This window comes from Leucopleurus acutus, assembly GCF_964270905.1.
Source record: "Leucopleurus acutus genome assembly, chromosome: 20".
NCBI lineage: Eukaryota > Metazoa > Chordata > Mammalia > Artiodactyla > Delphinidae > Leucopleurus > Leucopleurus acutus.
Genome location: NC_139162.1, coordinates 18,063,665 through 18,177,565, shown reverse-complemented (window position 1 = coordinate 18,177,565; position 113,901 = coordinate 18,063,665). Strand labels below are relative to the sequence as shown.

At 45.4% G+C, this 113,901-nt stretch overlaps 2 protein-coding genes across 4 annotated transcripts; both read left to right on the top strand.

Annotated features, from left to right (window-relative positions):
* Positions 1-36,455: 36,455 nt before the first annotated feature.
* Positions 36,456-38,058, top strand: LOC309977113 (NADH dehydrogenase [ubiquinone] 1 alpha subcomplex subunit 12-like; the record flags this gene model as incomplete). The annotated part of the gene is given in 4 exon segments (XM_082863038.1): positions 36,456-36,487; positions 37,632-37,875; positions 37,879-37,884; positions 37,888-38,058. Coding segments are annotated over 4 exon segments (453 nt in total).
* Positions 38,059-69,838: 31,780 nt separating this feature from the next.
* CDH3 (cadherin 3) lies at positions 69,839-113,345 on the top strand (the record flags this gene model as incomplete). 3 transcript variants are annotated; one of them, XM_082862886.1, is made up of 16 exons in its annotated part: positions 69,839-69,913; positions 70,121-70,241; positions 97,077-97,159; positions 98,375-98,500; positions 98,731-98,886; positions 98,969-99,113; positions 100,369-100,535; positions 101,188-101,316; positions 102,235-102,420; positions 103,876-104,117; positions 104,500-104,645; positions 105,439-105,663; positions 108,784-108,990; positions 110,857-110,987; positions 111,357-111,503; positions 113,136-113,345. In XM_082862886.1, the coding sequence occupies 16 exons, from the start codon at positions 69,854-69,856 to the stop codon at positions 113,343-113,345; spliced, it is 2,481 nt and encodes an 826-aa protein (XP_082719012.1). The 3 variants fall into 3 exon arrangements, with proteins under 3 accessions (XP_082719012.1, XP_082719011.1, XP_082719010.1); XM_082862885.1 differs by having other exon boundaries at positions 69,854-69,913; positions 70,127-70,241; XM_082862884.1 differs by having other exon boundaries at positions 69,854-69,913; positions 70,127-70,241; positions 97,077-97,287; positions 98,380-98,500.
* Between the last annotated feature and the right edge of the window lie 556 nt (positions 113,346-113,901).

Below are 113,901 nucleotides of genomic sequence, written 5' to 3'. Positions count from 1 at the left end.
AGCACTTCTCTGTGCCAGCATGGATAATAAAACAATTCTGCAGTTATTAGGCATATTGATGCTGGTGATGCTTGGTTCTTTATAGCTGCAGTGGGCTTTTATAAATACTGAAATAGTTAATTCCTACCTGTTAAAAATGCAAATGTCACATCAGGGAAGGTTTTAATGACTGCCTGTCTAAATTGGTCTCCTTTTAAATTTTCATGGTTTATTGTTAATGTCCTTCACCTTACCACAATTTGTATTTTTGATTATTTGTTTTCTCCCCACCCCACAGTAGATTGTGAGTGCCAGGAAGGCAGAGTCCACATCTATTTTGCTAACATTTTTTGTTCCCTTGATTATCACAATGCCAGGCACACAATAGGTACTTAATATAGTCTTGTTAGCAGTATAGTGGAGATGTGTTGATAGAGAAAGAAGGCTAGTTTTTCAGAATGAAAAGATGTTCAGTCTTGAAATCAGAATACTGCAAAACAGTGAGATACTATTTCATATCCATTAGGCTGGCAAAAAATTTAGTTAGAAGTTTGGCAGGGAGAAAATGAGAACTTTTATACACTGCTAGTGAGAGGGTTAATTAGTATCATCATTTGGGGGAGTAATTTGGTAATATCCAGTAAAATTGAAGTTAAGCACACTTGATGACCCATTGATTCCACTTCTAGATCTATGTGGTAGAGTAGAAGTACTCCCATGTGAGCACAAAGACATGTACAAGGATGATTATTGCAGCAGTGTTTGAAATAGTAAATATATGGACACAACATAAATGTCTGACAGTAAGTGAATGGGTTAATAAACCGTGGCATATTCTTAATATAATACAGTACTTCAGTAAAGGAACCAGAGCATCTGGAAACAAAAAAACATTCTAACTCGCCTATTCCGCTCCTGTACCCATGCAGCTAAATGTGGCTGCAGGAAACAGAGCCACAGTGACTAGTCCCACTTTAAATCCCTGACTGCTAACATCAGGCATTTGTTTCCCTAGTCCAGTCGTTGTCCCAGTCTCCTAAGGTACTGTTGTATAGCTTCTGTCTTCTCAACCTCCAGCACTTCACCCCAGTCCTTACTCAGCTGGTGACCTTGTTTCCTAGGTAACAGGAAAATAAAAGCAACCAGAAGGTAACTACTCACCTTCGTGCATCTTGTCCCTGTGCTCTTCCTTTCTTTCCTGCTACTGTGGTTGACACTTTGTTCTCTTATCTAAGACCAGCTTCTCTCTGGTGTATTAGATCCTGTTCATAAACTAGAACATCATTCCTACAGTTGTCCTCTTTACTGCATCTTTTTTTTCTTGTCTACTGAATTTTTCCTATCAGCATAATAACGTGATTTTTCTCATCTTAAATCTATATTTGTAAATATATTCAAATATTACACACACACACACACACACACACACACACACACACACTGCATCCCCCTCCACCTGCCACTTCATTCCCTACTTAATAGGAATATTCCTCAATAGAGGTGTCTAATACTCATTGTCTCCAATTCCTCTCCTTCCAGTCTCTTTTGCACCCCCTCCAATTAGGTCTTTGTTTCTGCTTTTGTCAGAGGGTCACTGATGGACTCCATGTGGCTAAATCCAGTCGTTTTTTTTTTTTGCGGTGCGCGGGCCTCACTGCCGTGGCCTATCCCGTTGCGGAGCACAGGCTCTGGACGTGCAGGCTCAGCGGCCATGGCTCACGGGCCCAGCCGCTCCGCGGCATGTGGGATCTTCCTGGACCGAGGCACGAACCCGTGTCCCCCACAGCGGCAGGGGGACTCTCAACAACTGCGCCACCAGGGAAGCCCTTTTCAGTCCTTTTACTTGACCTGTCAGCATTATTTGGTACAGTTGATCACTTCCTCATCCTTGGCTTCCAGGTTATCACACCTAGATTTCCTTATACTTTATTGACAGCTACTTCTCCCAAGTTCTATATCTTCCCTTGCTCTAGACATAGGAATTCTTCTAGGGCTCCATCTTTGGATCTCTCTTCTTTTTCTACAGTCACCCTCATTGGGGCTCTCATCTACTCGCAAGACTTTAAATACCTGCTTGAAAATTTTATCTCCAGCCCAAGATTCCATACTCATAACCAACTGCCTACTTGACACCTCCACTTGGATTTCTAACAGACATCTCAAATTTAATATGTCCAAAAATGAACTAACTCATGATCTCCCCTTCCCACCCTCATCATAAGCATGTTCCTACCTCAGCCCTCCCGTCTGGGAAAAGGCAACCCCATCCTTCCAGTTGCTCAAGTCCCAAACTGGGGAACCATTCTTGATACCTTTCTTTCACACCCCACGTCCAAGGTTCAGTAAGTTCTGTCTGCCAACTTGCAGGATATATGTGGATGACCATTTCTTGTTGCCTCTACCATCCTAGGCCAAGTCACCATCATCATCTACGGTCCAGGTATTTGCAATAAATAGCCTCCTAGTTGGTTTCCCTGCTTCCACCCGTGTCTCTCTATGTTCGAAGTTCAGCAGCCAGAGTGACACTGTAAAAGTCTAAGATTGTGTCACTCATCTTCTCAAAGCCCTCAAATAGCTCTCCACGAATAAAGACTAAAGTAAAAGCCCTATGCAGTACTGCCACCACCTGCCACCCTCCTGTATTATCTGTCTGACTCACCACTCGTCTTCTTTCTTGATCACTGTACTACGGCTCCACCAAACTCTCTGCAGTAACTTAAACACCCACGGCAAGCTTCCACTTCAGATGCTTTGCATTTGCTATTGACTCTTCCTGGAATCCTCTTCTTCTAGATGTCACCTGGTTTGGTTCCTCACCTCCTGCAGATCTTTGTTCAGTGAACCCTTCTTTGACTATCCTATTGAAATAGCAATCCCCGGGAATTCCCTGGTGGTTCAGTGGTTAGGACTCAGGGTTTTCACTGCCAAGGGCGCAGGTTCAATCCTTGGTCAGGGAACTAAGATCCCACAAGCCCCTTGGCGTGGCCAAAAAAAAAAAAAAAGCAATCCCCCTGCATGGCATGCTCCACCTCCCTTCCCAGCTTCATGTTCTCCATAATACCTACCACCACCTGACATTTACTTGTTTATTGTATGTCCTTCTCAAGAAGGTAAGCTCTGTGAGAGTAGAGATTTTGGGGGGTGTAAATTTTATTGAAGCACAACATATTTACAGAAAAGTATAAAAATAGCAAGTGAGGGGCTTCCCTGGTGGTGCAGTGGTTGAGAGTCTGCCCCTGTACCCAGTTCAGGAGATACTCAAATGTTTAATGAATGGTTGAACTGAGTATACATGTTACTAACAAGGGTAACATTGAAAACAATTGAAAATAAAGTTGCAGAGGGATTACATACAGTGTGATAAAACTTTTAAAAATCCATTTCACCTATTTTTTTTATCAACTCATATGAAGTAAAAGTAGGAAAGTATTAAAATACCAGCTTCAGAGTGGTGGTTTCCTCAGTAGCTAGTGGGGAAAGGGTTGGGAAGGGATAAAAGAAGACCAATTTTTTAAATAAAAAAGCAAATCTGTCAAATTATTAATATTTGTTAAAAGAGGCTGATGCATATTTGTTGTATGTGTCTCTGTGAATGTTAAACTCTTTTACAGTTAGTCTGCCTCCCTGCTCTTACCTGGTCCCTTCTCATACAAAGCCACTTCCCTAGTTCCCCTCGGTACCATGAGCCTGTCTGACCTGTACATCCAGCATGTCTGAAGCATTTAGGAGAAGGAATGATGGGCATTCATGCTCCCAAGGGTAAGATGTCTGATCCAAGCCCAAGAAAGTGTCGGTCTTGGTACTGTCAAAATCAAAGTAGTTCCCCCTCTCTAGAAATGCCATTTGAGGGAATAATTAAAAAGAAGGGGAGGGCAGGGGCACAGAGGGCTTCCTGTATATAAGCAACATAGGTGATTATCGGCAGGAGTTGGTGGAAGGAAAGAACCAATTTTTGCTAGCAAATTGTAGGGAAAGCCCTGTAATTTTGGAAAAACACTTTTTTTTTGGACAAACATTTTAATGGATAAAGGAGCCAAGAAATTTGGACCTGATATAAAGATGGTATTTTATTCTGCTATGACCAGATAAGTATTAGTTGTAGTAATTAATGGAGGTTTTGTTTTACCATGTGCTTTAAGAAACTAGCAATTACCAATTGTTCTTGAATTTTAATACTCATTTTCAGAAGTTAAGAGTTGTCACAGAGTTTTGGCATGGACTTTTCTGTTGGCTTAGAATTGCTGATAAAGCCTGAAAGATGAAAAAAGTCATATTCCCCTACATTCTAAAGGGTACCACAAGAACTGGGCACATGCTCCCACAGGATTCACTAGGAAGTGAGAAATTCACAACCTCTCATTCCTAGGCCCCCACTGACATATAACCATGCAACAGGGTCAGATCCAGAGGAGAGGATCCTTGTGGTGGTAGGGTGAGTCCCCTGGCCCTCCCCACAGGGCTGGGGGAATCAGGCACCAAGAGAATGACTGGAGATATTGGGGGCATCTGACATCACTGGAGCTTGCTGTCTTTATCTCCAGCAAAACCACAAGCCCACTTCAGGGCTACTACTCCGAGTTCTTAGGAGAGCTTGCACGTGCGCCTGAAGAGTGGGTATTCGGTGGTAAGGAGGTGGGGAGGAATGTAACAGGTGCCTGCAACTGTCTGGAGATTTCTGAATGGAGGGGTGTTCTGGTGGAGTAACCCCACCAGCAGAATGTGAAGGCCTCTGAGCATCCGCCTTTGTGCTGTGCCTTGGAAAAAAAGGACAGGCCCACTCTATCCGATTTCTTTGCCGTCAGAGGTCACAAGACGGGATTTCAGTGGATCCTGGGTGGGGTGACCATGTGTATTACTGATCAGCTAAACTAGGACCATTGAGCTCATTCTCAAGGGGGAGCTAACCAGACGGGAAGCTGGGACTGTGCTGACAAACTGGGAGATATGTTTATCCTATGCCTGAACTCCCCGGAGGAAAGAAGTCAGAGGGTGGGCAGGAGCAATGGCTCTGTGTCCCAGGGGCTGCCCCACCAAACTAGCGGGTGACCCACCTGGAGAGGGGTTGGAGGTGAGGACAGAACTAGGCTACCTGTCTCTGAATGAATATAGTGGGCTGGGGTGAAGCTGCACACAGCCCACAGACTGGCGCGCATCTCCCTGTGAGGAGGCCGCCTGCTGGGGCAGGCCACCGGCCCTGGGCCCAACAGGACTAACACAGCGGACCGGCACCTTCCTTCTTATCCCTCACCTGACCCATGCGGGCTGGGCATGCGGGCATCTAAGAATCAGGTATGAATTTCGAGTTTTGAACTGGTCTCGACTAAGTTTTAATAACCGTAAGTAAGCACAAAATTCCTTTTTCTCAGGTTATGAGCTCCTAAAGGGGATTTGATAGCCTGGCGAGGGCGAGAAAGCCGTTTAAAATGTGACACCAGACAGATTAGGTTTATACCACCAAATTTAGACTTAATAATAGAAAATCTGGGTGTGCCTTTTAAAGAGGTGTCAAAGGAAGCCCACTTGGACTTCCCTGTGGGTCCAGTGGTTAAGACCACGCTTCCACTGCAGGGGACAGGGGTTCCATCCCTGGTGGGGGAACTAAAATCCCGCATGCCTCCGGGCCAAAAATAAAAAAAGAAGCGCACTTGCGTCCCCTAACACTGTAGGAGTGCTGGGTAGGGAGTGTAGTCCACCTAGGGCGGGCCACCCGCTTGCAAAGGGAGCAGCCTCCCAGGTCTCCAGGCGCTGCGCGGCTGCAGACTACATTTCCCGAAAGCCTTGGCGGTGGGGCGCTTCGGTTCCTGGTTTGACGTATTCCGCCGCTGACTGGGGCGCTCGTGGGAGAGGAACGTGGCCCTGGCGCATGCTATAGTCATTTTCGACATGCGCAGAGGCGAATGCGTGCCCCTTGGTGTTCGCTCCATCTTGAGAAAGTGAAGAGGAGGCAAGAGCTTGAGCGCGCGCGAGGTATTTGCCCTGCACTCTGCTCCCGGGGCCAGGCTACGCTCCTCCCGTGGCCGCCACCAACCACCCACGCCCCATGGCTAGAACACGCCAGAGCGGGGACTTGCGCTCTCTCCCCCACCCCGGCTCTGCCTAGTGGCCGGAAACTGCCATCTCCTGTCACGTGATCTGCTGGACAGTTTGGGGAGTCGTTGAATCATATGAGGTAGTCTAGGTAAGTGGAGAAACTTAAGGTAACAATAGCTCCCCTCTCTGAAAAAAAAGTTTGGCTTTTCCTGAGGGGCTGTAAGTTTCTACTCCCCCGAAACACGGTCATAAAACCAGAAACACCATCTCCTTTTCCTCTCTCCTCCCGTCTGCTCTCTTCCTCGGTACAGGAAGCGTCCTGTGCAGCTAGGCTGGAGGGAGAATAATGAAGCCTTGAGTGAAGGGTTACACTCATGGTAATGGTAATCTAGGTAATTAGGACCAACTCTTCCATGGAAAATAAGCTGGATGAAACGTTGAAAAAAGCATTGCAAAGAGCTAACAGGAGAGTGAAGAATTAAAGATCAGACTCTAGGAGAAGCAAGAGACTAAGTCATAATCCCAACACTCAAAGGTGCTTTTGCCTGAAGGCATTTGCTGGTGGAAAGAGACACCTGTGAAAGCCAGCAGTAAAGTTGGTGGACTTGCAGTATAAGGGGTACAAATGTAAAAGTGTTGAAAGCTGGGAGTCTGAATAATCACCCCACATTTGAACTGGGACCCCCAAATGAACACATGCTCAAGAAAATGTTAAACAGGAGATAAGCCCTGGCATAGACATGTCTCCCAAATTCAGGTTGTCTTGGAGGTGTAGAGATCCTTAGCCTTCATACTCTATAACATTGACCTAGTGGTGTGCCCGGGTGTCTGACAAAAGCAAATGGAAATGATCCTTAGAGAAAGGTATTATCATCGTAGACATCAAAGTATTCACACACACACTTCATTTTTAGTAACTTCCAGCACATTCTCAAAGATAACTAGATACACAAGGACATAAGAAATCGTGAAAGAACATGCAGAATTAATAGACAACAAACACAGACCCAAACACTTCTGGAATTATCAGAGAAAGAGTATAAAATAGCAATTCTTAGTATTTTTAAAGAGATAAAAGACAAGGTTGAAAATATCTACAAAAAACAAGCTTTAAAAATTGGCCTAGCAGTTTAGAAAAAATAACCAAATAGATTGTTTGTTTGTTTTTTTTTTAAAAAAAGCTGATTTAGGGCTTCCCTGGTGGCGCAGTGGTTGGGAGTCTGCCTGCCGATGCAGGGGACGCGGGTTCATGCCCCGGTCCGGGAGGATCCCACGTGCCGCGGAGCGGCTGGGCCCGTGGGCTGTGGCCGCTGGGCCTGCGCGTCCCGCAGCGGGAGAGGCCGCAGCGGTGGGAGGCCCGCGTACCGCAGAAAAAAAAAAAAGCTAATTTAAAAAAACAACAGCTGTCTGTTTAGACAGCAAATTAAACATAAAAGAAGAGAGAATGAACTGGAATATCGGTGAGAAGAAATTGTCCAGAAACTATTATTGCACAGAGACAATGAGATGGAAAGTATAGAAGACAAAGTAAAATACCTTAAGCCATTGGGTAGAAAGCCCAACATAAATTTAATCAGATTCCCAGAAGGAAAATACAGAACAAGCTATATGAAAGACATACCAAGCTACAGATTCAAGAAGCCCAATGAAACTCAAGGAGCACAAATAAAAATAAGTCCACAACAGATACATCACGGTGAAACAATAAAATATACAAGGTAAATAAAATCTTAAAAGCAATTAGAGAAAAAGATCAATTAACTTCAAGAAGTAACATCTGACTTCCCAATAGCATCTGTGGAAGCCATACGAATGGGGAATGAAATCTTCATTGTGCTTAAAATATCTGTCAACCTAGAAGTATGTATACAGCAAAATCTTTCAGGAATGGAGACACAAGTATCTTTTATACAGCTAAAAACGGTCAATACTTCTTGCTCTCTGAGTGACCTGGCGCAAACTTCTTTTAAATGGGGCTACCATTGTCCCACCTGTTGGGACTTAATGCTAGGATTGAGTTAATATCTGTATAGGACTTTGCTCCTTGCCCGCTCGTAGTTGGTGTTCTTTAAAATGTTTGGTCCCAAGGTGAACAAGCTGGGTTTGTGGGGGTGCTGCCCTTGCGGGGAACTCTCCGCGAGCGCGTCCTGGTGGGAGCGAGTGCTGCAGGTTCCTGCTGCCCGTCTCCCGGCCCGGACAACGCGTGCCTGCCGGTGGCCACGAGGGGGCGATGCCACACCGCAGTGGGTGCCCGGGAGGCCACAGAACTTGCACCAGGTGAGCCTGTTGCCGGCTTCCTCTCCTCTTTCTTCTTTCCCTTTGCGCCTTTAAAGGATGCTGGAATTTTCGCAGCATCTAAATAACGATATACTCCATCCACAAGGGATGCACCTGAGGGGGAGAGATCTGGAACACCTGGCAATAGGGCTGATCAGCGTCAGCGTCGCCTGTGGTCAGACCTGCAAATCTCAGGCAACACTGTCATAAATAATGCAGGAGGGGCTCAGTACCTCCGTGGGCAAAGTGGGTTTCTTTCCCACAACTTTTTCTTCAAAAAAAATTCAAACCAACAGAAACGTTTTCAAAACTGTACAATCAACAAACATTCATATATCTTTCATCTGGATTCACTGTCAATCCAATTTGCCAGGTTATTTACACACACATTTTATTTTGTTTTGGCTGAACCGTTTTAGACCTACTTGCAGACATCCTGACACTTTACACCTCAAATACTTCACCCTGCATCTCCTAAGATCAAGGACATTCTCACACGCAGCCACAATACCATTATCACACCTAAGACGCTCAGCATGGATATAATTAAATACAATTAAATGATATACAGTTCCATATTTAAATTTCCCCAGTTATTCCAGTTTTGTCCTGTATAGCTGTAAATTTGTTTTGTTTGTGATCCAGGACCTGATCAATGGTCACCTCATTTTTTCTTTCATGACATTTTTTTTTTTTTTTTTTTTTTTTTGCAGTATGCGGGCCTCTCACTGTTACAGTGGCCTCTCCCGTTGCGGAGCACAGGCTCCGGACGCGCAGGCTCAGTGGCCATGGCTCATGGGCCCAGCCGCTCCGCGGCATATGGGATCTTCCCGGACCGGGGCACGATCCCGTGTCCCCTGCATCGGCAGGCGGACTCTCAACCACTGCGCCACCAGGGAAGTCCCTTTCATGACATTTTTGAAGAGTCCAGGGAAGTTGTCTTGTAGAAGACTCTACCATCTGAATCTGTCGCCTATTTATTCTTTGTGATTAGATTCAAGAAAGTCAGTTTTGTGTAAATACTGCATAGGCCATGTTATCTTTTTCCCGTTACATCGTATCAGGAGGCCCATCACATAGGCCTGGACTATATTAGTGACACTAAGTTTGATGTGACAGTTCCCTGTCATAAACAATACTCTTTAAACATTAACTCCCCATTTCCCCCTCTCCAGCCCTTGTCAATTATACCACCACTATACTTTCTGTCTATGATTTTGACTACTCTAAATACCTCATATATTTATTTATTTTGGGCTGTGTTGGGTCTTCGTTTCTGTGCGAGGGCTTTCTCTAGTCATGGCAAGCGGGGGTCACTCTTCATCGCGGTGCGCGAGCCTCTCACTATCGCGGCCTCTCGTTGCGGAGCACAGGCTCCAGACGCGCAGGCTCAGTAGTTGTGGCTCACGGGCCTAGTTGCTCCGCGGCATGTGGGATCTTCCCAGACCAGGGCTCGAACCCGTGTCCCCTGCATTAGCAGGCAGATTCTCAACCACTGCGCCACCAGGGAAGCCCTAAATACCTCATATAAGTGAAATAATACAGTATTTTTCTTTTTGTGAGTTGCTTATTTCACTTAGAATAATGTCTTCAAGTTTTATCCATGTTATAGCATATTACAGAATTCCCTTCCTTTTTAAGGCCAAATAATATTCCGTGGAGTGTATTGGATTGGTCAAAAAGTTTCTTTCGGGCTTTTCTGTAACACCGTACAGAAAAACCCAGAGGAACTTTTTGGCCAACCCAATATATACCACTTTTCGGTAATCTATTCATCAATCAGACACTTGGGTTGCTCCCATGTTTTAGCTATTGTGAATAATGCTCCTATGAACATGGGTGTACAAATGTCTCTTCAAGACCCTGAAGAGGGTCTTGGATAACTCTTAATTCTTTTGGATATAGAATTGCTGGCTCATATGGTAATTCTATTTTTAATTTTTTGAGGAACTTCCATACTGCTTTCTAGAGCGACTGAACCATTTTACATTCCTACTAACAGTGCACAAGGGTTCCAGTTTCTCCACATCCTTGTCAACACTTACTGTTTTCTGGTTTTTTTTAAAAATAAATTTATTTATTTATTTTTTGGCTGTGTTGGTTCTTGGATGCTCTGTCGCGGTGCGTGGGCTTCTCTTGTTGTGGAGCACAGGCTCTAGGCGCATGGGCTCTAGAGCTCAGGCCCAGTAGTTGTGGTGCACGGGCTTAGTTACTCTGCGGCTTGTGGGATCTTCCCAACCAGTGATCGAACCTGTGTCCCCTGCATTGGCAGGCGAATTCTTAACCACTGCGCCACCAGGGAAGTCCCTGTTTTCTGGCTTTTAGATAGTAGCCATCCTAATGGATGTGAGGTTGTATCTTGTAGTTTTGGTTTACATTTCCCTAACGATCAGTAATGTTGAGTATCTTTTCATGTGCTTATTGGCCGTTCATATGACTTCTTTGGGAAAATGTCTATTCAAATCTTTTGCTCATTTTTGAATCAGGTTGTTTGTTGTTTTGTTATTGAGTTTTAGGAGTTCTCTATATATTCTGGATATTAATCCTTTACCATATATGCATATATGTGTGTATATATACATGCATATATATGTATATATACATATATATATTTAAAACCTGAAAAACAGTACTAGAGATTGTTTATGGATACATGCATATGGAGTAAATATATAAAGCTGTGTACAGGAATGATCAGCACTATATTCAGTGAGTGATGTTTGGGGCAGAGGGTGGGGATAGGGTCAGGTGCATAGGAAGCTTCAACCATAGCTGATGAGTTTTATTTATTAGAGTAGATCATGGTTAAATGGATGTTCATTATGTTGTTTTCCCTTTTTGTGTGTACACCTGAGATTATTTCACAATTTTTTTTTTTTTTTCAGTACGCGGGCCTCTCACTGTTGTGGCCTCTCCCCCTGCGGAGCACAGGCTCCGGACGCGCAGGCTCAGTGGCCATGGCTCACGGGCCCAGCCGCTTCGCAGCATGTGGGATCTTCCCGGACCGGGGCACGAACCCGTGTCCCCTGCGTTGGCGGGCGGACTCTCAACCACTGCGCCACCAGGGAAGCCCCACAAAATTTTAAAAAACAAAATGTAGTGGTTTTTAAAAAAATGTTTATTTATTTATTGGCTGTGTTGGCTCTTTGTTGCTGCCTGAGGGCTTTCTCTATTTGCAGAGAGCGGGGCTGCTCTTCATTGCGGTGCGTGGGCTTCTCATTGCGGTGGCTTCTCTTGTTGCGGAGCACGGGCTCTAGGTGCACGGGCTTCAGTAGTTGTGGCTCACGGGCTCTAGAGCGCAGGCTCAGTAGCTGTGGCGCATGGGCTTAGTTGCTCCACGCATGTGGGATCTTCCCGGACCGGGGATGCAACCTGTGTCCCCTGCATTGGCAGGCCATTCTTATCCACTGCGCCACCAGGGAAGCCCAAAATGTAGTTTCTTAAAGAAAAAAAAAGCTTTAATTTATTGAGCAACTACTAGGTTCAAAAAGCTTAACATTCATTATCTACTTTAATCCTCACTTCACCCCTTTAATCACTTGCCACCACTCTGCCCTTTGTCTACTCCACTCCAGTCACACTGGCCTCCCTACTGCCTTTTGGGGGGGGGCGGGGGAGGTGGCTGTGTTGGGTCTTTGTTGCTGTGTGTGGGCTTTCTCTAGTTGCGGTGAGCAGGGGCTACTCTTACTTGTGGTGCGTGGGCTTCTCATTATGGTCACCCCTTACTCGGCTCCGTTCAAGGTGAGGAACCTGCCCGCAGAGCGGGCGCGTTTGGTGGGGCCGAGCTAAGAGTGTGTCCAAGGCGTGCACGAGGGCTCCATCGCCCCTTCCATCTCCGGGGATCTCCGGAGTAGCCCCCACCGGCCTCAGCACATGGGAATCTGCGGTCACCGACGTAGAGCTGGCCGCCACTCGAACTCCCCTCCCCCCCCAATCCATCCCCGCTCCCCACGCCCCTTCTCCGGCTCGCCACTCTCGGCGCTCGCCTGTCTCCGCCCTGGCCCCACGTGCGCGCGTGTTCGGGTGCTCTGCCCGGGAAGTGCTGGCGGGAGCGGCGACAGCGGCGGGAGGTTCGGTTGTCGCCCGTTGCTGCGTGGCGCCGTGCTTGTTGGCCGCCATTGCAGGTCAGGCTGCGGGGAGCGAGGGCCGAGCCTGTAACGGGGGCGAGGGTGCGAGGGAGCGGGAAACTAGGGAGCTGGGGCCGGGCGGGGCACGCGGCTCGAGGAGAAGAATGGCGAGCTGAGGGGCACGGAGCAGGGGAGGCCGGGAAGGGGGAGGGGAATGGGGAGGGCCGTGCAGAGGCGAGGGCGACCCAGAGGGGCCCCTGGTAGGAGGGCCGGGAATTTGGAGAAGGGAGCAATGTGAAGTCAGAAGGTGGAGGGAAGGAAGGGAGCGAGCAGGGCAGAGCGGGAGAAGGGCTGAAGGAGTGGCCGAGCGTGGGCGGAGGACGAAGAAGGGGGCGGCGCGGGCCGGAACCTCGAGGTACGTGCAGAAAGGGGCTCTTCCCTGTGTGGGGAGGGAACCCAGCACGGGATGCTTGCAAGAGTGGGGTAGAACTGGAACCCAGGAAGTAGCGGGAACATCAGAAAGGACACTTAGCCGGGTATAGGACTGTGAGGTTCCTTCGAGGGGACATTTTAAGTCGTGGGGGAGAGGCTGCCGAGAGCGGTAATTGGGAGGGTGGTTGGAAGGAAGAGACAGTCTGGAGAGTGATCCAGCTTCATTTGTGGGCAGAGTGAGAGACGAGATAAGAGTGGGGTGGAGTCGGGTCCTGGAGGAGCGAAGTACTTTAGAATTGAGGGGGGAATTAGGGAACGATTTGGAAAATGAGGGTGGTAGAGGGATAACGTTTAAAGAGCAATCTTTGGGAGGAGGGAGAACGGTTTGGAAAGACTATTCCGGGGGTGGGGAGTGGAGGAAGGCAGTTTAAAGAATAGTTTCCTTGCGAGGTAGGAGAAAGGGTAGACAGCTTGGTGAGAGGTCCTAGAGAAATTCTCAGGGTAATTTGGAGGGGGATGGGGAAGAGAGGGAAAGCGGATGGAGAAGTCCCAGAAAGTGGGCGAGGCTAGAAACAGGAAGTGTTTGTAGGTCAAATTGAAGGGAGGGGAGGGGGTCGGGGAGAGGGTGGAGAAGATGGGGGCTGGTGGGAGGGGAATCCAGTACAGAGGGAGACCTCAAGTAGAGCTATAAAGGAAGGGGCTTTGGGGAAGATAGGGTGCCACAACAGTAGGAGGAGGAGGGGTAGAACGGGCCGCAGAGTAGCAGAAGATGCAGAAAACTGGAGTAACTCAGATCGACTGAAGCCATCTTTTCTGCCCATTGTCTACAAATACCAGTAATTGATTCCCTCCTCATGGGAATCTTAAAATGTGATAGGAAAGTAAAAAAAAGTTTGGCCAAAAAGTTCGTTCGGTTGTTTCAGCAAGATGACTCTAGTAGGGCTTAGTTTCTTTAACTTCATTCAAAACAATTTTGCTAGATTATATTGTGGCAGCATTTTAAAAAACTTATAAGGAAGAAAAAAAGCAACATTTTTGGCATATTATGCTTTATTATTTCAGGAAAGGTAGAAACGCAACTGAAACAAAAAAAAGATTTGTGCAGTGTATGGAGAAGGTGCTGTGACTGATCGAACGTGTCAGAAGTGGTTTTTGAAGTTTATTGCTGGAGATTTCTTGCTGGACCATGCTCCACAGTTGGGTAGACCAGTTGAAGTTGATAGCGATCAAATCGAGACATTAATTGAGAACAATCAACGTTATACCACGCGGGAGATAGCCGACATACTCAAAGTATCCACATCAAGCGTTGAAAATCATTTGCACCAGCCTGGTTACGTTAATCGCTTTGATGTTTGGGTTCCACCACCTAAGTTAAGCGAAGAAAACCTTCTTGACCGTATTTCCACATGGGATTCTCTACTTAGACGTAACAAAAATGTTCCGTTTTTAAAACAAATTGTGACGGGCAATGAAAAGTGGATACTGTACGGTAATGTGGAATGGAAGAGATCGCCGGGCAAGTGAAATGATCCACCACCAACCACACCAAAGGCCGATCTTCATTCAAAAATGGTGATGTTGTGTATATGGTGGGATTGGAAAGGAGTCCTCTATTATGAGCTCCTTCCAGAAAACCAAACGATTAATTCCAACAAGTACTGCTCCCAGTTAGACCAACTGAAAACAGCACTTGACGAAAAGCGTCCGGAATTAGTCAACAGAGAACGCATAATCTTCCATTAGGATACTACAAGACTGAATGTTTCTTTTTTTTTTTTTTTTTGCTGTACGCGGGCCTCTCACTGTTGTGGCCTATCCCGTTGCGGAGCACAGGCTCCGGACGCACAGGCTCAGCGGCCATGGCTCACGGGCCCAGCCGCTCCGCGGCATGTGGGATCTTCCCAGACCGGGGCACGAACGCGTGTACCCTGCATCGGCAGGTGGACTCTCAACCACTGCGCCACCAGGGAAGCCCCAAGACTGAATGTTTCTTTGATGACCAGGCAAAAACTGTTACACCTTTGCTGGGAAGTTCTGATTCATCCGCCATATTCACCAGACATTGCACCTTCGGATTTCCATTTATTTCGGTCTTTACAAGATTCTCTTAATGGAAAAATTTTCAATTGCCTGGAAGACTATAAAAGACACCTGGAACAGTTCTTTGCTCAAAAAGATAAAACGTTTTGGGAAGATGGAATTATGAAGTTGCCTGAAAAATGGCAGAAGGTAGTGGAACAAAATGGTGAATACGTTATTCAATAAAGTTCTTGGTGAAAATGAAAAATGTGTCTCTTATTTTTACTTAAAAACCGAAGGAACTTTTCGGCCAGCCCAATATTATCCACTTTATAGGTAGGTAAACTAAGCTCAGAGGAATGAAATAATTTGCCCAAGGTCATGTAGCTAATAATGGTGGAGTCAGTTCCATCTCACACTCAGAATAAAGCCCAAGTTCTTTTGACAAAGAGCTACAAGGACCTCTCTGATCTGAGCCCTGCCTGCCCCTCTAATCAACTCAAACACAAGTTTATTCCTACCTCAGGGCCTTTACACCTGCTATTTTTACTCCAAAACTGCTTTTCATTGGGCTGGCTCCTTCTTACCCTTAAGGTCTTGATTCAAATACAAGGCTTTCCTGATAACACAATGACTTTTTGTCTCTTTAACCCATTTTAGTTTACATGTTGTATTTTTTATTTGCTTACTGTCTAACATCTGTTCCCACTACTCCCACCCCTCATGAGGACAGGGGCTTTGCCTGCTTTGTTCACTGCTATATCCTTAATGCTGGCACATAGTAGGTGCTCAATAAGTATTTGCTGAATGAATGACCTTACAGGGAGGTAAAACAGTTAAAAACAATCTAACTCAGTTCTTTGGGCATCTTGAAATAACAATTCTTGCATGGTGAGCTTCGAAGATTAAAAAAAATAAAAGAAGTCACAAGGCCTAGAACCACAGGATATATTTTTAAAGAAATGAGAGTTTCGATTCTCCCACCACTCACAGGCTGGACCTGGGGGTGTTCACAGGGCTTTGTGCTCTGAGAGCCCTTTGTCTCCAGAGAAGGAGGAACCCTGGCAGGAAGGGTGAGCAATCCACCAGCACCACTATTTGGGTAATAACTAGGCCTTTTCTTCCCAGGCTTGTTCTGCTGCTCCCCACACCCCTTCCCACAGGCAAAAATCTTCTCTATTTAATCAGGAACTGGAGCTCTCTGAAGACCCTGGAGGTCAACCATGAATTGAATAAGGTGTGACAGGCAGAGAGAGCAGTACTTGATGAGGGAGCCTGAGTTCTTGTGATCTTGGACAAGGAAACTTTTCTTTCTCTCCCTTTTTTTTTTTTTTGCTGGTGGGGGGGTTGGCTACCATGGGGGCTTCAGTAAAGAGAGTTGAATTAATCATCTCAGTTCCCAGCCCACTCTCTTAATTGGTTTGTACAAGGCTTCTCTCTGGTTTTATTAATTCACACATTCATTCATTTCTTTTTATCCCTATCCTCCACTCCCATTACCCTCCTCCCCCATTCCGTTTAATAAAATACCTCTGAATTTGTGTGTAGCTTTGTCAAATGTATAGTGTTGTCTCATGTGAATGTGAATTTAATTTTTTAATTAAAAAGGATCTACTATAAATCACTTCTGTTCCTTACTGTGGTAGTCAGTAAGAAACTCCTGGTATTCATATCTTTGAGCAGTCCCCTCTTGCACTGCATAGAGGTGACCTTACTCAACAAATAGGATATTGCAAGGATAACTGTGCAAATTCCAAGGCTAGGGGATGAAAGACATCACAGTATCCTCTTTCTGTCTCATTGATCACCCACTCTAGGGGAAGCCGGCTACCATGCTGTGAGGACACTCAAGCAGCCCTATGGAGTGGTCTAAGAGGAGCTGAGGCCTCCTGCCAACAGTTATTACCAACTTAGCAGCCATGTACGTGAGCCATTTTGAATGATTCTCCCGCCCCAGTCAAACCTACAGACGACTACAGCCCCAGCAACATCTTAACTGCAACCTCATGAGAGATCCCAAGCCAGAGCCAGTTAGTCAAGCCATTCCCAAGTTCCTGACCCACAGGAGCCTTGTGAGATAATAATGTTTATCTAACTTTCCTGTGTCACAACATATTCTTTTTTCCCCCACCATTTAAAAATGTAAAAATCATTCTCAGCTTGAGCCGAGCTGTACAAAAACAGGTGATGTGTCACATTTGGCTCACAGGGCTTCGTTGACTCACAGTCTGCTTAGCTGTTTTGAATCGTTGCATAATTGTAATTGTTCCATAATGTGCCTTCACCATATTTTGCATATTTACTCCCAGCTACCACCGACAACAGCTGCCGTGAACATCCTCGGCCTTGTGGGAAGGGCCCTGGGATATTTGTCCAGGAGTGGAATCGCTGGGTTTCAGGGTCTTAGTCTACACTCAGCAGTGCCGCATGAGAGTCCCATTTCCCCACACCCTACCAACACTTGGTGTTATCCAACTTCCTAATTTTGATAGTCCGTGACTTGGTTTCTCCTCTTTGTTTGGCTTGCATTTCCCTGATAACTAATGAGTTTGAACATCTCTTTGCCTAGTAGCACACATTTAGGTTTCCTCTCTAAGTTGCCTATTCGTGTTTTCACCCATTTTTCTATTAGATGTTTCTGACTTTTTCTTATTGGAAAGACTTCTCCTTTCTAGGCCTCAGTTTCCCCATGTGCACCACAGTTACCTACAGGGCTCTCCTGAAATGCCATCCTTGTTTCTGAAATCCCTACAGCCTATTTTAAATAATAAAAATGTGGCTTGGGGTTGAATTTTTACATATATTATCTCATTTAAGAAACCAAGGGTTTATTTGGGAATTATAACTGAGATTTCTGGGTTCAGAGAGGTTGATGACCAGTCCAGGGCCACCCAGAGGAGTCATGGGGTTGAGCAGATGCCTAAACTGAGTTCCATTAGGAAGAGTTGGGACTGCAAATCAAACTATGGCAGCAAACAACACTTCTCTTGGGTCAAGTTGGAAATGATGTTTCTAAATGATAAGAGGAGACAAGGCACTGGAGAGCATGGGGCCTTCTTTTCTAAGCTGGTGGAAGTGAAACTATTCATAACTTTTCTTAGGGGCAGTTTGATGATTATGTGCCAAAAGCCTGAAATGCCTGCACATCCTTTGACTCAACGAATTCCCTAGGAATTTGTCCTGAAGCAGTAATTGGTCAAAGATGAGGAATGTGTTTGGTGGTGGGGAAACAAAAATCACACCTAAGTATCCCACTTCAGGAGATGGAATACTACATATGCATATGATATCTTAAGAAAGATGTTCTAGGGAATTCTCTGGCAGTCCAGTCGTTAGGGCTCTGTGCTTTCTCTGCCAAGGGCCCGGGTTTGATCCCTGGTGGGGAAACTAAGATCCCACAAGCCATGCACAGCGAGGCAAAAAAAAAAAAAAAAAAAAAAAGATGTTCTATAGAAGGATTTCTAATGCTAGGGAAAGATGTTAATAATTCAGTTAAGGTAAGGGGAGGGGAGGGATCCATTATAAAATGATGGATACGGAATGATCTCATTTTTCTAGGGAAAAAATACGTATGAAGGAAATCACTGGGAAAATACAATGATGTACTGAGTGCTTGCTATGGACCATACACTGTTTTTAGTGCTTTTTATAGCCTCATTTAATTGTCACACAACTCTGAGTAGGTGCTGTTATTATTCCCATATTACAGGTGAAGAAACTGAGGTCAGAGAGGTGAAATGAGCTGCCAGAGGTCACGCACATGGTGAATGATGAAGCCAGGATTCGAAGCCATGCGCTGGCTCGAGTCACCCAAAGTAATCCCCATGGTCACCTCCATGTTTACATCTGAGGAGTGAGACCAAGATGATCCTTATTCCCTTTATCTGTATTTCCTGATTTTTCTACAATTAATATTTCTTCTACAATTAATATTTTTAAAAGCCCTCTTGTAGTGGTCGGTGCCTTTGAAAGTATGAAAGAGGAGAGAGTTTTGGAGGGGAGGTGTTGTGTAGAGAAAAATCAGGAACGGGATGGGGCTTGGCTCACCTCAAACCCTACCCAAGCCCCAAACCCTCTCTCTTTTCATTCTTAAAAATATCAAGGAGGGGCTTCCCTGGTGGCGCAGTGGTTGAGAGTCCGCCTGCTGGTGCAGGGGACACGGGTTCGTGCCCCGGTCTGGGAGGATCCCGCGTGCCACAAAGCGGCTGGGCCCGTGAGCCGTGGCTGCTGAGCCTGCGCGTCCAGAGCCTCTGCTCCTCAGCGGGAGAGGCCACAACAGTAAGAGGCCCGCGTACCGCCAAAAAAAAAAACAAGGAAGTCAAAGGTCTGATATCTGCTGTGTGACCTTGAACTGACCTTGAACTCACCCTTTTGGAGCCCTTTTCGAAATACGTCACAGGGAAGGGGGGGGTGGGGGGGTAGGGGGTGCAGAGAGGAGGAAGCTGGCGCCAGAGGTGCAGCAGGGAGGGACAGGTCTAGGGATGGGTCCCCTCCTGTCATCTCCTCTCCCCTGGGGCTTTGAGGAGTGACTTACCCAGTCTCTGAATGTAACTCAGGGAAAGTCTGTGCTGCAGTGAGCACTGGACAGGGAGTCCAAAGACCTGGGTTCTGCTCACATCTCACCATTGGTTACCTGTGTCCTAGTCAGTCCCATTTCTGAGCCTTGGCTTTCTCAGCCATTGAAGGGGCAAATGCCTGGCTGGTTGTGACAACGTGAGGAAAGGTGCTTTGTGAGAGGCTAAGCAACTGTGTGCTATGTCATGGGTCAACAAACTACGGCATTACTTCTGTAGTTCCTTTTTAACAGCTTTACTGAGATATAATTCAAATACCACACAATTCACCCACTGAAAATGTACACTTCAGCAAATTTGAGTATATTCACAGTTGTGCAAGCATCACCATGATCAAATTTTCGTCATGCCCCAAAGAGCCCTTTAGTTACCACCCTCCCCCGCCCCAGTCCCCTCAGGCCCAGGCAACAACTCCTGTGCTTTCTGTTTCCAGAGACATTTCATATCCATGAAGTCATACATGTGCCATCTTTGTCTGGCTTCCTTCACTTAGCATGTTTTCAAGGCTCATCCGTATTGTAGCATATATCAAACTTTGGTTCCTTTTTATGGCTGAACAATATTTCATTGTATGGTTATACCACATTTTGTTTATCCATTCATCAGTTGATGGACATTTGTGTTTTTCTTCCACTTTTTGGCTGTTATGAATAGCTATAAACTTTGATGTACACATGTGTGGATTTATGTTTTCATTTATTTTGGGTATATACTTAGCAGAATTGCTGGGTTAAATCGTAATTATGTTTAACATTTTGAGGCAACACCTGTTTTTTGTTTTATTTATTTAATTTTGGTTGCGTTCAGTCTTCGTTGTTGAGCACAGGCTTTCTCTAGTTGCGTCGAGCGGGGGCTACTCTTTGTTGCGGTGCCCGGCTTCTCATTGTGGTGGCTCCTCTTGTCGTGGAGCATGGGCTATAGGCTCATGGGCTTCAGTAGTTGTGGCACACGGGCTCAGTAGTTGTGGCTCGCGGGCTCTAGAGCGCAGGCTCAGTAGTTGTAGCTCACGGGTTTAGTTGCTCCGCGGCATGTGGGATTTTCCCAGACCAGGGCTTGAATCCGTGTCCCCTACATTGGCAAGTGGATTCTTAACCACTGAGCCACCAGGGAAGTCCCAACACCTGTTTTTATATAGTCCAGGAGTTAAGAATGGTTTTTATGTTCTTATGGTAGGGAAAAAATGGTAGGGAAAAAATCAAAAAAAGAATATTTTATAACGTGAAAATTACACAGAAGTCAAATTTCAGTGTCCACAAAGAAAGTTTCACAGGACAGCTGCTTTCATTCATTTATGTATTGTCTATGGTGCTTTTGCATTACAGTGGCAGAGATGAGGAGTATGACAGACCATTTGGCCTTCAAGCCTAAAGTATTTACTGTCTGGTCTTTTATAGAAAATGTTTGTCGACCCCTGAACTGTGTGTTGGTATTATTAATTATTGTTTGGTGGAGGCAGCTTGAGTATGCTGCCTTGATTGGAATAGGACTCAGGTTGCCAGGTGCTGGCCTATGAGCATAAAGGGATGAGAGCTCCTGTCTAGCCCCATTTTCTGGATTGAGAAACTGAGTCCTGCAGGAGGGCCCAGGCTCATGCAAGCTGAGGGGGAAGTGAGGGCCTAGCTTTCTTTTACTCCTTGGCAGCCTCCTCACCTTCAGCTAAGAACACCCAGATGTGAATAATTCATGGCTAATGTTTGCAGATCACTCCATCTTGTCAGAGCACTTTGATCATCATTAATTAGTCAGAACCTGGCTCTGGCTGTTGCCTAATAAAACATAAACATAAGTGGCTTAGATGTCTCCATTCCTAAAACTGAAGGTTCCATCTCCATAGCAAGGCTTTGTACCCGCAGATTCTTTCTCTCTGCCCATCACCTCATCACCTCTCAAAGACCTACTGTTTTGGCCTGAAAGTCAGGTTTCCTGAAGGATGGAGGGCAGTTGCAGGGTTGGAGCCCAGTCCTCATAGCAGAAAAGTCACATCCCCTCTCTGCCCCTCAGTGTCTTTGTCGGGAAGATACGAGTAATGATGCCTATCTCTGGGGTTGTTTGTATTTGTAAAAGTGTTCTGAAAGGAGCCCTCATACACCGCTGGTGGGAAGGTAAAATGGCACAGCCATTGAGGGACCCTCCCAGTTCCTCAAATGACTAAATGTAGAGTTACCGTATGACCCAGCAATACCATTCCTATGTATATACCCCAGAGAAACGAAAACGTGTCCACACAAAATCTTGTACACAAATGTTCATAGCAACATTATTCAAAATAGCCAAAGAGCAGAAACAACCCAAATGTCCATCAGCTGATGGATGGACAAATAAAATGTGGCACATCTATACAATGGAATATTATTTGGCCATAAAAAGTAAAGAAGTATTGATACACGCTACAAAATGGATGAAAACATTACATTAAGTGAGAGAAACCAGACACAAAAGGCCACATATTGTATGATTCCATTTATGCAAAATGTCCGGAATAGGCAAATCCATAGAGTCAGAAAGAGACGAGTGGTTGCCAGGGGCTGTGGAGGGTATGGAGAGTGACTGTAAATGGACACAAGGTTTCTTTGTGGGGTGATGGAAATGTCCTAAAATTGAACATGGTGATGGTTTCACAACTCTGTGAATATATTAAAACACATTGAATTGCAGACTTAAAATGGATGAATTTTATGGTACGTAAATTATACCCCAATAACACTTTTTTAAAAGTGCTCTGAAAACTGTAAAGTGATGAGTATGGTGTTACTCACATGCATAATAGATGACCTGTCATAATGGATGGAGCTGAGTATTCTGACCTGTCAGTTTAGGGTAGTTCCTAAGACTTTTGAAATTGGAGACGCCTGGATATCTTCCTGTACATTATCTCAGGCAACTCATTTAACTCTGAGGCCAGCTGTAGAATTGGGACAGTAATCTCTGTTTCTTAGGATTGTTGTGACAATTAAATGAATACTGTAGGAACATGCTGAGCTTGGTACTTGACACCTAGTAGATGTCTAGTGAATGATGATGACTATTTCTACATTGAGTTACCCGACTCCTCCCAGCCATCCCAGGGAGCGAGTCCGTGCTCTTCCACTCTCCTCAGAATCTACTGTTTCCAAATCTTGCCTGATCATAAGAATTACCAGGAGCATCTTTTAAAAATACAGATTCCAAGGCCCCACTTCAGACCCATTGATAAGAATCTGTATTTTTAAAAACTCTCCAGATGAGTCCTATAATCAGATAAATTTGGAAGTAAGGCTGGTCCAACCTGGAAACATTTTGCTTCTTATTTATACCCTTCCACAAACCCTTATTTTCCATTGTTTGCTGTTTCACCCTGACTCGCTTTTCTTTTGCCAAATATCCCTCTATTTAAGAGCTCATGCTCTTGACTTCAGTAATAACGCCAGCATGAGATTTTATAATTTCCTCATACTTTAATTCAGGGCAAAGATTGATAACATTAACAATAACAGCAATACTGAACCTACATGTGTTTGGTGCTCTGCAGGGGTTTCCCAGGGACCTTTATGTCCTCACAGCAGCCTCGTTAGTGGATTTAAATAAGTTAAATAACTTCTATCTTTGGGCTTCCCTGGTGGTGCAGTGGTTGGGAGTCTGCCTGCCAATGAAGGGAACACGGGTTTGTGCCCCGGTCTGGGAGGATTCCCACGTGCCGCGGAGCGGCTGGGCCCATGGGCCCATGAGCCATGGCCGCTGAGCCTGCGCGTCCAGAGCCTGTACGTCCGGAGCCTGTGCTCCGCAGCGTGAGAGGCCACAGCGGTGAGAGGCCCGCGTACCGCAAAAAAAAAAATAAAAAAAATAACTTCTCTCTTTTAGGAGAGAAAGTGGCACAGTCAAAATTGAATATATTTATATAAAGCACAAAATTAGGCAAAACTAATCTCTGTTTTTTTTTTTTTTTTTTGCGGTACACGGGCCTCTCACTGTTGTGGCCTCTCCTGTTGCGGAGCACAGGCTTCGGACGCGCAGGCTTAGCGGCCATGGCTCACGGGCCCAGCCGCTCCGTGGCATGTGGGATCTTCCCGGACCGGGGCACGAACCCGTGTGCCCTGTATCGCCAGGCGAACTCTCAACCACTGCGCCACCAGGGAAGCCCTAATCTCTGTTTTCAAAGTCAAGATAATGATTACCCTTGGGTTGGGGGTTAGGGACTGATGGAGGTCAAAAAGATTCTTCGGGGGCAGGTCATGTTTTGTCCTTTATTCTGGGTGTTGGTAGCACGTGTGTTCATTGTCACTTAGGATCTGCTCACTTTTCTGTATTTGTGTTATACTTCAATGAAAAGTTTAAAAACATAGCAGTACTATATGATCCTAATTTTAAAAATTTGTATGTATACATTTGCACGAAAAAAGAATAGAAGGAAACTAAATCGAGGGACATTTTATAAAATAATTGGCCTAGATCATAAAAAATGTCAAGAAAGACAAAGAAAAAGCAAAAGGATATGTACTGTGTAGCACAGGGAATTAAACCCATTATCTTGAAATAACCTGTAATGGAGTGTAATCTGCAAAAATATTGAATCACTGTGCTGTACACCTGAAACTAACACAATATTATAAATCAAATATACTTCATTTAAAAAAAGAAAGAGAGGGCTTCCCTGGTGGCGCAGTGGTTGAGAGTCCGCCTATCGATGCAGGGGACGCGGGTTCATGCCCCGGTCCGGGAAGATCCCACATGCCGCGGAGCGGCTAGGCCCGTGAGCCATGGCCGCTGAGCCTGCGCATCCGGAGCCTGTGCTCCGTAACGGGAGAGGCCACAACAGTGAGAGGCCCGCGTACCGCAAAAATATATATATATATATGGAATATGATTTCATTTTAATAAAACCATACATTATTTGTGCGTCTTATAATATATGCAAAGAATATTATAAATCACTAGGCTTGACACTAGTCAGTCAAAGAGGCTTCTAGGGAAGTGGTGTTTGTGTGTGTGTGTGTGTGTGTGTGTGTGTGTGTGTGTGTGTATGTGTGTGTGTGTTTTAATAAAACCATGAATTATTTTTCATCCTTACTAAAAACCCTGTGAAGTAGGATGTTGTTAGCTCCACTTTATAGATGGAGGAACTGAGGGTCAGAGTTTGAATCACTTGCTCAAGGTCACACAACCAGTACTCTTCCCACTCAAGCAGGCCTTCCCCAGAGACACTCTGAAGGAATAATCAAGGTGCCTTTGTGATTAATTGGATGGGGGAGGAGACGAGGGTACAAAGAGAGGAAGGGATTAAAAATGCCTAGGACACTTTGAGCCTGACCAAGTGAAAAATAATCAGCAAGTCAGGAGGGAGTGCCAGGTTACTGTGGAAAGGTTTAAGCCAAAGGAATGAATACCTAATGATGGAATTTGGTGCCTCAGATGAGGGCTTAGAGGAAAGTCCATAAGTGCACTCCTTGTTAGCTGGCCTTGCCACTGAGCACCTGAAGCCCCGTAGCAAGTGGACATTTTAAAGAGAAAAAAATTTCAACCTCACACTTCTAGGCAAATGGTGTAGTCCTCTGAGTGCTTGGGTCCTTCTGCATCAGCAGCTTGTACTTTCTGTGGCTCTGTGTGTCCTGACTGATTGACCAGGCTTAAAAGGCCTGCTGATGAATTTGAAATCTCAGTCTTCCAGCCTCTATAGGTCATCAGCAAGGACCAAAAGGCCTGGCATGAACGTGAGGTTATTATTCACCAAAAAGTCGTTATAAACCACAAGAACGCAAGCCCAGCAGGAGGGAACGGCTGCCCAGCTCCCTAGGCACACCATGTCCTCATGCGTCCATCCAGCATGATTCATAATTAAATCTGCAGCAGGCAGGAGGCAAAATAGAATTTCGTGTAAACCTGTGTGGGAGAAGCACTTTGAATACAATTTAATTTTAAAGTTCTAGAGCTCCAGAACTTGAAATGCTTGTGACATTTCAAGTTGAGGTTGTTTCTCCCTACCCTTCACTGGGACCATCTCCAGGGAGGGAGATGACACAAAGGGAAAAAAGTTGTTGGGTCAATAGGTGTATTAGTCAGGGTTCTCTAGAGAAACAGAACCAATAGGATAGGTATAGGTGTATAGAATGAGACTTACGATGAGAGATTGGCTCACATGATTATGGAGGCCAAGAAGTCCCACGATCTGCTGACTGCAAGCTGGAGGCTCAGGAAAGCCAGAGATGTAGTTCCAGTCCAAACCCAAAGGCCTGAGAAGGGGAGGAGTGGGGAGGGGCAATGGTATAATTCTTAGTCCAAGTCCAAAGGCCGAGAACCAGGAATCCAGGTGTTCAGGGGCAGCAGAAGATGGATGTCCCAGCTCAAGCAGAAAGGAAATTCACTCTTTCTCTGCTTTTTTGTTCTGTTTAGGCCCTCAATGGATTTGATAATGTCCACCAACATTGGTGAAGGCAGTCTTTTTTACTCAGTCTACTGATTCAAATGCTAATCTCTTTCAGAAACACCTAGAAGTAATGTTTTACCAGCTATCTGGGCATCCCTTAGCCCAGTCATGTTGATGCAAAATTAACCATCACACTAGGTAATGTGTAGTTTTGGAAAACTGGCACTGAAGATGCCATATGTTCAGGTCCCGTGTATGCTTCTAGTTAAATATATCATGAAAAAAAAAAGCCAGCATGTGGGCAAAGGATCTAAAGAATTCACAGAAGGAAATTCAAATTGTATGTAACTATATTACAGGCTCACCATGTTGCACAACTGCAGGGCGCGGCACTCCCACTGAATTCTATTCACAGAGATGCACATTGTAATGGTCTGTAAGAGAGGTTGCTCAACCTCTCCAAAAATAAGAGAAATGCTAATTAAAACGATAAGGTAATGATTTTCATTTATTGAATTGGCAAAGCTCAAAGAGTTGCTAAGATCCTATGTTGCTGGGAGTGTAATTTGGTACCACCTCTATGGAGGGTGTAGTGAATACTATGGATTGGCTCTCTCAACCTGGGTCATTTCACCCTCTTCTAGTTGGTGATGTAGGAAAACTGACTCCTACAGTTCCCAGACTCCCCTGCCCTTAGGGTTCCACCTGCCATGAATGAGAATTTCTGTTGCTCCACATCCTGTCAGCATTTGGTGTTATCAGCATTCTGGATTTTGGCCACTCTAATAGGTGTGTAGTGGTATTTCATTGTTTTTTTTTTGTTTTTTTGTTTTTTTGTTTTTTGCGGTACGTGGGCCTCTCCCCGTTGTGGCCTCTCCCGTTGCGGAGCACAGGCTCCGGACGCGCAGGCTCAGCGGCCATGGCTCACGGGCCCAGCCGCTCCGCGGCATGTGGGATCTTCCCAGACCGGGGCACGAACCCGCGTCCCCTGCATCGGCAGGCGGACTCTCAACCACTGCGCCACCAGGGAAGCCCTTCATTGTTGTTTTAACTTGCATTTCCCTCATGAGATATGATGTGGAGCATCTTTTCATATGCTTATTTTCTGTCTGTATATCTTCTCAGATCTTTTGCACATTTCTTAATTGGGTTATTCTCTTGTTGAATTTTAAGAGTTCTTTATATATTTTGGATAACAGTCCTTTGTCAGGTAAGTCTTTTGCAATACAGTCTGTGACTTGTCTTTGCATTTCTTGAAGGCATCTTTCACAGAGCAGAAGTTTTTAATTTTAATAAAGTCCAGCTAATCAGTTCTTTCTTTCATGGATCATGCTTTTGGTATTGTATCTAAAAAGTCATTGCCAAAACCAAGGTCATCTAGATTTTCTCATATGTTATCTTCTACTAGTTTATAGTTTTGCATTTTACCTTAAGGTCTGTGATCCATTTTGAGTTAAATTTTGTGCAGAGTGTAAGGTCTGTGTCTATATTCTTTTTTTTTTATGTGGATGTTCAGTTGTTCTAGCATCATTTGTTGAAAAGACTATTGCTTTCTCCATTGTATTGCTTTTGCTCTTTTGTCGAAGGTTGGTTGACTATATTTATGTGGGTGTATTTCTGTGCTGTCTATTCTATTCTGTTGATCTATTTGTCTGTGCTTTTGCTAATACCACGCTGTCTTGATTACTGTAGGTTAATGTTAAGTCTTCAAGTTGGGTAGTGTCAGTCCTCCAACTTTGTTCTTCTTCAATATTGTGTTGGCCATTCTGGGTCCTTCGCCTCTACATATAAACTTTAGAGTCAGTTTGTTAGTATTCACAAAATAACTTGCTGGGACTTTGATTAGGGTTGCATTGAATCAATAGATCAAGTTGGGAAGAACTGACACCTTGACAATATTGAGTCTTCCTATCCATGAACGTGGAATTTCTCTCCATTTATTTACTTCTTCTTTGATTTCTTTCATCAGAATTTTGTAGCTTTCCTCTTTTAGACCTTGTATGTATTTTGTTAGATGCATACCTAAGTATTTCACTTTGGGGGATGCTAATGTAAATGGTACTGTGTTTTTAATTTCAAATTCCCCTTGTTCATTGCTGATATATAGGAAAGTGATTGACTTAAAAAAATAATAACCTTGTGCCCTGCAACCTTGCTATAATCACGTATTATTTCCAGAATTTTTTTCCTTGATTCTTTCTGATTTTCTACATAGATGATAATGTCAGCTGTAAACAAAGACAGTTTTATTTCTTCCTTCCCAATCTGTATCCTTTTTATTTCCTTTTTTTGGTCTTATTGCATTATTTAGGACTTCCAGTATGATGTTGAAAAGCAGTGGTAAGAGGGGACATTTACCTTGTTCCTGATCTTAGTGGGAAAACCTCACGTTTCTTACCATGAAGCATGATGTTAACTTCAGATGATTTGTAGGTATTATTTATTCAGTTGAAAAAGTTCCCCACTATTCCTAGTTTACAGAGAGTTTTTCTCATGAATGGGTGTTGAATTTTGTCAAATGCTTTTTCTGCATGTATTGATATTATCTATGATTTTTCTTCTTTAACCTGTGGATGTGATAGATTACATTAATTACTTTTCGAATGTTGAACCAGCCTTGTATACCTGGGATAAATCCCAGTTGGTCATGATGTATAATTTTTATACATTATTGGATTCAATTTGCTAATGTTTTGTTGAGGATTTTTGCGTCTGTTTTCATAAGAGATGTTGTTCTGTACTTTTCTTGTAATGTCTTTGGTTTTGGCATTAGATTAATGCTGGACTCATAGAATGAGTTAGGAAGTAGTCTCTCTGCTTCTATCTTCTGAAAGAGATTATAGTGAATTGGTATAATTTTTTCCTTAAATGTCTGGTAGAATTCACTAGTGAATACATCTGGGTCTGATGCTTTCTGTTTTGAAAGGTTATTAATCATTTACTCAATTTCTTTAATTGATATAGTCCTATTCAGATTGTCCACTTCTTCTTGTGTGAGTTTTGACAGATTGTATCTTTCAGGGAATTGGTCCATTTCATCTAGGTTGTCATATTTGTGGGCATAGAGTTGGTTCATAGTATTCCTTGATTATTTTTAATGTCCCAGGGATCTGTAGTGATGTCCCCTCTTTCATTTCTAATATTAGAAATTTGTATCCTCTCTTTTTTTCTTAGTCTAGCTAAAAGTTTATTGATCTTTTCAAAGAACCAGCTTTTAGTTTTGTTGATTTTCTCTATTGATTTCCAGTTTTAAATTTCATTGATTTCTGCCCTAAATTTTATTATTTCTTTTCCTCTCCTGATTTTGGATTTAACTTTCTCTTAGGGACTTCCCTGGTGGTCCAGTGGTTAAGACCCTGCGCTTCCACTGCAGGGGGCACAGGTTCGATCCCTGGTCGGGGAACTAAGAGCCTGCATGCCTCGTGGCACAACAAAAAACAAAACAAAACAAAACAAAACAGTAATTTTCTCTTATTTTTCTTGTTTCCTATGGTAAAAGCTTAGATGATTGAATTTAAATCTTTTTTTCTAACATATGATTCAGTGTTATAAGTTTCCCTTTAAGCACGAATTTTGCTGCATCCCACAAATATTGATGAGTTGTGTTTCCATTTTCACTTAGTTCAAAATGTTTTAAAATTTATCTTGAATTTTGACCTGTGTGTTATTGAGAAGTGTGTTGTTTTATCTCCAAGTACTTGGGGATTTTCGAGCTGTCTCTCTATTATTGATTTCTTGTTAAATTCCGTGGAGTCTGAAAGCAGACATTGTGTGATTTCTGTCCTTTTAAGTTTAGTAAGATGTGTTTTATGGCCCAGAATGTGGTTTGTCTTGGTGAATGTTTCGTATGAGCTTGAGAAGAATATATATTCTGCTGTTGTTGGATGAAGTAGTCTATAGATATTTATCATATTGATGGTGATTGTTGGTGTTGCTGAGTTTAACTATGTCCTTACTGAGTTTCTGCCTGCTGGACCTATTTCTGATAGAGGAATGTTGAAGTCTCCAGCTATAATAGTAGATTCATCTATTTCTCTTTACATTTCTATCAGTTTTTGCCTCACATATTTTGATGCTCTGTTGTTAGGATCTATATGGTAAGGATTGTTGTATCTTCTTGGAGAATTGATCCCTGTATCATTATGCAATGCCCCTCTTTATCTCTGATAACTTTCCTTGCTCTGAAGTCCAAAATCAATATAAGCTACCCCTGCTTTCTTTTGATTACTGTTAGTATGGTATATCTTTCTCCATCCATTTTTTTAAAAATTAATTTTTATTTTTGGCTGCGTTGTGTTTTCGTTGCTGCACACGGGCTTTCTCTAGTTGTGGCGAGCTGGGGCTACTCTTCATTGCGGTGCTTGGGCTTCTCATTGCGGTGGCTTCTTGTTGCAGAGCACGGGCTCTAGGTGCGCAGGCTTCAGTAGTTGTGGCATGTGGGCTCAGTAGTTGTGGTGCACGGGCTTAGTTGCCCCGCGGCATGTGGGATCTTTCCAGACCAGGGATTGAAACGGTGTCCCCTGCATTGGCAGACGGATTCCTAACCACTGTGCCACCAGGGAAGTCCCTCAAACTATGTTTTTGCCTTTTAGTTTGAGACTTTATATATATATATATATATATATATATATATATATATAGACATGATGTATTGGGTAGAAGGAACTCCTGTAAATAGGCTATGAGGTGGTAGGGTGTGGGGTTTGGAGAAGCATTCTGTCCTAGTCCCATGACTAGGTCTTAGTCTTTTCATGAGCCAGTACATCTGGACTGTGAACTTCAAGTGCTTCTCAGTTGTTCCCCGCTTAGTTGGGGACATGACGGCTAGGGTGGACTGGAGTTGGGCATTTCCCTTCTCCCACGTGGAAAGCTGGAACTGGCTGGAGTCGTATATTTATTTTTTAATCATAATACTTTCTAAAAATAACCCTCAACACCCCTCCCCCTGCCCCAAATTTGGAGAGTCCTTTCCTCTTTTCTTATTTTCCTCTCTCTCTCGCTGTCTTCTCCATGAGAATCAGCTCAGGGGCTTTGGCAGGGTTGTGGTTGGACTGACCTCAATTTCTCTCTCCCGAAGTTTCTGTGAAATGAGAGGAAAAGGCCTCAGCAAATCCCCCAGCACTGGTTTGTGAGAGGAGAGCGTATTAGTCAGGCTTTCTCAGGCATCAAGGCAGAATCCTGCATGCCTGGGTGAGTGTGTGGGAGTAGTGAGCGTTTCTCGCCGGGATGGATGGGGAGGCGTGGCAGAGCCAGAAACTGCTCCCCAGGCTAGGGTATCCCGCAGGCAGCATGGAGCACTGAGCTCCACCGCAGCATCACCGGGGACATCTGAGAACAGCTGCCTAGCCTTCTTCTCTGGTGTTTGTGCTTCCTCAGGGAGCCAGTGAGATTGCTCCTCTTCTCCTCAGTCACATCAGTTCTGAGAGGATCTCAACCCACTGTCTGAGCTGCCGTGTTGTCTCGTGACCCCACCATGACCACTCAGGCCATGACTGACTGAACCGGGAATGGACAACAGATCCAGGGGGACACCAGCTGGGTCAAGCCACTCATACTCCCTGTCCTGGAAATTTAGGACCTGGAGGTAAAGTCAATTAGATGACAACGTAACATGCATGAAAGGAAAGGCTGTGGAGTGCCGGAGCTTCGGAGGTCATGGCGGGTGAGGTGAGGGAGAGGGAAGGGGTGACCAGAGGAGAGGCAGACATGAGAGAGCCTGGTAGCCCTGGGGGCACAACTTTGGTTCTTGACTTTCTGGTTCTGGTTCCTTATCGCCAGCCTTGTCATCTTCTCTCATTGGACCCCCCGGAGTAAACCTCTCTTTATCTGAGCTGACTTTAATTTCATCAGACTGTACCATCCTCTGCCCCTCCTTATGGCAGACATCCACAGACACTGGGTCACTCCTCTTTCCGCGAAAGTTTTTAACTTCTGGATCACTGTCCTTCTGTCCAACACCAAAAACCATAATTTTTTAATCATTCCAGTACTAACAATGAAGATGACCCTTGAAAACATCATGCTAAGTGAAAAAAGCCGGTCACAAAGGACCGCATATTATAAAATTCCAGTGATATAAAATGTCCAGAGACAAATCCATAGATACTGTAAGTAGAGTAGTGGCTGCCTGGGGCTGGGGAATGTGGGGAGATAGGAATTGATAGTAGAGGGGTATGGGTTTCTTTGGGGAGTAATAAAAATGTTTGAAAATTGATTTTAGTGATGGATTGGCACAACTCTGTAAATATGCTAAAAACCATTGAATTGTACACTTTCAATGGATGAATTATACGATATGTGAAGTATATCTCAGTAAAGATGTTTTTAAAAACTGCTCAGTTCCCTGATCTTTTTTCCCCCAATAAACTTTTCCTCTACCTCACCTCAGCCACTCACTCCCATGGCCATAGCCTTGACCTTATCATTCCAATAGTTTCAGCCCCTCCATAATCTCAGTTTCAAGCATCCTGCTTGCTAATTGCCACCTCCAACTCCAGCCCTCTCTTCTACTATTCCAACTCCAGCAATTCTTTGACCCTTTTGGAACCTGCCATCCATTTATCCCACCACCTTTCCATTGTCTCTTACCCTTATCATTTCCTCACTTCCTTCTTTGTGTGGCTTAAATTCCATGGTCCAGCATTACTGTCATTCTTTTATGTACATCCTCAACTTCTTTGACCCTCTGCTGTATTCACTTGGAAAAAAAAATTGTTAAATCCAACTCTTTGACCCTGCACCTGCACCCACACAGCTGAATAGGGCTGAGGAAAACTCAAAAACTTGTCTTGTTTCAAATGCCAGGGTCACTTGGCAATCTTCCTGTATTTCTTAGACCATTCATCCTCCCACTCTCCTAGAAGGTTATTTCACACCTTTTTCCTTTCTCGTCTTTTTTTAAAAAATATAAATTTATTTATTTTATTTGTTTTGGCTGCATTGGGTCTTTGTTGCTGCATGCAGGCTTTCTCTAGTTGCGGTGAGCGGGAGCTACTCTTCGTTGCGGTGTGTGGGCTTCTCATTGCGTTGGCTTCTCTTGTTGCGGAGCATGGGCTCTACACACGCGGGCTCAGTAGTTGTAGCTTGTGGGCTCTAGAGTGCAGGCTCAGCAGTTGTGGCGCGTGGGCTTAGTTGCTCCGTGGCATGTGGGATCTTACCGGACCAGGGCTCAAACCCATGTCTCCTGCATTGGCAGGCGGATTCTTAACCACTGCACCACCAGGGAAGCCCCTTCCTTTCTCTTCTAATTTACAACACTTCCTCTGCCCCCTGTGTTCACTTTCAGCTGATGACTTCATTAGAAGAGAACTTCCACAAGCTCCCACACCCTCACGCACATACTTTCCAGCATCTATGCCCCTGTGCCCTGCCTTCATTCCTGTAACAATGCCTGTTCTGTCTATGCTCCTTTTTGAAGGCCAACCCCTTACTTAACGCTAGATCCCAGCCCTTCTTTCCCACTCAGGCCGTTGTGTTCATAATCCTTCCCCTAACTTGCTCCTGCATCATTAGTCTGTCCATCCACTGAATTTTCCCAGAAACCTTCAGTCTTGCTGTAATGTGTCAGTGTTAAAAAAAAATTAAAACCTATCTTGGGGCTGGATAGATAGACAGATGGACATATATGTGATAAAGCAAGTATAGGAAAATGTTAGCAGGAGAATCCAGGTGGTGGGTCTGTGTGCTCAATGTATAAAATTCTTTCAACTTTTTGGTGTGTTTGAAATTTTTCATTAATAAAATGTCGGGAAAAAATTCCTATCTTGACCCTACATCTCCCTCTTGCTTTTATCTCGTTTCTCTGCTCCCTTTCCCAGCAGAACTCCTGAAAACTCCTGTGTCACCGTGTGTCTCATCTTTTCTTTTACCAACTGCAATCAAACTTTTGCCCCAGCAGTTCACCAGAATGTCTCTTATAAAGCTCACCAGTGATTTCCACTGTAGGAAATGGAGTGGTCGTTTATCAGTCCTAATCTTGCTCAGCCTATCAGCTGCAGAACTTGACTCCATTAAGTTACTCCTTCCTCCTTACAAAACTTTCTTTCCCTAATTCCAGAATGGCACTCTCTCCTCCATTTTCTCTTATCTCCTTAGTTGACTTTGTTGGTCTCTCATCTGTCCAGCCTCTTAAGGTTGAAATGCATCAGGACTTAGTTCTTAAAACATTTTCTCTATCTACACTCCCTCTCTTGTTTATCTCCTGCAGTTTCATGGATCCGATTACTATAGGATTATTCCCAAATTTATACTATCCCTAGCCTGAACCCATCTCCTCTATTCCAGACTCATTTATCCAACTGCCTACTCGACATCTCTGCCCAGATGTCTAAGAGGTATCTCAGACTTAATGTGCCCACAAACTAATTCCTCGTTGTAGTAGTTGTTATAATAATAGTCCCAGTGAATCACACCTCACTTGTGTCCGTGCCTGTTTGCAGTGTGAGCATTAATTTCTTCACACACACTCCCCACCCCTGAACCTGGGCTGGCCTTGTATCTTGGCTTTGATCAGTAGAAAGTGATGGAGTATGAATTCCAGAACCTAAGCCATAAGAGGCTTTGCGGCTTTTACTCTCCCATTCTGGAACACTGAGGCCACCATGGCAAAGAAGTCCAGGCTAGCCTCACTAAAAATGAGAGCCCATGTGGAGAGCCGAGTGAGGCACCCCAGCCAGCAGCTGGTCCTGGCTCCAGCCATATAGAGGAGGCCGTCTTGGACCTTCCAGCCCCAAATGGGCTATCAGATAACTCAACCACGTGACTGATCCCAGGCAAGATTAGCAGAAGAACTGCCAGATTGCCAACCCATGTAGTCAAGAGAAATCATAAATTGCTGTTAAACTACTAAGTTTGCGCTTTTTTTTTTTTGCTGTAATAGATAACTGAAACACCGCTCTTGCCACTATACCTTCCCCTTCACAGCCTTCATCTCTGTAAATGTCACCTCCATTCTTCCAATTGCTCATGCCAAAAAACTTGGAGTTCCTTGACTCCTCCCTTTTTCTCATCTAATCCTTCAGCAAATTATATGTCATTTTACCATGTATCCAGACGCCTATACTTACCACCTCCATTGCTACCACACTGCGCCAAACTGCATCATCGCTTGCCTGGATTACTGCAGGGGCCTCCACCTTGGTCTCTCTGCTTCCATCCTGGCTCCCCTCCACTGTGTTCTCCAGCCAGCAGTGAGCGATCCTTTTAGAGTTTAGTCAAATCCCATCACTCCTCTGCTCAAAGGACTCCAGGGACTTCACACTTCACTCAGAGTAAAAGTTAAAATCTTTACTGTGGCCTCAAGACCCCACATGATTTGGCCCTCTCCTCTCTCCCCCTTGTTCACCCTGTTTCAGCCACTGTAGCCTCTTTTCTGTCCCTTAAATAAACTAATTGGCTTCTTATCTCAAGCCCTTTGTACTTACTCTCCTCTGTGTAAATAGTCTTCCCCAGAGACTCACATAACTCACTTCATGTGTCTGCTCAGATGTCACTTCATTGAAGAAGCCTTCCCTGGTCATCTAGACCCCACTGCTCCATCCCCACCCAAACCCCAAGCTCCATCAATTTCTAGCTCTCTTACCCTGTTTTGGACTCCTCCACAGCAGTCAACACCACCTGACCCATTACATTTTTCTTTGTTTGTTTTTTATCTGTTTTCTCCCATTAAAATATAAACTCCATGAGGACAGGGACTTCATCTAGTTATTCACTCCAGGGTCTCCGGTGCTTATTACCTATCAAATAGAATGTATTCGATATAGTTTTGCTGAATGAATGAAAGCAGAAGTGTATTGTATTAGTTGTCTGTTGCTTCTGTAACAAATTACTACAAACTCGGTGACTTAGAACAAATTTATTATTTTATAGTTCAGGAGATCAGAAGTCCAAAAAAAACCATGTCTCGCCTGGCTAAAAGCAAGGTGTTGGCAGGGCTGCATTCTTGCCAGCGAAGCTGTCAGGGAGAACTCATCTCCTTACTTTGTCCAGCTTCTAGAGGCTGCCCACATTCTTTGCATGATGACTCCCTTCCATCCTCAAAGCCAGCAATGATTGATTGAGTCTTCCTCACAGGGCATCATTCTGATGGCTTCTATCATCACATCTCCTTCCCCATCTCAGGCCCTCCCTCTTTCATGAATAAAGACCCTTGTGATTACATTGGGCTGACCCAGATAATCTAGGATAATCTTACCTTCTTAATATCCTTAATTTCATCACATCTGCAAAGTCCCTTTTGCCTTGAAAAGTAACATAGTCACAGGTTCCAGGGATTAGGATGTAAACATCTTTGGAGGGGTGATTATCTTGCCTACCACAGGTATTTACCAAGAAACTAATGAAGCTTAAATTCAAGCCCACTAACACCAGCCCCTCCTAAGACCCAGGAAAGGGCCCTAGTGATCTGTTCACGTGGTCATATGTTTTTTTGAAAATTTACAAAAGTAAGATATTTTAACTGTAATTGGTTAAGTTTTCTGTTTCTTTCCACTCTGACTTCACCTCTGTTGTACTGTTGCTCCTGTTGGGTGGCATTGGCATAGACCTGGGCATCTGGGGGATATAGTCACTAAGAGGAAGTTGAGTTGGGTTTACTGAGATATGTTTATGTGGTTTGTAGTCACTTCCGTGTATAGTTAAGTTAGTGTTAGCCTTCCTGGTACAGTAGTGGTTTCCAGAAATACTACAGCTGCCCAATATTGTAATGTAAGGTCGCAAGGCCAGAGGTTCTATTGCGATATGAGCAAATCCTATGGCATCTGGCACTGGAAGTATGTGGTGGTAGAGAAAACAAGATTTCAAATGTAGAGAAGCAGAAGCTAGCCTGTAGGAAATTCTTCCATTCATCAGACGTATAAAAGGGTGAACAGACAATTTTAGTTCTCATCACTGTGTAGCCAAAACAGAAGTGCTTTCCTGTCAAGAATATACTCGGTAACGCAATATGTAGTAGATCATTTGGAAAGATGTTCACAGTAATTCTTCGTGTCACTGCACAAATGCCTTTTGCAGTGTGACATTGTTGCTCTTTCCCTCAAGATGTGGAGTCTGTCCCCATCTCTTGTCTGGGGCTGGCCTTGTGACTTGCTCTGACCTATAGAATGTGGCAGAAATGATGTGGGAGTTTCAAGCCTAGACCTCAAGAGGCCTTGCAGCTTCTGCTCTCAGCCTTTACTATATAAAGAAGCTCTCCCATTGCTGTATAAAGAAGCCCAGGGCTTCCCTGGTGGCGCAGTGGTTGAGAGCCCGCCTGCCGATGCAGGGGACACGGGTTCGTGCCCCGGTCCGGGAAGATCCCACGTGCCGCGGAGCAGCTAGGCCCGTGAGCCATGGCCGCTGAGCCTGCGCGTCCGGAGCCTGTGCTCTGCAACGGGAGAGGCCACAACAGTGAGAGGCCCGCGTACCGCAAAAAAAAAAAAAAAAAAAAAGAAGCCCAAACCAGCTTTCCTGAGGATAAGAGACTCCATGGAGAGAGGAACCCAACAACCAAGAGCCAACACCAACCACCAGACATAAGAGTGAGGCCATCTCAGTCCATCCAGCCTCAGTCCAGCCACAAGATGACTATCGCTGCATGACTGATCCCTAGCAGAAGAACCATCCACCTGATCCTGGTCTATATTGCTGACCCACAGAAACATAAGTGAATAAAATATTTGTTGTTTTAAGAACTGGATTTTGGGGCAGTTTGTTACACAATAATAATTAACTGATACACAGCATATACATACAAATACACCATACATTTCTCTTCTATGTGAGGATTTGGTGAAATAAAATTTATCAGAGTTTCTGTGTTTAAATCTCTTGCTGTTTGACATAATAGACAGACATTGATGAAAATAACCTAAAATTTATAACATGCATATGAGGACATCAGTGTTCAACTGGTTAATGAGTATAATCAATTCAAAGATTAGTCACTAAGCATGGGCTGCAGCAGGTCAGTGGCCAGGGCAGCCTCCATGGCTATCTACAGATTTTCTTCAGGACAAATGATGTGAGGGTTGGTACATTAGTGGGGGAAGACAAAAATGGAAATAAATACTATGAAGACAGCAAGCAGTTTTTTGGCTATCACCAGTGGGTTATATATACTACTGAAATGAATGGCAAAAACACATTCTGGGGTGTGGATGGAAGCATGGTGCCCCCTGAATGACATCATTGACTTCACTGTATGACTCATGATCCTCCAACAAGAAAATCACCTATTGCTTGTACATTCATTTGGACAAACCATAAATTCAGCATGAGTGGCACTCCACAACAATATATACGTTATTCCACCACTAGAAAGAAGATTCAGGAGTGGGTCCCATCTTTGATACCTTACAAGTAAAGACAATGAAAAACCATTTAAACATGTAAAATATGGGGCTTTTTGTGTAATTGCACCGTTACTGCTTACTATTAACTTGATTAAAATTGTTTGATTGAAAAAAAAGAAAAAGATTAGTCACTGCACAAGAAAATGCAAAGTGCCCTGAAATTATTCAGCTTACATATGAAAGAAATCTGGTAGGCGTTTTCCCAAGTTTGACAATCTAAAATTTTACTCATTTTTAAAAATTAATTAATTAATTTTTGACTGTGTTGGGTCTTCGTTGCTGTGCGTGGGCCTTCTCTAGTTGTGGTGAGCAGGGGCTACTCTTCCGTTGCAGGGTGCAGGCTTCTCATTGCAGTGGCTTGTCTTGTTGTGGAGCACAGGCTCTAGGCGTGTGGGCTTCAGTAGTTGTGGCACGTGGGCTCAGTAGTTGTGGCTCATAGGCTCTAGAGCACAGGCTCAGTAGCTGTGGCGCACGGGCTTAGTTGCTCCACGGTATGTGGGATCTTCCCGGACCAGGGCTTGAACCCCTGTCCCCTGCATTGGCAGGCGGATTCTTAGCCACTGCACCACCAGGGAAGCTCTAAAATTTTATTCCTTTTTTAATTATAAAAATACATTAAAAAATTTTAATATATGTAAAAGAATAAAACTTCACTCATCAAAAATGAGAAGGAAACTCAACAGGGAATATTATAAAATCATTGTCATATGAAGAGATGACTGAAGAGTTTGCGGCCAAAAAACGCATGGAAAAAGGTATCAGAGAAAGGTGTTGACACCATCAATTAATAAAAATAATATTTTCTGAATGTTTGTGATGTTTGTGGTATTTATCACTTTTTTTAAATTTGTGGTTTGTAGTGATTTATTTTCTTATTCTAAATAAATACTAATTTAGGTATCTAATTATTTTACTTGAAGTTTTGTGAGGTTTTTTTTCCTTAAGGGGACCTCCCCAATTGTACCTTGTTCAGCCCCCTGAAACATGGATCTGCCTGTGAATGAATGAATGAGCCCAAGTTCTAGTCCACAGAAATTTATGCAGAAAGAACCCCAGGGCCTCTTCCTCAGAAGGAAGCTCCGGATGTGATAGCCTGAGTCACTCCTGTGTACCTGGCCCACAGGAGAGGCAGATGATAAACACAAATGTGAGGCCTTTCGAATGTCAATGTTAACCCAAAGTGCAGCTTGAAAGGAACTTTCAGACACTACCTCCATGTCAGAGATTAGTTGGCCTGAGATTTGGGGGCAGGGAGCAAAGAACCAGAGAGTCCCCAAGACCTATTTGCATCAGGAGAGAGGAGTGGAGGAAAGGGAGCAACTTGTGATGGGCTGAGCCAACCATGCAGCTTGGTTAAATATCTATTGAGCATCTGCTACATGCCAGGCACTGTTCCATAGTCTGGAACAAAATACTCAAAAATCTCTGCCCTCCTTGTGCTGACATGGCAGGGGTGGGGATGGCAGTGTAGGAGGAAGGAAGAACAATAAACATTTTTAAAACTGTATATAGGGGACATGCATGATGGCGCAGTGGTTAAGACTCTGCGCTCCCAGTGCAGGTGGCCCAGGTTCGATCCCTGGCCGTGGAACTAGATCCCGCATGCTGCAACTAAGAGTTTGCATGCCACAACTAAGGAACCTATGTGCCACAACTAAGGGGCCCCCCTGCCACAACTAAGACACAGTGCAATGAAATAAATAAATAAATTTTAAAAATAAAAATAAATAAAAAGATATATTACATTAGAAAGTGGGAAGTGCAAAGGTAAAAAATAAAGCAGGGTGAGGGAGTTGGAAAGTAGTGTGTGATGGGGGTGCAGCTTTCGATAGGGAATCAGGGAAGGCCTCAGTGGAAGTTGAACTAAGATTTGAAGGACATGAGGGAGGGAGCCCTGTGGCTATCTGAGGGAGAAATGTTATCTGTGACAGGCAGAGGGAGCGGCATGGCCAAAGGTCCTGTGGCAGGAGTATACTTGGCAAGCTGGAGGAACAGTTTCAAGGCCTGGCTGCCAAAAGGAATGAATGAGGTGGAAGTAGGAGAAGAAATCTGAGAGATAATGGGGGTCAGAGCTCATGGAGCCTTGTAATCATGTGCAGGGACTGAGGAGGATGGACACCATAGTAGGGTTTTGAGCAGAGGAGCAGTGATGTCATCTGGCTGCCGTGGAGAGAACAAATTGGGGACAAAGGCAGAAACAGGGAGCCAGTGGAGACCATTGCCATAATCCAGGGTGAAAGGGGGTCAGATTCTAGATATATTTTGAAGGTAAAACCAACAGGATTTGCTGGATTGATATGTGAGAGAAAGAAAAGAGGGGAGAAGGATCACCTCAAAGTTTATGGCCTGAGCACCTGCCCTGAATTGCTGTTACTAGATGGGGAGGATTGCAGCGGGAGCAGAACGAAGCCCAACTCTGGAATCGCTAGGATGAGCTACAAGGGCCAGAGGGGGTTCTACCTCAAAGGTAACTGGGCCTCTGGTGTGCCAGGTTCTGACTTAATCCGCAGTGCAGTTAACAGCCCCTGAACGCAGAACAGGTGATCCCTGCTTGGGAAACCATTTCCACCTCATTCACATACTTGTAGTTGGTAAGTGAACCCACTGCCAGCACATTTTTCCGCTGTTCCTTGAAATGGGTTGTTCTTGAGCATTTTCACTTGTAAAAGGTTGAATTGGACATGGGCAAAGATTGCCTTAAAATAAGTAATGCCACATAAAAAATGAAGCATGAGAATTGAAAACATATGTCCACCTAAAAACGTCTCTATATATCCATAGCAGTATTAGTCACAATAGCCAAAATGTATCCATCAACTGATGAATGGATAAACAAAATGTGGTGTATCCATACAAAGGAGTATTACTTGAAAATAAAAAGAAATGAAGTCCTGGCATATGCTATAACATGGATATACCTTGAAAACATTATTCAAAGTGAAATAAACCAGTTACTAAAGACCATATATTATATAATTCCATTTATATGAAATATCCAGGATAGGCAAATCTGTAGAGACAGGCAGATTGATGGTTGCCCGGTAGTGGGGAGTTTGGGAGAAAATGAGGAATAACTACTGATGCGTTCAGAGCTTCTTTTTAGGGGTGATTAAAATGTTCTAAAATTGATTATGGTGATTATTCAAGTCTGAGACTATACAAAAAATATTGAATTGTGTACTTCATTAATTTATTTTTAAAACTTTTCTTTTATTTTATTGGCTGTGCCTCATGGCTTGCGGGATCCTAGTTCCCGGACCAGGGATTGAACCTGGGCCCTGGCAGTGAAAGTGCAGAGTCCCAACCACTGGACCACCAGGGAATTTCCTGAATTGTGCACTTTAAATTGGGGAATTGTATGGTAGATGAATTACATCTCAAAGCTGTTATTTTTTAAAAGCTTTTTTGAAAATGCCCACACTAATTTCCCTAAGGGAGCTGTTACTGCAGACCACCTCATGTGAGCAAATGTCACGGCCTGACATTGAGACTAATCAGACCACACATGACTCCAGCCAATCACACTTGGCAATGCCCGTCACGCGCTGGTCACAGGGAACTGTCAGTACTTAATACTGATCATGGGAGTTTGGGCTGACAAAGCTAATTAATTACCCATAGCACGTACAGCAGTGGTTAAGGGCACAGGCTCTGCAATGGGACAAACTGATTTTGAACCTCCGCTCTGTCTTATGACCATTGGCAAGTTAGCCTGTCTCAGCCTCAGTCTCCTCATCTGTAAATAAGAGATGATAATATCTACCCCATAGGGAGGTTAAGAGGACTAAATGCAATACTTTTGTAGAACAATTAGTACTGTGCCTAGAACTAAGTAAAGGATCAGTAAATGGTAGCTGGAATTATTGTTAATAATGTGTAAAGAGCACTGAGCACAGGGCCTGGCATATAGAAAGCACTCAAAACACAGAATGATTTTTTTTTAATTACCTTTTTTATTTTATTTATTTATTTTGGCTGTGTTGGGCCTTTGTTGCTGTGCGCGGGCTTTCTTTAGTTGAGGCGAGTGGGGGCTACTCTTCGCTGTGGTTCATGGGTTTCTCAGTGCAGTGGCTTCTCTTGTGGAGCACGGGCTCTAGGCGCACGGGCTTCAGTAGTTGCAGCACACGGGCTCAGTAGTTGCGGCGTGTGGGCCCTAGGGTGTGCAGGCTTCAGTAGTTGTGGCACACGGGCTCAGTAGTTGTGGCTCGCAGGCTCTACAGCACAGGCTCAGTAGTTGTGGTGCACGGGCTTAGCTGCTCCGCGGCATGTGGGATCTTCCCAGGTCAGGGCTCGAACCCGTGTCCCCTGCATTGGCAGGTGGGTTCTTTTTTTTTTGCGGTACATGGGTCTCTCACTGCTGTGGCCTCTCCCGTCGCGGAGCACAGCCTCCGGACGCTCAGGCTCAGTGACCATGGCTCACAGGCCCAGCCGCTCCGCGGCATGTGGGATCCCCCCAGATCGGGGCACAAACCCGCGTCCCCTGCATCGGCAGGCGGACCCTCAACCACTGCGCCACCAGGGAAGCCCGGCAGGTGGGTTCTTAACCACTGCGCCACTAGGGAAGTCCCAGAATGATTAAAGTCATACTTTTCACAGGAAAAAATGTTTATGAGACAGAATAAACTTTACAGATAAGGATAGAAAATTTGAATTCTGTTGCTTAAGGACAAGAGTAGGTGACTTTGGGAGACTGCTACGTGCCCCCTACCTGGCTCCTCTGTAGCAAATACTCACACAGCCTAAAGCAGTGGCTTTGCCCTTGAGCCTCTTTGCCACCCCCCCACCCCGAGTCACTAATGAGCAAATCCAAGCTTCCGGAAGCTCCTAGGAGAACATTCAGCTAAGAAACTGGAGTTTTTGATGAGGACCCCAGACAGGAAATGCCATTGCCCCTCCAAAGCATATTCTAAGACAGGGAACTTGAAGAGGAACTCAAAGCAGAAAATAACTGCAATTGATTATCCCAGGAATGCAGGGGCATTTCAACAGCAAAAAAAATCGATTTATGTAATATACTACACTGTGTGGTTAAAGGAGAAAAATGTGATCATCTCAATACCGGCATGAAAAAGTAGGTGATAAAACTCATACTTATTTATGATTAAACAGTAGTAAACCAGAACTAAAGGGAAATTCCTGTTCTTGATATATCTCCCCATATGAAACAAAACTTTTTTAAAAATTTATTTATTTATTTTTGGCTGTATTGGGTCTTTGTTTCTGTGCACAGGCTTTCTTTAGTTGTGGCGAGCGGGGGCTACTCTTCGTTGCTGTGCACGGGCTTCTCATTGCGGTGGCTTCTCTTATTGCAGAGCATGGGCTCTAGGTGAGCAGGCTCAGTAGTTGTGGCACACGGCTTTGTTGCTCCGCAGCATGTGGGATCTTCCTGGACCAGGGCTCAAACCTGTGTCCCCTGCATTGGCAGGCAGATTCTTAACCTCTGTGCCACCAGGGAAGTCCTGAAACAAAACTTAATAGCGTAACAATAGAACTATTCCCAAACCAGGAACAAGGCAAGGATGCTATCATTCTTACTATCTGATATTATAACGGTAGCAACTGATTTTCAACAAAGGTCCCAAGACCACTCAATGGGGAAAGAATAGTCTTTTCCACAAATTGTACTGGGACAACAGAATATCTAAAAGAATGAAGCTGAACTCTTAGCTCACACCATCTACAGAAACGAAATCAAAATGGATTGAAAACCTAAACGTAAGAGCTAAAACTGTAAAACTCTTGGAAGAAAACATAGGTGTAAATCTTCATGACCTTGGATTAGGCAACAATTTCTTAGATATGACACCAAAGGCATGGGCAACCAAAGAAAAAAATAGATAAATTGGACTTCATCAAAATAAAAACTTTTGTGCTTTAAAGGACATTGTGAAAATGAAAAGACATCGCACGGAATGGGAGAAAATATTTGAACATCATATATCTGATTAGGGTCTAGAATATATAAAGAATTCTTACAACTCAACAATAAAAAGACAAATACCCATTTTAAAAATGGACAAAGGGGGGCTTCCCCGGTGGTGCAGTGGTTGAGAGTCCGCCTGCTGATGCAGGGGACATGGGTTCGTGCCCTGGTTCGGGAGGACCCCACATGCCGTGGAGCGGCTGGGCCCGTGAGCCATGGCCGCTGAGCCTGCGCATCCGGAGCCTGTGCTCTGCAGCGGGAGAGGCCACAACAGTGAGAGGCCCACATACACCACCCCCCCCAAAAAAAAGAACAAAGGGGCTTCCCTGGTGGCACAGTGATTAAGAATCCACCTGTCAATGCAGGGGACACGGGTTCGAGCCCTGGTCCAGGAAGATCCCACATGCTGCGGAGCAACTAAGCCCATGTGCCACAACTACTGAGCCTGAGCTCTAGAGCCCATGCTCTGCAACAAGAGAAGCCACGACAGTGAGAGGTCCGCGCACCACAACGAAGAGTAGCCCCTACTCACCACAACTGGAGAAAGCCCGCACACAGCAACGAAGACCTAACACAGCCAAAAAAACCCAAAAAACAAATAAATTTACATAAATAAATAAATAAACCAATGAGCAAGTATTACTAAAAAAAAAAAAATGGACAAAGGATTCAAACAGACTTTTCTCCAAGGAAGACATGCAAATGGACAACAAGCCCATGAAAAGGTGCTCAACATCACTAGACATTAGGGAAATGCAGATCAAAATCACGAGATACTACTTCACGCACACTAGGATGGCTATTTTTTTAAATGGCTAATTTTTTTTAAATGGAAAATAACAAGTGTTGGCAAAGATATGGAGAAATTGGAAACTTCACTCATTGCTGGCAGAAATGTAAAATAGTCCAGCCATTGTGGAAAACGTTTTTGCAGTTCATCAAAAAATTAAACATAGAATTACCATATGACCCAGCAGTTCCATTCTGAGGTACATATCTAAGAGAACTGAAAATGTGTTTGTATAAAAACTCGTGCATGAATGTTCATAGCAGCATTACTCATAGTAGCCCAAAAGCAGAAACAACACAGATGTCCATCAACTGATGAATGGCTAAACAAAATGGTATATTATTCAGCCAAAAAACGGAATGACATCCTGATACATGCTACAATGTGAATGACCTTTGAAAACATTATGCTAAGTTTAAGAAGCCAGACACTACTACTGAAGCCCGCACACCTAGAGCCTGTGCTCCGCAACAAGGGAAGCCACTGCGATGAGAAGCCCATGCACTGCAATGAAGAGTAGCCCCCGCTCACCACAACTAGAGAAAGCCTGCACACAGCAACAAATATCCAACTCAGCCAAAAATATAAATAAATAAAAAATTTTTAAATGGTGAATTTTATGGTATGTGAATTATATATCAATTAAACCAACTCTGCGAGTACTTAAAAAACTGAAATTGAAAAATCCAGTTCCAGCAATTCCACTTCTTGGTACACAGCCTAGAGACACACACACTCCCTTTGCACCAGGAATACATATAAGGATGGTTACTTCAGTGGATTAAAAATGGCCACAAATTCTCTGCAGTCCCTCCTTTCAAAATGTGGGGTCTCTTTACCCACACCTTGAATTTGAACTGGTCTCTTGACTCACTTTAACCAATAGAATGCAACACAAGTGACTATTGCCAAGTTTTGAGTGAGGCCTCAGGAGACCTCCTGCACTTACTTTCTTGGAACATTTCCACCATCATATGACAAAGTTCAGCTGGAAAAAGAGGGCCAGACATCACAACTGAGGCTCCAGACATGTGAGTGAGGCCATCGTGGGTCATCCCACCAAGCTGCCAGCTGACTACAGCCACTAAGTGAGTCCAGGTAAGATCAGAAGAACCATCTTGTCAACCCACGGAATCATGAGAAATAACAAACTGTTCTTGCTTTAAGCCACAACGTTTTAGGAATGCTTGGCTACCCAGCAATGGCTAACTGATACAATACTGAGGGCTTGTTTGCACGATCAGAAAACTAGGAAGCAACCCAAGTGCAGGCTGGATGGTGTAGTGGGTTTAGCCTGAAGTTTGGCCTCTGACTTGGGCCCCAATCCCACCCTGCCACTTACCAGCTGTGTGTTGATGAGAAATTTATTTGACTTATCCCTATGTCCTCCTAGGTCCTTGTAAGAATTCAAGGGGTTAATACACCTAGAGGACTTGGAATAGTTTCTGGTAGAGAGGAATACTATTAAGTGTTGACTGTTGGTATTGGCTATTGATATGCTCACCAACAAAGTGTGGTTTATATATGTGTTGGAGGGACTTCCCTGGTGGTGCAGAGGTTAAGAATCTGCCTGCCAATGCAGGGGACACAGGTTCGAGCCCTGGTCCGGGAATATCCCACATGCCGCAGAGCAACTAAGCCCGTGCGCCACAACTACTGAACCTGCGCTCTAGAGCCCGCTCGCCTAGAGCCCATGCTCTGCAACAAGAGAAGCCACTGCAATGAGAAGCCTGGGCGCAGCAACGAAGAGTAGCCCCGACTCGCCGCAACTAAAGAAAGTCCGCATGTAGCAACAAAGACCCAACACAGCCAAAAAAATAATTAATTAATTAAAAAAAATATATATATATATATATATGTTGGAGGCGATAAAGGAGTAAATTTCCTGTATACCAACTTGGACAATTCTCAGAAATATATGATTGTATTGGAAAAAGCAAGTCATAGGACTATAACATTTACGTAAAGGTTTTTTTTTTTTTTTTTTTTTTTTTTTAGCGGTACGCGGACCTCTCACTGTTGTGGCCTCTCCCATTGCGGAGCACAGGCTCAGTGGCCATGGCTCACAGGCCCAGCCGCTCCGCGGCATGTGGGATCTTCCCGGACCGGGGCACGAACCCATGTCCCCTGCATCGGCAGGCGGACTCTCAACCACTGCGCCATCAGGGAAGCCCACGTAAAGGTATTTTTAAAATACAGGGAGGAGGACATAAATACACCTCAGAGCATTTGCCTCTTTGAAGGCAAGGATGGGAATGGCTAAGTAGAAATCAAGAAGGAGTTTTGCTTTTTTAAATAAATTTATTTATTTTTGGCTGCGTTGGGTCTTTGCTGCTGTACGTGCGGGCTTTCTGTAGTTGCGGTGAGCGGGGGCTACTCTTCGTTGCGGTGCGTGGGCTTCTCATTGCGGTGGCTTCTGTTGCGGAGCATGGGCTCTAGGCACGCGGGCTTCAGTAGTTGTGGCACATGGGCTCGGTAGTTGTGGCTTGTGGGCTCTAGAGCGCAGCCTCAGTAGTTGTGGCGCACGGGCTTAGTTGCTCTGTGGCATGTGGCATCTTCCTGGTCCATGGCTTGAACCCGTGTCCCCTGCATCGGCAGGTGAATTCTTAACCACTGCGCCACCAGGGAAGTCCAAGAAGGATTTTTGCTTTAATCACAATGTTCTTTTTTATTATTATACAAAAAGACACTAGTTATATAATTTTTAAAAAGTTATGCATAGGAAAAAGACGTTAAATTGCCAACATTGGTTAATTTGGTTTGGTGAGAATATAAGGGTTTTTTTCTTCCTTATTCTTTCCTGCCTCCCCAGCCCCCACCCGAATTCCTGTATTAATTACAATGGTTCCGAATCCTTCCTTTTCTGCACCATCCGCTTGGGGACCTGATCTTCCCGGACCAGTCCTGACATCTGCCTCGTCACAGGCAGGCTCAGCCCAGTGTGCATAGCACCTGGCACTGCTATCCAGGGCCACCCTGCTCGGGCCCACCCAGGCCCACAGGTGGCTGTATTCTTGCCAAGGCTTCAGATCTCAGGCTTTGATCCTTAACGTGCTCGAAGAACAACTCCTTAGTTTTGCTCATCGGAATTTAAGGGGTTCCCCTTCCTCCAGCTCCCCCAGCAAGGGGCCCTAGCACCCTCCTGCAAGCAGCTGAGGGGAAACCATGGGGAGGGGTGTTTGTACAGGAGGTGCCTGGGAAAGGGGGAAGCACAACAGAGGCACACGCCAGAGGCGATTTCCTTCATGGCAGATGCCGAATGGAGGACTTTATCAGGCTCTTTAAATTTTTAAAGACTTGTTGGTGATGTTTTGTCTTGCTGTCACGATGTTATTGAGGAGGGCAGATAAATCAGCTTTGGTGTTCTCAGCTACTGTGTATAAGGGTGTGAAAGTAAAGGCTGTTGCAGGGCCTACAGAATACAGGTTAGTGGGGTCCAGGTGGAAATTGGGAATCAAGAGAATTGTTTGCATCTCTAACACAATGGTTCCTGGATTCTTCTGTTTGGACACTTTTGTCTTCTCAGGCCTGGGTTTTATATCCAAAGGGAGATCGTGAAGTTATTCTTTCTGGTTTTGATTGATAGGTTCTGGATTAGACACTCTGGAAAATAGTAAGTTCAGATAGGACTGTTTTTTTCCTTTTTTAATAGATATTTATTGGAGTATAACTGCTTCACAATACCGTGTTAGTTTCTGTTGCATAACAAAGCAAATCATCCATATGCATACATAAGTCCCCATATCCCCTCCCTCTTGAGCCTCCCCCGCATCCTCCCTATCCCACCCCTCTAGGTCATCGCAAAGCACCGAGCTGATCTCCCTGTGCTATGCTGCTGCTTCCCACCAGCCAACTATTTTACATTCGGTAGTGTATATATGTCGATGCTACTCTCACTTCGCCCCAGCGCTTCGTTCTCCCATCCCATATCATCAAGTCCATTCTCTATGTCTACCTCTTTATTCCTGTCCTGCACCCTGCAACTAGGTTCATCAGTACCATTTTTTTTTTTTTTAGATTCCACATATATGCGTTAACATACGGTATTTGTTTTTCCGTTTTGATTTACTTCACTCTGTATGACAGACTCTAGGTCCATCCACCTCACTACAAATAACTAAATTTCGTTTCTTTTTATGGCTGAGTAATATTCCAGTGTATATATATATACCACATCTTCTTTATCCGTTCATCTGTCAGTGCACATTTAGGTTGGTTCCATGTCCTGGCTATTGTAAATAGTGCTGCAATGAACATTGTGGTGCATGTCTCTTTTTGAATTATGGTTTTCTCAGGGTATATGCCCAGTAGTGGGATTGCTGGGTAATATGGTAGTTCTATTTTTAGTTTTTTAAGGAACCTCCATACTGTTTTCCATAGTAGTTGTATCAGTTTACACTCCCACCAACAGTGTAGGAGGGTTCCCTTTTCACCACACCCCTTCCAGCATTATTGTTTCTAGCTTTTTTGATAATGGCCATTCTGACCAGCATGAAGTGATACCTCATTGTAGTTTTGATTTGCATTTCTCTAACAATTAGTGATGTTGAGCATCTTTTCATGTGTCTCTTGGCCATCTGTATGCCTTCCTTGGTGAAATGTCTATTTAGGTCTTCCGCCCATTTTTTTTTTTTTTTTTTTTTTTTTAAGCGGGCCTCTCACTGTTGTGGCCTCTCCCACTGTGGAGCACAGGCTCTGGACGCACAGGCTCAGCGGCCATGGCTCATGGGCCCAGCCGCTCCACGGCATGTGGGATCTTCCCAGACCGGAGCACGAACCCGCGTCCCCTGCATCGGCAGGCGGACTCCCAACCACTGCGCCACCAGGGAAGCCCCCGCCCATTTTTTAACTGGATTGTTTGTTTTTTGGATATTGAGCTCCATGAGCTGTTTGTATATTTTGGCGATTAATCCTTTGTCTGTTGTTTCATTTGCAAATATTTTCTCCCATTCTGAGGGTTGTCTTTTTGTCTTGTTTATGGTTTTCTTTGCTGTGCAAAAGCTTTTAAGTTTAATTAAGTCCCATTTGTTTATTTTTGTTTTTATTTATGTTACTCTAGGAGGTGGGTCAAAAAAGATCTTGCTGTGGCTTATGTCAAAGAGTGTTTTTCCTATGTTTTCCTCTGAAAGTTTCATAGTGTCTGGTCTTACATTTAAGTCTTTAATCCATTTGGAGTTTATTTTTGTGTATGGTGTTAGGGAGTGTTCTAATTTCATTCTTTTACATATAGCTGTCCAGTTTTCCCAGCACCATTTATTGAAGAGGCTGTCTTTTCTCCATTGTATGTTCTTGCCTCCTTTGTCATAAATTAGGTGCCCATATGTGCATGGCTTTATCTCTGGGCATTCTATCCTGTTCCATTGATCTATATTTCTGTCTTTGTGCCAGTACCATACTGTCTTGATTACTGTAGTTTTGTAGTATAGTTTGAAGTCAGGGAGCCTGATTCCTTCAACTCCGTTTTTCTTTCTCAAGATTGCTTTTACTATTTGGGGTCTTTTGTGTTTCTATATGAATTGTAAGATTTTTTGTTCTAATTCTGTGAAGAATGCCATTGCTAGTTTGGTAGGGTTTGCATTGAATCTGTAGATTGCTTTGGGTAGTATAGTCATTTTCACAATATTGATTCTTCCAATCCAAGAACATAGTATATTTCTCCATCTGTTTATGTCATCTTTGATTTCTTTCATCAGTGTTTTATAGAATACACGTCTTTAGCCTCCTTAGGCAGGTTTATTCCTAGGTATTTTATTCTTTTTGTTGCAATGATAAATGGGAGTGTTTCCTTAATTTCTCTTTCTGATTTTTCGTTGTTGGTGTATAGGAATGCCAGAGATTTCTGTGCATTAATTTTGTATCCTGCAACCTTACCAAATTCATTGATTAGTTCTAGCAGTTTTCTGGTGGCATCTTTAGGATTTTCTATGTATAGTATCATCTCATCTGCAAATAGTGACAGTTTTGCTTCTTCTTTTTCTATTTCTTTTTCTTCCCTGATTGCTGTGGCTAGGACTTCTAAAACTATGTTGAATAAGAGTGGTGAGAGTGGACATCCTTGTTTTGTTCCTGATCCTAGTGGTAATGCTTTCAGTTTTTCACCAATGACAAACCCACCCGCTTGCTGTGGGTTTGTCATATATGGCCTTTATTATGTTGAGGTAGTTTCCCTCTATGCCCATTTTCTGCAGAGTTTTTTTCATAAATGGGTGTTGAATTTTGTCAAAAGCTTTTTCTGCATCTATTGAGATGGTTTTTATTGCTTATGGTTTTTATTCCTTAATTTGTTAATGTGGTGTATCACATTGATTGATTTGCATATATTGAAGAATCCTTGCATCCATGGGATAAATCCCATTTGATCATGGTGTATGATCCTTTTAATGTGCTGTTGGATTCTGTTTGCTTGTATTTTGTTCAGGATTTTTGCATCCATGTTCATCAGTGATATTGGTCTATAATTTTCTTTTTTTGTGATATCTTTTTCTGGTTTTGGTATCAGGGTGATTGTGGCTTTGTAGAATGAATTTGGGAGTGTTTCTCCGTCTGCAATTTTTTGGAAGAGTTTGAGAAGGATCGGTGTTAACTCTTCTCTAAATGTTTGGTAGAATTCGCCTGTGAAGCCATCTGGTCCTGGACTTTTGTTTGTTGGAAGATTTTTAATTACGGTTTCAATTTCATTACTTGTGATAGGTCTGTTCATATTTTCTAATTCTTCCTGGTTCAGTCTTGGAAAATTGTACCTTTCCAAGAATTTGTCCATTTCTTCGTGGTTGTCCATTTTATTGGCATATAGTTGTTTGTAGTAGTCTCTTATAATCCTTTGTATTTCTGCAGTGTCAGTTGTGATTTCTCCTTTTTCATTTCTAATTTTATTGATTTGTGTCCTCTCCCTTTTTTCTTTTTTTTTTTTGCGGTACGCGGGCCTCTCACTGTTGTGGCCTCTCCTGTTGCAGAGAACAGACTCCAGATGCGCAGGCTCAGCAGCCACGGCTCACGGGCCCAGCTGCTTCGAGGCATGTGGGATCTTCCTGGACCGGGGCACGAACCCGTGTCCCCTGCATCGGCAGGTGGACTCTCAACCACTGCACCACCAGGGAAGCCCTCCCTTTTTTTCTTGATGAGTCTGGCTAAGTGTTTATCAATTTTGTTTATCTTCTCAAAGAACCAGCTTTTAGTTTTTATTGATTTTTGCTATTGTTTTCTTCATTTCTATTTCATTTATTTCTGCTCTGATCTTTATGATTTCTTTCCTTCTACTGACTTTGGGTTTTCTTTGTTCTTCTTTCTGTAGTTGTTTTTTTTTTTTTTTTTTTTTTTTGCGGTATGTGGGCCTATCACTGCTGTGGCCTCTCCCGTTGCGGAGCACAGGCTCCGGACGCGCAGGCCCAGCGGCCATGGCTCACGGGCCCAGCCGCTCCGCGGCATGTGGGATCTTCCCAGACCGGGGCACGAACCCGTGTCCCCTGCATCGGCAGGTGGACTCTCAACCACTGTGCCACCAGGGAAGCCCTCTCTAGTTGTTTTAAGTGTAGGGTTAGATTGTTTATTTGAGATTTTTCTTGTTTCCCTTTTTTTTTTAACTTATTTTTTTTGGCTGTGTTGGGTCTTCATTGCTGCATGCGGACTTTCTCTAGTTGCAGCTAGCAGGGGCTACTTTTCGTTGCAGTGTGCTGTCTTCTCATTGTGGTGGCTTCTCTTGTTGCGGAGCATGGGCTCTTAGGTGCATGGACTTCAGTAGTTGTGGCTCGTGGGCTCTAGAGCACAGGTTCAGTAGTTGTGGCACATGGGCTTAGTGGCTCCGCAGCATGTGGGTTCTTCCTGGACCAGGGATTGTACCTGTGTCCGCTGCATTGGCAGGAGGATTCTTAACCACTGCACCACCAGGGAAGCCCCTTTCTTGTTTCTTGAGGTGAGACTGAATTGCTATAACTCTTAGAACTGCTTTTGCTGCATTCCATAGGTTTTGGGTCATCATGTTTCCATTGTCATTTGTTTCTGTGTATTTTTAAAATTTCTTCTTTGACTTCTTCAGTGATCTCTTGGTTATTTAGTAGCGCACTGTTTAGCCTCCATGTATTTGTGTTTCTTACAGTTTTTTTCCTGTAATTGATTTACAATCTCATAGTGTTTTGGTCAGAAAAGATGCTTGATACAATTTCAATCTTCTTAAATTTTCTGAGGCTTGATTTGTGACCTCAAATGTGATAGATCCTGGAGAATGTTCCGTGTGCACTTGAGAAGAAAGTGTATTCTGCCACTTTTGGGTGGAATGTTCTATAAATATCAAATAGATGTATCTGGTCTATTGTGTCATTTAAAGCTTGTGTTTCCTTATTTATTTTCTATTTGGATGATCTGTCCATTGGTGTAAATGGGGTGTTAAAGTCCCTTACTATTATTGTGTTACTGTCGATTTCTTGGCTGTTAGCATTTGCCTTATGTATTGAGGTGCTCCTATGTTGGGTGTATAAACATTTATAATTGTTACATCTTCTTCTTGGATTGATCCTTTGATCATTATGTAGTGTCCCTCCTTATCTCTTGTAACAGTCTTTATTTTAAAGTCTATTTTATCTGATACAAGTATTGCTACTCCAGCTTTCTTTTGATTTCCATTTGCATGGAATATCTTTTTCCATCCCTTCACTTTCAGTCTGTATGTGTCCCTAGGTCTGAAGTGGGTCTCTTGGAGACAGCATATATATGGGTCTTGTTTTTGTATCCATTCAGCCAGTCTGTGTCTTTTGGTTGGGACATTTAATCCCTTTACGTTCAAGGTTATTATTGATATGTATGTTCCTATTACCATTTTCTTAATTTTGGGGGGTTTGTTTTTGTGGGTCTTTTTCTTCTCTTGTGTTTCCCACCTAGAGAAGTTCCTTTAGCATTTGCTGTAAAGCTGGTTTGGTGGTGCTGAATTCTCTTAGCTTTTGTTTGTCTGAAAAGCTTTTGGCTTCTCCATCGAATCTGAATGAGATCCTTGCTGGATAGAGTAATCTTGGTTGTAGGTTCTTCTCTTTCGTCACTTCAAGAATATCCTGCCACTCCCTTCTGGCCTGCAGAGTTTCCACTGAAAAATCAGCTGATAACCTTATGAGGATGCCTTTGTATGTTATTTTTTGTTTTTCCCTTGCTGCTTTTAATATTTTTTCTTTGCATTTAATTTTTGTTAGTTTGATTAATATGTGTTTTGGTGTGTTTTTCCTAGGGTTTATCCTGTATGGGACTCTCTGTGCTTCCTGGACTTTGGTGACTATTTCCTTTCCCATGTTAGGGAAGTTTTCAACTATAATCTCTTCAAATATTTTCTCAGACCCTTTCTTTTTCTCTTCTTCTTCTTGAACCCCTATAATTTGAATGTTGGTGTGTTTAGTGTTGTCCCAGAGGTCTCTGAGATTGTCTTCAATTCTTTTCATTCTTTTTTCTTTATTCTGCTCCTTGGTAGTTATTTTCACCATTTTGTCTTCCAGCTCACTTATCTGTTCTTCTGCCTCTGTTATTCATTCCTTCTAGTGTATTTTTCATTTCAGTTATTGTGTTGTTCATCTCTGTTTGTTTGTACTTTAGTTCTTCTAGATCTTTGTTAAATATTTCTTGTATTTTCTCAATCCGTGCTTCCATTCTATTTAAATGGAATAAATCCAATCTATTTCCGAGATTCTGGATCATCTTTACTATCATTACTCTGAATTCTTTTTCAGGTAGATTGCCTATTTCCTCTTCATTTATTTGGTCTTGTAGATTTTTACCTTGCTCCTTCATCTGTGACATATTTTTTTGCTCTTTATTTATTTATTTATTTTAATGAGTGGGATTGTGTTCCTGTTCTACTGGTTGTTTAGCCTGAGGTTTCCAACACTGGAGTTTGTAGGCTATTGGGTAGACCTGGGTCTTGGTGCTGAGATGAGGAACTCTGTGAGACCTCACACCGATGAATATTCCCTGGGGTCTGAGGTTCTCTGTTAGTCCAGTGGTTCGGACTTGGAGCTCCCACCGCAGGAGCTTCCACCCGACCCCGTGCTGGCAAATCAAGATCCTGAAAGCCACGTGGGGTGGCAAAAAAAAAAAAAAAATGAGAGAGAGAGAACAATAACAAAGTGAAAAATAAAATTAGACGAGGAAACTAACAGGTATGTTAGAAAGACTGTAAAAGTAGCAGTATAGATGAATCAACAACCAGAGGTACATCAGTACCACAATAGTAAAAAAGAGGAGGAGGGAAAAGGAAAGGAAAAAAAAAAAGGAGGGGGGTGGGAAAGGCCTTGGCTGTGGAGAGCAGAGCCTAAGCAAGGGTGAGGTTTGGGTGGTGGGTGGGGCCAATGCTCGGGACCCACAGGGCAGGAAAACCCTGGGGGCTGTGGGGGGGTGGGGCTTAGGCTCAAGGAACAGAAGGGGCCCAGGCGTGTCCCCCACCCCTGGTCTCAGAGGGCGGGGGACCTCACCTGGGAGCCCAGCAGGCTCCCCGTGTCCGAGTGGGCGGGGCAGTCACCCTACACTCCTCTCCCCACTGCCTCTCCTGATCTCCCCAGCCTCAGGGGCACCAATCTTGTCTGGCCTCAACTTCTCCTTCCCCCTTACTCCCCCTATATCCTACCAGTTCACTGTGGGGTTCCTCCCATCTCCTTGGGGGTTAGAGTTCCCCACCAGCAGCCGGCAGGCACCCTACTTGTGGGGATACGCTAACTCCACGTCTTCCCACACAGCCATCTTGACTCCTGCCCTTCAAGACTGGTTTTTAACTCACAAATAAGACATACTCTTTACAGAAAACTAATAGAAAAAATATATATAGATAAGCCAAAAAAAAAAAAGAAAGAGACCACCTACCATGTCCTAGCACCATACTAGGCATTTGGTATATGTATCAAGAGGAGCTAACTATAAATTCCATGAGGACACAGCCTTTATCTGTTATGTTTAAAGCCTGGCACTGGCCTTGCTGGAAAATTCTATATCTTGAGCTGGGGGGTGATTACACTGGTATATACATATGTAAAAATTCATCAAGATCTACATTTAAGATTTGTGCACTCAACTAAGTACAAGTTATATCTTAAATAAAAAAAAAAAAAGAAACGTTCTAAGACATGTTCCCCAGAGTTTATGTCTGGTAGTAGGTGTTTTTAAATCACATAGAGAAACAATTATTTTCCTTTCAATTCTCTTTTAGTCCTTCGAGGATAAAGTCTCCCTTTGATGTTGATATGTCTTTGATATCTAACACTTCATGATTTCCCTTTTTAAACAGAGCTGGTCCCAGGCTTAGCCCCCAGCAGGCAGTAATAACCAGCTAGAATTTAATGATGTTGTATCTTATTTTCATTGTACTGATTTTTAAATCAGTTACCTTCTAGTCGTGGCAAGTGGTATTGGTTTCCCATTTGATGTACTGTAGTAATATTGCTTTTTAAAGTAAATTTTTAAAGTGAATTTGTTTAAATTAAAAGTGAGTTGATTTTATGAAAAATTTTAAGTATAGAATACTCATGGTATAAGGACCGGGCAAAAACAAAGATGATTCTTCAGTGACTGAAGTTTGGAGAAAATGGCTCTAGTAAATTCCATTTGCCATATATATATATACATACACACACTACACATATGTAACAGCACAAATATGCTCTATTATAAATACGTATTATATGTATTATATGTATACATATAAGAAGAACTTATATGTATAAGTTATATTGAGTATGTGTTTTGTATGATATATATTACTTCAATAAATGTATATTAAAATAAATAAATAAATAAAAACAAATATCAACCCTCACTTGACTCCACACACACCTGCAGCTACACCCCATTTCCTTATTCCTGTTGAAAGAAATCCTGAAAATAATTGTCAATACTATACACACTTCCTCACCTCTTACTCTTCTGTCTAATCCAATCTGGTTTCTGGGTTGATTCTCCAGCGAAACTGTTCTCCCAATGACCTCAAACAGCCAAATTCAATGGACATATCTCTGACCACATCCTTCATGGCCTGCCAGCAGCATTTGATCCAGCTGACCACTTCTTCTTTTCTGAAACCCTTTCTTCTGTTGATTTCAATCTTCTGGTTTTCCTTTGACAGGTCTTAGTCCCTACTGCTCCACCCAGACTTCAAATGTCAGAGTGCCTCGGGGCTAATCCTGTACCTTTAAGGATCATGTTTGGAGATACCCACATTAGTATCTCCAACCCAACCTAACCTCTTAGCACCAGATATAAATAGCCCATGGCCAACTCGACATCTGCACCCAGCAAGCTCACAGCTCCTCCAGCTTCACAGTCCAGGTGGAACTCTTGATTCCTCCTGCATCTGATTCTACCTCCCTAAATGGCACCACTGTCTATCCAAGCCCCAAACCTAAGAGAAGGCCTTGATTCCTCCTTTCTTCAATCTCAAAATCAGTCTCTCAGTAAGTCTTGTCAATTTCACCCCAAAGCTCTATCGAGAATCTGACCACTTTTCTGTATCTCCTCTGCAATAGTCCTAGCCAGGTCCATTGTGTCTCATCTGGACATAGCACCAGCCTCCTCTCTTTTCCCTTACTTTCATTCCTCCTGCCCCCAATTCATTTTCATACAGCAGCCAGAAAGAATGTTATAAAATATAAATCAGGCCATATTCCTCCTCTGCTTAAAATTCTTCAATAGCTTCCTTTTTATCCTGGAATAAAAGACCACTTTCTGTGGCTATAGAATCCTATATGATATGTATCTCTCACCTGTTTCTTTACTCTCACCTCATCTCCCTTTCTCTGAAGACTCCCTCTGCTTCAGCCACACTGACTTCTCCTCTGTCCCTGGTTTCTAGAAGTTGCCTACCTCAGGACCTTTGCACATGCTGTTGCCTCTGCCTGGAATACTTTCTCCTAGCTTTTCCATGACTGGCTCCTTCTCAACCTTGGTCTTAGCTTCACTGTTGCCTCCTCAGAGCGTCTGCCCTAACCAGTCTATCAAAAGTGGGTTTCCGGGGCTTCCCTGGTGGTGCAGTGCTTAAGAATCCGCCTGCTAGTTTTCACAGAACTCGAATAAAAAATTTCACAATTTGTATGGAAACACAAAAGACCCCGAATAGCCAAAACAATCTTGAGAAAGAAAAACGGAGCTGGAGGAATCAGGCTCCCTGACTTCAGACTATACTACCAAGCTACAGTAATCAAGACAGTATGGTACTGGCACAAAAACAGAAATATAGATCAATGGAACAGGATAGAATGCCCAGAGATAAACCCATGCACATTTGGTCACTTTATCTTTGATAAAGGAGGCAAGAATATACAATGGAGAAAACCTCTTCAATAAGTGGTGCTGGGAAAACTGTACAGCTACATGTAAAAGAATGAAATTAGAACACTCCCGAATACCATACACAAAAATAAACTCAAAATGGATTAAAGACCTAAATGTAAGGCCAGACACTATAAAACTCTTAAGAGGAAAACGTAGGCAGAACCCTCTATGACATAAATCACAGCAAGATCCTTTTTGACCCACCTCCTAGAGAAATGGAAGTAAAAACAAAAATAAACGAATGGGACCTAATGAAACTTAGAAGCTTTTGCACAGCAAAGAGACCATAAACAAGACGAAAAGACAACCCTCAGAATGGGAGAAAATATTTGCAAATGAAGCAACTGACAAAGGATTAATCTCCAAAATTTATAAGCAGCTTAAGCAACTCAATATCAAAAAAACAAACAACCCAATCCAAAAATGGGCAGAAAACCTAAATAGACATTTCTCCAAAGAAGATATACAGATTGCCAACAAGCACATGAAAGGATGCTCAACATCACCAATCATTAGAGAAATGAAAATCAAAACTACAATGAGGTATCACCTCACATCGGTCAGAATGGCCATCATCAAAAAATCTACAAACAATAAATGCTGGAGAGGGTGTAGAGAAAAGGGAACCCTCTTGCACTGTTGGTGGGAATGTAAATTGATACAGCTACTATGGAGAATAATATGGAGGTTCCTTAAAAAACGAAAAATAGAACTACCATACGACCCAGCAATCCCACTACTGGGCATATACCCTGAGAAAACCATAATTCAAAAAGAGTCATGTACCAAAATGTTCATTGCAGCTCTATTTACAATACCCAGGACATGGAAGCAACCTAAGTGTCCACTGACAGATGAATGGATAAAGAAGATGTGGCACATATATACACTGGAATATTACTCAGCCATAAAAAGAAACGAAATTTAGTTATTTGTAGTGAGGTGCATGGACCTAGAGTCTGTCCTACAGAGTGAAGTAAGTCAGAAAGAGAAAAACAAATACCGTATGCTAACACATATATATGGAATCTTAAAAAAAGAAACACAAGGTTCTGAAGAACCTAGGGGCAGGACAGGAATAAAGACACAGACATAGAGAATGGACTTGACGACACGGGGAGGAGGAAGGGTAAGCTGGAACGAAGTGAGAGAGTGGCATGGACATATATACACTACCAAATGTAAAATAGATAGCTAGTGGGAAGCAGCCTCATAGCACAGGGAGATCAGCTCCGTGCTTTGTGACCACCTACAGGGATGGGATAGGGAGGGTGGGAGGGAGACACAAGAGGGAGGAGATATGGGGATATATGTATATGTATAGCTGATTCACTTTGTTATAAGGCAGAAACTAACACACCATTGTAAAGCAATTATACTCCAATAAAGATGTTAAAAAAAAAAAAAAAGAATCCGCCTGCCAATGCAGGGAACACGGGTTAGAGCCCTTGTCCAGGAAGATCCCACATGCCGTTGAGCAACTAAGCTCGAGTGCCACAACTACGGAGCCTGCGCTCCAGAGCCCACATGCCACAACTACTGAAGCCCGCGCACCTAAAGCCCGTGCTCCACAAGAGAAGCCACTGCAATGAGAAGCCCGCGCACCGCAACGAAGAGTAGCCCCCGCTCACCACAACTAGAGAAAGCCCGCGCGCAATAACGAAGACCCAACGCAGCCAAAAATAAATTAATTTTTTTTAAAAAATGGGCTTCCCCGGTAACTATCTTATTGCTTTATTTTTTTTTCCTTCTTAGCACTTTCAATAGTCTGTAATTATCTTGTTTACTTCTCTACGTTTTTATTACAAAGTCCATGATATCAAGGATCTTGTCTATTTGATTCACCATTGCATTCTCAGTGCTCAGAATAGCATCTGACACGTAGTAGGCCCTCAATAAATATTTCTTGAATGTAATGAGTGGAGAGGTAGGTGGGGCCTAGACCAAGCAGGACCTCGAGAGAGCATCTTGGGGAGGCATTTAGGGATTTTAATCAGAGATCCAAAGTGATCATACTTGGCAGTTGTAAATGATCAGTGTGACAAAAGTGGGGAAAACAGATTGGAGGGTGATGAAGGAAAGCTCCTGCAGTAGTTCAGGAGAGAGATAATAGGGTTAAATGGAATAAGATGTACAAAGCACTTAGCATTTAACCATAAGGGATGAGAGGGGGATTACTATTACCAATATAACAGGCAAGCAAGGATTGCTTGAATTTAATGACGGTAAAGTTAAGAGTCCAGAGATAGAGGGACTTGTGTATCTCCTGGAATCTTTGAATCTCTAATCTCTTCCTCCAGTGATAAATGCTAGAATTTCTTATCTTTATCGAGTTAATTTGACCTCTATTTTGGTAATTCATATGCATTCATATTTGCATTCTTTCACCTGTGTTCCTTCTTACCACCATCATCTGGGAGGGAAGAATTTCACGGAGAGAGCTTCTGACACTTCTCATTAGCTGTGTGACCTGGTAAATGACCTAATCTCTCTGAACTCAGTTTCATTTTCTGTAAAAAGAGGACTCTGATATCTATTCTGTCCATCGTGAGGATCAGTGAATAACTGTACAGAAAATATTTTCACAATGCAAGAATAATTATTACTGTTATTTCACTCAGTAAATATTTATTAAGCACCTACTGTGTACCAAGCACTGTTTGTTGGTGCTGGGAATACAGCAGTGGCATGGGGGGAAAGGCAACGACAGAAGTCCATTCAGATTCTGAACATTTTGGATTTTGATTGTATTTTCCAAATTGGCAGATCACCTTGGGCCCCTGTTGAAAAATATAGATTGTTGGCCTGACCACAGCCTTGATCAGAATGGGGAAGGTAGAATGAGGGGAGAGTTAACGACCTCTCCGAAGTTATTCAGAAAGGACTGAAAACAAGAGATTAGGTGGATTAAATTGCCTCCCTTTTCCTTTTCCCAAATACTGATCACCACTCAGCAATTCTGCATACACATCTGTGGGTTGTTTTTGTTTGTTTCATTTTATAATGAATGTTAACCCTCTTATTTGTTTATTTTTGGCTGCGTTGGGTCTTCGTTGCTGCACAAGGGCTTTCTCTAGTTGCAGCGAGCGGGGGCTACTCTTCATTGGGTGCACAGGTTTCTCATTGCGGTGGCTTCTCTTGTTGTGGAGCATGGACTCTAGGCGCGTGGGCTTTAGGAGTTGTGTACACGGGCTCAGTAGTTGTGGCTCGTGGGCTCTAGAGCACAGGCTCAGTAGTTGTGGCACACAGGCTTAGTTGCTCCGCGGCATGTGGGAATCTTCCTGGACCAGGGCTCGAACCCATGTCCCCTGAATTGGCAGGTGGATTCTTAACCACTGCGCCAGCAGGGAAGCCCTACACATCTGTTTATATACTGAATTTTCCAAAATATTTCTAATAAGAAGTACCTTCAGCTGGCTCCTGGGGAGGGCAAGTCCAAACATCAGAACCAGCCATGTGACCTTGAAGGAGAAGGCAGTGGAAGTACCAGAAAGCACTGTCCTTGGCGGTGTTTTTGTCTGCCACAGAGCTTGCTGTACAACTGATCTGGATCTTACTGTCCTCATCGCCAAAATGAGGTCAGGGTTTCATGACTAAGTTCATGGAGGGGTGCTGGGTTAGTTGAATCAGAATCACCTAGGGAGCTTATTAAATCTCTAGATTCCTGGGCCTCATGGACTGGTGAGTCCGACTCAGTAGGACCAGGATGGCGTCCATCACCTCCTCTATTTTATTTTATTTAATTTATTTATTTATTGCAGTACGCAGGCCTCTCACCGCTGTGGCCTCTCCTGTTGCGGAGCATAGGCTCCGGACGCGCAGGCTCAGCGGCCATGGCCCACGGGCCCAGCCGCTCCGCGGCACGTGGGATCCTCCCGGACCGGGGCACGAACCCGTGTCCCCTGCATCGGCAGACGGACTCCCAACCACTGCGCCACCAGGGAAGCCCACCTCCTCTACTTTTAATTAGCTTCCTGGCAGTTAATTTTTGATACGTATCCAGATTTGGTATCTCACTAGGGTAGATCAGACTCTCTGTGCTTCAGTTTTCTCATCTGTAAAATATAATCATTCCTCAGATGGTAGAATTAAATAAGCTAATTTACATAATGCGCTTAGAACAGTGTCTGTCTCATAGTAAGTACTGGGTAAGTTTTAACTGTTCTGTCAGTCAAGGTCCAATCAGGAAGACAAACCACTGGGAGTATTTAAAGCAGAGGGAACTTAATGCAGAGGTGATGGAGAGGCTAAGAAGCCAAACAGGGGACAGTGATACAACCTAGAGATTAGGCAGCAAGAAGTCATCCACCCCTTAGCAGGAGAAAGAGAGGGAAATGGTGGTGTTTCCAGAGCCCAGAGTCTGGCAGAACCTGGACCGACAGCAGGAGCTGTAGCTGTAGATTAAACACAGCCATTATCAAACAGCTGAAGGAGGAGGCATACCCCGGCTTTTCCCTTTGTCCCACCCTCCAGTCTCCCACTAGTGCCTCCCATTGGCTGAACCCAGCAGGAAGTCATCTCTCAAGTGAGCCTGGGAAACTTCATCTGCAGAGATCACCCCTGCCTTTCAGGGGAAGTATGAAGAATGTCTCTGAGGACAGATTATTACTATTTTGTTGTTATTATTTTCTTTAAGGTCTTTTTGAGCCCTACAGTTCTCAAAGTCTCTAGACCTTAGCCAACCACAGGGATTCAGGGCTTTGTGAGTGCTTATTGATTCATTGATTCTGTGCCTTCAGTGTATACACATACATAAATGCTTAGCCTCTTATCTCTGGAAACCGACAGCTCAGGCCTTGGCAAAAATTCACCGGTGCAGGGGAGCCCTGCCCGAGGTTCAAGGAAAGGGAAGGTATGTGGATCAGGTTTCTCTCTGGGGATCAGCTGCCACAGCACCTTCAAGGATTCAAAAGTGATAGATGGGAAAGCTGGCCAGAGACATCACTGGGCAGAAAGGAGGGTCCCAGAAAGTTCAGGAACAGACATAAAGAAGTGAGACTGTGGAAGCATTTGTAGTGGCACTGGGCAGGGGAGGGGAGGAGCAGGAAATAGAGCCGCACCCAGTTTTAAGGACACTTCCTAGAAAAGATTGGAAAACACCCACTTGTCTTTGGGACATAACCCTGTAAGTGTGCTATGTGGGAGTGGAGCTGTGGGAATTTTGCTACCAAAAATGGGCAGAAAATCTCTTTCTAAATATTTCTTGGAGGACCCAGAATTTAACCTTGGACCAGAGGCAAATATGTTTATTTTAAGAGGTTCTTAAAAGATCAGATATTGTGGAATTCTTCCTAATATACCAAAGACCTGCTCCCCAAGTTCATTCTTCCAGCAAACATTGATGAATAGTAGGTTGGAAACTGATTCAGGCAATGAGTTTTGGAGTGAGACAGAACTGGGTTGCACTGTGGCTTTGCCTCTGTCCTAGCAGTGTGGCCTTGGGCAAGGGATTTAACTTCAGTTTCCTCGTCTGTGGAAAGGGAACTAGTGTGTAGAGTTGAGAGGATGAGAGTGAGATCATGCATGAAAATACTTAGAGTCTGAATCCAGAGTGTGCCAGTAGTTTATTTTATTATGACTTGTATTATTTGTATGACACTTGGCTAAACACTTTGCTGCCTATTAGCTCATTGGATTTCACATCAGCTCTGTGAGGTGGGTCAGGGAACCCACATTGATTTTGTGTCTACTCTGCTTCTAACACCCTGCCAGATGCTTAACAGTTATTATATTCTTGATTTCACTCAGTCAATACGTATTTCAGTATCTATTTTATGCCAGGCTGTTCTGTGTACTGGGGGTACAGCAATGAACAAAGACAAAAATCCCTGCCTCTCAGGGAGGATACACTCAGTGAGGGGAGAGCGACAATAAATACAATTTAATGAATACTTAGGTTCACTATGTTCCAAAGTGCTTTACAAATATCAACCCATAACCTATGAGGAAGGTATTGTTATGCTTATCCCATTTTACAGATGAGGATACTCAGGCACAAGGGAGTTGAAAGTCACTTGGCCAAGGTCTCACAGCTTGGAAGAGCTGCATTAATGATTCAAAGCCAGACAGTGTGACTCCAGAGTCCTTGCTCTTAATCATTACTCTATGTTGCCTTCCCCCACCCAAAAAAATATATATATGTACTAATAGATTAGTGCTATTAAGTGCTATGAGTGCTATGAAAAAAATAAAGCAGGGGAAAGAGGGTGATGAGAGAGGGCTCTCTATGTAGGGAGGTCAGGGAAGGCCTCTCAGAGGGGCCACATTTGAGCAGAGACCTGAAGGAGTGAGGGAGAAAGGCGGGTGGACATCTGGGCAAGGGCGATCCAGGCAGAGGGAAGCACTTGCCCACACTTGGTGTGTTCGGAGAACCACAGGGAGGCCAGCGCTGAGAAAGCAGAGTGAGCAAGTGGTAGCAGATGAGTCAGAGAGTGAAAGACGGCGCAGGCTGAGCCGCTGGAAGGATGCAATTGCCTTTGGCTGAGATGGAAAGACTGTGGGAGGAGCAGAATTGCAGAGGAAGGTCAGTTCAGTTTCGGATAATTCTCACCATCACTCACCAAATAGGAATTACTCATTCTAGAGGACTTTGAGAGATGAAAGAGCTCACCCCAGATCACCCAGGCAGTCGTTTTCAGAGGCAAGATTCAGACGTAGGTCTGCCAACCCTAACTTAAATGCCACAGGCCTTTGGCTGGCAGGGTGCTGTGGGGAAATCTGCAGAGGTGATACTCTGCTCATCCTGATCCCTGACCCCAGGAGCTTTCAAGGAGGGGGAAGAGGTACTGGAGAGTGAGGCGGAAGGACACTCAGATGAAAGTAACAATGCCAGAGATCCCACAAGACAGTAAGTAGCACGTGTTTAAATGTGAAATGCAGACAAGAAGCACAGGGAAGGTGCACTTCTTTCTGAAAAAGCAAAATGAGTGAAAGAGTCCTAGCCCTGTCTGGGTGGAAGGCATCAGGGACGGGATGAACATCTGTGTTGAAAAAGGCCATGCTCTGGCGGAGATGGGAAGGCCCCCAGAGGCTCAGGGTTCTCCCTGGGCACGTCTTTCTCCACAAATAGATGCTTTTCCATTATGACAAAGGTATATACCAGGCAGGACGCCTCCCCTGGACCCGTGTCTCCAACCACAGCCTCCTCAACATGCCACTACTGGGCATCTCTGAACACGTCCCAGCTCGAAGTCCCGATCTTCCCGTAATCCCAAACTTGCTCTACCTGCAATGAGATTCCAAGAAGCTAACCCTGAGACAAGGATTCATGTACCTGAGTGACTTATTAAATTTGGAAGGGCTCCCAGGAGGAACTAGTGAGGGAGTGGAGAAGCATGATAAAGAGGGCAAGAAGCCAAGCAAGGGTGTGATTTCAGACCAAGTCCCTGGAGGGTAGCTTCAGCCTGATCCAGCAGGGGATGCTGGATGTAAGTTACCCCTGGGAGTTTGGGGGGAGGCGGGCCAGCGCTCACCTTCCACATTCCAGCACCACTTGGTCATTGGCTAAGGGCTGGGAAAGTGAACTCCTGGGCACTTCCTTGCAAGGGCAAAGGGACCCCAGTAGCTGATGGGCAAGCCTCTGGCCCTTCACATGTACAGGCTGCTGGGAGAATCAGCACACAGAAGCCAAACAAGGGGAGTTCAGAAACCAACAAAGGGATCCCAGGGGATCTGAGCAGTGCCCTGACAGTGTCCACTACATGTGCCTTACCCATGTCAGGAAATGGTATTGCCATCCTGCTGGTTACTCAGGCCCCATACCCTGGAGTCATCCTTGATCTGCTCTGTCTCACACCCCCATCCAATCCTTTAGCCAATCTCGTTGGCAATACCTTCAAAATATACCCAGAGTCTGATCACTTTTTTAAAGTAACTTTTAAAAATTGTGGTAAAGTCCACATAACATACAGTTCAGTGGCATAAAGTACATTCACATTTTTGTGCAACCATCACCATCACCCATCCACAGAACTCTTTCCATCGTGCAAAACTGAAACTCTGTACCTATTAAGCGTTTTGTTTATCCATTCATTTGTCAGTGGACACTTGGGTTGCTTCCACCTCTTGACTGTTGTGAATAATGCTGCTATGAACATAGACGTATTATACAAATATCTGTTAGAGTCCCTACACTCAATTCTTTTGGGTATATACCTAGAAATGGAATTGCTGGGTCATATGGCAATTCTATTTTTAATTTGTTTTAGTAGCTGTTTTACTGTTTTCCATAGTGGCTGCACCAGTTGACATTCCCACCGACAGTGCACAAGTGTTTCAACGTCTGCACATCCTCACCAACACTTTTTATTTTGTTTGTTTTAGTCTGATCATTTCTTACCCCTTCCACAATGACCACCCTGAACCAAGCCATTCCAGTTTTTGCCTGGCTTATTGCAGTGGGATCCCAACTGACCTCACTGTTTCTGCCCTCATCTCCTGTAGTCTTCTCAACACCACTCCTCTACTCACAGCCTCCAGTGCCTTCCTCCCCTCCTGCTCAGGGTAAAAGGCAAAGTTTTTACAATAGCCTATGAGGCTGTGCAAGATTTGTTCCTCACCCTCCCAAATCTGACTCATTTCCTACTTGCTCACTCCACTCCAGCCACATTGCCTTTTTTTTTTTTTTTTTTTGTCTCCTGTCCCAAGTAATCTACTGTCTCAGGGCCTTTGACTTATTTTCTCTGTTTGGAATACTCCTTCTTCAGATATGCTTAATGTAATTTTCTCCCTCACTTCATTCAGGTTTTATTCATTTCTCAAGGAGGCCTCTGGGCTTTCCCCATTGTTCATCAGCCCTTCCTCCATTTTCTGCCTTTCTCCTCTCTGCCCTGTGCCTGGGAAGATGACCCCTACAAACACCACCACCTGGGCTTTCTTGCCCTCAGGCTTCTGGGTGGGTTTGGTCCATGGCAGGCAATGCCAGAAGATGAAGGGTGAAAGGAGAGAGATGTTGAGTTATTTCCCCCCCCCCCCACATCCTTCCTGCTCTGCTCTGGGCGGTGGCCTGTCCCTCCTGGACCACAGCTGCATTTGGGAGGGGTGGTCCTCCGCTTCAGCTCTCCAGCTCCCCCTCCCCTCCAACACCCCACTCCCAATGATACCGTTTCCTCCCTATGCCCTCCAGTCCTCCAAGTTGTAACTGCTTCTCTGCTTGCTGCTGATCTCCGGACCTCCTACACCCCTGTTGGTTCCTGAACCCTGCCTATTCCTCTAGTCCCTTCACTAAGACTAGAACCATCCGTGCTGGATTCTGTCTCCCACTAGACCCTGACCTAAACACCTTCTAGATTATGTTATTTACAGTTTCCAGCCTACCTTCTGTTCCGTGAATTGGCACTTCCCATTCTGTTCTTCTGCATAGTACACATTATCTAACATGCTATATAGTTACTTATTTAGTTTCCTTGAACCCTCACACTCTGTGATGGACGGTCCAAGGATGCAGGGATGTTTGCTTCATTCACTGTTGTATCTCCAGTGCTTGGCACACAACAGGCTATCAGCAATTATCTCTTAAATGAATGAATGAACGGCCGACCGACTAAGGGAGCTGCAGAGAAGACAGCAGTGTGGTCCAAGGTGCAGGCAGAAGAGCTGACTCTCAATTTCTCCTCTCCCCTCCCCGCCCCCGCCCGGAATGCTGAGTGCCCTGGAAGGAGGCGGAAATGAGCGTGTTCAACTGCTCTCCAGCCAGGTGTTTACTTAATTAGGACCTGTATCCCGACGCACGTTGATGTTTAACTGTCCGCCTAATGACTGCATATGGTTCCTGGCGGGCGCAAAGGAACCTGCGGGGCGAGGATAGGCGGGGCCACCAGGTACTGTCTGGGGCCGGCGCAGCCTCGAAAAGCCTCTGCGCGGGTATCTAACCTCCCCTCGGGCACGGAAAGCGCCTCCTGCGGGAGAGCGAGGCGAGGGGATTGGAGCTCAGTCAGCAGCCTCGGGCTTCTCCTGCGCGTCGTGCATCCCCAACCCCCAGCTGCCGGGCCCACAGGTGGGATAACGGAGCGCTCCCCTGATACCAGATGCCAATTGCTCGCTTTACCATCAGCCGTGAAATTGAAGGATTACAGCGTTTCTCATTCTCTTAGTTTGGGGAACGTGAGGGTGCTATAGAGGAAAGAAACGGCTCGTGAGGCGGAGGACAAATGAGCTGGATCCTAAAGCAATAATACCAGGCAACATTTGAGCGCTTGCTCTGTGCCAAGTGCTGAGTTTAGCGTTTTAAACGTGCTAATTTAATCCTCTTTATATGTGTTAATTCATTCAATCCTAGTACTTTATAGAGGGCAGATATCATAATAGCCCCCACTAGATGCATGCGGAACTGAGGCTCAGAGGGGTTATTTCGCTAGCCTGAGGTCACAGCGCTAATAAGTGATGGAATCCGGGTTTGAACGCAGGCGGTGCGGCCCCAGAGCCCCTGGTCGGCTAGAGAGAGGACTCCCACGATCTCAAGGCAAACTGTCCTCTTAGCCGCAGGCCTGGTGGTGGGAAGGACAGGCAGGCTTCCAGGCTAGCCCTTGAGAGCCAAAAACTCTATAATTAGAGACTCTAGTCTCCTCCTCAAACCCCTAAATCTGAGATGGGTAGGAGGAAGGAACGTGTTGAGGAGTCAGCCTGAGATTCTCAAGACAGCTAGGGAAGGTGGGGAGGCCTCAGGGAACAGGAGGTTGTGACTGGCTGGGAAAACTCAGTTCGGTGGGGAGAGGGCATGCAGTGTGGAGCGACTGAGTTTCAGGACTGTTTCAGGGCCCGGGGCCCACTTGCGTGCCGCCACGGGCAAAGCACTTCGGGTCTGAAGTAGAGGAACGAATCCCAGCTCCGTCGCATGTCCCCCAGTAAGGATACAGAAGAGCTGCTTCGTAGGGAGACTCACTGGAAGGCTGCTTCTCGCAGCCAGCAGTTTTTACTTAGATTATAGTAGGTATTTTAGACCAATAAAAACAGTCGCGATTTTCAAAATGCCTTTATTTGCATTTTACAAAACTTGAGACATTGTTAATTATTTATATCCTACGTGGGGGGTGGGAAGCTTGCTGGAGGTGATGGGGCTAATAACCTCCCCTCTACCTCGCACCTTTTGGCGTCACCACGGCTTCGATCTCTGGGATCTTCTCTCCCAGCCTCCTTTTGTTCGGCTGTGTCAGGGAAGTAATGAGTTTTCCGCAAGTTGTAGCAGATTCTGTAACACCGTCCCTCGGGACCTCACTGCCAGTTTTAAACACTCGGAGTCCTGGGGGCAGGCTGATGTGGGAGGTAGGGAAAGAGGCAGGAGGTACCCGCCCGCCCCCCGCTGTAGCCGGGTGTGGGGCGGACACACCCGGCCTCCATCAAAGCCTTGGATAACAGAGAGCCTCGGGGGAGCATGAATGGGGCGCCTTTGTTTCCAGTCGGGTTCAGAGGCATCTCCACTTTCTTTTCCACAAGGCACAGAAACAATTTTCTTCGTGTGCGGCGGGGAGTGGGTTGCCTTTTTTTTTCCCCCTCGAACCCAGAATCTGCGAGACAGGGCCTGGGTCTCTGTCGGGAGCAACTCCGGAAAACCCGAGAGAACGCAGGAGGGGCGCGGGAGAGGACAGTGCGGGGGGGCTCTTCGGGGTGCCTCCACAGAGCCAGCCCCGGCCCCACCTGCGAGGAGGCGGGACCTTGCGGCGCTGGACCAATCAGCACCTACCTGCGCTCACCTGGCCCCCCCCCCCCCCCCCCCCGGCTCCCGCGAGCCGCGGTTCTCAAAGGGACGCGCTGAGCTTAGCGGAGCACTAACCCGCAGTCGCGGCAGCTTTTCACCTAACTCTCTCCAGCCATGGGGCTCCCTAGTGGGCCTCTCGCGTCCCTCCTCCTCCGCTTCTTCCTCTTACTCCAGGTACTCCATTGCCTTGCCTGACCCCTGCCGGGACGTTCCTCAGAGGGCAGGCGGAGTCCGCACGCGGCGGTGGCGTCGGGGAGAGAGCCGGACTGGGCTGCCTGGGGCCAAGGTTGTCCGGGAAAGCCTGTGAGGACTCCCCGGGATGGGTATGCAGGGCCGGGCACGCCTGTGACCCAGCCTCCCTCTTTTCCCCTCTTCCCTTAGGCGCAGGTTTACTGGCTGCCGCGCGCGGCCTCCGAGCCGTGCCGGGCAGGCTTCGGGGAAGCTGAAGTGACCTTGGAGGCGCGAGGCGCTGAGCTGGAGCGGAGCCGGGCGCGGGGGAATGGTAAGACCCCCCCCCCCACGGGGGCCCGCCTGGCGGAACTAAGAGGCGGGGGCTGCGCTGAGGGTGTCCGGGCTGCGGCGGGGGGCTCCTGGCGCCTCCTCAGGTGCGGGGGAGGCGCAGAAAGCATCCCCAGGGCTGGAATGGGGGTGGGCGTATGGAGAGAAAGGCCGGAGAGCGTAGCGCCCTCTGACGTCCGGCCCCTCCTTGCCCCTTAGCGGCGGCCGACCCGGACCCCCTCCTTCGGGGTGCGGGGCGGCTGAGCCGCTCACCCAGCCCGGACGTGGGAAGCTCTCCCCTGCTGGCCCCAGCGGAGGAATGCGCCTTCCACATTCCTCCCGCAACCCCCGCGCAGGTGTGGGGATGAGCCGTGCCCCGGGCAGCCCCCTTCGCCCCTCTCGGGCCCCCTTTGTGTACCGTGCTTTGTGTCTCCGACTGACAGACCAGGTCTGTTTCTCTTCTTCGCGCTCCCTTCCCCCGCCCCCCTTCTTGCCCGGCAGCTGGAATGCACTCTTAACCCTGCCCTTCCCGGAGGGCCCGCGCCCCTGCAGCCTGCCTGAAAACTGGGCCTGGCACACCTGGACTGGGGCCATCACGCACTGGGCACACCCCCCGACCCCCAGTGTATTGGAACTGAAATGTTAGGGCCCTTGAGGGAGGTGGGGGTCGAGGAGCCAGAAGGTCTTGAGCTGTAGGGGCAGTGGGTGGGGAATCAAAGCACATTTTTGATCTCACAGTTTCTGCTACGGTTTAAAAACTTGAGGGGGTGGGGTTTACTTTGGTGCTCAGAACCAGTGTGTTATGAGATCCAGGCAGCTGACGGCTGATGGGGGCCTCTCTCCCTCCATCCAGGGCAGTGCGGGTTCCTCCACCGGATCAAACCCAAGTTCTTAAACAAAGGTGTGTCCCAGGATCCTTGGGTGAGCTTCCAGAGGATCCTTAACCTGTGAAATTGTTTAAGAACTTGTATGCATTTTTCTGGGTAGGGGATCTAAAGTTTAAAAATTTCAAAGCAATTTAAAAACCTGTGCCACCTAGCATTTTTCTAATGCCCCCGTCAGCATACCCCTCACCCCAGGTACAAATTCCCACAGCTTGAATGTGCGCGAGAGCTGCCTAGGGCGCAGAATGGCTCTCCTTTGTTTCTCCAAAAGAGGAGTGGGGGCCTTGAGTTCTGTAGAAGCCTTTATTTCTTCTTTTTCCCCCAAATAACTCTGCCTATTGATAAAACAATTAACACCCAGGCCAGGCCAAGCTCCTTAAACTCTTGGCTGTAGGAGAAGCATTAAGAGGCCATGCCTCATAAACTTTAAATTCTTGCACATGGGTTTATTACTGACTGGCTAACAAACTGCAACTCAGCCAACCTGTAAAAATGTTAACTTGGGCAGGGCCCCAAATCCAATTCCGGCTCCCTGAGGAAGCTTTATTGCTAACCAGACTTCTGCCAAATCTGTACACCCTCCCCCTCATTGTCAAGTTTCCCGACTGCAGTCTGGGAGAGCAGGCTGTGGCTCTGAGTGTTGTCTGTGCCTTATCTTTCTTACTGAAGCAAGAAATATCAGATTAACTGTCACTTCACTAAGCTTGAGGTTCTTGGGGGGGAAGCAGTGATCAGGTTTTCGATTTCACGGTCCGGTTGGCAAGTGCTTCTCGGTGACGTCAGGCATTTTAAACCTTTTGAGAAAATTCTGCTTTCTCGGATGTCTGGTTTATGGTTGTGAAAATGGTGGGTTCATGCCAGGAGCACACCTAGGTTATGAAACGAAACGTGGGTTAATGTGCTTGGCTAACCTTGAGTGCAGCTCCCTGCAACGTGCTGAGTTCTTAGAGCAGTCTTCCTGTGAAATGGGATGCTGCCTTTTTAAATAAAAGCAAGTTTCTGGGGGGCTTCCCTGGTGGCGCAGTGGTTGAGAGTCCGCCTGCCGATGCAGGGGACGATGCAGGGGACGCGGGTTCATGCCCCGGTCTGGAAAAATCCCACATGCCGCGGAGCAGCTGGGCCCATGAGCCATGGCCGCTGAGCCTGCGCGTCCGGAGCCTGTGCTTCGCAACGGGAGAGGCCACAACAGTGAGAGGCCCGCATACAGCAAAAAAAAAAAAAAACAAGTTTCTGGGCCCAATTTGTCCCAATAAATTGGGACTCCCCGGCAAAAAATAGTGGTATTTCTCCCCTTAGTCCTCAGCAGCTGACCTCTTTTCTCCCTCCACCCCAGTTCCCTGTCCTCTGTACACAGGAGCCCCAGCCTGGATCCAGCCATGTTGAAAGGGTTGTCCTGAGGGTACATACAAACTCTCAAGTTTGGCCAAGCAGACAACAGTTTCCCTATAGCTAAGGAACAGTTGCCCTTGTTTGCCCCTGGGTTATGAATTTCACAGGTGTCTATGAAGTTGAGCTCAAAGAAATTATCTGATACAGTTAATACCTTGTTTGTATGTGCACTTTCCTCTTCAAAGCATTTGCACAACTCTGAACTTGCTTTATCCTCCTGACGTTCTCTTGAAGCTGGTGATGTACATTTAAACAACTTGAAGTCTTAATCCCAGAGTTGGGACTTCAGAAACCCTGTAGCCCAGCCCTGCTGGAGGTTTTAGAGGTGGAGAAACACAGGAACAGCTTAATGGATTCAATTCCCTAGGCTAAACTAGTGAGTTTCCTTGAGGGTCACAGACATGACTTTTACCTCTAGGTTTGTGCCCAGGACTTGGTGCTTAATAGGTCCCAGTAGGTATTTGTGTGAATTATGACAATCTTGTGAAGTTCTGCCCATTTTACAGATGAAACCTCAGTGGTTATGGCTTCCCCAAAGTCATCTCTGCAGTGACCAGATGTGACTTGAATGGAAGTTTCTGACTCCCAAGTTCCATGGCATTTTTTTTTACCACCGGAAAGTAGGAGGTGGATGAAATGAAGAAGTGGAATGTTGGAGCACCAAATCCCACCAGTAGCAACCCCCTACCCCAAGAGCGCTTAGTCATTTATTCCTTTTCATCCTAGGGTTTTCCAGAAACATTCCTGCAGGGAAAACCAGCTTGCATAGTCTCTTAAGTGTCCTAGTGATGGGGGCTTGGGGCAGGTGAAGCCAGGCTTGCCTAGACCAAGAGTGAGAGGTTAATCTGGAAGGAGGTAGAGCAGGAATGTTCCCCCACCCCAACTCCACAGTCTGGGGTCTGCCTTCAAGTGTGGTCTAGAAGCAAAGACAAAAGAGAGGTGGGAGGAAGGAGCTTTCATGGTATTAGTGCAGTGATTAAAGTGAGTGACCTAAAGTGGTCTATACATCTTTCATGGAGAACAGTTGAGAGAAGCAGCTTAATTACAGTAAAAGAAATCCAGTCCTTCATTATGGCCCCCTCTGCAGGTTCAACTCACCCTTAGTCAGCATTTGGGTAAGATTAAAGCTAACCCTCATTAGCTTTGGTAGAAAACTTCAAAGTTCAGTAATAAATTTGACTGAGCGGGAGTTAACTTCAAGATGGTTTTGCTTATTTCAACTCATGTAAAAATTGCCCTTTGTTTTGGAGCTCCCATTCCGGGCTATGCCCTCTATTTACATTTTATTTTTTCAGTAAACATATATTTAGCATCTGCATGTATCAGGCACTATTCTAGGATGGCAGCTAAAACAATGAACAAAACTAAGACCTTGCTCTGGTGGAGCTGACTGTCTAATACTAGTTACTTTTTATGCTTATAAGAGCCTTGCGGTGCAGGTGATGGTAACTCCCACTCAGCTGTAAAACGAGGGTAAGAAACTTGGTGTGAGGTCACTGGGGCAGTCAGCAGTAAGGCCAGGGGCAGTCCATGGTGCCCAATAAATCTGCCTCTGTGGAATGAATATTTGGGAACTGGGGCTTCCAGCCCACCCAGCTGCCTTCCTGGCTCAGCAGCCGAGTAGAGTTGGTTGCCGAAGCCCGACGTACATCACTGTTAGCTGGTGTCTGGGGAGCAGGTCTCAAACCTCTAGTCTCTCTTCTCATCTCCTCACATGGCACTCTGTTCCTAGGTTACCCGTGCAGGGTGCCCTCACCTCCCTGCTGTGTGAGGAAAGCATGGCTTACCATGAGCAATGAGTCTCTAGGAAACGATAGCTCTGCAAAGCATTTGGAGGATGATGGAGGAGGGGGAAGGACAGAAGGGCCTGTCTCCCCAAATCAGTGGAGGCTTCGGTCCTGAGGCTGAATGATCTCCATGCAAAGAACCACCGTTATTGAAGAATAACATATGTGGAAGAAAGTGTCCAGATGATAAGTGTACATACAGCTCGATGAACATCACACACTTAAACACCCATGTACCTAGCACACATATCAAGAAACAGCATTAGCAGCACCTCAAATGCCACTTCCCTCCCCACCTTTACCCTCCCCCAAGAAAACCACTATCTGGACTTCAAATACCATGGATTGATTTGCCTGTATTTGAACTTTATGTAAAAGAATCACACAGAATATCCTCTTGGATCTGGCTTCTCTCACTGCACATTGTGAGATTCTTGCACGGTTCTGGATGTAGTTGTGGTCGATTGTCATTCTTCTATAGTTTCCATCATGTGACCGTCCACACTTCGGCTGTTGATGGGCGTTTGAGGAGTTTCCATTTTTTTGGCTATTACAGCTAGTGCTGCCGTGAACACCATGGTGCAAGGGAAACTGCGTAGGCGGATCGGTTAGGTACATCCCTGGGAGCGTAATTGCTGGGTTAACTGAGGATTACCTGGGGACCTCAGTACTGTCAGCTTTTCTGTGTCTTGAAGTAGCTGAGTCTCTTCTGGACTCTACCTCTCCCAACAGTCTCCTTACCAGACCCATCCCTTCTGGCTTCTTGCTTCCCACCTGGCCCTGTGCTAAGAGACAGCAATTTTCTATTAGGTAGTTGGTCACGTCCTTTGTTTGGGGGGAGAAGTCCTTCCCTTTATTTGTCCTTAAGCTAATGCTTGTTACTTTCCCTAAAGTAGGAAGGGAATCTGGAAAGGGCCGTGAATTTCTAAGGTGAGAACTTCTTCATGGGTGGAGATTTTTTATCCTGGCTGGTGTGTGGCTGGGCAGCAGCCTCCTCATATGGCCAGGGTGATCGAATGCAGCTCCTCCCTCATTATAGAGGCAGTGAGGTGTCTGAGACTCAAGGCCAAGCTGACTGGTCATTCAGCCAACAAACGTCTGAGTACCTACTGGGCGCTTGAAGTTGAGAGGCAGGCAAGGCCCACAGCTCCTCAACCTCAGTGAGCTCCCTGACCACAGGAGGAAGCAAATCAGTCACCAGGCAATTTTACTAGTGAATCCTTCACTCAGCAGGTATCTATTGATCACCTACCAAGTGTCAGGTACTGTTCTAGGTGCCGGGGATACATTAGTGAGCAAAACATGCACAAAACCCAGGCTTGTGGGCCATTCGCCTGCTAGTGGAGGGAGATGGACAAAATAAGTAATATATGCATGTAATCAAGTGGGAGGAAAAATATAGAGTCACATAGGAAGGGCTGCTGACATGTTCTTGGAGGTGGGGGGCACGTGGTGGAAGTGTTGTCCAAGCCAGAGGCTGGGGAAGGGGTTGGGACATGAGAGGTGGCAGGGAGTGTTCCTGCCAAGGGAACAGCATATGGGGTCCAAGAACTTAAATATGTTTAGTTTGGCTGGACCATGGAGTGTAAGGTGGGGAGCAGCAGAAGGGAACTAGGCAGGGTCCAGTCCAGCTCGGAACTTCCCTCACTCCAGAACAGAGGCAGCGTGGTGTTTGGGAAAGGCAGGCGATGTGGCTGACGTTCCAGTTGTGCCCTCATGCAGGCCACTGTCTCTGAAGTCTCCTCCGGATCCAGGACCCTAGGCCCACATCCACCACCCCTTCTCGACTCCCGACTTTTCCCAGACCCAAGGACGACGTGGTCAGCCGCAGTTGAATATTCCCCCTGGTTTCATTTAGTTACCTGGCATTACCAGGCAGCAGGGGCGGCAAGGAAGGGCTTTCAAACAAAATGAAACAAACACGTTTAATAATAACATTTACTGGAGAGCTTACTGAGTTCCAGAAACTACACTATGTACTTTATGTAATAAGCCCCTTTAATCCTCCTAAAAGCCCCATGAGGGGAGTAGAATTGGCCCCATTTCACTGGATAGGAAACCTAGGCTTGTAACTTTGTAACTTATCCAAGGTCACCAGCTAGTAAATTGTGGAGTTAGGGCTCGAACCAGATTGGACTCCTACTTGCGAGTTACTAACCATTTGGGAGTCAGAGTTGTGAGTCCTCTGGCCTCAGCCAAGCTGAGGAAGATTGGAAATAGTTAACATCTGACCCAAGACTTTCTAATTGCTGTTCCCTCCACTGGCCTCTGTTAATCACCAAGATCTGGAGTGATGGGGGAGGGGATGAGGAGGGGACACATCTTTCCAGGACCCCAGCCTCCCTTTTAGGATGTAGGGGAACAGGGAGGGTTCAGATCCCAGGCCCAATAGCTGACAGTGCTCTCACTGTCAGTTCTCAGCAGAGAACCTGCTTCTGGCTGTTCATCTTCTTCCTCTCCTCACCCCACCCCCTCCTTCCAGCATTGAGGACCTCCCCCAGCCCTGCTCTGAGTGGAGGAGCTTGGTATGCTCTGCCCCTGCCTCCTCACCCAGCCAAATCTGGGCACCCACGTGGTTGTGGCTTACCTAGAGCATCAGTAGCCTGCAGATTTCCTCAAGATGACAAAATCCCCTCCAGGCTGCAGCTGCCACGGTCCCAGTGGACTTCGGGGTACGGGGGTCCTGCCGCTTGCTCAGCGAACCAAAATGACGTATCCTGGGAAGGAAAGCCGAACACTCTCCTTCCTCCCTTTACCCCACCTTTGAGCTCGTAGCTCTGGCTCTGTCGCTGACATCTGAGGAGAGGTTTCAGGGCCAGGGCCACACTGCCAGGAGGCGGGAGGGCTGGTGCCTGCTTCCCCTAACGAGAGCCTCTCTGGGCTACACAGAACCCAAGACGGAGGGGAGAGCTGTTCTCCCTCAGGACTCGGAGGTATCTCAGGGGCGAGATGCGGCTAGGGAGGCACGACCCCAGGGTTTCCTCTGCCTCCTCAATCTGTTACCCCACTTTTGGTTGTTCAAGAGCGCATGAGATTAGTTCGAAATCACATCTCTCCTACCAAGCCTCAAACCTGTGTTGGAGACTAAAAGGAGGTTGATCTTGCCCGGGGTGGGGGGTCCGACTTCAGGGCCTCACAGTAACTCTAAGAAGTCTTTGCTCCCTGGGAATTAATTGTGTGCATGTGTGCTTTTCTAAGATTCCTCCCCCCAAACTGGCAACCCCACTCTCTCCCACCCCCAAGTCCAGGTCCACTCGGAAGTTCTTCAGATTCTCGTCAAAGCCAGCAGTGAGGACAGGCCTGATGGTGCACATCTGGGCACAGGCAAGGGAAAACGGGGTTCTAGGCCTGAGGCAAGTTACTCTGGTCCCAGCTCCTCGGCCTTGTTGCTCTAGCTCCCGTGTGGGAAGTTCCTCTGTGGCCCTGGACACGAGGAGGTAGACTGCTGGTTGGTCAGACAGAGATCAGGGCTGAAGGGCTCAGCTACTCACCTGGGTGTCTTGCTTAAGGCTGCCTGCCTTCTCACAACGAGCCCCATCTTGTAGCTTCAGGCAGAGAGAAAAGACAGGTACTTGAGGGCTCCCCACACGCAAGCCAGAACAAGATGCCAGGCCCACACCCCTGCCTCTCCTTGTGGAGTCAGCTTCAGCCAGGGCTTCCCACCAGGGCTTCAAGACCTGCCATTTTCTTGTCGTTTATGGTCTTTTACTGCTTCCAGAATTCTCCTGTGTTCCCCAGCTGGAACTCAGCCACACTCCAGCTGGTGTACCCCTGCCTTTGAGTCGGTAGTTTGCAAGCTTGGCTGACTGTCAGGATTGCCTAGGGAGCTTTTTATTTCTATCACACCCTCTTTCATATATACTATTTTATATAGTTTGTGTAGAGTTGGGCTCGTTGGTTGGGGTTTCACATTAATACGTGAATATCTATTCACTGTAAAAACAATGTTTTTCAATAAAATAATAGCATGTACTCTGTGACAGGTACAGCTCTTAGCATTTTACGTGTATTACCTTGTTTAATCACCGTAACATCCCTTGAAGTAGGTACTATTACTATCCCCATTTTATGGATGAGGAATCTGAGACGAGAGAGGTTAAGTAACTTGCCCAAGATCATGCAAATAGTAAATAGCAGAGCTTGGATTCAAATCTAAGCTGCCTGAGCTTCAACCATTGAACTCCATTGCGCCTCAACAGAAGCAAATCAGAAATAAACACGTGAAAGTTCTCTCTTCCTCAGTTCTGCTCCGGTAGGGTAAGCACAGTTAATAGTTTTTTTTTTTTTTTTAATAACTTTATTTATTTATTTATTTTTAACTTTGGCTGCGTTGGGTCTTCGTTGCTGCGTGCAGGCTTTCTCTAGTTGCAGAAAGTGGGGGCTTCTCTTGTTGCGGAGCACAGGCTCTAGGCGCGCACGGGCTTTAGTTGTGGCATGTGGGCTCAGTAGCTGTGAGCTCGTGGGCTGCAGAGCGCAGGCTCCATAGCTGTGGCACCTGGGCTTAGCTGCTCCGCAGCGTGTGGGATCTTCCCCGTCCAGGGCTTGAACCCGTGTCCCCTGCATTGGCAGGCGGATTCTTAACCACTGTGCCACCAGGGAAGTAATAGTTTAATGTGAGTTCTTGTAGACCTTTTTCTTTTAATTTTTGAATTTAATGTTATTTATTTTTTTATACAACAGGTTCTTCTTAGTTATCCATTTTATCCACATCAGTGTATACATGTCACTCCCAATCTCCCAATTCATCCCACCACCACCCCACCACCACTTTCCCCCCTTGGTGTCCATACGTGTGTTCTCTACATCTGTTGTAGACCTTTTTCTTGACAAAGAACTTATGTATGCACATAGGAATTATTAAAACAAGGATTGGACTATGTCATACTTAACAAACGTTATCCTACAACTTACTTTTTTTAACTTACTGAATCACAGGCATCTTTCCAGACTGCTAAGTACACATCTATCTTGCTTTTAACAGCTCCATAGTCTTCTACATGGTAGATATACCATGATTTATTAGCTAACCCCCTATTTTTATCTTTTACAGATGTGGAAGTGGGGAGGAGTTAACATAAAAATTGTGAAGTGTTTGAATTTTTAGAAATCTGTCAGAAATCACCTTATTAGGAAAGACTGCTGTAGAAGGATGATTGAATGAATTGTTCCTCTTAACCCCATTCAGTTAAATTAAATTTTTATGTTTGAACAATACCTTCAAGACAGGCTTTGAGGTAAGCTTAATAAGGTTACTATACCATTTAAAAATCATTCGTTTTCACACCAACCATTGTTTTAAGGTTTAGTTATCTGAATGTTTCAAAAGTATTTGAAATCAAAAATTTTTTTAATTTAAATTGCATAACTCAGAAGTGAACTATCAAATGTATTAGCACTTGCATTATTTTCCTTGGGTGTTGAAAGCTTGAGAGTGTGCCATTCAGTCAAAGCGAAAATGCATTTTTTCTCAAGTTTCTCTTTAGTTTTCAAAATCTAGTTAGCGAGCATTTTGATGAAAAGTTGATTTCCATTCTTAAAGAAAATACTCATTTCTGATCTTATTTTCCAAGAGGGGCTTATGGGTTTTTTCTTAAACCAAATATTGCTGCAATAAACAGTCTTGCACAGGGTGGTTGCATTGATGTAAAAGATTTATCCTTGAAAACCTCAAATAATTCATAACTCCTATGATTCAAGACTTATGTCCTCTTATGAACATATGTGAAGTGTATGTGTGTGGAATAAGGGAATTAGACGGATGCTTAGAGTTCACTGGTCTCCCTTGTATATTTTTTAAGATTTTTTAAATATTTATTTTATTTATTATTATTTATTTTTGGCTGCATTGGGTCTTTGTTGCTGCACGCAGGCTATCTCTAGTTGCGGTGAGCAGGGGCTACTCTTCGTTGTGGTGTGTGGGCCTCTCATTGCCATGGCTTCTCGTTGTGAAGCACGGGCTCTAGGTACTTGGGCTTCAGTAGTTGTGGCATACAGGCTTAGGTGCTCCGTGGCACGTAGGATCTTCCTGGACCAGGACTCGAACCCATGTCCTCTGCATTGGCAGGTGGATTCTTAACCACTGCGCCACCAGGGAAGCCCTAGTCTCTCTTGTATTGAAATTATGTGACTTTTTACACTTTTTCTTAATTTGGGAGATTTGCATTTCTTCAAACTTTGCATACAAAGTGAGACTTTAATATTTACAGCACCATTTCAAATTTTGACAATTGAAGTTTGCATAAAATATAACTATTATAATGTATAGAGTGTCTGAGCTGGAGTTCCAGAGCCACTGTGCCTGGGTTAAATCTGTTGGGTTGGGTAAATTTGCTTAACCTCTATGCTTCAGTTTCCTCATCTGTAAAATAGGGGTAATAATGGGGATCTCATAGGCTGTAGTGAGGATTAAATGAGTTAGGGTATGAAAAAGCATGTAGTAAATAAATAAATGTCAGGTGTTAGTGGTAGTGATAATAACAGTGTTGTTATGGCTAGACTAGTTTGTATACTTACATCTTTAGACTGCATTCCTAGAAGAAAAATTGCTGGGTCAAAGGACTTTCATAGTTCATTCAACAATTACTGAATGCCTACTTTGTATCAGGCACCGTGCTAGGTGTTGGGATATAGTGATAAGCAGATTCTAACACAGTCTTTGCCTTTGGGCATTATAGAGACTAGTAAGGGAGATAGGCAATTAGATAATAGCAAGTAAACATATCATTACAAGTTGTAATGAATTCTATGGAAGAGAGTTACATAGAGCTAGGAGAGTTTTTAACAGGGGAAACTGATCTACTTTGGGAGGGTTGAGGGAAAGTTTCCCTGAGAAAGTAACTTTCGAATTAGGGTCTGAAAGATGTTGGGAGTTAACTGGGTAGAATTGGAATGGGAATGTAGGGAGACACTGTTCTAGACAGAAGGAGCAGCATGTGCAAAGGCCCTGTGGTAAGGGGTTATGATGCACTTAAGAAGAGGACCATTGTGGCTAGACAATGGAGATAGGGATTGGGCACATTATAGATTTTGGGTTTTATCCTGAGAACAATGGCACATCATTGATGAGTTTCAAACAAGGAAGTGATCTTATTTTCTCAAATGTATCATCTGTTGCGTTTTTAAAAGATCCTTTTTTTAAAATGGAGGATTTTGTACTCATTTAGGCTAAAAATGATATAGTAAGTACTAAGGTTGGGGAGGTAGAGATGGAGAGGCATGAGTCTTGGTGATTGACTGCGAAGGGGAGTCTGAGGGAGAAATGGTCAAGGAAGAAGATGCTAGACAACAATACACTAGGCACTGTGCTAAATATTAACTCATTTAACTGAGGTAGGTATTACTAGCATCATTCCCATCTTCTAGGTATGGAAACATACTTGCCCAAAGTCTGTCACTGGAACCAAAATTTAAGTCTGTGTACTCTAGACACAGACTCTGGGCTGCTTCTGAGGCCCAGATTTTGGATTTGTGTAGCTGAGTGCATTCCCTGGGAGAGACACTGGAAAAGGACTATATTTAGGGCAAGAGTAAAGAAGATCATGAATTTGCTTTTTGACATGATTTTAAGATTATGGATTATGCCTTTAAAGCATCCAGGGGGAGATATTGAAAAGACAGATATATATGTTGGTCAGAGGAAGAATCTGGACATTTGAAATTTTAATACATATTCTGAAGTGCCCTCAAAAATCCATACCAATTTACCTGCTTACGAGAAATAAAGGTGAGAATCAGGAACTTTAAAAAACCAATAAACTGGGCTTCCCTGGTGGCGCAGTGGTTAAGAATCCGCCTGCCAATGCAGGGGAGACGGTTACGAGCCCTGGTCCGGGAAGATCCTACATGCCGCAGAGCACCTAAGCCTATGCGCCACAACTGCTGAGCCTGCGCTCTAGAGCCCACAGGCCACAACTACTGAGCCCATGCACCTAGAGCCCGTGGTCTGCAACAAGAGAAGCCACTGCAATGAGAAGCCCACGCACTGCAACAAAGAGTAGCCCCTGCTTACCGCAACTAGAGAAAACCCGCATGCAACAGCAAAGACCCAACGCAGCCAAAAAACAAATAAATACATTTATTTTTTAAAAAACCCCCAAAAAACAATAAACTGTCTTCCCTAAATACACCTCCAGAAACTGACTCAGTAGAAGTGATGGGTGGGCTGGAAGCAGGGAATCTGAGTTTTTGTTAAAGTTCTCCAGGTGATTTTATCAGTTGTATTTGGGAACTGTTGATCGTGAAGGTCGCTGTGAAGAGGTGAATATATCTCTTTTAGAGAGGATCTAAAAGAAGGAACAAACTAGTGAAATGTGAATGAAAGCATGGCATTCCACCCTGCCTTTGGCCCCACAGGTTGCAGGGATCTTAGTTCCCTGACCAGCGATTGAACCTGGGCCTTGTCAGTGAAAGAGCCAAGTCCTAACCACTGGACTGCCAGGGAATTCCTGAAAGCATGGCGTTTTGAATTTAACTTCCAATGCTTGTCTCAATGGAAATTGATCGTTTTTTTTTTTTCCTTAATTTTCTGCTTACCTCAGGATTCTGAATGACCTTTACCTTCTTGTTCTTTTGTTTTGCTTTTTAAATTACCATCCCTGGTTTTAAATACTTAATTGTGCTTTAAAAAGCACAATATGTCTTATTTGGCCCTAACAAGAGCCTGTGTGTGTGTGTGTGTGTGTGTGTGTGTGTGTGTGTGTGTGTGTGTGTTCGTGTTCCCATTTTAGATACTGGAAATCACCAAGGGCTTATATTTGTTGAGTGCTTACTGTTAACAGCTTAAATACGAAGTGACTTGCCCAAAGCTGCAGGGCCAATGCGCAGCACTTTCACCCACCAGACCCTTAATTGGTATCCCAGAGGTTCCAGGTTGATCGCTGGCATCTCTGCTCTCATTCTTGTGGGTGGAAATCATTGACAGCACACCTAACAATGAACTTTGTGTCAGCCATGTTTGGAACTCCCAGAGTGCTGTCAAGTATAGCTCCACTTGGGTTTCTCTCTGGGGATTAAAAGGGAGGACCCAGCTCCCAAGCCTGAGGAAGAACCTGAGTAGTGTAGATCTTTCCAAAGAGCTTTCTGCAGAGAGGCAAAACTCCTCTAGAAAGAATTGCTTTCTCCTTAACAACATGGGGTTGCCATATACTAGTCAGAGGGGCGGAAATCACAACATCTAATTCTGATTGCAAATCAAATACATGTTTACTATGGAAAAACTGGAAGATAAGCAGAATGGAGGTCCACCACCCATAAAGGACCTTAGTCATTTCAAATGAACATTTTTAATAGATCTTCCGGGTCCATTTCCCTAATCAAGTCTTTCTTGAAGATATCTGATCTGAAGGAGAGGGCCCGAGTCCCACTGCTTCATTGCCCCACAGCTCGCCCTCCTGCCTGGCTTTCCTAACAATCCAGCTTCATATTCTACTTCAGTGGATCAGGGAAGGGCTACAGGCTGAGGGCCTCAAATGCCCCATCGGCGCCATCTGCAGGAAGATCCAGGTCCAGGGTGAATGGTGTACAGATGGAGGCGTCTGCCAGGCGTAGCCACACTCCCCCAGGGTCATGCTCTTGTCCAGGAGCTGTCATCTGTGTAAAGCTGCTCCTTGCGCCGGTGGCCACTTAAGAATGCCTTTCACCAAGCGCTTCAGCTCCAGCACTGTGCTTGACTTCTTAGCATCCCCCAAGGTGGTGACCTTGTGGTGACGGATCATCACGAACACCCAGGGAGGCAGGTCCACTTGCACTGCTCTCTGCTTTAGGGAATCACTCTGGCTCCTCTGAGGGCCTCAAACGGCTGTGGCAGGACACGTGGGGTGCTTTATCTCCCGGCATGCCACGGGATAGCCCCTTGGGGTCCTAGCATGCCTTGTGGGCTCCCCATGTCCCCCCCCGCCCCCCCCCGCCCACCCACCCGCATACCTTGCAGCCTCTGCCCATTAGTCTCCTGAGATCAGATTCTGCTCACCCTCCACCATCTTGGACTTCTTTTTTTTTTTTTAATAAACTTATTTATTTATTTATTTATTTTTGGCTGTGTTGAGTCTTCGTTGCTGCGCACAGGCTTTCCCTAGTTGCAGCAAATAGGGGCTACTCTTCGTGTGGTGCGCGGGCTTCTCGTTGCAGTGGCTTCTCTTGTTGCGGAGCACGGGCTCTAGGACGTGGGCTTCAGTAGTTGTGGCTCATGGGCTCAGTAGTTGTGGCATGCGGGCTCTAGAGAGCAGGCTCAGTAGTTGTGGTGCACGGGCTTAGTTGCTCCGCGGCATGTGGGAGCTTCCCAGATCAGGGATCGAACCTACGTCCCCTGCACTGGCAGGCAGATTCTTAACCACTGCACCACCAGGGAAGTTCCTCTTGGGCTTCTTTGGCCTAGAAAGTCATTGGTTCTGGAGAGAGCTAGTCCGCTTTCCTGGTGCCACGGCTCCACCACCACCCCCCTTTTTTAACGAGTATAAAGATATTAATATTTTATGATTGTCAGGCTCAGGCTATAAACTATAAGTGGCTGTTTTGTAAGTATTATATAGTAACGCATATATGTGGAATCTAGAAAAATGGTACAGATGAACCTATTTGTAGGGCAGGAATAGAGACATAGACGTAGAGAATGGACATGTGGACACAGAGGGGGAAGGGGAGGGTGGGACGAAGTGGGAGATTAGGTTTGACCTAATTACACTACCATGTGTAAAATAGATAGCTAGTGGGAAGCTGCTGTATAGCACAGGGAGCTCAGCTCGATGCTCTATGATGACCTAGATGGGGGCAAGGGTGAGGAGGGAGGTCCAAGAGGGAGGGGATATAGGTATACATACAGCCGATTCACTTCATTGTACAGCAGAAACTAACACAACATTGTAAAGCAATTTTACTCCAATAAAAATAAATAAATAGGGCTTCCCTGGTGGCGCAGTGGTTGAGAGTCCGCTTGCCGATGCAGGGGACGCGGGTTCGTGCCCCGGTCCGGGAAGATCCCACATGCCGCGGAGCGGCTGGGCGTGTGAGCCATGGCCGCTGAGCCTGCGCGTCCGGAGCCTGTGCTCCACAACGGGAGAGGCCACAACAGGGAGAGGCCCGCGTACCGCAAAAATAAATAAATAAGTAAGTAAATGAGTGAGTGAATGAATGAATGGCTGTTTTGTGACTTTTTTCCCCTGAGCAGAGCACTGTTTTCCCTTGATACTTTTTTACAATATTTAAGGCTGTAGATGAGACTTTTGAGTGACTGTAGCACACGTAATTAAGTATTCTGTTGAAAGTTAAGTTGTTGAGACTTTTTTTTTTAAACACTAAGCAACAGTCATGAACATCCATGAGGTATGGTTTTGTCACATCTTGGATGACTTCCTGGCACAATTCTTGGGTCGAAGGACTTGTTTAAGGCTTAATAGCGCAAAAGTTTTTGTCGATCTACGTTTCCCCCACCCCCTAACAATATATAGCAGCATCCATTCCCTAAGTATTTCACAACATTTGTCCTTTTAATTTGTATTTCCTAGTAAGTGAACTTTTTTCTACGGGTAGTTTTACTCAGGAAAATGCCAGAATCTTCTTTCAAGGCAATGCCACATACTTTCCCCTTGCACCTTCTTATCCCAGTCCCTTAACAGAAAGTAGTGATAGCTACAAGGACAAGTTTGTTTACTTTATAAACTAGGTGTGTCTCTAGACCAAGCTAGAATGGAAGCACCTTTGACAGTGTCTCCCTCATTCCCCAACAAGATGCCTTTTGGCCACAACACTTTCAAACTGATATTACTCTTCCCTTCTCATTAAAATGCCCAAAGATCAATAGGAAAACTGTCGAGTGATAAAGTGATCAAGTGTTGATCACTTGAAGGACATTTACCCCTGAGAGTTGGGTGGTTTTATTTTGCCAGAACATCCAGTAAGGTTGGACATTGGGACTACATAGCACCTCTATGTCATCATGGCTGAGAAGACAAGCTTCTGACCTTCATGGGTGTTTCCTTGAGAGTTTGGAAGTGTCTAGGCAATTCCAACCTAAAAGCAGGCCTGGGATGAGTTCCCAGCCTAATATCCATTAATTCTTAAAAGTCTATTTAAAAAGCTTTCTTCTTTCAACAGCTCTAGTACTCCAGGGACTCAACCCTTCTTGCCCAAGTTTTATAGTGGTGCCAGCTCAGGATCTGAGGCCAGGCTTGGCAGGATGGTCTTTAGAGAGAAGCTCTGAGCACAGGCCGGGGACTCCTGGTTCCCTTGGATGTTTCTATCTAGTGCAGATAACACAAGGCTCTGATTAAAAAAAAAAAAAAAAATCTCTAGAAACTGTCTCAGGTTACTAACTCCCTTCCCCAACAGTATTGTAGGAATTGTATGTTCAGACTCAGTGCTGAAACCTATCAGTTTATAGTGGTACAAATACCTACATCTTCATCAGGTTCATCGACTTTATGGTTCAGAATCTCTGTGGAAGAAACTGAGTTTAAAGCTGTCACAGGACCTTAAGGTCCTAGGTGGGTATGGACATAAGAACTATGTTTACGTCTCTGTTTTTCAGCCTTAAGATCTGAACTATTGCCCCATGTGCTCGTCAGTGCTCACCAACTTGTCCCAGAAAGAGTTTGACACGAGCCCATTCATGCCTCCATGACTTGGCCAAGATTTGTGGCCTTGTGGAGCTAGGCTGCAGTCAGGAACGGGAATCAGCTTCCTTCACTAGCTGTGAGAAGGTAGGGTAGAAGGAGGGTGAGTAATGATGAGACCTGGTTTCAGTTCAACTTCATTTTGAAACCAGTGATACAAGCCAGTAGTGCCAAGAAGCATCTGGGAGGAAGTTGTAATGATCTGCCCCAGGGCTTACCGTTTACTCGCCTCTGTGTGACTCACGGCTTACAAAGAAAACTGCTCATGTTTCTACAGGTGCCTCAGCGAGTTTCCCTGGGCAGGTCAGATTGGCTGTGAGATCTCCATCCTTTGCCTCTCCCAATAAACCATGGAGCAGCCCCTACGAAAGAGTCCTCTCCAAATGCAGACTGAGCCAGCTCCCCGTTATGCTCTTTGGTTCTGTGTATCCCCTTTCCCCTTCCGTGCTTCAGCCCTTAGGTAAAGCACAGGGCTGTAACTAACCCCATGCCCATTCTGAGAGATGGTTTCTCTATGGTGTAGAGAGAGGCATGGACTTGGAGTCAGAAGCCCTGGTTAATTGTGAGTAGGCTAAAGGTCCCTCTTATTGAGGGCTTACTCTGGGCCAGACACAGTGCTCAGTGCTGTGTGAACATTATCCCACTTATTCCTGCCAATAATCTTATGAAGTAGGTATTATTCCCATTTTCCAGATGAGAAAACAGCTTCTGTACGTTCACACGACATGGATGTGAACCCAAGTCTTTTGGACTCCAGATCCCATATTCTTCATCACTCATCTGCCTCTGCCTTTAGGATTTGAAATCTGGTCCTGCTGCTTCCGAGTTGTGGGGCTTCGTGTACTTTGCTCTCCTCTCTGAAGCTGCTTCCTGAGGCACTTCAACCCCAGGGCAGTCTCTTGTTTCCTGAGTTGTCAGAATAGGGGAGTAGTATCTACCTTGTGGGTTGTTTTTTGAGGACTTGGATAAGAAAACACTTAGCTGGGTGTCTCGGGCAGAGTGGGTCTTTGAAGCTTGTTCCTGCCTGCCTGACTCATGCCCCTTGGTTGTATTCTGCACCCAGCTGAATGTGGCTGAGGGCTGATGGGGCAGCTGGAATGTTGCAGCCTGCGTGGGAGGCACGTGCAATTGAAATACCTGACCACTGACTTCTCCTTGATTGTTGGCACTGTCCCCTCTAAGAATAGATGGACAGCCCAGATACTGTGCTACAAATGTTTGGACCCATAAAACAATGGAAATGTGCCAGCAAACAGGGTGGTGAAGTGTACCGTACATTCCTGGTGGGCAGATTTTGTAGACAGCAGGAAGGCGGTTTCTGGGTTTCTGGCAGCTTTTAGAGTTTGGGGGATTAAGGCATTAGCCCCCTGCTGGGTAACTTGGTGGGAGAGGATTGGAGAGTTCATTGAGAGGCACTCATTAAGTGAAAAACCTGACAGGCTTATCTGGCCAGTCCCTCTGCTAGCTGAAGACCTTCCCTTAGGAAGAGGGCTGTTTTAAGAATGGGAAAAGTGACAGTTAATTTTTATTTTTTATCAGTGTTTGAATAGCTAATGCATTTACGTGGGTCAAAATTCAGAAGGGTACACAGTAAAAAGTCTCTTTCCTGTTGCTTAGCTACTAGCTTCTCCACCCATAAACCCAGTTTTTCGGGGTCACCTTCCAGAAGTATTTATTTTAAAATACAAATGTTAGCATAGACTACATTGCTCCATATCTTTTTTAATTAATTAATTAGTTAATTAATTAATTAATTAAGCTGCACCGGGTCTTTAGTTGCAGCACACGGGATCTTCGTTGCCACACTGGAGATCTTCGTCGCGGCATGTAAGATCTAGTTCCTTGACCAGAGATCAAACCCAGGCGCCCTGCATTGGGAGCACAGAGCCTTAACAGCTGGACCACCAGGGAAGTCCCCATATCTTTTTTTTTTAATTAACAACATGTCTTAGAGATCTTTCCATGTCAATACATAGGGGCTTCCTTATCTTTTACAGCTTTTTATGGCTGCATAGTGTTCTCGTATGGATGTTAGCATTACACAAAGTTAATCTGTCACTGATGGACATTTAGGTTGTCTGGACTTTTGCTATTACAATCCATGCATTATTGATTACTTTGGTAGATAGCTGTGGAAAGGTGATTTTGGACAGGAGGCAGTATCCTATAAGAACTTAAGGGTACTTGAAGATACACATTTTGTTCCCTGATGCATCCCTAGTATTTAGAAGAATATTGGGCACTTAGGAAACACTCTACTAGTTCTTGATGGATGCTGTGTTGAAGAACCTGACTTTAGAATATGACCACCCCGAGTTCTAATTCTGATTCCACTCACTAGCTGTATGATGTTGGGCAAGCCATCTCACCTCTGAACCCCCATTTCCTCATGTGTTATGAGACCGTATAAAGTTCTGGGGTTTATAGATTTTGTGGTTTTATCTTATTTGATATTCAGGATGACTCTGTGAAGTCTAATTTTCATCTTCCAAATGAGAAAACCTAAATTCCTAATAAGTTAATTCAAGTTCTGCATCAACATGCTGATTGTTCCAACTAACAGAGTTTTGAGGGACCTTTGCATGTGTCCTTAACAGAGCTTTAAGCAATGCTGAATCACCTAGTGAGTTTAGGTGTTCCCTTTTAAGCTTTTCTTCTTTTTACATCAAGGAGAAAGTGTCTTTGGTCCCATTATTATTATTTTTAACTAATCTATTTATTTTTGGCTGCATTGGGTCTTCGTTGCTGGGTGCAGGCTTTCTTTAGTTGTGGCGAGCAGGGGCTACTCTTCGTTGCAGTGTGCGGGCTTCTCATTGCTGTGGCTTCTCTTGTTGTGGAACACGGGCTCTAGGTGTGCAGCCTTCAGTAGCTGTGGCACACGGGCTCAGTAGTTGTGGCACATGGGCTCTAGAGCGCAGACTGAGTGGTTGTGGCACACGGGCTTCAGTAGCTGTGGCACGTGGGCTTCAGTAGTTGTGGCTCGTGGGTTCTAGAGCACAGGCTCAGTAGTTGTGGCGCACAGGCTTAGTTGCTCCACAGCATGTGGGATCTTCCCAGATCAGGGCTCGAACCCATGTCCCTTGCATTGGCAGGCGGATTCCACTGCACCACCAGGGAAGCCCCTACTATTCTTGAATACATCTTTTTATAACATGCTTCTCTCCCTTCAAACCAAGGGAAGACAGGCCTTAGGCTCGAAGCCTCAGCAAACATGGGAATTCCCTGGAGGTCCAGGGGTAGGACTCCGCACTTTCACTACCAAGGGCACGGGTTCGATCCCTGGTCGGGAAACTAAGATCCCTCAAACCATGCGGCATGGCCAAAAAGCAAAACAAAACAAAACAGAAACTTCAGCAAACAATTGATTCTGGGGCCCACAGAATTCAAGTGTGTTTCCCAGGATCACCCATCAAGTAAAAGTCAGTGCCTGCACAAGAATGGGGTCTCCATCACTATTAATAGTATTAACAGCAGACCTGGCCATAATGCATGCTATTTGTGAGTTCTTTACACTTATTCTCATTTAATCCTCACAACTACCTGTAAGAGAGTTACTCTTATTATCCCCAAATCTAGTACTTTTCTCCAAGTATCACACTGCCTCACTGGGCATCTAAAAATCAATCTTTGCTATTTCAGTAGATGGAGAAGGACCACAGGTAATGGGGGTTAGGGAGGAAATAAGAAAACAAACTCTCAGGTGTGTCAGAAAGATAATATAACCATATTATATAAACAACTCAATCTAGACAGGTCTAGGTACCACTTCTGGCCATTCCATTTCCTAGCTATGTAACTTCAGTGAATGCATTTAACCCCTCATTTTCCCAATTTAGAAAATGGGCGTTAAAATCTACTTTATAGGGTGCTTGGTGAAGATTAAATGAGAAAGTATACAAATGTTAGGTCTTCCCTGGTAGTGCAATGGTTAAGAATCTGCCTGCCAAGGCAGGGGACACAGGTTCAAGCTCTGGTCCAGGAAGATCCCACATGCTGCGGAGCAACTAAGCCCGTGTACTACTGAGCCTGCACTCTAGAGCCTGCGAGCCACAACTACTGAGCCTGCATGCCGCAACTACTGAAGCCCACGGCCCGTGCGCCGCAACTACTGAAGCCCACATGCTGCAACTACTAAAGCCCACGCGCCTAGAGTCCGTGCTCCGCAGCAAGAGAAGCCACCGCAATGAGAAGCCCACGCACCACAACGAAGAGTAGTCCACGCTCGCCACAACTAGAGAAAACCCTCACACAGCAACGAAGACCCAATACAGCCATAAATAAATAAATTTATTTTAAAAATTCATACAGATTTTAAAAAAACACACAAATGTTAGCTGCTAATAATAGTAATTCATGATGGGAGGGATTCTCGACTCTTGAGATTGATGCTTGCTGTATTCATTTGCTAGGGCTGCTGTAACAAAGGAACACAGACTGGGGGCTTAAACACAGAAATTTATTTTCTCACAACTCAGGAGGCTAGAAGTCCAAGATCAAGGTGTCAGCAGGGCTGGTTTCTGTTGAGGCCTCTCTCCTTAGCTTGTAGATGGCTGTCTTCTCCATGTGTCTGTAAATAGTCTTCTCTCTGTAATTGTCTGTGTCCAAATTTCCTCCTCTTATAAGGACACTCATCATACTGGATTAGGGCCCACCCTAATAACCTCATTTTAATTTAATCACCTCTTTAAAGGTCCTTTTTCCAAATATAATCACATTCTGAGGTATTAGAACTTCAACACATGAATTTGAGGAGGGAACACAATTCATGTTAAGAGAAAACTTGGACCTACAGAAAAATAAAGATAATAAGTAGCTGGTAACCCCAGTCATAGGGAAGCTTCATTTCCTTCCAGTCTTTTTAAAATTTTTTCCCGTGCATAGTTACATATACTATATATGCAGTTCTACTTTCTGCTTACATTTTGCATAGCTGGATAAAAAATCCATGGAGTGCATGCCCCATAGATTATTTAACTTTTGCCCTGTATTAAGATGATTTAAACTCTGCCACATATCATTCCTGGTCTTTATTAGCCGAAAGGCAAAGCAAGATTCCTTAGAAGATGAGAATACAAAGCTGTGTGCTGGAGGTAAAGGGCAAGGTCACTCTGGGAGTCTCCCTGCCCCTGGGACCCTTTGGAACTGACTCAGGCTGAGATCCCTCTTTCCCCTCCTCCCACCGGCCAAGCATGTTGTCACAGCCCATGACACCTCAGTGGGGATGTCGTCAAGGAGGCAGGGCTGGTATCTAAGCAATCTTCTCTTTCTCAGGGACACACTCCAGCCTTCCCATGAAGGAACCTGCCTCTGTGTATGAGCTCTGGGGCTCTGGGGAGCTGAAGGCAGCTCTGTATGCTTTTAAGCCCTCCATCTTCCTCCCCTCCATGCACTAAGCCTCTCCCCAAAAGATGGCCAGTGTCCTAAGTTCTTTCACCCAAGTTAGTTTTACCTGCTTTTGAACTTCATGTTAATGGAATCATACATGTGTCCTCTCTTGTATCTGGCTTCTGTCACTCAACCATGTTTGTAAGATTCATTCATGTTTTATGTCCTTGTGGTTGACTCATTTAATTATATGAATATTCCACCATATTTTTATTCATTCTACCTTGATGGACATTTGGGCTATTTCCAGTCTTTAGCTATTATAGACAGTGCTGCTGTGGCTATTATAATACTTGTCTTTTAGTGAATGTATCTTTGTTGGGTCTATACCTCAAAGTAAAATTGCTGGGTCTTGGGGAAGGTGTATATTTAGCTTCAGCAAATACTGCTCGACAGTTTTCCAAAATGACTATCCCATTTTACACTCCCACATCAGACTTCTACTTTTTTTTTTATTGAGGTAAAATATGCATAACATAAAATTTGACCATTTTAAACAATTCGGTGACGTTAAGTACGTTCAAATTGTTGTGCAACCATCACCATAGTCTGTCTCTAGAACTTTTTCATCATCCCAAACAGAAACTCTGTACCCATTAAACAATAACTACCCATTCCCCTCTCTCTCCAGCCCCTGGTAACTTCTATTCTACTTTCTATGTCTATTAATTTGAGTATTCTAGGTACCTCATGTAAGTGGAATCATGCAGTATTTGCCCTTTTGTGACTAGCTTATTTTACTTAGCATAATGTTTTCAAGATTCTTCCATGTTGCAGCATGTGTCAGAACTTTATTCCTTTTAAAGACTGAATAATATTCCATTGTATGTATAGACCACATTGTGTTTATCTAGTCATCTCTTTTTTTTTTTTTTTTTTTTTTGCGGTGCGCGGGCCTCTCACTGTTGTGACCTCTCCCGTGTGGAGCACAGGCTCCGGATGCGCAGGCTCAGCAGCCATGGCTCACGGGCCCAACCGCTCCGCGGCATGTGGGATCTTCCCGGACCGGGGCACGAACCCGTGTCCCCTGCATCGGCAGGCGGACTCTCAACCACTGCGCCACCAGGGAAGCCCCAATCTAGTCATCTCTTGATGGACACGTGTGTTGTTTCCATCTTTTGGCTATTGTGAATAGTGATACTATGAAAATATGTGTACAAGTATCTGTTTGAGATCCTACTTCAGTTCTTTTAGGTATACGCCTAAAAGTAGAATTGCTGGATCATGTGGTAATTTTATGTTTACCTTCTGAGGAGCCACCAAACTGTTTTTCACAGTGGCTGCACCATTTCACATTCCCAGTGCAGGAGGGTTCCCATGTCTTTACATCTTGCCAACACTCGTTATTTACTTTTTTTTTTTTTGCCACCCTAGTAGGTATGAAGTGGTATCTCATTGTTATTTTGCTTTGTATTTCCCTAATGACTAATGATATTGAGCATTTTTTCATATGCTTATTGGCCTTTTGTATACCTTATTTGAAGAAATGTCTTTTCAACTCCTTTGCCTTTTTATTTACTTATTTTTAATTGGGTTGTTTGTTTTTTGTTGTTCTTGAGTTTTAGGAGTTCACTGTATAGTCTGGATATTGTTTGGAATTCTACTTTTTAATGTTATACTCTTTTTTTATTAATGTTACACTCTTATATACTGTTTGAATACTTCATCATGTTCACATTACTTTTTGTTTGTTTGTTTATCTTCTCAAAGAACCAGCTTTTAGTTTTATTGATCTTTGCTATTGTTTTCTTTGTTTCTATTTCATTTATTTCTGCTCTGATCTTTATGATTTCTTTCCTCCTGCTAACTTTGGGTTTTGTTTGTTCTTCTTTCTCTGGTTCCTTTAGGTGTAAGGTTAGATTGTTTATTTGAGATTTTTCTTGTTTCTTGAGGTAGGCTTGTATAGCTATAAACTTCCCTCTTAGAACTGCTTTTGCTGCATCCCATAGGTTTTGGATTGTCATGTTTTCATTGTCATTTGTCTCTAGGTATTTTTTGATTTCCTCTTTGATTTCTTCAGTGATCTCTTGGTTATTTAGTAACGTATTGTTTAGCCTCCATGTGTTTGTGTTTTTTACATTTTTTTCCCTGTAATTCATTTCTAATCTTATAGCGTTGTGGTCAGAAAAGATGCTTGATATGATTTCAATTTTCTTATATTTACTGAGGTTTGATTTGTGACCAAGATGTGATCTATCCTGGAGAATGTTCCATGTGCACTTGAGAAGAAAGTGTAATCTGCTGTTTTGGGATGGAATGTCCTATAAATGTCAATGAAATCTGTCTGGTCTATTGTGTCATTTAAAGCTTCTGTTTCCTTATTTATTTTCATTTTGGATGATCTGTCCATTGTTGTAAGTGAGGTGTTAAAGTGTTACTGTCGATTTTCTCTTTTATAGCTGTTAGCAGTTGCCTTATGTATTGAGGTGCTCCTATGTTGGGTGCATATATATTTATAATTGTTATATCTTCTTCTTGGATTGGTCCCTTGATCATCACATAGTGTCCTTCCTTGTCTCTTGTAACATTCTTTATTTTAAAGTCTATTTTATCTGATATGAGTATTGCTACTCCAGCTTTCTTTTGATTTCCATTTGCATGGAATATCTTTTTCCATCCCCTCACTTTCAGTCTGTATGTGTCCCTAGGTCTGAAGTGGGTCTCTTGTAGACAGCATATAGATGGGTCTTGTTTTTGTATCCATTCATCAAGCCCATGTATTTTGACTGGAGCATTAAATCCATTCACGTTTAAGGTAATTATCGATATGTATGTTCCTATGACCATTTTCTTAATTGTTTTGGGTTTGTTTTTGTAGGTCCTTTTCTTCTCTTGTGTTTCCCACTTAGAGAAGTTCCTTTAGCGTTTGTTGTAGAGCTGGTTTGGTGGTGCTGAATTCTCTTAGCTTTTGCTTGTCTGTAAAGCTTTTGATTTCTCCATCGAATTTGAATGAGATCCTTGCCGGGTAAGAGTAATCTTGGTTGTAGTTTCTTCCCTTTCATCACTAAGTATATCATGTGACTCCCTTCTGGCTTGTAGAGTTTCTGCTGAGAAATCAGCTGTTAACCTTATGGGAGTTCCCTTGTATGTTATTTGTCATTTTTCCCTTGCTGCTTTCAATAATTTTTCTTTGTCTTTAATTTTTGCCAATTTGATTACTATGCGTCTCAGCGTGTTTCTCCTTGGGTTTATCCTGTATGGGACTCTCTGCACTTCCTGGACTTGGGTGACTATTTCCTTTATCATGTTAGGGAAATTTTCGACTATAATCTCTTCAAATATTTTCTCTGGTCCTTTCTCTCTCTCTTCTCCTTCTGGGACCCCTATAACGTGAATGTTGTTGTATTTAATGTTGTCCCAGAGGTCTCTTAGGCTGTCTTCATTTCTTTTCATTCTTTTTTCTTTATTCTGTTCCACAGCAGTGAATTCCACCATTCTATCTTCCAGGTCACTTATCCGTCTTCTGCCTCAGTTATTCTGCTATTGATTCCTTCTAGTGTAGTTTTCATTTCAGTTATTATATTGTTCATCTCTGTTTGTTTGTTATTTAATTCTAGGTCTTTGTTAAACATTTCTTGCATCTTCTTGATCTTTGCCTCCATTCTTTTTCCGAGGTCCTGGATCATCTTCACTATCATTATTCTGAGTTCTTTTTCTGGAAGGTTGCCTATCTCCGCTTCATTTAGTTGTTTTTCTGGGGTTTTATCTTGTTCCTTCATCTGGTACATAGCCCTCTGCCTTTTCATCTTGTCTGTCTTTCTGTGAATGTGGTTTTTGTTCCACAGGCTGCAGGATTGTAGTTCTTCTTCCTTCTGTCACATTACTTTTGTAGTTTAAAAACCCTCATCTGTTATCCTTTCTTATTTTAGGGAAGGATTATTTAAAACAATTGTCGTCATCATCTGAAACTAAAGGACAATTTTTCAGGAAAGGACAGTTGGCAGAGCTCACGCTGACCTTTCCATGGCACAGCACTGTCCCTCTGGTCCTTGTTGTGCTGCAGCCTAGTAGACTGATGAGCGCTGGTGTCTGGGCCAGCGTTATGGGAACGCCTGGGTCAGGGCGTGTTGCCAATGGGCCCAGTTGTAGCCCCTGGCAGGTTTCCTGATTCCATGCTTTGGCCACAAGGAAGGGTGGGTAAGAACACTGGTTGTGAATACTCTCTAGCGTATGCCTTGGAGTCAGGCTGACCTGGCTTCTGAACCTCAGTTTTCTCATCTTTGTAAAGGAGCTCATGCCTAACTTGGCAGCATAGTTGTAAAGATGAAATGGGCCCAGTCTCCGGATTAACGAATGGTAGTTATTAACTCAGAGTGCTTGTTTAAAGGGCGGCCAAGCAGGGAGGATTCAGAAGGAGCATGACAGACTGAAACAACCCGAGGTTATCCAGAATGATCTGTGTGGGTGACGGTGTAGCAGGATGCATACAGCGCATATGTAGACTCATAGCCTTCGGAAATGCTTAAAATCTTCTGCCTCCAGCTGTGACCTTGGGTCAACTCTGTGTCTCGTGAGACTCCATGGGGCTAATGTCGCTGAATATCTATGATTTTGGTTCTTCGGCCCACAAACCAGGAAGTGGTCTTCCCTCTTGAGACCAAACTCAGAAGCCCATCTGAAACTCATATGGAATCACATTGCTGGTCAGAGGAAGTAAGCCAAGTCTCCTTCTGCAGTGGCTTGCAATAGTCCTTGATCCAGTCAGGGGGCTGTTGTCAGGTCTTGGCTCCCATGGGGTATCTTCCAGAAGCCCCTCCTTCCTAATACTCTTTTCCTTCCTTCCCCACAGTGGTTTTCACGGACTGCCCTGGGCAAGAGTCGGCCCTGCTGACTGATGATGACTTCACTGTTCTGAACAACAAAACAGTCCAGGTAAAACACCATGTCCACCTTCAGGAGAGAAGAAAGACATTCTCCGTGCATGCCCAGCTTGCTGCTGGCCAGGAGGCCGAGGTTGCCGTGGCTGTTGTGAGCCATGTTACCCCTGCAGAGGACGCAGGGTTAGACCTCAGTTGCCCATAGCTGTGCGCGTGGGTACTGATCTAAGCAGGGTAGTGCTTGCAGCTGCCCAGTAGGGGGCACCAGAGTCAGGCAAGGGGGGCCCAGAGCTGCTTTGTGAGTAATGGCCCAGTGCCCTTCCTCCCTTGAATTCCCTGTCCCATCTCCCTTTCCTTCTTTCCCATATCATGCCGGTAAACCGCAAGTGAAGGTGATCCCAACACAGGACTGCCAATCTCATGAACCTTTGGGAAGATGGACCTGAGGCTCTTGGCCACATTTCTTTGTTTTGTCTAATTTAATTTTTTGAGCAGCTAATGTATCCACATGGTTCAAAATTTTAAATATTAAAAAGTTTTAGAATGAATAACCTCCCCTTTTTTCTCCCCCTATGTCTAATGCCCTCTCTACCACTCCAAGAGAAGACCTGTTACCAGTTTCTTTCCTTCTAATTTATGTATTTGTTCTATATTTATATTAAATATATTTATATATATTATATATAGGTATAAAATAAACTTTTCGGTCCTCTTTTATGCAAAACTAACATACTATTCACATGTCTGCACCTTCTTTTTGCACTGAAAAATACATCAGTACACTGCCTATCCCCTTCTCACAGATAACCACCGTTATAAGCTCCTAGTATCCCCCACACTTTGTCTGTATATAAGCAGATGTGAATATATGCCTTATTTTCCCACCCTATTACACAAAAGATGGAACAGTGCCTGGCACATATTAAGCCCTATGTAAGTGTTTGTTAAATAGAATACTAAACTACATTAAGCTGTTCTATATCTTGTTCTTTTTCACTTAAGTATGGATATATATCAAAGATCTTTCCATGCCAGCACAGAGAGACATCCCTCATTTTTAAAGCTGTATACAATTTCCACTAGATGGATGTATTATAGTGTATTTAATTGGGACTTCTCTATAAGTGAACACTTAGATTATTTCCAAGTTTTCTTTTACAATAAACCCATCTGGGCCTCTGTCCTTGCCATGAGCCCCTGTAGATGAGAGGATGTTGGGTATGTTCCAGTTGTTTGCACACCTGGGTTAAGGGGTCTTCTCTCCTTGCAGGAAAGGAAAGCATTGAAGATCTCCCCATCCAAACGTATCTTGCGAAGACGCAAGAGAGATTGGGTGGTCCCGCCAATATTTGTCCCTGAGAATGGCAAGGGTCCCTTCCCCCAGAAGCTGCATCAGGTATGACTGTGCCTTCTCCCTGGGAGTCATTGGTGTCTTCAGGGACTCTCATTCAAAGGCCTGAATATGAGGTTTCTTGCTGCTGAGCCCTGGGGACCGCAGAGGGAAACTCTCTGATGGGAGCAATTTCTAATCAGGCAGTGCCTCTCCACCCCTCCCCACAGAGGGTTCTTTGCTACAATCATGAGATATTTGTCACTTTGTCAGCTGCCATTTTCTTTTGCTTCCAGCTCAAATCTAATAAAGACAGAGGCACCAAGATTTTCTACAGCATCACGGGGCCTGGGGCAGACAGCCCCCCTGAGGGTGTCTTCACCATAGAGAAGGAAACGGGCTGGTTGCTGTTGAATAAACCACTGGACCGGGAGAAAATTGCCGAGTATGAGGTAAGTAACCTTTAGCGTCCAACGAGAAGCAGGGCCCCAGGAAGGGTAGTGCCAGGCTGACCCCAGGCCTGTGTACCTACAGCTCTTTGGCCACGCTGTGTCGGAGAACGGTGCCTCCGTGGAAGAGCCCATGAACATCTCCATCATCGTAACAGACCAGAATGACCACAAGCCCAAGTTCACCCAGGATGTCTTCAGAGGGAGCGTCTTGGAAGGGGTACTACCCGGTAAGAGGACTGGGGAGGGCACAGCTATAGAGGTCTGCTGGCCCCAGACCTGGCCTTGGGTCCACTTCTGGAATCAGCCCAGACTCTTAAAGGCTGGAAGAACCCTTCATACCTGATTTCCTGGGCTGTGCCTCAGATTACCTGGGATCTTCTTAAAAATCCAGATTCCCCCACTCCATCCCAAGACCCCTGAATAAGAATGATGCTGGAGTAGAGCCCCAGAATCTGTGTATTTGAAAATTTCCCAGAAGCTTCAGAGGATCAGCCAGCTGCAGCTTTGGAGCTGCAGAGACCTACATTTGAATCTGGATTTTGTCTGTCATCTGCTGTGACCCTGGGCAAGGTCTTGACCTCTGAGCCTCAATCTTCACACCTGAAAATGGGGATAATATCAACCGTAAAGAGCTGTGAAGATTAGAAATAACACATGCCTACTGCTGTGTGATATGAAGCACCTGACATGAGGTTCTTTGGGGAAATGGCAGCTGCAAGGAGGGTGGCAAAGGGTGAGAGAAAGCAGAAGATGAATCGTCAGGCTGGGGAAGAGGGTGAGAGGGGCTGGCAAAAGGCTAGAGAAACAGGTGACATTAATGACCTCAGAGACAGTGCTGGTGAGGAGGGCTCCTCCTCTCCCTTTGCCTCTGAGTTGTGGAGAATTACAGGGAAATGTGAGTTGGTTAGGTTGCCAATGATAGACATTTCCGGAAGAAAAACGGTACCTTCAACAATATGGAACCTTTTCCCCCTTTGTATTGAGGAAGCCTAGAGGTGGTCAAGCCAGGCTGGAATGGTGCTTTAACGTGTGGGGGGACTAGGCTCCTTCCATCTCGTTGCTCTGCTGTTTTGGCTTTATTCCCAAGATTACCTCATGGTTGCTGCTGGAGCTCTGGCCATTATATCCGGAAGGAGGGAAGGGGTGGGAAGAATAAGCCCCTTAACTCAGAAAAACGCTTCCCCCAAAGCTGTATACCCCATTCGTCAGATTTCAGTCTTGTGGCCACAGCTAGCTGCAAGAAGCGAAATAGTTTTGGTTCCCCGTGGGCTTGTGCTCAGCCTAGGATGATTATGAGGATTATGTTTCTAAGAAGGAAGGGGAGAATGGGAAATGGGCACCAATTAGCAGTCTCTGCCACGAGTGGAACATGGGGCCAAGCCAGCAAGCAGGGTGGAGCCTCTCGGAGTTCCAGAAGTGGGCAAGGCTGGAACCGGAGCTGGAAGGGAAGGTTGCGCACTCATCAGCGCTTCTCCCCTCCAGGCACTTCTGTGATGCAGGTGACAGCCACCGATGAGGACGATGCCATCAACACCTACAATGGGGTGGTTGCTTATTCCATCCATAGTCAAGAGCCCAAGGACCTCATGTTCACGGTCCACCGGAGCACAGGCACCATCAGCGTCGTCTCCAGTGGCCTGGACCGGGAGGTAGGTGGCCCTTCGGGAAGGTGCTGCCTGCCCGGGCTAGCCCAGGCTGGGGTCTGATGCTCAGAGCGGAAGCCTCTGCCCCCAAAGCCCAGGGCAGAGCATTGGGGACCCAAGTCAGCTGGGAATGGCTGCTGCTATGTCCCACATTGATGTCCTGCAGCTCCCTCGGGCCAGTGGCACGTTGCCAAACCATCTCGTTAAGGCTGAGGAGGCAGCTGTAAAACACAGACGTTTAATACTTTCTGCAGGTTTTCTCATTTCCTCTCGGCATGGCTCACTTAGCACGCACATTGCCCAGATTTGTCCCGTGTGTGCCACAAAGCAGAATTAGCTCCATGGATATTAGAGTTGCCTCCTGTTCCCTAATTAATACCTTTGCCCAAATCCACACTCAAAGCTCCCATCCTGCATCCGCCAGGGTCAGGAAGCAATGCCCAGGCTTCATCCCACGACAGGCCCAGGAGAACCGTTTGGATCCACAGTTCCCCTCCCCCTCCACCCTTTGCTTCTGGTCTTTTCTGCAGTGGGCAAGCAGTGGGTCAGGAATCAAGAGAACACTTAGAGGGAGGAACATTCCGCTTCCCTCCCCGTACATCCAAGGCTGTGCCCAACGCGCAGTGGCCTTCCACTTCTACTCTCCTTTTCTCCCCAGAGAGTCCCTGAGTACACACTGACCATCCAGGCTACGGACATGAACGGGGACGGCTCCAGCACCACGGCTATGGCCATAGTGGAAATCCTAGATGCCAATGACAATGCTCCTGTGTTTGAGCCCCAGCAGGTAATGCCCCTTCCTTCCTTCTTCCCTCGTCAGATGATGAAGGACTAAGTTTCTCCTTTCTGATGAAACTCCAGAACCAGCCTACATTGCTTCAAGTCCCAGTCCCAGCACTTGTGAGCTTTGTGACCTGAGGTGAACTACCTAACCTCTCTGTGCCCTATTTCCTAATCTGTGAAATGGAGATGATGCTCCATTGTCTCCTGCTGCACTTTTCTGAGTTTTAAATGAAATAATCTATGTACAGTTCTTAACACAATCCCAGGTACACAAGTGCTCAATATGAAAATCTTTGTTGATATGGAAAGTCCTAATTTGCCTCACACCTATACCTGCCCACATTCCCCCAGTGAATGCTTGTACACCTCACGTGACAGAGGACTCAGTACCAGTCAAGGTGACACCCACCCCCTTCCATCTGTAGGTAACTCTGACGGCTAAACATTGTTTAGGCCTGATTAAAAATTTGTTCTCAGCAGCTGATTTCCCCATCTTTGCCACCTGTTCCAGAATTTCCAAAAAGTTCCTGGTCAGTGCCCCAGAGCAATCAGACACCTAGCCCTTCTTGCCACCTTGCTTATGCCTTTCTGATCTCAGCTAGATATAGGTGACTACTCAATGGTGAGGCCTTGGGCACCCAGATCAGTGAGATTCCTGGAGCGTCAGGCCCCTGGGTGTAGGGAAAGCAGGCCCAAGATTGCCGTGGTCTGTCCCAGCAGCTGTGAGGCTGACTCTTGGGGTGTTCTGCATCCACGCATGCCTTGAAACCCCAATAAGTGGGTTGGGCAGTCCAGGAAGGGGTGAGCGGCATGGGGCGCCCCTGGAGTTGGATGGAGGATTCACAGCCAGTGAAGAGTGGAACAGCCTCTCAAGGTGGTCAGTCTCTCCGCTCTGACTGTGCTGTGCTTCCCACGCTGACAGTACGAGGCCCGTGTGCCTGAGAACGCAGTGGGCCACGAGCTGCAGAGGCTGACAGTGACCGATCTGGATGCCCCCAACTCACCGGCATGGCAGGCTACCTACCGCATCGTGGAAGGTGACAACGGGGACCATTTTACCATCACCACCCACCCTGAGAGCAACCAGGGTATCCTGACAACCAGGAAGGTGAGTCGGTTTGGGTTTTGTACAAGGGCCACACCTGGGACAGTCAGGTCTGCAGCCTCCAGGACTAGGGAGTACCACCTGCCTTGGGAGACATACCTTGGACCACTCACCAGGGAGTGCACCAGGCCAGTGGCTTGCAACACTCTCCCATTCCTCTTGGGTTGGGGAATTCCTTTGTTCAAACTAAACCTTACCCAGGGACCCAGTTCATAAAACAGATTCATAAAACAGAGTTGCTGATCTAATTGAGGCAGATCAGTGGGGGCCCCCCCTCCCAGATCCCAGTGTCCAGTGGCTGCTCCCAATCAGTCTTACACAGAGGGTCTCTGTTTTATTGGAATTCTTGCTAATTTTGCATTCAATCCATAATTCACATCTCGGTGTCTAGGTGTTTGGATAGTAAAATGTTTTAAATTACTCAGTAGTTAGGCATACCCTTGCCTCTCAGAAAGTCTTTTAATAAAATTGATGCTTCAAGAAGATGGGTCCAATCTTTCTTTGATTTCTTTTACCTCCTGGTTTATTATGAAGAATGGCCCAGTTTGAGAAGTGGGGCTTTATATAATACTTTAAAGGCTGTCCCCTCCTTGCAACCAAAACTTTGTAACACCCCTTTCACACTGTGAAATGAATTTCATTTATAATATAACTTCTCTAACTTATGTAATTTCTAGAAAAATGGAATGCTCTAACTGTAAAATAAAAGAGAATTTTACAGGAAAAGTTCCTGATAATAAAATATTTCCATATGTAAACCTTTGGGCACAAGTACACTAGAAAACATAATGAAGCGGTTAGTTTCTTGCACATCGTCCAGATGTAGTAGATACTATATGTCACTCTAGTGACTCATATCACGAGTGGTATTGATGTTTTTCCAGAATAGCAAATAAACAACTTTGGGAAAGACGTGAACAAATCAAATTACAAGCTCCCCTCAGAAGTTGCATTCCTGGAAAATTCAGTATAAATTAAAAACACACCAAAAACTCGGTTTGTATGTAAAACACGTTCTAGACTATAAATATAAACAGAACATCACACCCATAAATACATGAATGTCCATGGTGATATTGGCAAGTCACATGGGATATGGGACAGTTCTTTGTGTCCCTGCCCCAGCCTGTAAATGCCAGTGGCATCCCCAGTCATTAGGACACCTAGAAATGCGTCCTCCAAGTTTCTACAACACCCCCTAGGAGGTGTCATCACCCCATAGGGAACCAGTTCTAGGCTTAGGGCTTACTCCTCTAGTTGCCTTTGGGGTGGTGGTCTGAGAGGCCCCACTGAATGTCCACTCAGGAAATGCAGGAGGCTCTATGGGGTAGGGAAGGGGCAGTATTGTTGCTGGTGGGAGCCTCCAGCCCCCCATTGTGGGCCCTTCTGGCATCACAGCACTGCATGGAGCCTCCTCACAAAATGGCGGCTCAGGTCCTCCTTCCTGTTCTGTCCCAGGGCTTGGATTTCGAGGCCAAAAACCAGTACAACCTGTACGTTGAAGTGATCAACGAGGCTCCCTTTGTGGTGAAGCTCCCAACCTCCACGGCCACCATAGTGGTCCACGTGGAGGATGTGAATGAGCCGCCTGTGTTCGTCCCACCCTCCAAAGTCATCGAGGTCCAGGAGGGCATCTCCATCGGCGAGCCTGTCTGCACCTACACCGCGCGGGACCCCGACAACGGGAGTCAGAAGATCAGGTACATAGGAGCTGGGCTTAAATTCAGCTAAATGCGTGGGTACTGTTGGATGGGTTGTTTATTATAGCCAGAGTTTGTTCTAATTGCCGTAAAGACTATTAAATATTTTGAATGTCACCCCTGTACAGGGCCTTCCGTTCCTACCCTCCATGTGGCTGAAGTCCACGGGACAGGTATTCCTGCTCCCTCTCATGTGTCCCTGCTGGGACCCCACCTTCTGCTCAGGCTCCCATTTGGGGGTGAGATGCATTTTCTACGTAATCCTGCTTAGGAGCCCTGAGTCCTATGAAACCCTCTGCCTGTTGGCATGAGGAGGCTTTGAATGATGACTCCAGAACTCTAAGTATTCTGAGTGTGATTCTTCTCAACTTTTCTGCTCCAGCTACCACATCCTGAGAGACCCAGCGGGGTGGCTAGCAATGGACCCAGACAGTGGGCAGGTCACTGCTGTAGGGGTCTTGGACCGTGAGGATGAGCAGTTTGTGAGGACCAACATCTACGAAGTCATGGTCTTGGCCACGGATGATGGTGAGAGCTTCCTCCCAGCCCCTCCACATGAGCACCTTTGGAGCCAAGGACACCGCATGTCCCCTCCACAGACAGAGTGTGGTGTGGGGAAGCGGTGTCAGCAATCCTAGCTGGGAGGTCAAAGGGGTCTCTCAGAGGGGTCTTTTAAAGGGTGGTCCTAGGGTTGGCTGGTTTCAAGTTCCCTAAGACCCAGGAGTTAGGAAGTATCCTGAAGACTCCTTTCATCTTAAGTTTGTGGTTCACTGAGCCCTGAATTGGCCTGTTGGTTTCCCCTTATGAATGATTGAAAAGGGCTGCCTGGAAAGTGTCATGATTGATTAGTGATGTCACACCATGACAGGATTGGGGGTGATAATGTGATTACCATCTCTATTTGACACATACTGAACCAAGGCCTGGAGGCAGGCGAGAGGTTACTGCAGGGCTGGGAAGCAAAACTTCCCTGAAGCTGATCAGCAAACACTGCATCAACCCTGAGGTGGCCAATAGGTTTCTCTTTGTAATAGATTGGTAGTGGCTGTCTGGATGAAGTGGCTGCAACTGTGCTGTGATCAGTTAGTAATGTCTGCCATGGACACAAAATGAGAATGATGGTATGTTTGCCATGCATTTGTCATCACTGGTTTGATCTATAATGAAGCTAGTGTTCAGAGGCTCTTGAAAGGTTACAGTTAGACAGTAAATAGGACCCTCCTGAGGCTGATTGGGTAGGTCCTGGGAGAGCTTAACATTGATTCATCAACCCAACCAAGGGCACATGCTGAAAAGAGATCATGTGTGTGATTACAAACAGGGAGCCCTCCCACCACTGGCACGGGGACCCTCCTGCTAACACTAATGGATGTCAACGACCATGGCCCGGTCCCTGAGCCCCGTCAGATCACCATCTGCAACCAAAGCCCTTTGCCTCAGGTGCTGAACATCACAGACAAGGACCTGTCCCCCCACACCTCCCCTTTCCGGGCCCGGCTCACACACGACTCGGACATCTACTGGACGGCAGAAGTCAATGAGAAAGGTAACTGAGTGGTGGTGGCAGATGGGTGTCTGCCCCCTACCAAGACCCGACACACCTTCTTGCCCCAGTGTCTCGTGGGTCACCGAATTACCAGTCTCCTCAAGAATGTCAGTTAAGTGCTGCTTATTAACTTAGTGTAAGCCTTTGGAATTCCACAGGAGCCCTTAAACACCGTTCTAGCTCAACCACCTGCCTGTACAATTGGAAAAACAGGCCCAGAGACATGGGATGTGCCTTTCTCACTCTCACATAATGAGGGAGTCAGAACTCCAGCATGGGGATAACAGCTAACATGCCTGAGCATGCTTGCTGTGTGCTAGGTGCTGTGTGCTAGGTGCTGTGTGCTCTGTGTGCTTTAAGTAGATTTGGCTACTTAAACCTCACAACAACCCCGTAAAGAAGGTACTGTTATCTCACACATACATGCATGTGCACCCATTTTACAGATGGGGAAACCAAGGCTTACAGAAGCTTAAATATATTGCCAAGGGCATTATGGTTAGAAAATGACGGCCCCAGGATTGGAATGCAGGCAGTCTGCCATACCAGGATGCTTTGCAGCTTACCATTTATCAAACCCTGGCGATATGCAAGATGCTTTTTGTACTTTTCCATATTTAATATTTCTACCATCCTCTGTGATCAGTATTTTTATCCCTATTTACAGATGAGAATGAGGCTCAGAGAGGTTAAATAGTGTGCCCAAGGGCACAGTGTGGATGAGCAGTGGAGCAGAAATTGAAGCTGGGGTCCCTCACCCCCACATCCCTGCTCCCAGCCATCTCCCTGTCCTTCCTCTTTCCCATCCCCCTGGAGCTCCTCAGCCTTGAGTGGTTTTTCAGTTGTCACAGGACTGGAGAAAGGACTTGCTGGCATCAAGTGGGCAAGGACCCAGGTGTGTGAGAAAGAGGCATCCAGGCCCAAGTGCCAGTAAGGCCCCTGGAGAAACCCTGCTCACTCTGGTTTAAAGCATCTTCCTCTTCCTCTTGGGGCTAGAGTCCCCCAGGAGGGGAATGGGGAGCCAGAACATTCAGGTTCTGCCCCGAAGTAACAAAATGCCTGGTGCCTATTACTGCTGCTGAGCCCCGCCCAGAAAGGACTGGGGAGACCTGCTTCAGACACACACCTTGTCTCATTTTTATGATTCCTGTGATTTGGGGATGTATATCCAGCACCTTTCCTTGAGGGAACCCAAGTTGGTCTCCCGTCACCACCTTGTGGCCTAGAAGCCAGTTTTCCCCCGCCCTGACTGTATCGTTTACAGAGCGTAGACTCTGGAGCCAGAATGCCTTGGTTCAAGATCCAGCCCTTCCATTTACGAGGTTTGTGACTGTGGGCAAGTTACTGAACCTCACTGTTCTGCAGTTTCCCTACTTGTAGAATGCTGCCATGATAGTACCTACCTCCATACAATCACTGTGAAGATTAAATGAGTGCCTGAAAGGCATCTTGTCTGGTATATCAGTGCTCGGTAGACGTCAGTGGCCATCTTCACCACCACTGTTTCCCAAACAATCACAGATCTGACTCTGTCAAGTGTGAGCATTAGGCCCAAAGCTCAGTGGTGCCAACACCTGATACTAGCGTTGATACCCGGTTCTTGGTTTTGACTTAGTTGTTCTATCTGACTGTTTTTTGTCAGAGGAGTTAATCCAAACTCTACACCTGTGTGACCTTGGGCTGCTTACTTGACCTCCCTAAGCTTCAATGTCTGCATTTGTAAAATGAGGATAACAGAACCTGCCTCTTAAAGTTGGGGTGGATATCAGAGTTGGGCTTGGCACATAGTAAGGGTCAGTTTAGTCACTGACACCGCCACCAGCACCATCATCAGCTGAGAACTCAGCCCTCCAGCGTGGGAACAGGATAGCAGGAGGGATGTTTGGGTGAAATACCCCATGTTAGCCTCTCCACTTGGTAGACCAAACATCAGCCTACAGAACTCTCTCTGCCTGCCACTGCCGAATGGCAACAGGGTGAATTCTCCCTTCTGGCCTTTTAACTAAGAGGGTCCCAGCAAGCATGCAGAGCCTTTGAACTGAAAATGGCTTGAGGTCACTGCTGAAATAGGCCAGCAAGCCTGAAGGTGGGTGGGCTAGAAACGTGGGGTTGGTTTTGAATGTCCCAGTGATGGGGGGACACTACTGACATTTAGTGGTGAGGACTTGAATTGGGAAGGTTCCTCATGATGAAGAATAGTTCCATCCAAGCTAATAGTGCCCTCTTTGAGAAACTTGGGTCTAAACGGAAGGCCTTTCTTCAGAGTGGCCTCTGACCCTGTATTTCTCACCCGCAAACACAGCCCCCCTCCCCACTCCAGGAGTGCTGCACACCCTCCCCAGAGTGGTACCCATCGTGCAGGCCGCCCTGAGGCTTGGCTTCTGCTCTGTGGCTGCCTGCTGCCCACCCCGGGCCTTTGAAGGCTGGTTAGCACAGTGCCCATTGCAGCCTCACTGCCGGCATCTCTGAACTTGTGTGCAGTCACTAATGCTGGGGTAACACAGGTTAGCACCCTCTCTGATCTGCTTAACAACATCAGTGACATCACCAAGTCATATGCATTTTGGATTTATTAATAATTGATGCTCACTCAGAATATCCGTGTTTCAGATACTGAAATTCTATCATACAGTTGAGGTGTAAACATTATATTTACTATTGCAAGAGCAAAATGCTGCAATAATAAATGGTAGTGAATTTTCAAATAGGAAAACAGGTGGCCAGTTAATGTAAATATTAAAAGATTGGGTTAGCTATCTTTTAGGAAGAACAATGTTTGTTTGTTTTGCGGCAAGGAGTAATCTAGCAGCTAATGGTACTGAGAAATTATTGGCTCTACATGCCATGACTTTTTAAAAACATCGTATTTAAAAAATGCTGTGATTATTGATTTATTTTAAATAAAGTGATGAATTTATTCTTCTATCCAAATAATCCTTTCCACAGTGGTAAATTTGGCTTTGGCCGAATATCAGTTTTTAACACTTGGTATAATGTGCTTTGGGGATATTGCTTCCTGTTGCCCAGATGCAGAGGCTGCCTCCTCAAACCTCCGTCATGGTGTGCTCAGTTCCCACCATTTGTGGTCTCCTGAGATGAATAATTATCTGTCCACTCCAGGAGACACAGTGGCCTTGTTCCTGAAGAAGTTCCTGAAGCAAGACACATACGACGTGCACCTTTCTCTGTCCGACCACGGCAACAAGGAACAGCTGACGGTGATCAGGGCCACCGTGTGCGACTGCCACGGCCATGTGGAGACCTGCCCCGAACGCTGGAAGGGGAGTTTCCTCCTCCCCATCCTGGGTGCTGTCCTGGCTCTGCTGTGTGAGTGCCGGCACCCTTCCCCTTCTGAGGACAGGATAGTTAGAAGACCTGATTCTACCCTTGAACTTCACGGACTAAGCGGCCACCAACATTGTGCAACTGTTCCTTAAACTCTTAATTCCCAGAGTGTCATTCAATCCATAGATGTTTATGGAGGTTCTGGAAGGTGCCAGGCTTTGGGGATACATTGGGGAGCAGACTCGACCCTGCTGTCAGATCATCTAGTGGCTAGAGCGGTGGTTCTGAAGTTGTGGTCTCCAACCAACAGCGTTAGCATCACCAGGAATTTGTTAGAAAGGCTAATTCTCTGGCCCACTCCTGACCTACTGATTCAGAAGCTTAGGGGTAAGACCCGGTAATCTGTGTTTTAACAAGTCCTTCAGGGGATTCTGATGCATGTTAGAGCTTGAGAGCCATTGGTCTAGTGAGCAGAAATGTTTAGTTAAAAACTAATTTCTTTGCTCTAAAGGTAGAACCTATCACATTTGCTTTTTTCACTCCCTGAATTGTCCTTACACAGAAAACATGCATTCAATCACATATGAATACAAGAGCAAGCTTTAGTTAGTCGTCATACTGTGTAGCAAGCACTGTTAGGCGCTGAGGGTACAACACTTAATAAAACAGACCAGTCCCTGCCTTCATGGAGCTTACTTTCCAGTGCAGTGAGCAGACGACAAATAATCTGGCAGAGAAATAGGTGTTGCTATGGATTAAAAAAAAGTCGGGTAAGGAGGTGAGAACCCATGGGTTCCCAAAGAAGGCTAGGTCAGTTTTGTCTGGCCAGAGGGAGACAGTGGTTCCACCGGCAGGCAAAAAAAGGGATAAAGCTAAACAGTGGCTCTATTCTCTTACATTAAACAGCCATAGAGAGGGCCAGGGGGTACCCTCCTCATATGGGATTAACTGGGGTTAAGGCGAGCAACTAGGCACTAGCTGGCCAGTCCCCACTGTGTCCAAATAGACTGTCAGCCTTTCAAACCATATTACTAAAACCTAGTCCCTCTCTTAAAATTCCAAAATAGCATTTGCACCTAAGTTCACATTACTACGTTATATCAAAGTTGCACTGTCTTGCTTTTTTTTTTTTTTTTTTTGCGGTACGCGTGCCTCTCACTGCTGTGGCCTCTCCCGTTGCGGAGCACAGGCTCCAGACGCGCAGGCCCAGTGGCCATGGCTCATGGGCCCAGCCGCTCCACAGCATGTGGGATCTTCCCGGACCGGGGCATGAACCCGTGTCCCCTGCATCAGCAGGCGGACCCTCAACCACTGCACCACCAGGGAAGCCCACACTGTCTTGCTTTTAACTTAAAGTCTATGGTTATTAGAGGACACCTAGTGACTGAAAAAGAGTCATGTTGAAAAGTAACATCTGCTGGGAGATTCCCATCCCCACAAAGGAGGGTTTCCTTAAGGACCAGTACCACCAATATGGGAAGACTGACAGTAAAATGATACAGAATTACAGGTGGGGGAATGAAGTCAGAATGCCAGTAGGAAGAGGTGATTTTAAGCTGAGAGCTCAAGGGTGAGAGCCATGCATAGGCATAGAGAGTGTTCCAGGTGAGGCATGAGCCTGGTTGAAGGTTCTGAAGTGGGAGACTGCTGGGTATATTTGAGGAACCCCGAGGAGGCCAATGTGACTAGACTTGGGTGGCAGGGAGGCTTGGAGACAGGCAGGGGCCAGTCCTGTAGGCTTGATGGGAGTCAGGGATTTTCCTAGGTGCAAGGGGGCCACTGAAGTGTGTTAAGCTCTGGCAACTGAATAGAGGGGTCTAGAATTAGATGGGGCTCTGGGGGTTTGTGGGTCCTGGCCAGCCGTGTGGTTGCTGGGGGGTGAATATTCACACTCCCCATCTCTTGCAGTCCTCTTGCTGGTGCTCCTGTTTTTGGTGAGAAAGAAACGGAAGATCAAGGAGCCCCTTCTCCTCCCAGAAGACGACACCCGTGACAACGTCTTCTACTACGGCGAAGAGGGGGGTGGCGAGGAGGACCAGGTGGGGCACTGGGGGGTCTGGGGGTCGGGAGGTGGATGGCCCCCACAGCCACTGGCAGGGATGGTTGGGTCAACAAATTAACCATGTCAGCTGCGTCAACCAGACCCTGGTCTGAAGCATCCGTCTTCTGAGAGGGTGTCTGGTCCATGGCTCTAGTCTCTTTGGCCCCAGCCACCTTGACCTTGAACCTGTGCTTAACTGGGGAGGAGGGGGTTTGGAAACTAGGGCTTTCAGAGATCTCTGACATTATCTGTCTTCTAAGACCTACCCATGAACCAGAACATCCAAATGGTACGGAACTAGGGTGAAATGTAAACGGGGGGAGTGGAAGGGTCCTTCTCCATCCCATGACCTTCCCCTTTCATGAAGGACTATGACATCACCCAACTCCACCGGGGCCTGGAGGCCCGGCCTGAGCTGGTTCTCCGCAACGATGTGGCGCCAACCTTCATCCCCACACCCGCATACCGTCCACGGCCAGCCAACCCAGATGAAATTGGCAACTTCATCATCGAGGTGAGGCATGGGGGGCCATCCTAGGGCAGCCCTTTATTCAAGCATCAGCAGCACGAGCACAGACGGGCTTGGAGTCTTGGCTCTGGGTTCAAATCCTGACTCTACCTCCAACCTGCTGTGTGACCTCTGGCATATTTGAGTAACTTCCGAGCTTCTGTTCCTCCTCCATAAAACCCTAAGTTTCAGAGTGGTTAAGAATAGGTTAGGAATTATTTCTTTATTCAGCAAATGTAGTGGTTGTCAGGAGAAAACTCTGGAGCCAGACTCCCTGGATTTGAATTTTTAAAGATCTCAGGTGATTCCAATCTGGAGCAGAGTTGGTGTCCTCTGTCGTAGGGTGCTTTAGGGGTTGGATGCAGGATCACTTGGAACCGTGCTAGCACAGGGAACATCAAAAACGGATGCCTCTGACTCACCCCCTGAGACTGTGATTCAGTTGATCCGGATGTGACTGGAGCTTCAGAATTCTTTTAAAGATTCCCAGATAATTTAAGTTTGGGAACCGCTGGCCTGGTACCTAACATGTATTAGGTAATGATAGCTACTGTTGCTAATAGCTAAGTGTATCTGATATTCTCAATTCTGGTCACATATTTGATTTATCTGAGGAATTTTGAAAAATATCAGTGCCTGGGACCCAGACATTCATTTTTTTTAGGCTCTGATGTTTTTTTAGTTCCCCAAAGAAATCAGATATATAGCCAGCGTTGTGAGAACCACAACCAAGGTACATAGAAGATGAGTGATATGAGCCTAGCACAGCCTGGTACCTTGATAGCAGTCAGTCAAAGGAGGTTTTTAATATGAGGGAGGGAAGGAGGAGGGAGAGATGGGAGGGGAGGGAGGAAAGAAGGAAGGAGGGGAGGATGGATGGATTTGGGGAGTTCAAGGAAGCAGCAGTGGGCACAGAGCTCAATGGGTGGTCAGGATACCTCACTTTGGCTTGAACCCTTCTTACCTTTCTTGCTTTCTAGAAATAGCCTGGTGGTCAGACTCTGTTCTTTAGCCTGAGCATATCTGAGAATCCTGTGCAAAAACAGAAGTGCCTGGGGAAAGTTGCTCAGGGCAGCTTTGCGTTGGAGCCAAATAACCAGGAGATTTTCCCTCCAGTTAGATGAAGACAGTTTCCGGAATATCTGTGTTGGACAGTTTGCAGATACTGTCTCAATTAATGCCTGCCTGCATCACCTCTGCAGAGTAGGAATCCTGTTGTCTTCCCCATTTCACAAATGAGGAAATAGTGTTCCACTCTATGCCGGGTACTATGCTAATAAGTGCTTTTATATTTACGTATATTCATTCATTCCTCTAAAACTATCAGAAGTCTTCCCATTTTAGAGATGAGGGGGGGAAAAATGGCACGGAGAGGTTAAGTTTACACATCGTGTGTGCAGTCTGATTTCAGAGCCCCCACCCTGAACTGCTGGCCTGTCACACTGAGCGCTCGCTCCAGGCTGGGCCCTGTGCTGAGGATTTATGTGCATTATTTCATTTTCAACCTTCAAAACCTTAAAGGAGGGGAGAGCTGGCTTCGCAGATGGAGAAATGCAGGCTCAGTTAACTTGCCGGGGCTCTCACAGCTGCCAGGTGTCTGATCCCGCAGCTCCTAACCCCCTGCTCTCTGTCCCCCAGAACCTGAAGGCGGCCAACACGGACCCCACGGCCCCACCCTATGACTCCCTGTTGGTGTTCGACTATGAGGGCAGCGGCTCCGATGCCGCCTCCCTGAGTTCGCTCACCTCCTCTGCTTCCGACCAGGACCAAGACTACGACTATCTGAATGAATGGGGCAGCCGCTTCAAGAAGCTGGCAGACATGTATGGCGGGGGCCAGGACGACTAGGCCTCCCTGCCTGCAGCGCCGGGGGCCTAAACACCAGGCCCGCAGCTGCATCTCCGAGGGGTCTCCGTCCCCACCTCGGCCAGGGACTTCGAAGCTTGTTGAGAAGTAGCCTTAGCAACTTGGAGGGAAGAGGCGTGACGTTAAAGGGGCAGGTTTCTAAGCCTTTCAGCATGGAGGGACCCGGGCAGTTTGATTTCAACAGTGAAAACCTCTTAGCCTCGGCCAGGGCTGCTGAATTTCCAGGAGTCTCTCCCCTGCCGTAAGATGCTCAGCCCTGTGTACCGGGCCTGGACTGACTCTGACTCCCCCATGTTGACGTTCTCTCTGGAATGGACCCTCCTCCTTAGAAAGAGGCCTCTTATTGCAATCTGGATTTTTTTTTTTTTTTAATGCTATTTTCAAAAAGTTAGAACCAGGTCCTCAGCCGCCCCTGGGGTCCTCCAGAAGCCCAGGCCAGAGCTGCCTGGCTCATGTGCCCTCACGCGTTGCATTTCTCTCTGATGTCTGGGCCCCGAGGCCTCCTGTTTGAATGGATTACTGCGTTTTTATACCGAGC